At 38.6% G+C, this 144179-nt stretch overlaps 1 protein-coding gene and 1 long non-coding RNA gene across 3 annotated transcripts; one reads left to right on the forward strand and one right to left on the reverse strand.

Annotated features, from left to right (window-relative positions):
• Positions 1 to 27031: 27031 nt before the first annotated feature.
• LOC127558633 (uncharacterized) lies at positions 27032 to 92306 on the reverse strand. 2 transcript variants are annotated; one of them, XR_007952950.1, is made up of 3 exons: positions 92089 to 92306; positions 89711 to 89828; positions 27032 to 27198 (listed from the first exon to the last, which is right to left on the reverse strand). It is a non-coding gene; the product is annotated as an uncharacterized LOC127558633 (long non-coding RNA). The 2 variants fall into 2 exon arrangements; XR_007952949.1 differs by lacking the exon at positions 92089 to 92306 and adding an exon at positions 91611 to 91707.
• On the forward strand, positions 91700 to 94119 carry COPS9 (COP9 signalosome subunit 9). Its single transcript, XM_051991855.1, has 3 exons — positions 91700 to 91852; positions 92589 to 92661; positions 93839 to 94119. The coding sequence occupies exons 1-3, from the start codon at positions 91790 to 91792 to the stop codon at positions 93874 to 93876; spliced, it is 174 nt and encodes a 57-aa protein (XP_051847815.1). The 5' UTR covers positions 91700 to 91789; the 3' UTR covers positions 93877 to 94119.
• Positions 94120 to 144179: the final 50060 nt, after the last annotated feature.

Here is a 144179-nt window from a genome sequence, read left to right on the forward strand (position 1 = left end):
TCCTCTCTCTCTCTCACACACATATGCTTTTTCATTTTTTTAACTTTGTTTTTCTTAAGGTTTTTTTTTAAATTAGGATGGGAAATGTATGTTTTCTTTCACAACATGACTTTTTGGAAATGTTTTGCATAACTTCAATGTGGTTTCTTAATTGGGGATGGGGATAAGAGCGAGAACCAAAAATTCAAAAATTTTAAAAACAAATGTAAACAATTGTTTTAAATGTAACTGGGGAAAATATTTAATAAATAAATCAAATGCCAAAAAAAAAAAAAAAAAACTAAAATAAACAAAAAGATCCAACGGGAGATTTAATTATGCTATTTTAATGGGTCAGGTGGGCAAAGAAGACATTTTCTCATAACTGATTACATGAATATAATAGAATGTTACTGTTCTGTTACAATAACATCCATTCAGACACATGGGAAAACTTGTATGAATTGAGAAGTGAGCTGAGCCAGGAAAACAATATGCACAATGACTACAACAATGGAAATGGAACAAGGAACAGCAATAAAACAATTCCAACTGCCTGCTGCCAAGCACAGCCCCAAAGATGAGCTACGAGAAGGCGCCTCCCCTTTCTTTGGGGAGGTGGGAGACCATGGGTGTGACCTCTATGTGCAATGTCAGACTTTTCAATACATTGGTTAGTTTTTTGAACTGGGTATTTTCTTCTTATTTTTTGTTATAAAGGGCGGTTCTCTGGGTTGTTGTTTATTTGTTCTTCACTCTCAAAGATGACCATGACATCAGGGGAAAGAGGGAATGATGCCATGATATGCAAGTGAATTGGGTTTGAGAGAGGAGGGGTGTAGAAAGTCATCAACCTCACTTTCTCCTCTGGAGCTATCTGCAGTTGTCCTTATGTCCTTCAGGATATATATATATCCTGAATCTATGAAACCAAAGGCCCAGTCTCTATCCCTACTTACTTAAGCATATATCTATGGCTGGCATTTATAAAGTCCTTTAAGGTTTGCAAAGCACTTTTCAGACATAATAGTATTTGATCTTCACAGGAATCCTGTGAGGAAGGTGCTGTTGATATCCCCATTCTACAGATGAGGAAACTGAGGCAGCCAAAGCTTGAGGGACTTGCCCAGAGTCACATAACTAGTAAGTATCTGAGGTAATATGTTTTCCTGGTCCAGGTCCAAAACTCTATCCACCATGCTCCCTACCTACCTTAGTGAATAAGTGTGTGTGTGTGTGTGTGTGTGTGTGTATGTGTGTGTATTGTGTGTGTGTGTATATATATATATATATATATATATATACACACACATATATATGTGAGTGTGTGCATTTGTGTGTGTATACAGATCCACAAACATATATAATATACTTACTATATACCTAGTTCTATACTACAGATGGATTAATATATAGATTCACAGACTGTTGGGAGATAAACGTTTTCCTAGAGATTATTTCCCTAAAATGTGTTTGAGAGGGAGAAGCAGAGAGAAAACTATTGCCCAAGGTCACACTCTTAGTAGAGACATGCTAGCCTACTAGATAGAGGGCTGTTTTCAGGAAGATCTGAGTTCCAATACTGCCTAGGAAACTTCCTACTGTATGAGCCTAGGCAATTTCATTACTTCTGTTTCCTCACCAGTAAAATGGAGATAATCATGGCACCTACCTCACAGCAGAACCATGAAAATCCAATGAGATAATATATGTTAAACAAAGCAATTTGCAAATTTGCAAATTCTTTATCAAAATGAGAACTACAATTGTTGGTAGTAAGTAGAAGAGAAGGTCTGTGGCCTAGAGAAGCTTAGGGTATAGTGGAAGGAGACTAGACTTAGCCACATGGAACAAATTATGAATAACTTGAGAAGAATTACAAGGCAACCTATCAACAAGTTTCAAATCATACTGTACAGCCTGAATTAATAAACCCTGCGATTGTATTTTTGTTCCTAGATCAAACTAGGAATTCCAAATGTTTAACGATTATAATTTCATCGGCGATATAAATGCCACTGCTAATTGGTAAATGTCTTCATTCCCAAGGTAGTTTATCAATCTCTGTGATCCTTGGGCACCACTTTTCAATTTGATTTATGCTCGAGAATGTTCTTTATAAGACAATGATTAATAGTGAGGTCTGGAGCAAAACATTCCCATTAGGATTTCATGAGGTTCCATTACCTAGAGTTGCTTTTCAGAATTCTCAGAACAACTCATAAGCTCATAGATCAGAGATGGAAGGGCCCTCATAACCCTTCCATTCCCCTTCCCATTGGGACCCATTGACTAACTGCAGATACTGGGATACAAGACATAGGTCAAAATGGGTGCTTGGAAAAGAAATTTTCCCTGGAAGAAGAGAAGGTGTCCATCACACGTAGAAGGCATTTAAAGACAGAGACCTTTCGTGGAAATTGAGGAAAGTCTTCTCATGGACTAAGAAATTTTGAAAGGTCCTATCTATAGTATTGAGGAAATCTATTTTCTTGGGAAACATAATGGTGCTCCACAGTTATGGGCCACAGATGTTCTGCTGGCAAAATTAACTTCTTTCAGCACATCATCTGGAGCAAGGCCTGTTTCATGGAAACCAGATGTCCGGGGCCCAGCTGAAGACTTGAAGATGGAAGCATTTGCTTTGGTTTTAAGAAGACCCTGTAACTGCTCACAGCAACACATACATGAAATGAAAACCATTCAAGTGTGTGGGAGTGTCTGGGTCTGAATACAAGGCTCCTAGAGCCATAGGCTTTGTAGAAATATAGACAATTAGAGCTGAAAGGGATCAAATAATAGGTCATTTAGTATAACCATCTCATTTACATAAAAGGAAACTAAAGGCCAGCCATGTTTAATGCATCGCCAATGGTCACTCAGCTAGGGAAGGATGGAGACAGGATGCAAATGCAAGGATGCGAAATCCAGTTTTCCTCCCAATGTTTCTCCGGAGAAGGCTCACTCCTTATCAACAAAACAGAGACAAAACAACTGACATAGATCATTAGGCTCTAATAACTATTTCTATGTGCTATAAAGAAACAAAGTTAATTAATTATAACTCAAGGTTTCTTAAAGTTTTTCCACTCACAACCCCTTTTTGCCTGACAAATTTTGGGGACCCTGAATATATAAAATAGGAGTAAAAATCAAACATTTACTAATACTAAATCATAATTTTGTGATCCCCCCACATTCAGTGATAAGACCCTACACAGGATCATGACCCACAGTTTAAGAAGCTGGGATATAACTAACCAGGCAAGGCAATTTGGCCTTAACACATGGACTTTGGTGCCAAAAACTGTGGTCTCATTCTCTTCCATATTTTTATGGCTTTAACTTTCTTTTCATCTCATTCATTCATTCTTTCTTTCTTTCATTTATGAGAACCAGATAAGATACTTTTCACAGTGATGGCTAGCTAGAGAGCTCCTAACCAAATAAGAGAGGCTCAGAAAAAATTAAATGGGTATTATAGAACTGAAAAGCTTTTGCAGAAATAAAATCAGTGCAGCAAGGGTAAAAGAAGCAGTTGAATGGAGGGGGAAAATCTGCATCATAAACCTCTGGTAATGAAATGTTATCCAAGATGCCCAGGGAATTAATACAGCAGTACAGCATCAAGAACCATTCACCAATGGATTGAATGGAAAAGGATATCAACAATACTCAAAAGAAATGCAAACTATTAGCCACCAATTGAATGTACATGAATTCTTCAAATAATGCAAGAACAGCAAGTCAAAATTAATCTGAGATTTTACCTCATTCCCAGAAAATTAACAAAGATGACAAAATATGAAAACAGTTGATGTTGAAGGGGTTATGGAAAAATAGGCTTACTAATACAGCTGATGGGACTATTAATTCTTCCAACCCATTCTGGAAAGCAATTTGGGATCATGCTAAAACAAAAAAAAATTGATGAAAATGCTCATGTCTTTTTATACAGAAATGCCAAAACTAAGTACGTTCTTCAAGCATGTACATCACAGGAAGAAAACTACATATATATATATATATATATATATATATATATATATATATATATATATATATTATATATATATATATATATATATATATATATATATATTCATTACATTAATCTTTTTTTGTGGTAGCAAAAACAAAATAAATACTCATCAATTGGGAAATAGCTAAACCAATCAAGATGTAAGGCTATTGTTGGGCTGTAAGAAATGGTGATTATGAAGAGTTCTTAGAGGCATAGCATGATATATAGACTGCTGCAGAGAAGAGCAAAAATCAGGAAAATAATATGCTTGACTACAATAACATAAATGGAAACACTTAAAAAAAGTGAAACAATGCTTTGTAATTATAATGACCCTGTGTTGCCTTAGAAAAAGTTGGAGGGGGGAAATGAACCTCCTCCTCTTCTTTGTAGTAGTAGGGAATATAAAGTAGTAGCAGACTATGGGTATGGCATCTTGATTATATTATCAGACCCAGTTGTTATATTAGATGGTTATATTGGAGCAATTCTTTTTCTTTACTTTTTGATTCATTGTTGCAAGGGATGGCTGAATAGAAGGACTGCATTCTAAAAATGAAATAACAGATAAATATCAATAAAAATAAGAGAAAGATGAATAAGGAAAATCAAGGAAGAGAAGGAGAGGTGTAATGTTCGGGCTAGCTTTCTGGAGGTCCTTTGGACGGGCCCTTGGTCCTAGACACCACGAAGATGGTCAGGAATAGAGTCTAGAGCCTTTATTCTGGCCCAGTCAGGAGAGCCACCAGGAGGATGGTCAAAAATGGAATGTCTCATTTCCAGTCCTTCTCAGCCCTTAAATACTCTATTACAATGACATCATTAAAGCACACTGATTTATGTGTGAACTAGAGAACCATTACAGGGAGGGAGAAGGGGAAAGGGAAAAGGAGGGAAAAGGGGTAGGGAAAGAAGGAAGAAGAAGTGGAGGGGAAGGAGGAGGATGAAAGTTTAATAATAGAAGCTTCTAAGGATACAGATGGATTCATAAGGTAATAGAACTTATATAAAGAATATTTAGAATTATTCTTGATTAATTTCTTTAAATTCTTTTTCTCAAATATATGGTCTAATGTTGGTTTGAGGTGGTAGAGGAACCCATTCAATTAAGATATGTTAGATTAGGGGGAGGGGTAGCTAGAGATTTGCATGTATGTTTTAATTATTAACTTCTCTTGTTTCTATAAATGTTGCATTTATGACAATCTTTATTTTATAACGATTGAGGAGATTTTAGTTAATTACCTCCTCAATGAATCAGCAATGTGGTATGGCAGCCACAAAAGATTGCTGTAGTCTTAGGCTGTGTTAACAGAAATATAATGTTGAAAATAAGAAGAGATCAGATCACATCTGGGAATGTTCTGTTCAATTTTAGTTATCACATTTTAAAAGGATATTGACAAATTGGAGTGGGTCCAGAAAAGGGTGAATTAGATGAAAATTAAGAAAGATTGAAGGGATTAATAATCTTTAGTCAGAAGAAGAGGGACATAAACTTACCTGCAGATATGTTAAGATCCATTAAGTAAAAGAAGGATTGACCATATTTATGTTGCACCAAAGGACAAAATTAGGACTAGCGAAAGTTATGGGAAAGTAAATTTCAGATCAGTCTAAGAGAATGTGCCAACAAACAAAGCTGTGCAGTAATGATATGTATGTCTCATTCCATAAGAGAGTATGTTCCCTGGAATGTGAAGGGTACTCTGGGGTGAGGGAGGAGAAATCAGATGGATATTTTCCAAGATGTTTCACTGGAGTTTGAGCTTTTAGTGAAATCATAGTTGGCATCTGGGGTCCCTTCCCCTTTTAGGGTTCTATAATATCACAGTTGATAAATAAGAGAATCGAGACTAAAATTCTAACACTTGGGCTTCCCACCAGGGGAATCTTGGGTGACTCAATTAGCTTCTATGAACCTCTGTTTCCTTATTTTTAAAGTGAGGAGGGTAGGTTAGACTTAAGTCTAACATCAATTTATTTAAAATTTATTAAATCTATATAAATTTATTAAATCCATATAAAAGGAAAGATTGGGGAATTCTGGAAAATGAGTCAGCTATGACTTGGATGTTTTATGAAATTCCTGATTCTTCAAGGTTGTCCTCCCTTGTGTTGAACAGCATTTTCTGTCTCTCTTCAGCCTTCCTTCTTTCTTCCTTAAAATCGCCATTAGAATCCCAAATGTTATTTCTTGAAAATGCAGACTTTTAAAGCTATTGACCTATAGTTCACCACAAACTCCAGTAGAAGTATTTCTGCTACTGTTCCAACCGGTGACGAGGTGATAAAGTGGATAAAAAATCCAATTCAGTCAGGTAGACAAGAGTTCAAATCCTACCTCAAATACTTAGTAGCCATGTAAGTCATATAAATCCTCTCAGGCTGTTTCCTCGTCTATAAAGAGGTAATGATAATGTATCCTCTACTGAATTACTAAGAAGGCCAAATAAGATAAAATATAGACAATCCTAGGAAAATCTTTAAGTATTATAAAAATGTTGACTCTTACTTTGTTTACAGAATTTGATAGATTTCTGCCAGAAATTATGCTGGGACAAATCCTTATCATAGTATCCTTTTATGGTTAATATTCTAAGAACCATTGTCCAAATGGAAAAAAATAACATTTTTTGTAATTAAGTGTCAAGATATAAACTCACCTTCTGTAGGCTCATCAACAGCATCTGTGAGACAATCCCAGTAACAGATAGGATGACAAGAGATGGCATATAAACTACCTTTTTTCCATGCTATTTAAATAGGAAGGGTCAATATTATATTCCCTGCAGTTCTGGACAACAGTTTGGTCTGTGATAATGCTACAGTTTATTGATTGAGTCCTCAAGGATATTTTGAGTACTATTGCTGTCTAGCAATCTGTTGTCTCTCTGTTTGTGAAAGATAACAAGCTTCTAATAGTTCATTGTAGTCCATAGATCATGCCTTGATAGGTATTCAGTAGGTAATAAATTTTTACAGCCTGCAGTGATGTATTATACAATTCCTAGCATTTCCTCACATAATTTACACTGATCTGTAAGTCTGAGATCCTTAATGATAACTCATCTTAATTTCTGGTGATGACTTAGTGATGAATTTCCATCATAAATCCTAAGCATTTTCATAAACAAATCCACATGACTCAACTATTTGTTCAATTTTTCTTTATTGGCATATTATTGGTAGAGCACATGTGCAAGTTGCCCAGGGAGGACCTTTTAATTCTTCTTGGATCGTGGCCATTTCATGGGGTACATCTGAAGGCAAAGCACTACAATGGAAAAACTCGATGGCATGTGGCTGTCGTCAGATTTTTACTATTGCCTAATAAAGTCATATCTGCTTTTTCAAGAAGCATTTCTAGGATTTTTGTCTGCCTGCGTTATACTTTGAAAAGCCTCTTAATCCCACTCCTCTTTTTTGATGAAGTGTTAATCTTCATATAATATTGGTAAGGTGACAAGCCCCACGTTTCATTAATATTTTATAGGTTTTCATTGCCACATTTCTAGTCTGTTGTCCATTTTACAATCCAAAAGCTCATGTTAAGATTGGTGTTTCCTCAGTGCTACTTGCTTTAAACCATGATGCCGTGGATGTATCTAGAATATAGCTCTCCTTCAATATGTTGTCTCCCCCATTAGTATGTAAACTCCTTGAAGGCAAAGACAGCCTTGGTTGCTCATAAGGTATGCCCAGAAATTATTACAGTGCCTGGAACATAGCAATCACTCAATAAGTGGGAAGGGGTTTCCATTAATTCACTCATTTATCTCATACTTCCCAAGCACAGATGTTTCCCCACAGCTTTCCTGGATTTTCATTTCTTCTTTTTCAACACTCTTTCCTTTGTTGCTCTCAACCATCTCTTGACAAAGAGTGAACAATGAGATGTATTTTTTTTAACACAGCCGATGCAGAAATTTGTTAACTCTGAATATTTAGTACAAGAATTTTCTATTTTTCTTTTTCCCCCAAAGGGGAAATGGTAGGAAAGGAAATATTTTTATAAATTAAAAAGTATAAATTTATTAAAAATTTGCCTCACCTGTTATTATGGCTTTAATGATCACTTCTATAGAAATAATAATGATAATAAACACATATAGGTTGAAATGACTCACATTATATAAATATAGACAAATGTTAATAAAATCTATGACCTTCCTCTGGCAAGGAAGATTACAGCCCTTAACATGGCTTGATAGATAAGTTCTAAATTGCTGCTTATGGCACATAGGGATGATAGTTTCTCCACAAATATCAAATCAAGGATTTGATTCCAGTTTATCATGCCTCCAAGCCTGGTTGAATTACATATGTCTATAAATGTGAACTTATAATACCATATTGCTGCCCTGTATACACTTACTACATTTTATTGGCATTTCAACTTAATATATTCAAAATACAACTCATTATCTGCTCACCATCCTCAAACCAAAGTGTCTAATTTATATCAAGGGCAGCACTATTCTTCCAGTCATTCAGGTTCATAATCTTGAAGTTATCTCAGCTTCTTCCCTCTCCTTCATTATCCCATATCCATTGAGTTTCTATCACATTCACTTCCCTGAAAAGTATGATGTATGTGTAAAACCAGTTTCCATTATGGATGATTATTAGAGTGGATTTCTAAAGGACCTTGTAGACATGTCTTTGTATTATGTTTATGACAAGGTTTTCTGTCTACCCAGACAGACATATGTGTCCCCTCCAAGATGGCAACGTGACAAGTTTTTTGCCAATCAGCAATGGTCTTAAACATGAACTGTTAGAATATTCAAGTGTAGTAAATGTACTTCCTCATTTTGACTAGAAGAAGGCTTATGGGTCTTCCAATAGGTTTTAGGTTTGGGCTGAAAATTTTTTTGTTATATCTAAGTTCTGTTTGGTGATCAATTATATAAGCTTATGACGAAAGGAAACTATTAATCAAAACTGGTATCATTGCCAGTTATTTATTACTTTTTTTTTTACCAAATTTGGGGGGCACACTCTAGTCCTTAGGAGCTAGTCACCAAATCTGGTGGACACATATAACTGCCAAATTATAGCACTCAGACAGGCCAAGTAATTTGTCCAGGATAACACTAAGTGTCAGACCTGAGATCCAAAATACGATAGTTAAATTCCAAGAGTAGAGCAATTTCAATTGAACAATGCTATATATTACATTCCATTTCTAACAACCTTAACATGCTAAATTATTTCTGAACTTGTATTTTCTTGTTTTTCTTTGAGCTGAATGCTTAATTTAATTTTAAAAACACTTTTAAATAAAAAAAAACACTACCTTACATATGGAAGCTATTTAATAAAAGTCTGTTGAATTGAATTTTTCATTGTCTGGAATAGAGACAGGGGGAAAAAATGGGTGCTAGTATTTTAAAATAAGAACTCAGGACTAGATTTGAAGTTGAAAAACCCAGGTCCAAATTCCAGCTCCACTGCTAATCTGTCTAACCATTGGCTAATTATCTTAGTTTCCTCATTTGTAAATTTAAATAGCTTGGGTCTATTTTATCTCTAAACTTATGAAATAATGATCCAAAGATCTTAATAAGGAAAGGAAGGTAAAAATCTTGAGGACTAAAGTTACTTATTCTAGACAGGCTCCAAGCAGAGAACGTCCAGGACCATAAACATAAGCCATCTATTATATAAACAACTGTCCACCACTTTGTTACAAACCCTCATAAATAACTATGGCCTTTTTAAAGATCAATTAGGAAAAATATGGTATGAATTACCATGGTAAGAAATTAACTTAACATAATTAGCATAACTTAATTGGATTTAATTAAATATGCTTATTGGAACTAAAAAGCACAGTCAAGTTGAAAAATGGCGTCTTACATAAAACAGAAGGAAGAAACTCTTCCACTAGAAGTGGTGGGCCAGAAAAGATTGGATATAATGAAATGTCATTGCATCATAAAAAATGATAAATAAGACATCTTCAAAGGAACAAGGAAAAATGTGCATGAACTGATATAAAGAAAAACGAGCAGAGCCAGGAAAACAATTTACCATCGATGTAACTGATGTAGATGATGTAAAAATGACAAAATTATGTAAAAAAATAAAATAAAATAAACAAAGAAGCAAAAAATAGAAGTGGTGGTCCACTAGAAAGGGAACAAATTTTCTTTTCTATCACAATAACTAATTTCCAGTTCTCATAATAGTTCACTAGTGTACCTCTCTTTCCACAAACCCTCCAACATCAAATATTGTCATCTTTTGCCATCTTTGTCCAAAGTAAAGTTAAACCTCAGAATTCCTTTGATTTATGTTTCTTATTATTAATGATCTGGAGCATCCTTCCTATGACTGTTATTAGTATAATATTTTTCTTTTGAGAATTATCCTTCAAACACTCATATATTTATTAGATGCCTATATATCTTGGATATCAGATGCATCCAATCTGAGATGGAGATTGGAGAGATCTATGATAGAAAGAAAGAAAAACCCGAAAAGACTTACATGAACCGATGCCAAGTGAAGTGAGCTGAATCAAGAGAACATCGTACAGAACATTAACAGCAAAATTATGTGATGATCAATGGTGATGTATTTGGCTCTTTTCAGCAATGCAGTATTTCAAGACAATTCCAATAGACTTGGGATGGGAAAATGCCATCTATATCCAGAGAAATAACTACGAGTATAGATCAAAACATAATATTTTCACATTTTAAAATTTTTTTATTTTTTTAATGTTTGCTTGCTTTTTTGTTTCTCACAATTTCTTTTCCCCCTTTGGTCTGATTTTTCTTGTATAATAAGATAAATATGGAAATATGTTTAAAAGGACTGTACATGTTTAATCTATACTGAATTGCTTGCTGTCTTGGGAAGAGGGGAAATAAAAGAGTGAGGGAGAAAAAATTTGGAACACGGTCTTACAAAAATGAAATGTCAAAAACTATTTACCTGCATTTGGAAAAATAAAAATTTTAAGAAAAAAGAATGTCCTTTCCATAAATATATATAGAAACTAAGAAACACAGTCACTGCTGTGTTCTTAATCAGTCTTTATACCAGGGCCTTCTGTTTCCTTCCCAGGTCACCTTCAAATTGATGTGAATTTTTCCATATAAGCATGAACTCCTTTTGATATTTTCGTAATTTTTTCTGATGAAAGAAATCTTATTGTGAAAAACATTTGAACTATCTTGTGAAAAAAAATGTTCTTTGAGAGGAGTACCCAAATTATTCATTCTGATTCAGCTTCCTAATGTTACATTTATTTAAATTAATTATCCATACAAATTTCTGGATGGGTGCCACCAATAGATTTTGCAGGATGCTAGTATTCTCTATCGGGATATAAGTCAGAATAAATGTTTTCATTTAAAAAAAAAAAAGACTGGATACTGGAAGAGTGAGTCACTGAATACCAAAATATGAAAATGATCTAGGAAAACAGAGATATTCAATTATTCACACTTTGGAAAGAGGTGGTATTCTGGTGCCCTCTGTAAATGTTTTAAGAATTCTGGGTAGCAGATCAAACCAGTCCTAGGAAACCACTTCCTCCAGTTTAGAAGGGCTTATGCAAAACAGTTTCTCCTAAAACATGAAGGACAAAGAAAAATTCTAAAGTAAATCTGGTAATTTCTCAGGTGAAAGAAAATGGAGAATTGGACTGGAATAGAGAGAGGACAAAGCAGCTCATGGACCAAAGTAACAAGAGGGACAATTACTAAGGAAAGAGCAGAAAACTGAATGGCTGCCAAAAGTCCTTCAGCTTCTCCAGAGAGTCATTCTTTCAACACTTAACAAACATGTAATGAGCTCCTACAATATGCAAAGCATGTTCTGGCTGTTAAAGGAGATTCAAAGATCAATAATACCTGGTTCTTGTCCACTGGAAACTTAAAATTCAGTTCAATTCAATTCAAAAATAAAGGTTTAGCCAGAGTTTACTGACTACAGGGCCTCCACCCAAGCCCTATCCAAATGGAATGGAGAAGACCTTGCAAGCTCACTCTAATTCTATGATCGTTCTTCATGACGTCCCTATGGCACATCCTATTCAACTGGAAAGGCTTCAACTAAGGGCCCAATGATGGACTGAAACCCTAACCTGAGGACCACCAGCCTACGGTTGGAGAGGTATAGTCAGTCACAAGATTGAAAGAAAATGAGTCTTTTATCCAATGCAACTATGAAAGAACAACACACTGTCACAGTGAAATCAAGAAGATTCTTCTCCCTGAGTTCAAATCTGGTCTCAGACACTTACTAGCTGTATGGTCCTGGAAAAAATACTCTTTACTCAGTTCCTCATCTGCAAAATGAGCTGTAGAAGGAAATGGCGAGCCACTGCACTATTTGCCAAGAAAATCCAAACTGGCGTTAGACAAACAATTGATCAACAACAAACTACCAAAGACCACCTAGTAAAATATAGATGGATTGTGAGTTATGACGGTAGAACGCCTACAACAAAGTCATGTCAACCATGGTCTAGTAGATAGTGTGCCACATAACATGAGCATAATGAATCACAGAATCATGTAAAATTGAATGACCTCAAAGGTCATCTTTGTTAACCCTCTTATTTTACAGATGTGGAAACTGAGGCCCAGAGAATTTTAGGGATCTGCTTAAAGTGTCACCCTGTGCATAATGATAGAGGTAATTTTAACCCAAACCTGGGTTCAATCTGCACATCTATCACTCACCTCTTTTTTTTTTAGCTTCCCTGACCCTCAGTTTCTTTACCTGGCAATTGAAGGGGTTGAACTAAATGGTCTCTGAGATTCTTCAGCCCTAGAACTATGATTCTATGAGTCTAATGTACTAAACTCCATTTGCAATAACCTAATTTTACTTTTTCTTTTTTAAATTTTGCTACAAATGCTTATCTTTGAGAATAAAGGTCTCAGAAGTAGGTTTATATCTCCAAAATAAATGATCATTTAAGGTTCAAATTGTAGGCCTCATTTCACTTAAAATGTACACACGTGCTTAGAGGTTATAATCATAAAAACTTTCTCATCAGATAGAATAATGTTTAATAAGTTTATGCCTTGTTTAGCTTCAAGCCATAGATCAAAGATACTGTTCACAGACAAATGAAAGTTTAGATTAATTTTCTTATGTATCTCTTGGTAGTATAATTGGGGGTAAATGACAAATGGCAGACTTACCAATTAAAGTTGACTGGCTTTCAAACAAGTCTGATGTGTTACTGACCTCTCCTATCCTCTTTGTTTAAAAAAAAAATAACAACAACCTTGTTTTCTTAATATAGGAAGCTTCTAGTTGAGGGTTACAGAGGGTAGGTAGTCATTTGGAAGTCTGAATTCATTGTGATCCTACCATTTATTATTTGTAAGATCTTGGGCAAAGGCAATCCCTTTACCTCTCTGGGATTTATGTACTTTATTTGTAAATAAATACATAAATAAATAAATAAATGAACGAACGAACAAACAAACAAATAAATAAATAAGGGGACAGGACTCAGTGAACTCTAAGGTCACTTCTAGCTCTATCTCGCTTAACTCTACTATCGTAGATCTTGGCTATCTCCCTAATTAGCCACATTTGCTGTGTTCCCGGAGATCAGCTGCTCCCCCTCAGATCCTCTACCCTAGTCATCACCCCTCTGCTGACTACAGTATTCTTTCCTTCCTTCTCATGACCCCAAGGGCATACCCCATGAGATTACCTGCCTATAACTATAAATCATGGGTCACAATGGTGTGCTTTTCGTTGAGAATCAGTCAGCGGAAACAATGAAATTAAAACGAAGGTGTTTCCTAAGCTGGTGTAGTCAGAACAGCAGCTCATAAACTATTTTCCTCCCATTACCCCCCAAACCTATAGGGTATTCTTGCATAAATGCACAGAGGGTCCCTGGGAGACAAGCTCAAAGAAAGAGACACACATGCAGGCAACACAGGTGTCCAAAGCTCTCACACAGTCCTTTCCCTCCTAGGGAACGGCCAGGAAGCTTCTCCTAGACACAGCGTCTCTCCTGAGAAGGTTACTCAGATGGCCTTCCCAGGTCTGTTCCTTATAGGACAGCGACTCTAATAAGTGCAATCAAACAATAAATCTCTATTAAGCATCCACTAGCCCCAGCCACTAGACTGTGCACCAAGGACACAAAAGGAGGAAAAGACTTTGCAATCTAATGGTGGAGACTGCAAGCAAGTAAGTACACAATGGGAGAAAATTAACAGAGGGAAAGCACTGGAATTAAGAGAGGTTGGGGAAAGTTTCCTGTAGGTGGTGACACTTTTGTTAGGGTTTGGAGGAAGCTAGGAGGTGAGTAGTCAAGTGTGGTTAAGGGAGATCTTTACAGGAGTGGGGAACAGCCAGGAGCCTAGATGGAGCATCTCCTCTCTGCCAGGAGTCCCACTACCTGAAACTCCTTCTGCCCTCAGCTGTCCCTCTGAATCCAGGTTTGTCTGAAACGTGTATGTCTCGGCTCCCTCAACTAGCTTCAAAACACAACAACTGCCAAATAGAGCATCTCCTCTTGTGCTAACCAACTTCTTTCTAGATACCGCGTCCCAAGAGCTGAAAATCTGGGTTCTCCAACTGCAGGAAGTCTTCTCCTTTTCGCTTTTGACCACTTCAAGATGACTGTACTATATCCTTTATCTGTCACCCTAGGATATGGTCAATTATAATTGAATAATTGAGGCAATATTATTCTTTGGAGACAGAGACAGAGACAGAAACACAGAGAAAGAATGAGACACAGAGACAGAATCACAGAGAGAAACAGAGACAGAGAGAGAACACACACAAAGAAACAGACACAGAGAGAGAGAGACACAGGGATTCATGCTTCAGAACTCATTGAGACATTAGCACTTTATTGATGACATCAGCTGAGCTGGGAGCAGGAATAGGTCCCCACACTGACATTACGACTTGCTCTAAATTATCTATTCTCTGGGACATGAGGCCTTAATGAGTTTCCTGGAGGTAATGAGAAGTTAAGAGACTCATCTCTTGTCACGTAGCTATCAGAAGCGGGACTCTCCACCCACTAACCCAGGGGTTCTTAGCCTTTTTTTGTGCCGTGGTCCCATTTGGCAGATTTCAGAAGCCAATGAGCCTCTTCTCTTAATCGGTTTTCCCAAGTATAAAATAAAATGCTTAAGATTACAAAAGAAGTCAATTATGCCAAAATACAGTTATCAAAATGTTTTTTAAAACAAGTCCAAGAACCCTCGCACCACGCCATGCCATCTCTGGTCCTTCTCATCCTAATTGCCTGAAATTTATTGTATACTTAGTGCCTGCTGTGGCGTTATCACTGAACCACTGCTCTCCAAATGACTGGATGTTTTATTTAAAGGCCTTTTAGGAAAAAGCAGAAGAAGAGGGAGAATCCACCACTTCCTCTGTGCCTTGGAGATAACCCTTGCAAAGAGTTTCCTTGCACACTTATCACATACTAATGTGTGTCACATTTATCTGTGGGCCTTTTCTCTCCCTCTCTTGCCAGACTGGAAGACACTTGAATTCTTTAACTTGTGGATCTTCCCAAGGGACTCGCACAATTCTTTTGTGCATAGGTGATCTATTAAATGATTTGTGACTTTATCAGCATAGGGAACTCCCAGGAGTGAAAGCCCCTTCAGCAACATGAATAGCAACCCATCTGTAACTAGAATAAGTAGATGAACTATAATTAATAGATCTAGAATTTGGAGGAACCTCGGAGGATATTTAGTCCAGTACTGTCATCCTTAATGGAAGGGGAAACTGAGGCCTGGAGATGATAAGTGGCTTACTCTCTGTCACTGGCTGGAGTAGCAGAACCAGAGTTTTGAACCCAGATTCTTTGGCTCCAAAGCAAGGGCTTTGCCACCATGTCATTTGGCCTCTTTCTGGAGAAATTCTAAAGAATAGCTTGAGAAATAGAATTTCAGGAGCAACTCAATGGCACAGTGGATAGAGCACGAGTCCTGAGGTCAAGAGAATCCGAGTTCAAATCCATCCTTAGTCACTTAACACTTCCTAGCTATGTGATCCTGCAAGTCATTTAAACTCAATTGCCTCATATACACAAATCCTCAAAAAAGGAAAAGAAATAGAATTTCAGTGCTCACTCAGGGCCCAGATCATGTCAGAGGCAAAATTTGAACCTAGAGTCCAAGAACTCTCTCTACTATGTCACACCACCCTCAGGACAGCACGTAGTAGGTATCTTTATAAATTTGGTTGAGTAAACAGATGACCAATCAGCATTTATTTCTGCACTAATCCACCACTTTAGGCTTGGAGACATAAAAATGGGAGGTTACCTTAGAGATCAAGTATAGACACATTTTAAAATGAGGAAATTGAGATTTTAAGTGGTGAAATCATCTGCTCAAGTCTGCACTGAGCAAGTGGAGACTCCAATGCAATCTTCAGCTTCCAGAATATTATTCTAAACCATGGGATTTCTCCTGAATCTAATCTGCCATGTGACTATCTTTACTCCCCAATTCAGAGAGATTCTGGTGGCTTGGAGGTCCAATTCCTTAGGTCTCAATCCTTTTTTTATCATTCCATCATTCCTTCTGTCTTCAACCTGGAATCAGAAGTTCAAATCTGAACTCGGATACTTAATAGCTGTGTGATCTCTGGATCATTTATCTGCCATTTGCCTTGGTTTCCTCATTTACAAAATTGGGGGGGGGGGGTAATTAAAATACCTTCTGTCAGGGTTGTTGTGAGACTCAAATGAGATAATTATAAAGCACTTAGCACTGCACCTAGCACATAGTAGGTAAATGTTACCTATTATAATTGTTGTTGTTACTAAGTCCTTATGAGACTGGTTCTTCAATTTTCTCATCTAGAGGAAGGAGCTGGATGTATCTCTAAAGCCTTTTCTAGTAGTAATAATTAATTAGTCCATTAACTATTCACTACAGGAATCAGCAATCATTTATTAAACACCTACTATGTGCCAAGCAGTGTGTTACGCACCGAGTCTACAAAGACAAAATCAATCCCTGTCCTTAAGGAACTCATCATCTAAAGGGGAAAACAGCATGAAAGCAACTGTAGTAATATATATATATGTGTGTGTGTGTGTGTGTGTGTGTGTGTGTGTGTGTGTACGTATATGAGATAAATTGGAGATAATGTCATGGGAAGATGTGGTTGTCAAGGGGGGAAGACATGCATAGCAAAAATTAAGAGAGAAACTTGCTTGTTTTCTTCTTAGTCACCAAGGATGGCTCTCTGGACACTGGAGAAGAAGAATATCTTTAGAAATGAACGCGAGGCCAAAATGAAAGACAGTAATAAAAATTGTAAAGTTAACATTTTAAAGTAAGAAAAATGTGGCAGTTCTTTCGGTGGTGCACAAAAAGCCTTTGGAGATCATTTAGCATGCAAAAACAGATTTGAGTATTGAATTATTCAGTTCCCTTGCTGTTAAGGAAGAACCACATATCCAAAGTTGTAGAAAATGAATTGATTGTTTGACTATCATATTGGATCCCATGGAACCTCCCGTGCTGTACTTAAAGCCACTAGTGATCCTATGACCCATTCCCTTCTCCTTCGGCTTCCATGACCCTGCTCACCCATAACCCTCTCCTATCTGTCTGAGTACATCTTCTAAATCTCTTTTGTTGGATTGCATTCTCTCTCCATTACCCAGCCACGGTGTCTCACAAGGCTCTGCCATGGCACCAATCTGATTTAATTTGTTCCAATGGGATCAATCATGATCAATTATCAATTATGCACATACAAATGATACAACTAGGAGTCCCTCCCCATTTCACCCCCAGTTAGCAAAGACTTTGCAAAGGGCTGAGAATGAGTCACTTGGCCAAGAACATCCAGGTATAACGAGCTGATGAACTCAAGTTAAAAAGCAGATTATTTGAATGGCAGATCTGATTACTTCTTTGGATAAGTTTCCAAGTACTAGATGGCACAGTGGGTAGAACACTAGAGCTTAAGTCAGAAAAATCTCAAACACTTCCAGAAGTATGAATTTCTGTGTCCTTGGGCATGGATAGGGGCAGGGCTATTGTGGCCATCAAAGGACCAATAACATTTAAGTTGCTGCCATATCCAGGCTACATTACATAACAGGCAGAAAGAGGAAGACTTGGACTCACGATCCTGCCTCTGACTCACTCTCACTCTATCCCCAGACAAATAACTTGTCCTCTCGATGTTGTGAACGACCCTCTAAGATGATCCAGTCCAGACAAAATATTGATGTATATTGAGACAGGAAGTTTTCTCATCCAAGTTCCCTTTTCCAATAAAATCACAGATTCTAATTTTCTTCTCTCTATGTGCCAGGCACTGTAATAAGCTCTAGAAATATAAAATATTTTTTTTAAATCCCTAATATTACAATTTTTCCTTCTTTTGAAAGTAAACATGTCCAAATATAAACATAAATATTTAAATATTTGCCAAATAATTACAAGATCATGGATGAGGGGAGGAAGAGAAGAAGAAGATGTAAGATATAGGATATAAGGCTGAAAAAGCAAAGGAAGGCCTGCCTAACATTGCTCTAATTCTGCATAAATTCAAAGCTTAATGTTTAAAGAGATGTATATTAATGACAAGAAATTTCCCCCAACCTGCTACCCATTAATACACACATTCACATTGCACATCCTTGTATGGCTGCCTGCAATTATAATGTTGGCATATACTCGGGAAGTGCCAGTTAATATTTTCAAAACTGCATTTCAGTTCTCCATTTTTACATCTGTCAAAAAACAAAACCCCATATTTTCATATGTAGTCACTCTCTCAGAACTGTAACAAATGTGTTTTTTCCCAAATGGAGTACAGATGGAGAATGTAAGTAAATACAGTTTCAGAGAATCATTACCTTCCCTCTGGAGGATCAGTTACCCAAGCATTTAGTTATCTGTTGAACCCATGAGAGGGTGTGGGGAGGTTGAGGAGTCAGGAGTTCCAAAGAAACCAGGGGATAAACTGTTCTTTGATTACAAACTACAGCTTCAGTCAAAAGAGTCCATTCTTAATCAGTTTTCCTTTTTCCAAAGTCATGAATGTCGACTCGAAGAAATAGTAAAATATTACCTGTGTCCTCAAGTCCATTAATTTTCTCTACAAAACTTCAAAGTCACAAGACATACATCCCACAGCCAGGACCAATGGATGTTAAGTACAACGGCAGGGAAAATTTGCTAATAATGGTGGATCTTTAGTAATAGAATGGATTGTCTCAGGTTCTCCATCCCCACAAGTGTTCAAATGGAAGCTCAATGACTTCGCTCCCCACCCCTACCCGAGACACCTGGTCCTAGAGTCAGAAAAACTAGAGTTGAAATCTGGCCTCAGACGCTTAGTAGCTATATTATCCTGGACAAATCACTTAACATTTGTCTGCCTCAGTCTCCTAAACTCTAAAATGGGATAATAATAGGACTTATTTTCCCAACAGTATTATTGTGAAGATCAGATGTGATATTTGTAAAAGAGTGCTATACAAATGCTTCACACATACACATACACACACACACACACACACACACACACACTCTTAGCCTAGTCAAGTTGTAGAGAGATTTTTATAGATTTCCAGTGGGAGATTAGACAGGAGGTTTAAAATCCCTTCCAACTCTGAAAGGCTCTGAATTTAAGGTTCTTTATCACGGTTTCAAGTGGCAAATCCTCCCAGAATACAGAACTATATTTCAGATGCAAATGACTGTGTGTATACACATGGATAGATATGTATATATATGCAGATGTAGGTATTGTACATGCATGTGTTTGAATGTATAAATGTGATTGAGAAAGTATTAAGTCTTGGGTAATTTAAATCACTAATTAAAATATATCGATTTTAGTTACAAATTTATAGAAGCACAATATGTGAGAGCTGGAAGCACCCTCAGCATCATCTAACCACTGTAGTAAGGCTCACACATAGCCCTTGAGAAAAGGTGCGTGATAATGTCTTGGCCGGAGAGCTAGCCTCCAAGCCAGTCGGATGCATATTAACTGTGTGTCTCTAGTTGTCACCCCTGCCTCCCACCAAGTCTCTAAGGCTATAAATTGCCCGGAAGATGCCAGTTGGAATTATTCAGCAGGAAGAATCCCCCACACTCCTTTAAGTCCTTACTAGAACCTCATCTATGACAAGAACATGTGGCCACCAACCCCTCCTAAAGCTAGCACCTTCCCTCTGTTAATTATTTCCTATTTATCTCACATAGGGTATCCCATACAGCTTGTATGTCTATATTCGTTTGCATACTGTTTCTCCATTAGAGTGTTAGTTCCTCGAGAAAGGGGCCAGCTTTTGTCTCTTTTTGTTTCCCCGGTTCTTAGCCCAGTGTCTGGCACTGCTGACTTACTGATTAAATTACAGGATGTGTAATACATAGCATTTATAATATTTGATAGAGAAGAAAGAGCCAGTACAGGATCTGGTTCAAACCCCAGGTCTGCCCTTACACCTTCAGCAAATAAGTCACTTCCAGCATTCTGGGTCCCAGCTTCATTATCTGTAGAATGGCCGGGGGGGAGGGAAAAGAAGAGGGGGTGTTTCTAGATGTCTCTAAAGACCTTTCCAGTTCTAAGCTCTGTGACCCTATGATCTTGATCTCATGTACTTGTTCTATTGTATTTCAATCACTTTTGACTCTCTGTGACCCTATTTGGGACTTTCTTGTCAGAGATACTAGAGTGATTGGCCATTTCTTTCTCCCACTCATTTGACAGATGAGGAAACTGAGGCAAATGGGTTAAGTGTCTTGTCCAGGGTCACTCAGCTAGGAAGGCTGAGAGCCGATCTGACCTCAGGGAGACGAGCCTTCCTGACTTCAGGCCTGGCATTCTATCCCCTGAAGGGCCACCCAAGAGCCCATCTTTTATATTAGAATGTGTGTAAAGCTCCTTAAAAGTCACCTTCCCAGGGTTTGAGACTGGGCTGTCCAACACGCCCCAATACCTATGGAAAGAACCACAGCAGTGGGGGAAGAGCCCTCCTCCTATTCTCACGTCCACTGCGTCTGCGCCTTCCCTTGGAAATTTTGGTGGGGCTAAGACACTGACAGCCACACTGGCTTGTGCTGGGACCAGAAGAGTCTCATCCGATAAATAATATCTTTAAAAAGCACTTAGTACAGTGCAGTTAGTACAGGGCAGCTAGGGGGCACAGTGGATAGACCCCCACCCTGGAGTCAGTAGGACATGAGTTCAAATGTGATCTCAGACACTTAACACTTCCTGGCTGTATGACCATGAGCAAGTCACTTTACCCCAATTGCCTCAGCAAAAAAAGGGGAAAAAAGGGTGAAAAAGTACAGTGTCTGGCACGTAATGGATGCTGTGTACATACTTATTCCCTTTTTTCTTCCCACTCCTGGGTCCCCTCTTTTTCCCCTTCTTTAGGGCAGTCAAGCCAGTGGCTCCAGAGAAAGCACAGGACCAAAGCTTACAGAAAAGGATGGCATCTTCTATGGGGCAGGAAGGAAGAACAGGAGAGAATGATGGCCTCCCTTGGGCCTGGTCTGCACAGAAGCAAAACAACTTGGTAAAAAGAAACCCAAAAGAGTGAAAAAGCAAAAACAGTCGTCTGGATTCTTGGACACCGGGTTGATTTTTTTCCCTTCTCCCTCGGCTAGCTGACATCTCAGACATCTGATATGACTCAGAGCACTCATTCACCAAGCTTCGCCTCTTTTGCTAAGCGCATGCAAAGGCTGTGTACCTGGCAGGAGGGTTCTAGTCCTCTGCCAGTGAGTTCTATGTTTAGCTCCAATCTGTTCCACATTTTTATCAACAACGCAGATAAAGATGTAGAGAGCGTGCTGATCAAACTGGCGAACGATGCCGGGCCAGAAGGGATTGTCATCAACACAAGAGTAGGTGGTCTTTCTGTTTAAGGGATGACTCGGAAAATCAAGATAGAAAACCGTGAAATGATAATAACCAAGAATGACCCAGAAGGAGAAATGTGAGAAGACGTGCATCCTTCCTTTCTCCAGAAAAGGGAAAATCTCAGAGGTTGGACGCTATATTTAATGCCTGAAACATTAGTCAACATTGCCAAATCGTTCTTTTTATTCTTTATTTGTGGGATGTTACTCTGGGGGAAGGAGATTCACAATTCAGTTCCTTTCAACAACATTTATTAAATGCCTACTGTATGTCAAAGTCTTGCATCAGGAGCTAGAGATAAAAAAATAAAACCAAATCAAATCTCTATCCTCTGCCCCACATGATCCATAAAATCATACAACAGTACAGATAAACAACTATCTAGATGAATAAATACAGTATAATTTGAGGAGTACACTAAGCTGGGTTACTAATTAAGTGTCCCCAGAATAACAAGTGTTGGGATCAGAAAAGATGGCAGTCTAGCAGTAGTGACTCTGCACATGAGAAGGGGATCTCAATACTATGGGTTTCCGCTGGGAGGATTGGGAGATTCCATTATTGCAGAAGTACATTGAAAAAACTGCTTTTCTTGGAGATCAAGTATTTCAAGGACGTGCGTTTTAACAACAAGTGATTCATGTTCGTCCCAAAAAGCTCAATTCTTAAAGTGCTATTACCACAATCAGCCAACTAGTAGATATTTAGTGTTTACTATATGTCAAGGCCATTAGCTTACAGAGAGCCCTTCGCAATTTAATTGAAATCACACACTTCCATCCAGGCACCTGTAGAATTGTTGTCTGAGGAGAGCGGTATCAGGAAAGGAGTACCTTACTAAAGATGTTCTTCAATCACATTAAGGTTCAAAGAGGCTAGGATAACCTCAGTTCATGGACACATTTGTATAGCCCTAAGGATCCTAGGAGAATTTACCTTGAAAAGTTGTCCATTCAAATGCAAAATATTCAGAATCTTCTCCTTTCAGATAATTGTTTTGTATGTCTCTTCAATGTTCTGGTGCAATAGGTCATGGAGAAGTGGGGGCATATTTCAGAGTTAGGATCTAAGAGCTTTTGTTTTAATCTAGAATGAATGAATATGATATCGTATGCATCTCAGCCTAAAAAAATCAGGTTAATTGGAAATGGTAAAATCCATTTCATTCAATTCAACAAACATTTATCAGGCACTGTGACCAACGTGTTCATTCGATCAGTCACATCTGACTTTTGGGATCCTGTGGACCAGTTACCCAGAGCATTTTCTTGAGAAAGATACTGAATTTTTTCTTCCTCAGATTTATGCAGGCAGAGGTTCAGTGACTTGTCCAGACAGTCAGGAAGTGTCTGAAATCTTTCTGAGTCCAGGCCCAGTGCTCTATCCACTGTGCTTCCTACCCACTCCTCCTGTGCTGAATGCTGGGAAAAAAAGACAAAGTAAACATTCCCTGCTCTCAAGAAACTTAATCTATTCAGAAAGACCACAAGTATCTAGGTAAGAGTAACAGAATGGCTCTGAGGCAATTCCCCACATGGAAGAAGCTGTCTAGCCTACTTCTGGGAGAGACTTGATGATGTGATGAGAATTGTGCAAGTCCCTCGGACAGATTTAGAAGCATGCATAGAAATCCCATAACTGGTTCTGCCCTGCTGTGTGGTGGATTGATTGGCTATAATTGTGTAAGCAGAATTTGACAGTTCCTTCAGAAAGGTTAAGTCAAGGGTCCTCAAACTACAGCCCACAGGCCAGATGCAGCAGCTGAGGATGTTTACCCCCCTTACCCAGGGCTGTGAAGTTTCTTTATTTAAAGGCCCACAAAACAAAATTTTTGTTTTTACTATAGTCCGGCCCTCCAACAGTCTGAGGGACGGTGAACTGGCCCCCTATTTAAAAAGTTTGAGGACCCCTGGGTGGTGGGGCAGCTGGATGGTGCAGTGGATAGAGCACCAGGCCTGAATTCAGGAGATCCAGGAAGATCCAAGTTCAAATTCAGTCTCAGACAATTAACACTTCCTACTGATGTATCTCTGGACAAGTCACTTAACCCTAACTCCCACAAAAATAACAACAGAAAGGCATAAGTAGCTTTAGCACCTCTACTAAGGTTGGACCTTTTCTCTTGGATTGAATTCTCTTTGGTTGACTTATTCCTGCTGGACAGTATCTGAAAGGTCAGCACTAGAAGGGAAGAAGCTTTAGACCTAGTCTCCATCTAAATCCTAAAGATGGTCTCTTCAATATAAAGCCTCAATCTTTTATAATTGTCCTTTTATTTTAAATGGAGGGGATTAAGTTGGAAGCTACAAACTTGTAAGTTTTGAAAAGACAAAAATATAGAGCACCCAAAGTTTAGAGCCGACGCTGGGTTTTGCCGCAACCTGGATGTTAATCTCTTTATGACTAAGGATTGATTCTGTGGGGGTAAAGAGAAAGGAAGGGAAGGGAAGAGGGAAGGAATGGACATTTATATGTGCTAAGCATTTTGAGAAATATTATTTCACTTGATCCTCACAACTATTATTTCCTATGGTTGAGGAAACCAAGATAGAGGTTAAATGACTTGATTAGGGTCACAGAGCCCAGAGGGAGCTGAGGAAATGCTTCACCTGGCAGTGAAGAGGACCCACACTTAGTGGGACCATCGCTAAGTAAAAATTGTATTAAATCTAAACCCACTTTCTTAAAGACCGAGATTGTATAAGGGAAAATATGATGCTGAGATGAAGCGGGAAGGAGGGATGTTTGTACTTTAGTTCTTCTCATGTCTTTGAAGTAAATATCTCTTTGTAAGATTTAATTGATGTTTATTTATTCAACAGAACTGCAGTGTTAGTTATTGGTGGCTCATATGGAATATGATATAGAATAGGAGCTTAAGTCTAAGGCACGAAAAAGAGAAACCTTAACCTTTTCAGGGGCACTTCTGAATTCCCAAAAGAGCTCAATGTGGCCAGATTGGCTCCAAGATAATGGAACTAATTCATATTCACTACATAGATATGGACAAAGTAAATAAAAGTATATTTTGAGGGAAAAGATGGGGAAAGAAAGGGGGAAAAGAGGAGGAACAGGGGAAGGTACTAGTATCTCAGAATATTAGGAAAGATTTCATGCGAAAAGTGACCCTTACGCTGAACTCTGAAGGAAAATAGGAATTCTGAGAAGTTAAGGAACCATTCCAGGAGGAGGAGGAGCAGCACTGGGAGGTCTAGAGTTCCCTAGGAGGAACAGGAAGAAAGTCATTTTGGCTTAAGTGAGGACTGAATGAAAAGGCATTAACACAAAAAGGATGGAGTGACATATGATGGAAAGGGGTGTAGCCAAGAAATCAAAAGAGACCCAGGTTTGAAAACCATCCCTATTTTGATCTTCCCTTCGGTATGTGACTATGTTCACATCCCTTAACTTCCTGTAAGCTTTTTCTTCACAGGTAAAAAAAAAAAAAAGTGCTCTAGTTCTGACTTCCCAGGGTCTCTGCGAAGATCAAATGAGATAATGTATGTACGGTACACTATAAACCTCAGCACACTATGTAAATGTCAGGGGGTATTGTTGTAAGTCATTGACTCACTGAAGAGTGTCTCAAAATTGCAACAAAATACAGCCCAGAATTCACAGTTCTCAATGGAAGAGGGAAAGAATTAGAAAATCCAATAACCTCGGACATGAAGATTCTCACCTCATCAACTGTGGCAGAGGATTACAATACTTTTTATTAAGAGTCTGTTAGCCAGTGTATTTGCTCTGTCAATCACTTCGAAATTTTAATTACACCGCCGGGAGAGCAAGAGTGTGAGAACCGTGCTTATTACTGAAAGTCAAAAAACAGTATATGAAAAAAAAAAAATGTAACTTTCTGAAAGAAAGCAGAGGGAGGTATTCTATTACCCTGCTTACACACATACACACACACACACACACACACACACACACACACACACACACACACAAAATCACCATTCTCAATTCAATTTCTATTCCTTGAGAAAGAAAAAACTACTACTACTACTGAGACTACCACCACCACACAGGAGAGTCAGGGTGATTACGTGGACTTGAAGTTCATAAGAGTGGTCATCTAGACTACTTACTTTGGGATTTTGAACAAATCATTTATTCTCTCTAGGCCTTCATTTTCTGATCTTACTGATAAGAAAATTGGACTCAATGACCTCTAACATCCCATCCATGGACAGCATGAATGAGAAAATCTATTTCTCTACCTCCTTAAATCGTTTTTATTTATATTCCATTTTCAGTAGTTCTGTTTAATAATTATATAAATTATTCAGGACCATTTTTGGAAATAGAAAAAGTATACATCCTAAAAATAAAAGTAAATCACTGAAGAAGCAACGAGCAGCAAGGTGGTGCTGCAGTGGATAGAATGCCAGGCCTGAAATCTAGAAAGTCTCATCTCTGTGAGTTCAAATCTGGCATCAGACGCATAGCTGTGTGATCCTGGAGCAGTCATTTAACTCTATTTGCCTCAGTTTCCTCATCTGTAAAATGATTTGGAAAAGGAAATGGCCAAGCATTCCAGAACCTTTGCCAAGAAAACCCAATGGATCATGAAGAGTTGAAACGAATGACCAAACAACTATGAAGAACCACTTATGGGTGAATTAATGAACACATTCCTTTAAAAAATATAATGTTCTCTATAAACTAGAGGAATTATTGTTGCTGATCATGGGATCATAGACCTAGAAGATCTAGACCTAGAAGAGACTTTGGAGGGAATGGAGTCAAACTGCCTCATTTTACAGATGGAATAACAGGATTCCTGAAAAGTTGTGACTTACCCAAGATCACACAGATAATAAGCATAGAAGGGAAGACTCCTTCTCTGAGAAACCAAAGCTGCCAATGGGGACATGTGTTGGAGTGAGACGCAGAGAAGGAGCAAATGAGAGGGATGAAGCGCTTTAGCTTGGCAGGGTTCCATATACCTGTTACATTGACATCCCTGGCCTGAACGGCGTCCTCAGATTCTTTCCTTACCCAAAATTCAGTGATTCTTGCCGCCTGACCCCAGCATTCTTTCTACTAAACCCACACCTTGACTGTAAATACCCCAAGCACTCTGAAAGTTGGTGGATTCCACCTGATGTCTGTTTACCATCAGCACTAATGAAAACTTCAGGGCCAAAAGCTTATAAATTATTTTCATGATGACTCACCCCACGGGGCAGTCAAGTCCTCCAGGTGCCCAAAACTTCCCCTTCAAAGCACTCAGGCATCTCTCAGTCCAGACAGACTTTGTAATTCTCCAGACAAATTGATTGATGAACTGGGATCTCTGCAACCTGAAATGAGAATGTATTCATATCATGAAACTTTATGAGGTTCAGCTGTCTATAGACTTTCCCCAAATCTTTTCATTCTAAAGATTTATTCGAGGAAAAAACAAATTAGGCCTGTTGGTGCTAAGGAATAGGCTGTAATTTGGACCTGATGGATTAATATAGAGGATGCATATTATAGAATTCTTATTGTCGTCTTCTATGAGGTGCTAAGAAAAAGCTTTACAATGTTGGAACTGAAAATAAAATGAAAATATTCTATGATGGATGAGAAATAATAAATCCTCCATTGTCCATTGGGAGGATGTTCTAACCACCTGAAAAACAAGATTTGCAGAGGTTTCCTTTACATTAGGACACGACTGCATCCCATGAGTTTCTGTTCTTCCTTTCTCTACTAGAATCATATAAAGGGATTCCACAAAGAGACAAGATATCTCAGCCTTTTCGATTTTGATTGTTCCTTCTCTTACAATCCTAACACAAAAGTGACTTTTTAAAGTCAGCATATTCCTAGTTCTACATTTACTGTTCTAGACCTTCCCTCTGTCACCATTGTAGAGGGCTGAAACTATTGGGATGCACTGAGGTCAGGACTGCTGAGCGTTTGAGGCTAACTACTGATTGGACAATACTTTATGGGCATATGCTTGGAAAATGGTCCTTTCCACTATCTGTACTGTCTCAATGATTGGTATATGTAGGAGGGACTAGGGAATGGAGTAAAGTTAGCCAAAGACACACTCTTGAGGTAGACGAGGAGAAGGTGGTTGCAGAGAATCTGCTTCCATCCTGTCCAATCCTGCATCTGGGGACCGAGAATAAAGATTGAGGACTTTTGCTTTACCTGATTCTGGCTGATTCTGGAGTATCCTGGGTGCTGTGTGGTCATTACACACCATCAGTAAACAACTCCTTTAAAGTTTATGACAACCCATTTCTGATGACTTCTATTTCTTCTCTAATTCAATCAGCTACGAGACCAATCACAGTTTAAACCTCATCAGCACTCAAAATTGTTCAACTCCAAGATTTTGCCTTCACAGATACCCCTTCTATACCTTTATATAATACTTCATTTTCGGTCTCCTTGCACCATCTTCCCATTCCAGTCCATTCTCCTTACAGCCACCAAAATGGTTTGCCTAAAATGTAGGTCTGATCATACCATACACATGTATGCATTCACACAAGTGTGCACACACATACACCCACCCCAATCAATTCCAATCACTCCCTATGGATGCTAGGATCAAAAATAAATTCGTCTGTTTGGCTTCAAATCCCTCACAACCTTCACCCAGCCTGTCTTTCTAGTAAACTATAAAATGTTCCCCATCTTTCCTACCTTTCAATTCCTAGCTGAAACCTCACCTTCTACAAGAAGCCTTTCCTAAATCCTCTTAATTCTAGTACCTTCTCTCAATTAATTTCCTGCAATTTACTCTGCATAAAACTTGTTTGGACACAGTTGTTCACATATTGTCCCATTAGGTGCAATGATTAGACCGTGTATGCCTTGAAATTAGAGACTGATTTTCTGCCTTTCTCTGTGTCGGCAATGTTTAGACAGCCCTATTGTGTTGTGGTTGCTTTCTGGTTTGGGTCATGTCTGGCTCTCTGTGGCCCCATTTGGGATTTTCTTGGAAAAGATACTGGAAGGGGTGGCCATTTCCTTCTCCAACTCATTTTACACACGAAGAAACTGAGGCAAAGTTAAGTGACTTGTCCAGATTTGAACTCAAAAATGAGTCTTCCTAATTTCAGGACCAGGATTCCATCCATTATACCACCTAGTGACCATCAATCAACTGACTGACTGATTCTATAATCCAACCAAACTGGACTTGCCAGCAACTAAGTCATTGAAAAACACAACCACACTATCAAAAATTGAACTGGAAATTAACATGATATGTATTGAGCTGAACCGTGTGAAGTATAAGGAATGAATTTATGTTAAAAACTTTTTCTGAATTGAAATCACAGACACGTTTTATGTTTTTCACTGTGTGTGTGTGTGTATGTGTATGTGTATATCATATAGTGGCTAGATTAGTTGAGCAAATTAACTGAATACTTATAAAAATATTCTTTTTAGTTTTTTCTAGCTCTACACAGGGATTTTTTTAAGATAATAAAGATTTCTTGTGCAACAAGATAACTGTATAAATGTGTGTACATATATTGTGTTTAACATACACTTTAACATGTTTAACATGTATGGGACTACCTGCCATCTAGGGGAGAGGGTACAGGGAAGGAGGGGAAAACTTGAAACAGAAGTGTTTGCAACGGTCAGTGTTGAAAAATTACCTATACATATGTTTTGTCAATAAAAAGCTATAATAATAATAATAGATAATGAAGATCATTCAATCACATCATTTTCCTTAAACTATTATTAATAATTTTAAAACTCCAAAAGGGGTTTTGTGCTACTAATGAAAAAAATAAAAATGTTAAAATATTATTTATTACATATAGCTCATCCTTTAAAATTTCTAGTTCTGTGCATGTTTTATAAAGGACATAATATATTAATATAGTAAAACATGTGTAACAAATAAATATGCTTATATTAGGGTTGCAAGATCAAAATACTGTTTTACTTGGCGCTCTTACTGGGCCTATAGGACATACCACCCTTCAAGGGATCATTGTATTACACCATAATACAGTGTTGACGTTTATAATGAGAACCCCAAGCCCTCAGGAAAGATTAAATTATATTTAGTGCAGTCTGTTGAAAATGGAAGAGAAGCATATTAGAAAAATATTGAAAATAGTTAAAATGAAAGGTTGAAATCTTCAAAGGAATAAGCATTCAGTGAAATAGAGAACTGAAAGTAAATGATACATGCAAATTAAAACAGTCCTGAGGTCTGACAAAAATGAGAATACTTAATAATGGGGTCGTGGTCAGTGTACTGACCCCTATTGTCATCCACATTGTCAGTGGAATTGGTGTAACCATTCTGGATATTAATATGAAATTATTTCAGAAAGTAAACTTTCCATCCCCTTGACTTGGCAGAGCCAGGAATATTCCCCAAGGAAATTAGAAACAAAAACAAAGTCCACCATATTTACCAAAAATATTCATAGTAGCATCTTTATAGTAGTAAAGCATCAGAACCAAAATAAGTGCCATTGGGGGGGGGTGTGAAATGGCTGGAAAAAAGTCTGTTCTAAATGTATTAGAATGTTATTGAGCAGTAAGAAATTACAAATATTTTTAAAATATTAAGAACTGTATTTTTAAATGATTTTAGTCTTTGGACTAAGAGAAATCCTTCATAATAAATTTGTAACAGTCCTTCTCCTTTCTTTCTTCCCAGAATAGCAAGAACTCCTCTATCAGAGTAATAATCATACAGAGGCAAAGCAACCCTTGAATAATCCACCTAAAACCGGATAAAGATAATGTTCACACTAAACAAAAGATGTGCACCTGATTAATTATGTTCATAAAAGAGTCTTGAATCACCTTTGACCAGTCCGAAAAGAGAATTTATAAAGGGAGTAGTCTAAGAGGGATTGAAAGATTTCAGGAAAATTATTCTCCAATTTATGCTGAAAGCTGTGATTATTGTACTGTGGAACGAAGCGAAACATTAGCTGAACTTTCCTTGAGCTGTTTCATCTCATTGGGAAATTATGGTTATTTTTCAGAAATGTTATAATTGTAACTCTGGAATGGCTTGTTAGAGATTTTCAGAACCTTGGGTGGTGGTGGCTTTACCTGCCCTTGCTGTTCATATTTCTCTGTCTCTCCCTTCGTGTGTGTGTGTGTGTGTGTGTGTGTGTGTGTGTGTGAACAATATCACTAGTATTTTTGGACAGATAATAATAATTGACCACTCTCTCATATTTATAATGATCTAAATTAATAGTGTTCTGACAAGCTTGTGCCTAAAACAAAGTATAAAATTTTCTCTCACAAAACAAGTATGAGAAGATTTATGTGAACTGATGTAAAAGAACAAACTAAGCAGAAGCAAGAGAGCAACAGATAGTAAGTAAAAGGACATAGAACTCTGGTTCACTAAAAAATGAATATCCTGAAAAAGAGATAATGAAAACAGCTCCCTCTTCAAGGCAGAGAAGGGGACAAGATGTCATCATTGTATCATGTTTTCACTTAATTATTCCTGCTTTATTTTATTTATAAATTAAGAGGATTTAGTTTGCTGAAAGCAGAGAGATTTGACTGCTGTAATTTAAAAGATATCGATTAAATAGGATCAATAAAGGGACTGAACCTGTGATTTCAATGACAGATATCTGTGATAACTCCCATCAAGGTGAGTTAGCACTTCTGCAGCTTAAGAGTCCTGGGGAGTTTCAGGGAACCGTGGAACTTGAATTCAGGTCTTCCCCTTTCCAAGGCTATAGCTCTATCCACTGCTGTTTTGCTATCATTAAAAAGCATGGATATTTTCAAGAAATTAAGGTATCAAAACAACCAATATTTGTGAGTTTCTGAATTTTAAACATCTATAAGTTATAAGAGTAAGAACTTCAGCCCAAATTTTATGGCTTCAAATTTTATCCATTTCTGATTCTCCCATAATACCTATGGTCATCCAAAACCCAGCCTATGGCTTAAAAACAGCAGCCATCAAATTTATGAGGTATTTTATTAGGGGAACTCTGCAGATCCACCAACTACTATTAAGAACTCTAACTTGTTGTAAGAAAGATGTCCATACCCCATGATTTCAAATTGCACAGATCCTCTTACAAAAATATACTCTAATTCATAGGAGATTGCTTGCCTTCTCAATTGGTGGGGGAAAGACCAGAAGGAGGGATAGAATTTGGATCTCAAATTATTCATTTAAAACTTTTATACAAAAGAAAAAAAGAAAAAGCATCACCATGTACTCAGAACATGAGGATTCAAAAATAATACAATAAATTTCCATTTCAAGGAAGCCATCATATATGAGTACTACACATTGTATTCAAAGTTGTCCATCTTTTCTTCGTTTCCTTGTAGGTTTTCTTTTGTTCTCTGCTGTGCATTTTTTAAAACTTATTTTTCCCCTTTTCTCCCCTCTCCCACCTTCCTCAAGGCTACAATTAAGCATGGACACATACACACTTTTACACACATATGATTACATAAATATATATCATATAGACATATACATTTATATACATTATGTGAGGCTGTCCTACACTTGTTTGTTCTCTGTAAGATGGATAACATCATCGTTCATAAATCCAAGTCTTTCCATGTTTTTTTGAATGAATGATAAAACTGAGAAAGAGAGAGAGGAGGGGAGGAGGGAGGGAAGGGGCGAGACAGCTAGGTGGCGCAGTGAATAGAGCATCAACCCTGAAATCAGGAGGAACTGAGTTCAAATTTGACCTCAGACACTTAACACTTTCTGGTTGTGTGACCCTGGGCAAATCACTTAACCCCAATTGCCTCATCAAAGAAAGAGAAAGGGAGAGAGGGAGAGAGGGAGAGAGAGAAGAACTTAAACAACTGCTCAAGAAAAAATGAGCTCCAACAGTGATTCCCCACATTCAATCAGGTGTCACGTCTCACTCAACTCCATGATGGGACACATGACCCAAGCTGGCATATTTCAAGGAAAGAAAATGAGCCTGCAATTATAGTGTATCTTGCCCACATTAACATAATGCATCAAGTCCATGTAGACAAGTAAATGCACCAACACAAATTTTCACTGGGTCAGCCTTTCTCCAATTGACAGGAAGTTAATTCTGCTCTTTTAAAATGCACTTTCCCACATGTTTATTTATTTAATCTGCTCTAAGCAGATAAATGGTTCCAGGGTAATGAATGCTTGTTTTGTCTCTTGCTCACTTAGAAGCCCTCCCCGTGTTGGGTTACATCTCTTGCGGTCCATCTTATTCTCTAATATCTCATAGGCATCCCAATCACTTAAACATGGAGATAAATCCTCTTTCTTCTAGACCAGCCCAAGTACATTAGACTCCATTAAAGAGGTATAATGGCAAATCATAAAATCAGAGCTGGAAGGGACCCCTTAGAGACTCTAGGGGGCCCCCTGATTTTACAGAGGCAGAAAATGAGGCCCAGAGAGGGAATTTGGCTTGCCCAAGGTGACATTAACTCATCGAGTAGAAGAACCTAGGGTTCTAGCATCTACTCCAGTGTCCTTGCCCCATATCACAATCCTGCACAAGATAGTAACAATCCCACCCAGATCATTAGCAGAATCAATATAGAATCAATATAGATTAAGTTAACCAGCATTTATTAGGTTCCTACTATGTGTCGGTTACTGTACTTAACGCTTAAGCTGCAAAGAAAGGCAAAAAACAACCTCAAAAAGAGTCCTTGCATTTAAGAAGCTCACACACTAATAAGGGAGAAAACAAGCAAAAGAAATGTACAAACAGATCATTATAGGATAACATGGGTGTGATGTCACTAAGATTAAAGAGGACTGGAAAATACTGCTTGTAAAAGATGGGATTTTAATTGAGCCTTAAAGGAAACCAGGAGAGCTAAGAGATGGAGTCATCTCTTCCATCCCTTCCATTTTGAGGAGGGGGAGTGTTTAAGTCACGGGGGACCCTTGGAAATGGAAGGTTATATGCAAGGAACCTTAAGGACACCATTTCAAGGCAGTATTTCACAAAGTCATTATCTTAAACTTGAAATATTTTGTTTCTTACAAGAGAAACTGAGATTTTCCCAGGATTCTAGGGAGCTGAATGGCATAAAGGATAGAATGCTAGACTTGGAGTCAGAAAACTCAATGATGTCTTAATTCCCCTTAATGCCGGTGTCTCCCATGATTACCTTCAATTTATCCTCCATAGATCTTGTTTGTACAGTTACCTATACCTCCATCATAAGAACCTCAGGTCCTTAAGGGCATGGATTGGTTTTGCTTTTCTTTGTATCCCCAATGCTTAGTACAATTCATTGTCACTTAATAAAGTCAATAAACATTAAACACCTACTACTTGCCAGGTACACTGTGCTAAATGCTAGAAATATAAATGGGAAAAAGAAAGACCTTCCCTGACTTCAAGATTAGCTTACAATCTAATAGTGAAGGCAACACAGAAAAGGAGGCTAAAAGGGGGGATAGAGAGGCACTCTTTGAAGGAATCTGGGGGAGAAATTAGAAAAGCCTCATATTAGGGCAATCGGGGCTGTGCCCCTTAAATGGAGCTTTGGGAGCTTCCCCAATAATGAGCATTTATTGCAACAAGTGCCGAATTCAAGCTTGTTGACTCAGTGAAGAAAAAAGCATATACATTAGTGACAAGCCTAGAAGAAAAGTGGAGGCTAATAAAATTCTTAATTATGGGGGATGGCTGTCTGATGAGGGGAAGGGAGGGATATGGGTGGAAATTTAGACAGAAAAAAAAATCCTGATGAAGACTCAAATGAAATGTCTTTAAAAGACTCTTTATGACATTTTATGCAATGAAGTTTATTTACTTCAATGTAAATATTTACAAAGCAAGTTTGATTGTATTCATGTTTGATATTAAGTTTCTTATAAAGCTTTTTAATAGATTTAATCACTGTAAAACAACAATAATAATATTAGCAATCATGCTTGGGATCCTAGAGAATTCAATCTAGTCCCCATATATGGCAGATATTAAATGATAACTATCTACAGTCAAAAGAAAGACATGATTATAGTCGGCAGTTTCCTTTTGTGGCTTCTTAACTGCCCAGAAGGGATGTATTGAAGGGGATAGTTAGGTGGCATGATAGACAGGATACTGGGCTAAGACTCAGGAAGACATCTTCCCCAGTTCAAATCTTGCTGAGGACATTCACTAGCTGTGTGACCCTAGGCAAGTCACTTGACCCTGTCTGACTCAGTTTCTGTAAAATGAGCAGGAGACGGGCACAGCTCCATTATCTTTTCCAAGAAAACCCCCAATGAGATCACAAAGAATCAGACACTCTGAAAAGCAACGATAACAAAGCTTCATTGGAAGAAAAATGATGGGTAGCTTCCAAGGTTAAAAACTGAAGGGAACTTCACTCAAATGCATAGAGAAACTCCTGGAGTTCAATAGTCACTCATTACTGCAGTCATTTCTATGATAATGCAGTATGATGAAGGTACATTTCCAATGTATAATTGAACCCTACTCAGGCAATTTTTCTCTGTTAAATATCCCCATTCTAGCCCCTAGCACAAGCGACATATTCAATAAGTTATATGTGAATATTGTTTCTACAGGGGGCCCTTTTCCAGGATGTTCCACTGCTGGTGCCCTCCCTCTGGGACTACTTTCCATTTGTCCTTTGCATACCTTATATACATAATTGTCTATAGATCCTGAATTCACAATTAGAACGAGCTCTTAGCCAACTGGGACTCTTGTTTTTACCTTCCTTTATTTCCCCAACATTTAGCACAGTCTAGCACACAGTAGGTACTTAATAAGGCTTGCTGGTGATTATTTATCCTTTTTGCCAAAAAACCTAAAACAAAAATGTTAGCTTGCTAAAATCACTTAAAACAACTAAGAAGCTTTTATTTAGCACTTCCTGTATGCTAGGGATTTTGTTAAGGCTGGAAATATAAAGACAAAAATGAAATCATTCCTCAAATGTATAATCTAGCCAAAGGAGACAGTATGTAAATATACAACTTAAAAGTGCATTAAGACTTTTTGGGATGTCTGTATAGGTAAAATGGGTAAAAAACTAATTCAGAGAGGGCGATATGTCACTAGCAGGAGTGGGGGAAGGGAGTGATTGGAAAGAATTGAACAGCACAGGCGGGACCATTGCATTAACCCATGCCAGTCCCTCAGCATTTAAGAGATGAGAAGGAACTTGACTTGTGAAGACTAAATGAAATTTAAGCCACCAAGGCAACGAATCAGCATTCTGTATGAGTGAATCGAATTTGCCTTCAATTAGGATCTGGAGACCAGGAGTGATCAAATTTGCTTCCGATTAGGATGATATCTGGAGATCAGGAGTGATCAAATTTGCCTCCAATTAGAATCTGGAGACCAGGAGTGATCAATTTTGCTTCCAATTAGGTTCTGGAGACCAGGAGTGATCAAATTTGCTTCCAATTAGGTTCTGGAGACCAGGAGTGATCAAATTTGCCTCCAATTAGGATCTGGAGACCAGGAGTGATCAAATTTGCCTCCAATTAGGATCCGGAGACCGGGAGTGACCACAGAGATCTTCCATTCCTACAAGGCTCAATAGTTAAATATTTTCCCCACAGTGATTTTAAGAGGTAAATATTAGTCTGCCTGAAAAGGAAATAGAATAACGGATTTATTCAAGGTCACACAGAGAATTACAGAAATCCAGGTCTTTTCCTGTTATAATATTTTGCAGAATAAGAGATAATTAGAAAGAAGTAGAAAGAGGGATTCCTAGGCACTGGGCAGCAGAATAAGGACTGCCCTTGTGATTGCTCAGATTAGGAAAATCCTAAGTGAAGACATTCTCTTATCAATGCAGGTGGGCAGGCAGGTTCTCCACAAACTAGAGAGTCTGAGAATTGCCTAGACTACTGAGAAGGTAAGGGGTGTGCCCAGCATTGCCTAGCCAGGATGTCAGTGGGAAGACTTGAACTCAGAGCTTCCTGGATCCAAAGTGGACTCTTGAGTACGTGCACACCCATTATTTATATTAAATAAAATACGTGATGACAGCAGGAGAGATGGAACTTATCTAAAGCTTCAGAGGGCGCTTAGGTGCCTGCTTTTAACAAGCAAAAAAGGAAGAAAAAACTCAGCAAATCCTCCAGTCAGGGAGATAAAGAAAACAATTTAATCCTTAATTAAAGTGACCTGAGGGTAGAATGCATTATTGTCTGACAACTGATCTCTATGGGGTTAGGGCTCCTGGTGAAGCCAGACACTAATACCAGGGGAGCTCCCAGAGTAGCCTCTAATGCAATTCTCCCTTTCCCTTGCCCTTCATTTATCAGGGCTTCCTGAGCCAGGTAAAGATTAAAGGCACATTTTCAGTCTGGTAGCCTTTTTGTCCCCAGGCCTGAGGGCTTTTACTTCGCAGCTGTCCCGACAGCAGCAAGGTGAGGTGGAAGGAGTACTGACTTGGAGCCTAAGGATCTGGGTTCAAAATGTGCTCTGGGACTTGTATGAAGCTGTGCAAGTTCCTTCAATCCTCTGGGAGCGTCAGATTCTCATCCGGAAAAGGATGAAAGGACAGGGAACAGAGCAGGGCAAGTCCTCGGTTTACACCCTGGCTCAGAAACTTAAGTCAATCAACAACCATGTATAAAGCACCTACTACGCTCCCGGAAATTGTACTGGGTCCTGATGGTACAAAAAAGCAAGAGCCATCCTGCCCTCGGGAGGCTTACGTTTTAATGGCGTTAATGGGACTGTGGGGTATGTGCGGAGGAGAAGGAAGCCGAGTGGAAGGCAATCACAGCTAGAGGGGGGAGGGGGACGAGCAAAAAGACTCCTACAATGGAGTCTTCTCGAAGCCACTGGAACCGAGTTCGGAAAGAATCGAGGAGCTCGAGGGGAAGAATAGCTCCCAGCCCAGGGAGAGGCTGGAAACTAGCTTAAGCTCTCTGGTCTCGGGATCTCGGATAAATCACAAACTCCGGACGCTTCAGTCTCACCCACGGCGTCGGGCGGTTGGGTTTGCCGGCCCCTGACTAATGGCCTGCGAGGGAAAGCTCCGACCTGGTTTCCAGCGCTGGGATACAGGGAGAGCCTGCAGCTGGAGCAGGGGAGAACAGGAGGAAAGCCAAGCAATACGCTCCCTGGGCACCAGGGGGCAGGCTCCCCAGCGGCAGTGGGGTTTGGGCTGGGTTTCATCCGCTCTGCACAAAGTGCCTTTTCCCTCGTTATTTCACACCATCCCCCTTTCCGGGTCTTTTTTCTCCCTTTCCTCTTTCACGCTACCCCACGTTAGAATGGGGAATCCTTAAGGGAGGGACGGCATCCCCAGCCGCGGTGGGACCTGCCGGAATCCCCTGCCGGGGAGACTGGCCCTGCAGCTGCCGATCGTGCCGGGGCCTGGGCAGCGGCGTGCCGGGAGAGGGGCGGGGCGCACGAGCGGCCCAAGGAGAAGCGAATCAGCCTGCAGCGAAGTGGAGCGGGAGCACAAAGCCCCGCCCACTGACGGGGAGGAGGATCAGGGCTGTGAAGAGCTCCTGCGCTTGGGGACACTGGGATGGAGAAATGGAAAGGGGGAGGGGGAAAGGGAGAAAAAGGGAGAAAGGGGAAAAGGAAGGGAAGAGGGAAAGAGGAGAGGGAGAAAAGAGGGAGAGAGGAAATGGAGGAGGAAGGCAAGGGGGAGAGAAAAAAGAGGAAAAGGGGAGGGAGAAAAGGAAAAAGGGGAGGGAGAAAAGGAAAAAGGGGAGGGAGAAAAGAGGGAGGGAGGAAATGGAGGAGGAAGGCAAGGGGGAAAGGGGGAGAAAAAAGAGGAAAAGGGGTAAGGAAAAGAGGAAAAGGGGGGGAAGGAAAAAGGGGAGGGAGAAAAGGAAAAAGGGGAGGGAGAAAAGGAAAAAGGGGGAAGGGAGGAAAGGAAAAAGGGGGAAGGAAAGAAGAGAGGAGAGGGGGAGAAGAAGGAAGGAGAGGGAGAGAGGGGGGAAGAACAGAGGGAGAGGGGGGAAGGAGAGGGGGAAGAGAAGGGGAAGAGAGGAGGGAAGGGGGAAGAGGGACGAACTGATATTAAAAAAATACTAAGGAGGAAGGAGTCCAGTATGTTTGAGGCATGTTCTGTGGGCGATTTATTGCAGGACACAACACAAATTGCAGAGGATGACATGGTAAGAATGGGTTGAAATCTACATATTTGCAGGGAACACCCACATTGATGAGTTAGAGGTTTATCAAAAAGTTGAAATATCCAGAGCCAAGCAGGGGATCCGTCTGTTCCCTGCCCTGCTCAGACCCATTAGCTCCCTGTGTCTGGTGCTACATCTCAGAAGAGCATTGTAGGGTGCCCAGGAAAGTGAAGAGAGTCCAAATTATACTATAGGAAAATCAAGTTGAACGAACTGGGCATAGTGAGCTGGAGTAAAGAGCTGTCTTGAGTCTTTGCAGAGCTTTCGTGAAGAAGAGGGACAGGCTCGTTCTGCCAGAAAGCCGGCTATAAATAGGGATCAAGGGGCAGAAATCAAAGGGAAGCATAGTTCAGTTTAATACTAGGGAAATACCCTAAAAACGAGAGCTTCATAATCATGGGATGAGCTGCTTGGGAACAGAGCGAGTTCCTCCCGTGACTGGAGATCTTTAAACAGAGGCCAGATGACCATTTCATCAGGATGCTGCTAATTAAGTTCCTGTGTTTGGTAGGGGCTGGACTAGATGCTGTAACTCCCGAAATCTATGATTCAGTGACTCTATTTGTAAACATGCATCTCTAGCCTCTGGTCTCTTCGGTAATTATCTATGAGTGTGTACATGTATATATGGGAGTATTTGAATGTTTATATGTATGGAGGAGGGAAGAAAGAGGGGGAAGGGAAGGGGACAAGGAAAGAGAAGGGAAGGGGGATGAAAATCTGGTTTCAGCTCTGCCCCACCTGGCAGACACAACACTTCTTTCCAGCCCCTGCCTTCGCAAAGGCAATGAAGCGGATCTAGAGCAGGATCTCTGCAGCCTTCCTAAACTTGCAAATTAAAGGGGGAAGGGGATGCTCATCCAACCCTGAACCCAGTTCAGTTGGTCAGTTTCAAGCCCCACATTTTCAGAGGCAAAGGATCGTCATGGGCCATTACCTTCCATCTGTTCTAGGTAAGGGTTAATTATCATTGAAGAACTCGGTAGAGATGCAGAGCCACCAATACATGTATGATCTATAGACACAAGCGCCTCATCTTTTTCATACTTGTTACCCCCGTTGGAATATGAGCTCCTTGAATCATGGACAATTTTTGTCTTTCTCTGAATCCCCAGAGCTTAGCATAGTCCCTGGCACACAGTAAGAGCTTACTAAATGTAAGCAAGCCAGTTCACTTCCCGAGCTTCCGTTTTCTGGTTTTTACAACAAAAAGGTTTAGACCACTAAACTCACCCCCCAATTCCAAATCCATTGCAAAGAGAGCTGGCTGTGAAATCTGAAATAAAATGGTAATGGGTCATTACCTTCCATCTATTCTATGTAAGGGTTAATTATAATTGAAGATATATAGGTTCAGATCCTGTCTCTGATACTTTTCTGCCTGGTTTCAGATGAAAACATGTGACCTTGGGCAAGCTACAGAGCCCCAGGCCTCAATTTCCTTACCTGTATAAGGGGAGAATTAGATAAAATTAGAGAGATTAGATTTTTTTTAAATGAGAGCTCTCTAATAGAACTTGGTCTCTGAGATTTTTTCAAGGTCTCTATCTGTAATCTCTGTGAGATAAGGATGAAAAAAGGAGGAAAGGCAAAGCGCTATAGGAAATTCTCAAATCTATCATCCCGTACCACTTGCCATATATTTTTTCCTGTTTTTTCCCCACTCCATCTCACCTCTTACAACTCCAGCTTTCAAAAAGGCAAAGGATTGCATTCTAACTTGTGAGATCAAAGGGGAAAAGATGCTGCCCAGAAGTTCAGAATGAGAATAGGTGAAGGTGAAAGATAAAGGTGTGGGGGAAGGAGAGAGACATGACGACAAAGATAAGGGAGAAGAGGACAAGGGAAAACAGGGTGATAGAAAGGGAAATGGAGATAAAGATATGGATTGATAGAAAATCGTGGGATCCCGGGAGAGACGTGGGTGAAGGAGACCCATGGGATTATCAATAAGAGGAGGGAAGGATGCCCCAAACAAGTAGCATCTTGGGGGTGAGGGTAGGCTCTTACCTGGAGTGGGCATTTGATGCCCCACTGCACCAGCCTGAGAGGAGCAGATCTGTTCCAACTAAAACTTTTGGCAGTCAGTCAACCCAGAGCTTAGAGGTCACTGGCTCCCTCAACTATACCAAGGAAATCCAAGGTTTATTCCTCTCCACTTCTTCCCAAAAAGAACCTTTGATGTCAATTCTTCAGTATATTCAAGGTTAGGAAATGAGAACTTAGTGTTGCCTACATAAGAGGAAGAGGCCTTAGGACCCACATCCTCTGCTTTTCCCTCTGCCTGGAATCTATAACGGTCTGCATGAACTAGGGAAGGAAGTGGTTTCAGGATGGAGCAGCTGTTCTGGTTTAATCCTTCATTAAATCCCCTACACCTGGAGGCAGCTAGGTGGGCAGTGGATAGAGCACCTGCCTTGAAGACAGGAGGACCTGGATTCAAATCCGATCTCAGACACTTAACACTTCCTAGTTCTGTGACCCTGGGCAAGTCACTTAACCCCAATTGCCTCAGCAAAACAAATAAATAAATAAAAATTAAAAAAAAAAAAAAAACCTTACACCTGGGCTTTAGAAGAAATTCTGGTAGCAGCCAAGGTGTCATACTACCTGAAGCCACTCCTCCCACCTTGGTTAATGAAGGGAACCCACTGGAGTGTGGGCTGGGTGAGACTGCTCTGCAGAGGCAGGGGGTGATGATGGCATTTCACCCACATGAAGGACTAGGATTAAGAGACTTTTTGACATGAAAAAGCTCTTTTGATACTTTTTCAAGATCCACCTAACAATGGGAGGCTTGATTTTGTTATTTATGTTATTGAGGGCCAATATGGCATTGTGAATAAACAAGTGAGTGCACAGAGACTTGGGTTCAAATTCCTCCTCTCACTGGGAAGAAGTTTGGTTTTTTGTTTGGTTTTTTTTTTAATTGGTAATCCCTTATGCTAAGGAGGCCTTTCTGAAAAAAGAAAAGAAAATAGAAAAAGGAAGAGAAAATTATTTAAGAACATAATCGAAATCATAATCCTTCAACTAACATTGTTTATGCCTTTGGGCTAGACATTGACTGAAGTAATTGACAAGCTCAATGCACTTACTTTCTAACAAAGCAGACAAGTAGAGAATAAATACAAGTTTATTTTATGGGTTAGGATCAGGAAAAGGAGAAGAAATCATTACTTGATTACCAGATTTCTAGCAATGACTTTCTACTTTGGAATGATCTAGGCTAGTCGGCAGATAATGGACATAACAGGTTCATCTTGGAACAGCCTTCTGGAGCTGGCCCTTTGCTCCCATAGCCTTTGAGAACCCACAGTTACCTCCAAATCGTGATGAAACCTAAAAAGGAGTACTTGAGCTGGGCCTCTGCTCCCATAGACTTTGAGAACCCACAGTTAGCCCTAAATCATGATGAGACCTAAAAGGAGTACTTCAGTGAAAAATCTCTTACTGTTGTTATGATAAAATCTATGATAAAGAGAAACTAAGGCAGAAAGCATGATCAATTTATTCCTATGGCTAAGAGATACTAATAAAAGGGATTCAAGACTCCTCAGTAGTCCAGGATGCATCTGAAAGTCAGAGTAGTTCTTCTATAAATTAAAAAGACAGTGGCCTATAGGGGGTATTAATAATAGTTTAGTGATACAAAGTAAACTAAGACTGTGATTGATCTGACACGGAGATTTGAAAGTGGATTTAGTGACTGGGAATTTCCATACCCAATGACAAAACACAGAGTTGGAAAGTTCCATGGTAGGCATAATTTATCATTAGATTCATATGCCCTGGAAAGTCCCATGGTGGGCAAATATCATACTTCCTCCCCCCAGCCCTTTCATGCACCAAAAAATTCAGTTAAATTCTTATTAATTTACCAATAAGGCCTATATAATCAAATATGAATTTAATTCACAAATATTGATTCCATTGATTAAAGGTGATTCTGCACACTCTTAAGATGGGAGACCTGAAGAGGATGGTGATATTTGCTCAAGACCAGAGAGCCATGATTAAACCATGATTAAAATTCAGAACTCCTTCTCCTGATCAGTAGAAGAGTCATTGTAGAGGATCTGTATGTTGCCAAGTGGCCAATTCTGGATTTGCCCAACACCAGTCTTTATCTCCTGAGGTAAGAGTACAATGTACATTCTTTTCCATGAAGAGAATGGCATGTAATATTTAATCCCATCCATTGATATAAGCCTGGGACCAAATCAAAGTAAACTATGAATTTCAGAGGGAATTACCACAGGAAATAAAGAGCAGCCTAGAATCACCAAATCCTCAAGATAAAAGGAGTTTTCTAATCAAGGAGTCTCTTAGTTTTCATTGGAGCACACTGAGAATCACTGATATGAAGTGTTCATGCAGCTTCACATAGGGGATGTAGGAATAGACCTTGACTCCAATTATTATATTATGCTGCAAATAATATGCCTGCTTATGTCACTAATTCATATATAATATCCCATTTCTACAGGAAGCTTTTTCCTGTCCAATCTTCCCTTCCCCACTAGTGGTTTCATTTCAAAATCACCTTCTATCAATTGTGCCCAAAGAGCTATAAAACCATTTATACCCTTTGACCCCACTGCTTGGTCTATGTTTCAAACAGATAAGAAGGAAAAGGCCCTATATGTACACAAATATTTATGGCAGTTCTATTATTGGTGGCAAAGAATAGGAAATTGAGGGGATGACTGAACAAGTTGTGTCATATGATCGTGATGGAATACTATTGTGCTATAAGAAATGATGAGCAGTATATCCCAAAGAGATACTAAAGAAGGGAAAGGGACCTGTATGTGCCAAAATATTTGTGGCAGCCCTGTTTGTAGTGGCTAGAAGCTGGAAAATGAATGGATGCCCATCAATTAGAGAATGGTTGAGTAAATTGTGGTATATGAACGTTATGGAATATTACTGTTCTGTAAGGAATGACCAGCAGGATCAATACAGAGAGGACTGGCGAGACTCAGATGAACTGATGCTAAGTGAAATGAGCAGAACCAGGGGATCATTATATACCTCAACAACGATATTGTATGAGGATGTATTCTGATGGAAGTGGCTTTCTTTGACAAAGAGACCTAACTGAGTTTCAGTTGATCAATGATGGACAGAAGCAGCTACACACAAAGAAAGAACACTGGGAAATGAATGTAAACTGTTTGCATTTTTGTTTTTCTTCCCGGGTTATTTTTACCTTCTGAATCCAATTCTTCCTGTGCAACAAGAGAACTGTTCGGTTCTGCACACATTTATTGTATCTAGGATATACTGCAACATATCTAACATATATAGGACTGCTTGCCATCTAGGGGAGGGGAAAAATCGGAACAGAAATGAGTGCAAGGGATAATGTTATAAAAAATTACCCTGGCATGGGTTCTGTCAATAAAAAGTTATTATAAAATAAAATAAAAAAGAAATGATGAGCAGGATGCTTTCAGAAAAATCTGGGAAGACTTACATGAACTGATGCAAAGTGAAATTAACAGAACCAAGAGTCCAATGTACATAGTAACAGCAAATGTACAATGCTCATTGTACAATGATCAACTGTGAATGACAGTTATTCTCAGCAATACAATGATCCAAGACAGTCCCAAAGGACTTATGATAAAAAGTGCTATTCATCTCCAGAGACAGAATTGGTGGAATCTGAATGCAGACTAAAACATACTCTTTTTTATACTTTATTTTTCTTGGGGGGGAGTGGCAAAATAGGGAGAGACTGTGTTGTTTTTTTTTTTTACAACATGAGTAATCTGGAAATATATTGTGTATGACATATAAGTATAACCTATATCAAATTATTTGCTTAATGAGAGGGGAGAGGAGAGGGAAGGAAAAGAAAGGATTTGAAACTCATTTTTTAAATGTTAAAAATTGTTTTTACATGTAACTGGGGAAAAAATGAAATATTAAATAAATATATTTGTAAAAGATTACCTTCCATATATTCTGTATATAAAGATTACCTTCCATCTATTCTGTATATATCTTGTATTTATTTTTCTCTCCATTAGACTATAAGCAGGGTCTATCTTGTTTGTTTGTATTAAGATCTTTAGTACCCAGTACAAAGCATGACACTTATTATATGCTTTAAAAGTGCTTGACTAACTGATATGTATGAAGGGTGGAACTCTCTTGACTATTTATCTAATTTATCTTCATATTTTCAGATTTTAGGTCCATCACAGGATTTCATGAAAGAAGAAAATCCCAGAAAGTAGATATATAGATATAGGAAGGTAGAAATACCATGGGTATTTGTTTATCTGCATGTATGTTGTTATTATTAAATCATTTCAGTCATGTCTGACTATTTGTGATCCCCTTTTGGCTTTTCCTGGCAAATATAGTTCAATGGTTTATCATTTCCTTCTCTGCCATACTTTACAGATGTGGAAACTGAGGCAAACAGGACTAAGTGATTTGCCCAGAGTCACACAACTAGTAAGTACCTGAGATCAGATTTGAACTCATAAAAATGAGTCTTCCTAATTTCAAGTCCAATGCTCAATTCATTGTGTCACCTTACAACCCTTGCATGTTTGCATGGAAGCAGGGAAAGATGAAACCCATTCTGTTTCTGTCCTTAATGGAGAAATGAACTTGCAAAGTTGATCTCCATATGTATGTGAATCAGATTCTTGCATTTTGGCACAGAGTGTGCCCACATCCTGCCCTAAAAATAATTGTGTGAGCTTTGGGTGATTCATTATTCAGAATTACATAGTGGACAGATGGCAGGCAACTATCCTGCAAAAAATCAAATGATGCCATGTCACAACATCTTACCCTTTCCGCAAAGCTCTTTCATCTCAAAAACTGAGAGCCAGTGAAGCATCATGGAATTTGGCAGCGGTAACAGACATAGAAATGGCAGCAAAAGGCTAAGACGGCTACTCATGGTTGAAGTATTCAGATTGTCTCTATCATAATAACATAATTGAAAGCAAATATTTATTTGAGGCCTTCCCCCAAATGTTCTACCAATACATAAAGCTTTTTTCTGATTTATTTCATGTAAAATTTCCCCCTTAAGGGAAAAAATCCATAGATCAAGAGCTTAATTTTCCAAAATTAAAAGAAAAAAATACATTTTTGCTTGTTAGCCACAAAGTCAGAATTTCCCACATACACCAACTGTAGTCAAGTGGTTTTTGACTAGAATTATTTACAACTGAAAAAAGTGTGTGTATTAATACACACACACACACACACATACACACACACACACACACACACACACACAAAGAATTTCAGTATTCCCCATGATCTCCTCAAAATGGATACTTCCAATAAGCCAGATTGCAATCTTTCCATCCCTTCTAAACCTATATGATTTGTTTCCATTTCCTGCTATGGCCTATTATCCAGGGTCTAACACTTCGATCAGTCCTCCACAGAGTATCTATCCAATATTCTAGAAGATTATAAATATAGATATTTTAAAATGTTTAATTTTTTCCATTATAGTCTAGTCAGGGATTTGATGGTCAATGTTTTAAAACCAGCTCTTCTGAAGGAAAAAAAAAGTACAGAGGTTACAATTTTAAGTTTAATCTCTATTTTTGATATTTTCTCTATCATTTTTTAAAAGTCTAGACATCAGAAAAACAATTAATCATACTCTATAGCACCTGCCTATTTTTGAGGTATAAATGTTCCCCTGAATATTTAGCAGTCTGAAAAGAGATGGCGCAAAGATGGCCAAGTCCTCCCCAAGACCTCTCAAAATACCTTTAAATAATGACTCAAAACAAATTTTAGAGCATCAGGAACAACAAAAATATGGAGTGGAACAATTTTCCAATTGAAGATAGCTTGAAAGATCAGCAGAAAGGGTCTGTTACATGGGTTGTTCTGGAGTACAATGTCAATGCAAACTGGACCAGAACAGCCTAAAGCCACAGAGCTTCTGAATCCACAGCAGTGGAAGATATCTCCAGATCTCTCAGCCCACAAAGGCCAAGGGACAACTCATCAGGAAAGGTCTGGTACACCAGGCTGTGAGGGGAGCTCCATCCCAAGATGGGTTTAGGAGTCATTAAATCAATAATGTCAGCAGCAGCAACACTGAGGTAGGAGAACAGCAGAAATCTCAGATCATGGGTGGAGGTGAGGTGGAGATGAAAGGGAGATTTAGACAGCTGGTCAGAGGGAGATTTTGCAAGGGGCTTCTTTGCTTGCATTGTACCAGGACTCTGCTACTTTTCCCATACTCAGATCTAGGCTGTGGTACTGATTCATAATACAGGTCCCTAAAAGAATCTCTGATAACAGCTACACAAAACCCCTGAAGCTTGGGACATTATACCTCCATCCTGGAAATTGAGTCCTACTTTAACAAAGAGTTAAAAGCTAAGTAATATAGGCTGAAGAAATGAGAAAACAACAGAAAAAGATTCTGACTATAGAAAGTTACTATGGTGAAAAGGAAAATCAAAATACACACTAAGAAAATGATAACAAAATCAAAGTTCCTATATCCAAAGCCCCCAGGAAAAAGTAAGAGTTGGTTCTCAGGCTATGAAAGAGTTCCAAAGGAATTTTGAAAACCAAAGAAGAAAAGTAAAGAAAAAATTGGGAAGAAAAATAAGCAAAATTGAACAAATGGGAAAGGAGTTACAAAACCTCACAGAGAAAAATAATTCTCTAAAAATTAGAATTGAGAAAATGAAAACCAATGACTTTATAATAAATCAAGATACAATAAAAGAATGAAAAAATAGAAAAAATTTGAAATATCTCATTGGAAAAACAACTGATCTGGAAAGATAAAAACTCCCAGATCAAGGAGAAAATGTTGCAAGCATCCAGAAAGAAATAATTCAAATACAGTGGAGCTATAATCAGGATAACACAAGATTTAGCAGCTTCTACATAAAAGGATCAGAGGATATGGAATATGATATTCTGAGTGCAATGGAGCTAGGATTACAACCAGGAATCACCTATCCAGAAAAACTGAGTAGAATCCTTTAGGGGGAAAAGTGAATATTCAATAAAATAAAGGATTTTTCAAGCATTAAAACTAGATTTGAATAGAAAATTTGATTTTAATATATAGGATTTGGGAGAAGCATAAGGAGATAATCAGAAAAAGGAAATCATAAGGAACTTAAAATTTATCTGTTTGCATTCCTACATGAGAAGATGATACTCATAACTCATAAGAATTTCCTCGCTATTATGGCAGTTAGGAGTATACATAGATAAAGGACACAGGTGTGAGTTGAATATGAAGAAATAGTATCTAAAAAATAAAATAGAATCAAGGGATAAGAGAGAAATGCACTAAGAGAAAGGGAAAAGGAGAAGTGACATAGTGTAAATTATCTGCCATAAAAGAGGAAAGATAAAGGTTTTACAATGAATGTGAAGAGGGAAAGGGAAGAAGAAGTGATTAAACCTTACTCTTATCAAAACTGGCTCAAAATAAAAATAACATGCACATTCATTATGGGTATAGAAATCTATGTTACCTTGCAAAAAAGTAGGGGGGAAGGGATAAGAGAAAAGGGGAGGCTGACAGAAGAGAGGGCATATTGGGGGAGGGGCTGGTCACATGCAAAACACTTTTGAGGAGGGACAGGGTAAAAGGAAAGAAAGACTAGAACAAATAGCAATAGTAATTATGAAAATAATTTGAAGCAAGTTTCTTTGATGAAATTCTTATTTCCAACTGTATAGGGAACTGAGTCAAAATTTTTTTAAAAAAGAGCCATTCCCAAATGAAAAATGAGCAAAAGATATAATTGTTAAAAAGAAATAGAAAGAAAAAGAAAAAAGAAAGAAAATTTAGCAATCTGCTCTCTGGAGTCAGTTCAGACTGGCTCCCGCACATCCCTGGCTGATGCTATTCACAATTGCAAATAATTGATTAATATTGGCTCACCTATGAAAATTCATGTGTCATAGACATATAAAGACCCAGATTAGGGACTTACACCAAGGGTCCCCAGGTCCGGGGCATCCAGACCAAGTTTAGTTTTGTGGGAGCCTGGCCTCAGAAGAGAAGGATTTGTTTTTTCCTAAATTTCTCTGGCTTATTGCACCCCCATCTCAGAGTAAAACTCACACTGACAGATGCTGAAAACATGAAACACAAATCCATAACTCCATTATACTCTATCAAGAGGATGATACTTAAAACATGAAAACACAAAACACTTTATGGAAGTTGCTGAATAGACATTTTACCTTCACCTTGTCTCTGTACCATCTAACTAATTCAAAGTCCCTGTCTCTGAGCCAGAGCTTGGGGCTCATCCTAGATGAAGCCATCTCCTCCAAGAAGCATTGCCATAACTTCAGGAAGTTCCCCTGCAGAGCAGCTGCATGGATTGAAAACCCAGGAACTCCCAAGAGATGCTGGACTTGAAAAGTTCATTTCTCTTAATCTGCTTAATCACTTGTACCCCAAAAAGGGAGATAAAGGGAACTACCAGAGGTTTGAGAATCAATCTCAGTCTTACCTACACAAGCACATCCTTTTGATAAGTGGGTAACCAGCATATCTGGGCAAGTTGAGGGGGAGGACAAAGAAATCCCCTTCCCCCAAGGAAAGCTCAGGGGAGAACTATCACAATCCCTGGTCACCAGTTCGGAGCTTTTTCTAGACAGTGAAAGTTCTCTCTACATATAAAGGCCTTCATGCTCAGGGACTAATCCTCTTCCACACCGAGGAAAGAGGAAGGGAAAATCACAAGAGTACAACAGGATTTATGGGTTGCTGTTTCATGTTTTAAGTATTGTCAATGTGGGATTATGAGACTTCTGTGTTTAAGCATTTCTTTTGTAGTAAAAGAAGTAAATACAAAGAAAATGCTTTGTATATTGAACACCTTTCCAAAAAGGATATTGTTAATCCCTTTGGGGAAGATCCTAGACACCAGCCAAAACCTAAACTTTATTTAAGAAATTTTCTCCAGAATCCTTTTCTGATGTGGGACCATAATGAACTAGGACTTTTTTCAAGAGACCAAAGCCTTTGTCCCATCGCTTATGGAACCAAAGGATATGTTCCTATGAGATTACCCCCATTACATAGACATAAAAACCCCCTTCCAAGAAAGGGGCTTTGGATGCTATGCATGAATGATCAAGATGAGAAGGGAGGCATGAAAAGCTACATCAATGAAATGGAGAGTGGGAGTCTGTCAATGTTTTACATAAGAATTTTTAGAAGAGAATCCTAAATTAATTTATTTAAATAAATAAGTAAAAGAATAAAGGCTGTTGCCGAGGGTCCTGGAGAATCTCAGTTGTGTTGCCAACCTGTTGGTCCTGTTTCTTTCTCAGGGTCAGTCTGCTGTAACTGCCCCTTGACTCCAGGAAGGTAAATATTTTGTATTCTGGCAATAAGAAGAAAGATGATTCACCAGAAATGACATGAGTCATGCATACCACTGAATTTCATTTGTTCTGGATTTAAATAGACCAGTTTTTTTATTTTTTATTATCCCCAAGATTTAGGTGAATTTGCCTTTGAGAAATTCCAGGCTTTAAGAGAAAAGGTTTATATTGTGCTTCACAAAAAAAAAAGTGCACAAATAAACTAATTCATGGGTGCACTTTAGAGTCTTCTCCATTAGGTGAGCTGCTGATCGAGAGCACATAAGTTGAATACATAATTGCCATTCAACAAATGCTTGTTAAAGGATGGATAGAATGAACGACCCCCAAACAATTCCCAGAGGGGTCTGTAATTCACTTAACCAATTATTTTGTCTGCATGATGACAGATATTACAAAGGAGGGCAATGAGAAGGAACTACCCTTTTTCTTCTTAGTTATATAGGGGGGAAAGGGATTGCATTAGTGACTCAGTCAATGAGAGTTTAGTTTATTATTTGGAATGAGCTGTGCACTTTGGTTCAATGTGGAAAGACATGTAAACTCGATCATGCTTGATCAGAGGCTCCTAAAAAGTCTCCTGGCCTCCATGGCACCAAAGAAGTTTCTCTCAAGTCAAAAAGAATCAACCACCAAAAAGAGCAAAATTTCCACTCCTCTCTATTTCTCTCTTTGGATTTTATTCCTCAAAATAGCCAGTTCTCCCTTGACCTTCCCATCATAGGAATGGGATTTTTCTCTCCTTCCCTTCTCCAGTAGCAACTGTGATAGCTAAGAGGACATGGCAACAAAAACATATGTTTGGCTAAACAAGCCGGAGTCCTAGATCTCAGATCCCTGGCCACCTCTTTTGGTTTTGTGTTTTGTTCTCTGAATACAAGTGACTAAACAGAAGTCCTGACATGCTTTCCTGGGTAAGATCAAGGGGCCAAAAGAGCTTCAGAGTTGAGGACTGATCTCCTAATGGGAGGTGATTCCTGCAATCTCAAAGTTCATAGAAGAGGAGGAAATGACCATCGACAGGATCCTTCTAAAGATGGAAGTAATCAAAAGCACAAGCGATGTCTGGCTGTCCAAAAGACATTAAGTTGTTACTTAAATAGCACAGACTAAGGTGAAAACGGAATCTATTTGAGCAGTTCCAACATTTTCCTATTAAACAAAAGAACATCCTAGAAGCAGAGGATTTTAGTTATATTTTAACCATGTATTCGTGCATATTTGTAAGTCTTTGTGTATGTGTCTCTCTTGAACATTTCTTTTGTAATGAAATAGCTAACATTTACCACTTTGTATATTGGGCAATTATTTTCTCTGAAAGTGAACCTGTTATCCCTTATAGGAAGACTCTAGACACAGATTCTACTTAAGCTTTATTTAAACAATTTTACATAGGACTTTATAATGAATCATAATGAACGCCAGAATTTGGGGGGGGGATCTATTCTCCACCTTTTTTGGAGTCAGAGTCAGGAGTGATTTCAATCCATATGAATCCAGAACAACAGCTCTGTAGAAGAAGAGCATCTCTTCTCACCCCAACTTCCAGGTTATGAGAGGCAATAGATGTTATTCCTAATATTGTACAATATTATAATATATTTTTGATATTGCAAAGCTGAAGTCAAAGGGTCTTAAAAGAATAGGTCCTGCAGATACTTAAATTATGTCTCATCAAATGTAACCTGGGAAAATATGTAGAGTTGGTATGAGCTAGGAAAGATGTGTTCAGCCATTGGGATCAGGGTGTGCAGTTATCCCTATTCTGCTAATGAGGTTAGAGCTGAAAGTGTTCCTCAGACAAGAAATCAGAATGCATTGAGCAACATAACTAGGAGTATGAGATCAGAAACTGATGATAGGAAGAGAATGATTCTGTCTGGGTTGGGGAAAGGGGAATGGGCTAGAGAGAAATCTCTGTGAAAAATCACCTTCCTGAGAGGTCCAAAAACGAGCTTAGAATAATAAATCATGGAAGAGTTGAATTTTAGTCAAGGATAAAACCAAAATTGGCAACTGACTGGTGGATGAGTCAGACCAAAACAAACAAAACAACAACAAAAACTGATCAGAAAAAACATGGGTCTGGGCTGAACTGAATTTCCAGGGATTCTGGGCTGAGACAGACCAGGGAAGGAAGAAGACAATTGATGGGGAGGAAATTAAATGAATTAGGAGGAAAATCTTTAGGGTACAAATGAATAATCACAGAATCTCAATTTTGGATGGATCTTGGAGGTTCTCTGGTACAACCCATCCCCTGAAGGCCTTCAGTGATGGGAAATTCACTGTTTCTTGAGATAGTCTCTTCCCCTTGGGGATAGTTCAAATCGCTAAGAAGTTTCTTCTTATGTAATAGGCTATTTGGATAGTGTCAGAGACAACAAATCCCGGTATTCCCAGTGAGGACTCAGCCCTGTGAACAGCTTGTTACATTTATATGGCGAAGAAATATGCTTCTTTGCAACATCTACCTTCTGGGGCAAACAAAAATAAGTCTTATTCTTCTTCTACGCGGCAGACTTTTAAATAATTCAAGATGGCAATCATATTCTCTTCTCCCACTAAACTTTGTCTTATCCAGGCAAATAGCATGATTTGTCAGGTACACACATATACACATACACACACCCAATCCAAGTTGTCTGCCAACAGATAAACTAATGGCTCTAGAAATTGCCTTCAAGCCAGAGGACAAAAGAGGAGGAGGAAGGTAAAGAATGGGGAGATGGAAAATTAAGATATTGTAAAACTCAAAAGAACACACAGGGAGGTCTTTCCATTTTCAAGGATATCTAACATGGGCACACACACATACACTCCCCCCTCAACACACATACACACACACATTCACACACACACTTCCCCCTCCAGACACACACACACACACACACATTCACACACACTCTCCCCCCCCCCTACACACACACATACACATTCAGCTCTAAATCTCATGACACTATGAACTGGAAGGATGCAGTAGCCTTTCGATACTTGCTTTGGCCATCTCCTTTGAAGCCGTTCTTTTTCTGTTGCATCACTGACCTCATTCTCACCCCTTTACCCACAAATTGGATGACAGATATTTCTATGGTCAGGAAGACTTTGTCTGGCTACTAAAAAAAAAAAAGAGCGTATTCTAAGTGTCTCCTAAGTCAACTTTACATTTATGCCTTTCCTTAAACTGTATCACAGGATATTTCAATTTAGAAATTAGAGAACTATATGAACCAAGATTTTTCTTTCTGTTCATTGAATAGATATTAACACACACACATACACACTCACACACTCACACACACACACACACACACACACACACATATATATATATATATATATACATATATGTTCTCTTTAATATATAAACATATATAATTCTTTGAGCCATGCATTCATCTGGGCAGTGAAGCCTAAGAATTCCTATGAATAGCCCTCCCTCCCTCCATCCAAAGATCACCAGTCCTGCAGCCGTGATCCAGAGGAATAAAGTGGCCTCCCTCACTTTCATCACCAACTGCAACAGATGTCCAAAGCATGGAGGCATCCTGAGCGAGAGTGAGAAGCTGACATATGCCAGGCTGATCAAATGGATCTACTCACAGGTCTCAGGGAAGACAGTCAAGAACCAAGGGTGCCAGGAATTCCAGTGCCACTCAGGTGACTGGCTGTGCTACCAGCCTAGTACCCAAAGCCATTGTGTAGCAGAGTCACCCATGTAGAGATACAACCTGGCAACTGCCTATTGAAGACCCAGAAAAGAAAGTTCTTGGCACTGTGAAATAGTTCAACATCATAAAGCAATTTCATTTTAGCAATAGAAACCACTTAAAAGAAAATGTGCTCCCACCTACTTTTATGCAGTACCCTAAGGATCATAGGGCCTTTCTCTCTGATTTCTAGCTGAAACCTCCTGGATGTGCTTTCTCTCCCTTTTAAAACATGAGCTCCCTGAGGTCGAGGACTATCTCCTATTTTTATCTGTCTTCCCAGTGCTTAACAAAGTGCTCTGCACATACTAAGTACTTAATAAATGTTTTTTAAAATTCATTTCTTTCACTAAAAAAGTGGGAAACCATTTCATAAAGAAAATGGTTTTCCCCAGTTGGCCAACTGCTGAACAGAACTCTGGGTGACCTACCTGCTAAATTGAATAAGTGGTTTTTATTCCACAACACTCCTCTTTCTTTCTGTCCCTTCTTTTGCTTAATTAGGAATTTCACTGAGCTCACTGACTGAAAAGTCAGTCTCCAACCTGGAAAGGTGTGATCCCATCAATTTCCTTTCTTTTTAAAGACTATGGATAGGAGAAGGGGAAAGAAGTGTTCTCAGGGTGAGTTAGTGACCCTAAGATGCCGATAACCTCTATTGGTCCCAAATCCCAGGTATGCCCACGTCTTTAATCTTTCTAAGGCATAAATAGTCTTTCTTCTAAATCAGCTAAAAGACTAGCATGTGATAAAGGAAGAAATTTCAGCACCGGAAAATTATTATTATTATTATGAATACATGCATACGTATACGAATAATAGCTAATACAATAACAAGTGGGAAAGGAAGCATGATATAGTCGATAGAGGATTGATTAAAAAACCCACTATCAACTCAAAATATTTATAGCAGCAATTTTTGTGATAGCTAAGAATTGGAAACAAAGTAAATGCCCAGCAGTCAAGGAACAGCTAAACAAACTGTGGATATAAGGAATGTTCATGTTCCATAAGAAATGATATGTTGTTTAACCTTTAGTTTGCATGCAGTCTAGGGGAAGAAGGAGAAAGAGGAAGGTAGAAAAATCTGCAACACAAGGTTTTGCAAAGGTAAATGTTGAAAACTATCTTTGCATGTATTTGGAAAAATAATATACTATTAAAAAGAGAAAAAAAAGTAATGATGTGTGTGATGGGTACAGAGAAAGAGCTACATGAACTGATGCAGAGAAAAGTCAGCACAATGAAGAAAATAATCTATGCAATGACTACAACCATGCAAATGGAAAAGAGATGCACCAAAAAATCAAAATAAACATAACAAAATTATAAAGTAAATGGCACTCAAAAAAAAAAAAAAGAAAGAAATGAGAGAGTAGTCCAACCCACCCCTCGATGGAAGTGGGAGGCCCACAGGTGTCATGGCATGGTTTATAAATGTATCAGTCAGTTATGCTAATTTTTTTCTCTAAAAGAATCCCACATTATTTGTCATATATGATGATTGTCATGGAGGGAGAGAAGGCCAAAGATACAAAGGACACTACAATGATATAAGAAAATAACAATAAACAATTATTTTAAAAAATAAAATATACACTACATGCTAGATACTGCTAGGTACTGGGATGCAAAGACAAAAAACATTTTCCATGCAGACATAAATAAAGATTTTGATTTGGGGGGAAGGAGGGAAAGAAGAACATATAGATTTTAAAAACACATTCTGGTATTGTGATCCTGGGCAAGTCCCTAAGCGAGTGCTCCAGGCCATTCATTAAGGCTATATTATACTTCAAAATAAATAAATTATGATTCATTCTATATTTCTATAATGATAGATAGATAGGTAGGTAGATAGACAGACAGACAGATAGATAGATAGATAGATAGATAGATAGATAGATAGATAGATAGATAAAGTGGATCATTATTTGGTGTCCTGAAATAATCCTTCATAATAAGTCAATTGGTGTTACTGGTTTAAATATGTCTTCTATGAATCTGATTAATGTGAATTGCTTTCCAAAGCTAGTTCATCTAAACAGATTAAAATCAAACTTTTGAATCTGAAAAGTTAATGATCAAACTCTATGCCCACCAAGGAACAGACTCAGCCTTTACCATTTATTAATTATAACAGAAAAAAGAAGTAGATCAGGAAGATAGCCTTGTGGAATCTCTCAAAAAAGAGTGGCCAGAATGGAATCATTGTCTCCAGATTCCATGCCTTTGCACTTGCTGTCTCCCAAACCTGGAACACCCTCTCCCCTCATTTCTCTCCTGGTTTCCATAGCTTCCTTTTAACTCTGAATCGAAGTCCCATTTCTGGGAAAGAAGCTTTCCCTAGTTCTTCTTACCCTTAGAGTCTTCCCTCTAAAATCATGTCCAGTGAATCCCATTCACCTATTATTTGTACATAGTTATTTTCATGTTTTCTTCCTCATTACACCATTGTGTATTCTGCATTGTTTTATGCCATCCTCAGCACTTATCCTGGTGTCTGGAACATGGTAGGAGCTTAATAAATGCAGATTGACTCAACATCCCCCGCTCCCTGCCTTGGCAAGTATTCTAGAGGAAGTTAAGTGCCATTGTGGGGAAGAAATTATTTTCAAAGTCTTCTGTGTCCCCTTCCTGCCTGTTTTCTTTTATCCTAAGCAAATCACAATGGATGGATTTGCTGTTGAGACAGAGAAGGCTGCTGGACACTGTCAAAACAAGAACATTTATTAAGCACTTTACTATGTGTCAGGAACTGTGCTAAGTGCTGGGGGGATACCATAACAAGCAAAAAACAAGATCTTTCCTTACAAGCTTGCATTCTAATGGTAGAGGAAAATACTTAAGAGAGCTGAAAAGGGGATGGCAGTGAGAAGATACCTTGGAGAGGGCGCACATTCCCCTTTTTCCTCAAGGACAAGGGGAAAGTACTCAGCTTGATTTTTATACAGTTATCTTGCTTATGGCTGACTCATTTTTCTCTTTATCCTTCAGGCAACATTTTTTCCTTACCTGGTTAATAATTGAAACCAAAGACTGACGTACGCCATTGGGTTCCAGTAAGGATGGATGCCTTTAAGATCATCCCAGGGAATGGGCTTGGAAGCTTAATGGTCTCAGTTTAGGGAATGATTCCTTGATCCATTTTTCCAAACAGGCTTCAGTCTTTTAAGAGAGATCTGAAGCTAGCTAGAGTCTTGGGCTAATGTTCTTAATTCCCTCCAAAGACTGGTCACACCAGAATTCAGATGACTGCGACAATTACAATAGTATTTGATCCATTTCTATGACAAGCCTGAATAATGGACAGCACATGGCTTGCCTCTCATAGACTTTGCAGTAAATTCATCCTGAAGTTGGTGTCAGGATCCAGACTTAGTTTCTTCTTCTCTTTACTGGGCTTTTCATTTCTTAATTTCCTGCTCTTAGATTTTCCTCAAGAAAGTCCTTGTTTGATTTTTTTTTTATAAAAATTAACTTTTGATCATACTTCTCAGAAGATAATTCTTTGGCAATGTCATGGTGACTAAAGAACTAGGGAGGCTTATTATCATTGACAAGCATTTGACCAGGAACAAATGTCCTTCATTTAAGGCGGTTTCAATTTTTAATATATAAAAACCCACTTAGAATAAGGAAATATATTTATTTTTCATATATAATTTCATATCAACAAGAGGTTCATTCACTTGATGGGGTAGATAGTCCTCCAAGGTCTGGCCTTTCCTCCCATTTTCTGGATTGGGGTACCCACACCCAATGCATACACACAAACAAAAATGCACATGACCATTGGGAATGGTCAGCAGGCTACTTACAGGGCGGGCATGTCTGACAAAATCATGGCTCCAAGTGGCGCATTTGAAGAATCCTAACGAGATGAATGATAGGGGAGCAGTGAAAAGGGATGGAGGAAAAGCCTTACAGAGAGGACACTAGGACTCTTCTGAAAAGATGCCATGGCCCCCCCTCATGACCCTGCCAAATGGAGGGGAAGCTCTCTTCAACCCCTACCAGCTCTCAATCTGTTGAATTCTCCCCAGATTCAAGTTGCTCTATGAGGATGCGTCCTCACAACTATAGCTCATGAGCCTTCCCCAGAATGCTTGCCGTCGCGGATCAAAGTGCCAAGATTACTGTAATCATGAGCACATATTTGACTTAGTTTATCAACGATGTTGAACTTTAAAAATATTGGAAAAGTTTGTCTCTGGAGAGAGAGAGGTACTTAGTGGGGGACCATGAGACTAGACTATGGAAATCTTGTCTCTGTAATGAACATTAATCTAATATAAATAGAACTACTAAGTATCAGGTCCATGGGCCACCAGGGGACTCCTTATCCCAGCATACAAGGCTGTCTACATTAAGTTCCACAGAATAAAAATACGATCCTTGATAATCATCCTAAGAAGGGTATTACATTAGCTCTCCAAGGCCCAACTTGGAGACAGGCTTCCTGTCAAGGGCTGGCTCGGGAGAAGAAAGAAGAGAGAAAATAGGGGGAAAGGAGGAAGAAAAGTCTCTATTAGTTGGCTCCTCTCTACTGAGAGTAGGTGGGCCCAGGTCAATGAGCAAATCTGAGAAGGAGGCTCAGAAGGAAAGGGGAGAAAGTGTAGGATGTGGCTTCCCTTGCAGCCAGTGACAGTGACAAGAAGAAAAATCAAGTGGTGGAACTCTGGAACTCCTGAGCCCCACGTTCAGTCCCAGTCACTCTAACCTTAGAAGGGATACAATGGCTGCCCACTTGAAACAAAGCATATCCAAGGTGAAAGCTCCATCACCAGAAATTTGAAAGGAAGTCTGACCCTTTTTAAAAGGAAAGAAATACACTTCCCTCTTCAGGGACCCCCAGTATTGAATCAAAAGGATCAACCCCTATAGCTATAATATGCGACACCCCTACCTCAGGCCTTCTTTGCAACTCTCAGAAGTTTGCATATTGGGTATCTAGGGAGGGGTGACAACCCCCAGGTTCAAAGTACCTGTGAATCTGCTTTCCTAAAAGTCTAGTTCTCTTATGCTCAAAAAGTTATCAAACTGTGCATACCCTGTGATCCAGCAGTGCTTCTACTGGCTTATATCCCGAAGAGATACTAAAGAAGGGAAAGGGACCTGTATGTGCCAAAATGTTTGTAGCAGCCCTGTTTGTAGTAGCCACTGGAAACTGTGGAAACTGAGTGAATGCCCATCAGCTGGAGAACGGCTGAATAAGTAATGTATATGAATGTTATGGAATATTATTGTTCGGTAAGAAATGACCAGCAGGAAGATTTCAGAAAGGCCTGGAGAGACTGACAGGAACCGATGCTGAGTGAAATGAGCAGGACCAGGAGATCATTATACACTTCAACAACAATACTATATGATGATCAACTCTGATGGACATGGCCATCTTCAACAATGAGAGGATTCAAATCAGTTCCAATTGTTCAGTAATGAAGAGAATCAGCTACACCCAGAGAAAGAAATGTGGGAAATGAATGTGGAGCACAAATAGCATTTTTACTCCCTCTGTCTTTGCTTGCATTTTTGTTTTCCTTCTCGGGTTATTTTTACCTTTTTAGTTCCGATTTTTCTTGTGCAGCAAGAAACTGTATAGATATATATACATATATTGCATTTAACATATGCTTTAACATATTTAACATATATTGGTCTACCTGCCATCTGGGGGAGGGATGGGAGGAAGGAGGGGAAAAGTTGGAACAGAAGGTTTTGCAAGGGTCAACGCTGAAAAATTGCCCATGCATATATCTTGTAAATAAAAAGCTATAACAAAAAATTCTCTGCATCACAAAGTCTCACAAATATGCTTAGCATTAACAGTCGGCCAAGAGACACAATTAGTTCAAAGCAACAGTATATACTAAGAGAAATATAAGAATAGTAGTTGCTCTCTCTCTCTTTTTCTCTCTCTGTCTCTCTGTCTCTCTCATTCTTGCTTTCGCTCTCACTCTTTTTCTCTCTTCCTCTGTCTCTGAATCTTCTCTCTGTGTGTCTGTTTGTTTCTGTCTCCCCCCATCCTTTTCTGATGGAAACTGGGCAAAACACTTCAAAGTAAGACAACACAGAAGGAAGGTGGGGAGAGAAGAAATGTCCATCGCAATGTCCCCTGCAGATTTTCCTGTCTCTGGGACTGGTAAACTTAGCTTTTTAAGATCACAAAGGATGTGGCCAATTTTTGACTGGTAAATGGCAAACTGCTCTTCCAGCTCCATTGGATCAACTTCTTGGATGTAAAAGACCAACAGGAACTAGACAGATCTTTTTACTGTGTGAATTAATGTGTCATTGTGTAAACATATCAACAATCTATCATTTTCTGTGATTATATCAGCTCAGCTGGGGTAGCAAGTAGGAATTAATTTGTTCCCCCTACAAATAGATAGACCACATTGCCCCTCAATCTGTGACTCACTGGGGATATTCCTGTGCTGTCAATATCTGGTGGCCGGGGAGGAAAGGAGGCTTTTTTTTTAAATCACCCTTATCCTCTAGGTACCCTCTTTGGTCTCCTGTGGGGAAAGAGAGTCAGAAGCTATAAAAAGTTAAATCCCAGGAAACTAGCTCAGCTCAGGCTGCTGCCTGATTGTGGGTCTTTGGTCATCCTAGCATGGGAGGAGCTGGGGGCTTTTATTGTGAGGTCAAGAAGCTGGCACAGAGCAGGAGGCACCTTTCTGGCTGGCCCAGGCATCCTCCATTAGATTCCACCCCATCCTGGGGAAAGGCACATTCAGTATTCTGCACTGTGCATGCCCCATCATAGCTGGGGTGGGAGTGGGGAACTGTGCTAGCATAGCCCTCTTTCTCCCCATAGAAGACCAAGTCTTAGGCAGCTTATGTAACTGGCAATTATGCCCTTAAACTTTACCTGGGGCCAGGATTGGGTTGAGGAAAATGAAGCTCACTGATGGCCGAAATGGGAAGTTCTGAATCCAACAGTGGCAAAGGTCCCGACAATGAGGAATGCGGTCCACTGAGATGGTCCCAAAGTGCAGTTGGGATGGAAAATCTTTCTCCAGCCCTATCTGCAAGTGAGATGAGAGGGTCTTTTGGGAATACCTCCCCAATAAGATGGATGTGTAGAAATGGCAGACTGGCCAATACCAGCCAGCCTTTTCTCTCAATTTGTAAAATTGATTTGTTAAATAAATAAATATAGATAAATAAGATAAAATAAGATAAATAAAACAAAATAAGTAAGATAAATAAATGAATAGATAAATCACTCAATCAATCAATCATAGCCTATTCTCATATCTCTGCAACTAATTAGGAAAATGGGTTTATAACCAATGAATCCACTACCCCAAGCTTGAATGTTGGAAACTCATCCTGATTGTGGGATTTGCTTCCTGACAGAGATCATCTTTCTCTGTGGTTGGATATAACTCATTCCTATTGGGAAGGCGGGACTGCGCACTCAGTTACATTGGGTCTAGTTGTCTCACAATCACAACAGCCATCATGTTGACAAGTACTCTCTTAGAAAACCTCTATAATATTCTGAGAACAGTCTTTCTTGCAACAGGCCGCCTTTGTTTTAGATGCCTTTTTCTACCGAGTGTTCTCCTTTTCTAGAATCTTCTAGCTTAAAACCTTCCATGTTGGACACTTCCATGCCCCATTCAACTCATTGGGTTGGGATTTAGGCAGATCTTCCTGCCTAATGATCCCGGAGGTATGAAACCAATCAAATGGACCTGAATAAGAGACTATAAAATTTCTGGGCATGAACCATGTCCATGTGTTGCCTGTTACATGAACAGACTCCAAATTCCCTGCACTAAATTAGTACAAGAGCCAGAGGTGTCGTGGATGTCATGTCAGAAAGTGCCTCTGCTAAAATGATCCTCCCTTAGTAACAATGTTCTCGATCCCCTTCTTCCTCTTGTCCTGGCATGAAGATGTTCCCATCCAGGACAGAGTTGCCCCTTTGCAGGCTGAAGAATGGATCCTATAATATCCTATAATCTTATATAAGATTATACAGTCAACCTTTTCTCAGTTCTAACTTGATGCAGATATAGAGAAAGTTTTTTCTTATGTAAGGTGAACCATTATGCAGACCTCAGAGTAAAACAATTTTACATAATGCAAATTTGCCCCTTCCCACCCACTTAGGTAGCAATAACTTCTATTCACTTCACTTAGCCAGCAAGAACTTCACTTAACCCTAACTCCAATTTCACTTAGAACAAAGGCATGCACAAACAATACCTTTATGCAAGTCATAAATTATACTAAAATGCGGACATATTAAATACTGTACCATGGCAATAAATAGCATTATGATGTGAAAGGTAAAGTTAATTATAAAGACTGCACAGTGTTAGACAATAACATTAGCATACGTGTGCAGTACGTTGCCCCTTCTCTCACTGCACTTTATTACCAGTGTTTGTTTTTATATGAAGCTATTGAAAACTGTTTGACTCTTTTTCCCTCTGATTTGAAGATAGAAAGCGATAAAATCCTCAACGAGTCTTTGAGCTTTTAAAAATCTTGAATTTCTCAGATCCATCCATACCAGAAAGAAATTTGCTCAAATGATAAAATGCTTCTGCCAATTGTGGGTTTGTTTGGTTTTTTTGGTTCAACCACTGGTTCTGAATCTTCCCTTTCTTTTTCTGTAATCTTTGCAATTAGCAGCTCAACCAGATCCTTTTTCAATAATTTTTCATGAGGCTCTGAATCATTCTCATCTGCTTCTAGTTCCAATTCTTGTACTAATTTTACAATCTTGTTCCTCTTCAAACATTTCACCTTTGTCAAATCCATGGAAATTGAGAAGAAACTTTTTTTCCCCCAAATTCTGTTCATACATGTTTTTCTTATATCTTCCCTTGCCTTTCAGAATTCTTTACATAGTCAAATTTGTACAATGCAAATTTACATAAAGTGAGAACTGTCTGCATGTTTGGCCCATCTCCCTCCTCATGCCTCTCAATTAAAGGTCTATCTCTGGCAATTATTGGTTATATCACTAAGCAAGTCATTTGATGCACAAGATCACTTTGAGCCTGAGGTAAAACCAGCTTGTGACAAAGTTCCATTATATATTTTTTTATTTTTAAACTGATGTCTTTTTTTATATTACCTTTGTTTCTTCTCCCTCTTTTCCCCTACCCATCAATCCTTTTCTCATAACAAAGGTTTTAAAAGAAAAAAATCAATAAAATCAACCAATACACAAACTATGTCTAATAATAAATGCAACGTTCTATAGTCCCCTACCTCTACAATAGAGGAAATGAAGCTCATTTTCTCAAATCTTCTCCAGGACCAAGTTTCTTATCAATTTAATGACATAATATTCATTTTCTGGAGGCTTTTTCTTTTCATCTACATTGTTATAGTCATTGTGTTATGGTTCTTATTTCATCCTGTATCAGTCCACATAACTCTAGATATGTTTCTCTGGGTTCTTCCTAGTTGTTTTTATAGCTCAGTAATATTCCTTTATAATCATGTACTACAATTTCTTCAACCAATCCCCAGTGATAGACATATTTTGGTTCCAGTCCCTTGACAAAAAAGGTTTTTTGTTTTTGTCTTTGACGATCTTTTTTTGTTTTTGTTTTTGTTTTTACTGTTCCACGCTGATATGTCTAAGTTTTAGTTATGAAAATGATGATGAAGGGGCAAAGGGAGACCAATCTTAGTTTTCTGGGGGCATTGAGACATTGTTAAGTGACTTATTTTGTGTTACACAGCCAGTATATGTGTGAGAAATAGTACTTGAACCATGTTTTCCTGATTCTAAGATCATCTATACTATAAATTGTAGCATATATTAAGTGTGTATTCTAGATATTTGTGCCTTATTTGCACCACCTCTATAAGCCACTCCATAAGCCTCTGCCATGAGGGCAGAGAAATTATCTCCCCCAGGGCTTAGCAAGGAGGTTTTAAACAACCAGAATTTGCTACATTATATGTCTGTGAATTGAATTTACTTAAATGAAATGGAAAGTACGTTCTTCTCTCCACATCTGAGCTCTAAGCTACCTGTGGGATATCTGCCTCACCCGGATACTTCCCCACCTTTAGCATCATGGCTTTGTCTAGGGGAAGTACTCAGTAAATTGTTAGCTAATTGTCTTAAAAAAAAAAAAAAAAAGCTTGGGTTGGTTTCATATCCTTTTAATCCCCTTTTTGAGGTCAAGGATCTTTGTAATTCGTCCTACTCTCCCTACCCTCATATGAAGTTCTGAGGGTCAGTCCTTCCCGTGAACTTGGACAATTCTCCCTCTGCAGTAAGACCCTGGGAAATGGCAGTTGTTCACTCCTCTATCCTTTTCTTCAGCAGCACAAAAAGAAATAGGAGTCACCTTGGAGCAAAGGTGGAAATCATTAGCATCACTGACTGGGAACAGCTGCTGAGTTTCAAAGGTAACCTCAGGTAATGATGCTGCCACATTGCACTCCATACCGCCAGCAGCTAATCCCTTGGAATCTGAGGGGACCTCCATGCACATGTAAATCAGGCTGGAGTGCTGGCATCCAGAGCCCATTTGTCACCACTGTACTGATTAACAATTCCAGAGATGAAATCTTGACTGCCTAGTATGGCTATGGTTACATCCCGAAGTTAGTGTAAGGATTTTCAAGAGTTGAGAAAGTCCATTTTTAAGGACCTTTGAAATTCTAAATTTAGAATTTCAAAGGTCCTTAAAAATGGCTGCTCCTCCCTGTTGTTTTTAATGCCAGAGTCGTGATTTCACTGGATTTCCTCTCAGTGAGGAAACTTTCCTTACCAGTACAGATTAGTATTTGTCCTGTCTTTGATAGCCCTACATGGATACCTGGCATGGGAGGACCAAAAGGACTGGTCCAGAGTTACAAAACCAGGATGCATGAGAGATAGACCTTGAATCTGTGTTTACCCGACCTACCCACTACACCATACCACCTTTTGCCACCATTAACCCTAACTTTATAAACTAGAAAACTGAGGTCCAGAGGTAAAGTAATTTGCAAAACTTATAGGTAAAAAAGCTAAGACATAAAATTCATTCCTTCTTATAGACTAGAAAAGGGGGAGATAATTTTTACCAACCAGTTAAATAAGGCTGCCTAGTTTTCAGCTCTCTTTAATGTATTGTCATCCCCATTAAAAGGTAAGCTCCTTAAAAATAATGACAAATGTTGAAGGGGATGTGGGAAAACTAGGAAACCTATACATTGTTGGTGGAGTTGTGAACTGATCCAACCATTCTGGAGAGCAATTTGGAACTATGCCCAAAGGGCTATAAAACTGTGCATATCCTTTGATGGAGCAATATCATTACTGTCTGTATACCAAAAAAAAAAAAATCATAAAGAAGAGAAAAGGACCCACACGTGCAAAAAGGTGTGTAGCAGCCCTTTGTGTGGTAATAAAGAATTGGAAAAAAGAGTGGATATCCATCAATTGAGGAATGGCTGAACAAGGTATGGGACATAAAGGTAATGGAATATTATTCTGTAAGAAATGATCAATAGGATGATTTCAGAGAGTCCTGGAGAGACTCATATGAACTGATACTCAATGAAATGAATAGAACGAAGAGAACATTGTTACAGCAACAAGATTATGTGATCAACTCTTATGGATGTGGCTCTTTTCAACAAGAGGTGATTCAGGCCAATTCCAATGGACTTGTGATGGAGAGAGCCATCTACATCCAGAGAGAACTATAGAGACTGCATGTGGATCACAATATAGTATTTTCATCTTTTTATTATTGCTGTTGTTGTTATTTGCTTGCTTCTCTTTTTCTTGTTTTTTTTTCCTTTTAATCTGATTTTTCTTGTCACATGATAAATGTGGAAATATATTTAGAACATATATTGGATTGTTTACTATCTAAGGGAGGAGGGAAGGGAGGGAGAAAATTTTGGAACACCAGGTTTTGCAAGGGTGAATGTTGAAAACTATCTTTGCTTTTATTTTAAATACAAGTAAATACAATAAAATAAAAACTAATTTTTTTTTAAGGTAAGCTCCTTTGGGGCAAGAATTGTCTTTCTTTTTATTTCTATTCGCATTCCCTACTTAGCACAGTGCCTGGCTCTTAGTGAGAACTCAATAAATACTTGTTGCCCTGTTTTCTTACTAGCTACATGTTCTATACTAGAAACTGCTAAGGAGGCTGCAATATCCTAAATCTGTTCTTTGTTCTTTTTGCCTAGGGATCTTTGTCAATAGCTAATAGAATGCCTAAAAGGATGAACCTAATTAAATTAAAACACAATTTTTCTTAAGAGAGGAAAATTAACTTAATGGGAACTATCAAGTACATTAGCATGGATGATTAGGGGAAATTTCTGGCTTGGTATAAAGATAAAGTCAAATCAAGACAGCAAGCATTTAATAAGTGTCTACAAAGTGCCAGGGGATTATGCTAAACTCAAGGAATATAAATATACCAGAACTGGTTTTAGACAGTAAAATTAGAACCTTTAATAATGACCTAAAAAAATAAGATCAGAGAGCCGAACAGAGACAGAGAGAGCAAGAAATTGCTGGCAACTATTGTATTGGCCAGAAAAGCCCTCTTTGACTCATTGCCCCCCCTTCAAAGAAAGAAAAGTCATGATGAGCCTGTTCTGTTCTGTAGAAGGGAACTGAGACAAGAAGCCATAGCTCTGACACGACTGCCTCAAGGTAGAAAGGAGAAGAAAAGAGATATTTGGAGTCCCTTGGTGTGGGAGGGTGTTCAGATCAACAAGAAAAAATGGCAACAAGAACAAAATAAAGTGACAAATGTCTTAAAGTCCCAACAATTTCCATTCTACTCAAGTGGCACATTCCTATTCAGGACCCTTCCCATCAGGAACTAGGTCTAGCCACAGAGGAAGTATTCAGTAAACTGTTACCTAACTGATAAAGAATAAAAAAACAAAAAAAACAAAAACAAAAAAAAAACAAACCTTGGATTGGTTTCTTATCATTTTAAATCCCTTTCTGGGTACCAGGATCTCTGTGTGTTCATGAAGTTTGGAAGCAACATCCAACCTTTAAACTTTCAAACTCCCCCATTCTAAAGAGTGGTAGAAGTGGTTTCCCTTTGCTCCAGAAAGATGGTGGGAGTGGATTCCCTTTATTAGAGACCATTCAGTTTTTAATTTCCCTGCCTTTCTCAAGAATACAAAGCTTCTTCAAATCAATCATTATTGAATCATTAGGGTCCACCTGTTCTAGATGAAACTTGGGCAAGATTTTCTTCCCCTTCCCACTTATTATAAACAGCTAGAATAGAAATTTCCAAACTTTTCCAAACTCAGGACCCCTTTACCCTCTTAAAAATGATTGAGGACTCCAATAAACTTTTGCTTAGATGGGTAATATCTATCAGTATTTACTTTAAAAGAGATATTTAAAAATAGATTCATTTATTTCAAAATAATTATAAACCCTTTATATTTTAGCATAAATAACATGTTATGAAAAATTAGTCTATCTTTAAAATGAGAAAAGTGGGATTGTTTTATGTATTTTTACAAATCTCTCTAATATCTGGCATGATAAAAACCTCTCAGCTCTGTTTCTGCATTCAATCTATTAGGATATATTGTTTTGGTTGAAGTATGAGAAGAAAATCTGACTTCACAGATATGTAGCTGGAAAAGCCAATAGTTCAGTTTTAGTAAAATGAAGAGAAGTAATGTTTCTTGTTATTTTGATATTAAGTAATGCTGAAATTATATCAAGTGATATCAAGGAAAAGGGGATACCCATTCTTTATACCAATATTTGCTGGGAAAACATCAAGTATTCCCTCATGGTATATGATGCTGGTTCATAGTTTCAAATATGTACTTTTTGTCATTTCAAGAAAGCCTTTTCTATGCTTTGCAGAAATTTTAGCATAAATGAGTGAAATATTACATCTTCTTAAAGTTAAGTTGGTGCCAGATTGTAAATGGCCTTAAATGATAGGTTAAGTTTTTTTTTTTTCTTTCTGAAAGCCAAAAGAAATCCATTGAAGGTTTTTCATTAAGGGACTTTCAAAGCCAGATCTGTGCCTTACAAGGTTTATTTTTTCAGTTGTGTTGAGCATAGATTAGAAAGGGAGAAGAGAGTAGAGACCACTTAGGTAACTATAAAAATAACAGGGAGATATAAAGATTGTTTAAAAAAAACGGGAAAGGACCCACATGTGCAAAAATGTTTGTGGCAGCTCTTTTTTGTGGTGACAAGTAACTGGACATTGAGCAGATATCTATCAGTGGGGAATGGCTGAACAAGTTATAGTATGTGAATGTTATGGAATATTATTGTTCTATAAGAAATGATCAGCAGGATGATTTCAGAAAGGCCTGAGGATACTTACAAGAACTGATGCTAAGTAAAGTGATTAGAACCAGGAGGTTATTGTCCACAGCAACAAGATTATGTGATGATCAACTCTGATGGACTTGGTTATTCTCAAGAATGAGATCATTCTGGCCATTTCCAATGGTCTTGTGATGAAGAGAGTCATCTGCACCCAGAAAGAGGACTGTGGAGACTCAGTGTGGATTACAACATAGTATTTTCACCTTTTTGTTATTGTTTCCTTGCTTTTTTTCTTTCTTTTTTTTTTCCTTTTTGGTCTGATTTTTTTTTGTGCAGTATAATTGTGGAAATGTGTATTGAAAAGCTGCACATGTTCAACATGTTGGATTACTTGCTGTCTAGGGGAGGGAGTGGGGGGAACAGAGGGAGAAAATTTTGAAACAAGATTTTGCAAGGGTGAATGTTGAAAATTATCTTTGCATATATTTTGAAAATAAAAAGCTATTATTAGAATTTTTTAAAAGTCAGATCAACAGCAACTCTGATAATGCTGATTGAATCCACTTGAATTTTTCATGATCAAACTGATCATGAAACAGCAAACAGTACAAGCTTTCTCCAATTCAGCCCATGGCAATTTTTCTGTCTCTCAATTCTTACAAAATTTCCTGTCTTTCCCATTTATCTTCAGCACCTAGCAGGTAGAGTCTGGTTTTGCCTTTCTGTTTTCTGTGTATAATTCTTGTCTTGGACCACTAGATTGTGGTCTTCCTTAATACAGCTGGCTCTAAATATTCCTCTGCTTCTATTTCCATCAGATTGTAGGGCTCCGATGCAGGGGGAAGGGGGCTCAGTTCCTGCTCCCCTGGTCTAACTGATGCGAGGAGATGGTCTCTCTCTGTTGGTCTGATGCTTTGTGAACATTGTCACAAGACTGAAGTAGAGCATAATGGGTCCTGACAAGTGATCTTGATTTTACAGATCAAAAAACTTTGACAAGAAACTGGCCTAAGGACAGACACAGAAGAAAACATCAGAGGAGGATTCTGACTCCTAATCCAGCATTCTCACCATTGTTTCCTTCTGACTCCAAAAGCAGTTATTAAAAACCAAAAGGCTCTCCCTTTTCCAGATCCCTGTAGTGTCTAAGCAAGGCTCCTTCTGAAGGTTGTTGTTATTCAGTCCTTTCAGTCCTGTCCGACTGTCCATGACCCCATTTGGGGCTTTCTTGGCTCAGATACAGGAGTGATTTACCATTTCCTTCTCCAGCTCATTTTACAGATGAGGAAAACAAGATGAAGTTGACTTGCCCAGGATTACATAGTTAATAAGTATCTGAAGCCAGATTTGAACTTCTGAGAGTACAGACTGGAAAATGAAGATTTCTGTCAGATCCTCCAGGGTCTCACAAAGGAGAAAAATAAAAGGCTGTGTTATGGTGCTATTCAAGAGAGTGTGATTTGAAAGAGACAATTTTCTCACACACACACACACACACACACACACACACACACACACACACCAGTGAACTATTTCAAGGAGGGCCCTAGCCGTGGTAAACATTTATTCTCAGATTATAAACACACATATATACATGAATATATATATATATGTATATAATACACATAAACCCATATACAAACATACACATAAATGTACACACATACATGTATACATGAGTGTCTCTTTCCCTCTTACAGAGTGAGAAGCTGCAACCCAAGAAATAGAAATTTTACTTTCCTTCTGCTTAATTCACACTTGGGTTGTAGGCACTTCTCTGGGTCTCTGGAGCCATTGCTAGCTCTCTCCTGCCAAGTCTTTCCCAAGATTGATGGCAGCTGTCGCAGTCCGAGGCTGTCTCGGGATGCCACCTGCTGTCGCTGTCAGGAACACCAGATGCTCTGGAATGTGAATCCCAAGATTTAGGAGCTGAAGAGCTCATGGGGAAAGACTCCCTCGTTTTACAGGTGAAGGAACTGAGGCCCAATGAGGCACAGTGAATTCCCCAAGGCCAAATCTGGGTCTTCTCAGGACTCCTTTGCCATGGCCCAGCAAGTGTCGTCCTGACACCAGCCAAACACACGGTTTCACGAATGCATCGTTCTGACAGAGTACCTACAGATCCAGCTCCACTGGTCACTTCTGTGGAGGTAGGGTGATGAAGTGGAACAAATGGATGAATTTGGGGTCCCATGACTTGGCTGAGATCTCAGCCTGCTCCTGGCTCACCTGGGCGACCTTGGGCGTACATTTGCATGTTTTTTAAATTTTCCTTCCTGGATCCCGGTTTCCTCATTAGTAAAGACCTGGGTTAAGTTTCCACCTCTAAGTCGAGGTTCTTGTTGAATTCTGAGGCTACTGCAGACCAGGACAAGACCCAGTTCATAGTAACCATTCAGCACATCATTCTAAATAGATCACCTAGTCCTCTACCTGGAGCTCTATGGGATGTTCATGGGAAGACAAACCATGTTCTAGAATCCAAAAACATGTAATTTGAGGGAAATCCTCAAGGATTTCCATTTAAGCATTGAGGAAACCATTTAAGCAATTGGTATGGTATGGTGGAAAAAGCAATGGACAAGCATTTATTAAATACCTACTGTATGCTAGCACTATACAAGTACATGGGAAAGAATAAAAACAGCTCTTGCCCTCAAAACATGTATATTCTACTGGGGCAGAAGACAATGTATACCTAGATAAGCTTATATGAAACACATATAAAGCACATACAAAGTGACCTTAAATTGGAAGAAACTGGAAACCAGAAGGACCAATAAATGCCTCTTAAAGCACCAAATTCGAAGTCAGAAAACTTGGTTTTGGGGCTCAGGCCTGACACAAAGTAACTGTATAAATCTGCCAGGTCTCTCACTCTCTCTCTGAACTAGAGTATTATCCTCTATGAAATGGGAAGAAATCCTTATACTACCTACCTCACAGTTTTTGTTCAAGACTTGAATAATTTAATGAATCTGTCCATCAGCTGGAGAATAACTAAACAAATTATGATGGTATGAAGAATAAAATTAAAATTAATTAAAACATTAGATTAAATTAAAATTAAAAATTAAAAAATAACATGAAAGGAATGATTTCAGAGAGACCTGGAAAGACTTGTACAAACTGATTCAGAACTGCAGAAGCAGGAGCAACTTATACTATAACAAGATCATTGTAAAACTCCTACCCATTTCCTGACAGAGAAGTGATGGACTCATGCATAAATCCCAAGAATTACAAACAGTAGGATGATGGCAATTGAGATGATGCTGTGAGAAGACATGGTAACCTAACTCTTCCTTTATGGATATGGGAGCTTGGTTCCATCACATTTTTGTATATAAGCCCATATGGGAATTTGTTTTAACTTGATTATGAATATTTATGACAGAGATTTTTTTTCAACTTGGATGTGGTGGGGAGAGGAGATGGGAAGGAGAGAAAATAAATGCTTAATTTTTTTTAAAAAATAATAATTTTAAGAAAAAAATAATGAATCTGGTTATATTGATATAGGTATTCTTTCCACATGTTCAATTGTAGCCCATTCAAACCTTCTCAATTTTTAGCTTCTTCTTGTGCCTGTTCCCTCCTAATCCTTAACAAATCCTTAACAAATAATCTCTCCACCATTCTGGAAGCCTCCTTGTAGGTCTTTAACTATTTTGTAACCATTAGCACAATGCTCAGAATGTCCATCTGTTTCCCTTCCTCTCATTATAGAGCTGAGCCACTGCCATTTCTGGTCTCCCATAACCTCAGTGATGTTTTGTATACCGTGTCTTCCAGGCAAGTTTTCATGGGTAACAGTTTACTGCCCACTGCCCCCACTGGACACCTCTTCATTGTCCTTTTGGTTCATCCCAGTTTTGATTTGTTAGGAATCAGAACATTCCACCAAACGTGATGGGAGAATACTGGTGTTAAAAATGTGTTGGGGCTTTCATGTTTGTCAAAACCACTACCCACTACCCAAATGCCATCTGGCTGCTCTCCCCCTGCTAGTCAATTCTGGACCCATCTGCAGTGTCTGTCCCCCATATGTATCACGATGGCCTAAGTAATGAGCTTTCCATGAAGCAACAGATCATCTGGGCTCTGTGAGTTTTTCACCCACCCAGGAGCTGGTATGGTAAGAGGAGGAACAGCTCTGGCTTCAATCAGGGATGGGGTTACTTTGTGTGACTGTAGAAAAGCCACAACCTTCCTGGGTCTCAGTTTGCTCATCTGTGAAAGGAATTGGATCGGGCGGCCTCCAAAGCCTTCTGTATTTTTAGATTATGAATCTAGATGCCGTTGCTGAGGATCTCACTGATGAGATAATTGTAATATCCGGAACTTGATTCACTCAGTATAATATTATCATCATGAAGGAACAAAAGGAGCATTCCACCTTCTTATAGGAATCATCTTTTTCATTCAAAGTTGGAACAAAAAATCGTCCATGACAGCGGTCAATAATCATGTGGGTTTTTGATTTTTTCTTTTTAAAAAATTATTATTAAATTAGCAAATATCTGCAAATGTGACATTTTCACAGCCTTCCTTCACAAGCCACTGCCCTCATTAAGGCTCTCATACTTCTCACTTGGACCACGGCAGTACCGTCACAATGAATTTCCCTTCATCCGGTCTCCTCCATCTCCCCCCCCCCCCCCCCCATTGCCTTCCTTTACAGATAGCCCCTTCTATGCCCCTCCCAGTCCCGAAGGCGTTCCTCGAGGACTCCAAGCTGTGATGGGACCTGCCCGTGGTCACCTGGGTAACGTGGGTCAGAGGCAGACGGGACTTCCAGGCCATTCCCCATAGAGCCGCCAAACCAGTATTCCTGAACGTGGGTGTGGGCTCGTCGCCCCCCAGCTCCAAGATCTGCACGGGCTCCTTATTGTTTCTAGAACGAATGGCTCAGTACTCGATGCCTTCCTCGATCTGGCATCTCCTTTTCCGGCGGGCCTCCTGCTTGGCCCGCTATCACTCGATCCCTGACCGCAATATTCCGTGTCCTCCCTGGGAGCCTCCGCAGAGCACGTGCCCGGAAGGGGACCTAACCTCTCGGACCGCCCCAACTTGAAGGTCCGCTCCCCCACCACCTCCCTTGGCCCCCTTCTCTCTCCCCCCATCTCCTCACTACCGATTACTTCCTTTGTCCCGAGCCTCTCTTCCTGTCCGCTGGCCACTGCTCTCACTGACTTTCTCTTTCCCCATCCGCCCTACCTCCCTCTCTGACCCACAGCCCCGCCATTTTTGGTGCCTTCAGCAGCCTAAGAGCCAGTGGGCTTCAAGGCCAGTCCTCTGCTGACCTCTGCTGGCCGCTGGAGAACTTGCAGATTGCAGTGACCCATCCCGAGCCAGCTGGCCACAGCTGTTCTCCAGCCTCGCGTGCCCCGGGTCCCGGAAATTTGCGATCACGAGTGGCTCTTCCTCTCTTGGTTAGCTTCCCTACTAGCCGCAGTGTGGTGATGGGGCGTCACTGAATAGAGCTCGTCCATCATCTCCGACTCGGCTCCGCAACGAAGATTCACAGAATCTCAGATAAAAAGTCATTGTCTTAGAGCTCATTTAGTCCAACTTAAGACTGCATGAAAATTCCCAGTACATTTCATCTTTTTTTTTTTTTACAAAGGAATATTTACTTCAAAAGGTACAAAAAACACAAACTCGTTCCTTACAAGTGAGAGTCACAATGTTCCTCCCCACTCCAGCACCACTCTCCCTCTTCCTCTCACCCCAACCACCACCTCTGCTTCTCCAGAGGGGAAGAGGATTAGGTTCATAACTGGGATGGATTTTTTTTTGAATTGTTAAAAATAGTTTATTTCTTTATTTTAACATTCTTTTTTAATTTTATTTTTTGAATTATAGCTTTTTATTTACAAGATATATGCATGGGTAATTTTTCAGCATTGACAACTGCAAAACCTTTTGTTCCGATTTTCCCCCTCCTTTCCCCCATCCCTCCCCCAGATGGCAGGTAGACCAATACATGTTAAATATGTTAAAGTATAAGTACATTTCATCTTTATGGGGAGAAACACTTCCTGACAATAAAAGTCAAAGCAGATCACTGCCTTAGAGGGAGGTGAATTCCCCATCCTCAAGGTTTTTGTCAGCTATGGTGTAGAAAGGATTCTTATTCAGGCTGGAGTTACACCAGCTGGCTTCTGAGGCTCCTTCCACCGTGACAAATGTTCATCCTACCTCTGATTACAAAAAAAAAGGGAATTCACTGCTTCCCACAAGATCTTGTTCCCTCTTCGGACAGAGCTAATTTTCAGGAGATTGTCTTCATATCAAACTGAAATATTCTCTTCAGTTCCTGTCCAAGTTTCACCAAACACTACTTTCTATCCTTCTTCCACATGACAGCCATTCAGATTCTGAAAATAAGTATGATATCTTCCTCAACTTCTCTTTCCTCCAGATTTAACAGTCTGGAACTTCCCAGATTTACCAGAACTTATCAGTTCCCCCTTTATCCTTTTATGATATTCCAAAAGACCTCCTCTAAATGTTACCCACACTCTCATGGCCTTCCTTAAAAAGCTAGTCCCCAGAACTGAAAACAAGATGCTCCAGATGCATTCATACTGTGACATCAACTCACATTGATCTTATGGTCCACAAAACTCCCAGATCCCTCCCTATTTCTCCTCAGTCTTGTACTTACACATTTTTATAATCCACAGCTTTACATATATTCCTATTAGTCTTAATCTTAGTGGTTTCAACTAGCATACTAGCAAACGTCTGTTTGAAGTCCTCATCCCACCTATTACCTACACCTATTACCACATGTTACTACTATCTATTACTTACTATGACTCCCAGCTCTGTTTCATCTGCAAATTTGATAAGCAAATTGGAGAGGGGGGTTAACTGGCTCCAATCCTTGGAGGATGCACATGAAGGCTACATGAGCCTGCTTCTAAAGACACTTGATGAGACGTAATACGGGGATCCTGGCCCCAAGTCTGAGCATTCACAGATATTTATAAAAGTTTTCTAATCACATATTGCTTCTGGGGGGAAAAAAAGACTTTTTAATTAGCTACTGAAATGGAACTAGGTGTTCATACAAAAACCACAAACAAAATCATTCTCTTTCCCTGGCAACTTCTGAGCACATACAAAAAAAAAAAGGCTAAGAACCTCCAGGTGGGGGAGAAAGGAGGGAGCAATAAACATGGGCCATTTTTGTTTATCCTGTCTCTGATGTATTTCTTTTTCCCTGAAGACCTGGTGAGCTTTGGAAGTATACCAAAGCTTTGGAAGTAAACCAAAAGTTCATAATAGTCTTCTGGAGCCATGCTAACTAAGTCTAGTAGAGAGTGCTAGAAAGAAAAATTAATATTACCTTAAATTTCTTCTACATCAATTTATAATTGATTCATTTTTATACTGCATTGATTTTAAAAAATCGTTAGTATCTGCCTTAAACTTAATTCTCTGTCCCACTCTAAATTGTCTTAGAGATATGGTTGAAAGGGAGTAGTGCTACAACTTTTCACTAGCCATTTAGGACATTTGCTTGCTAAATGGTTTAATCTGGTACCCGTTTTATTGCCTTTACACAAAGAATCAGTTTATTAGGCCCCTCCCCAAACTTACCAGTCCTAGTCTCTCCTTTTTAAAATTAGGCTTATAATTAGGGGACAGCTAATTTGGGTGATCTGCATTGGGGTAGTTCTGATTTTCTAGCCAAGATGACTGGAGGCATTCAAGGCTCACAAAGCCATCAGCATTTCTTAATTGTCAGAAAGAACCATGATCAACCACACCTAAAGGCCAACTCACTTCCCAAGGGATAGCTCTCCTGTCCTTGCCTCTCCCTCTCAAAATTAGGGATGGTTTGGTCTCCCCCCAAGGGATGGCTAACCTGGGTGATCCTGAGTGGGGAGGTTCTGATTTTCTAGCCAAGATCAATAGCAGCATTTGAGGCCCATAAAGCCATCACCACTTCTTAACTGTCAGAGAAGAGCATGATCAGCCACACCTAACAGCCAACCCATCCTGTCCCAAAAAAGAGCAGACCAGATGTTTCCAGATATTTTGCTGAAATTGCATATTCTCCTGAATTACCAATTAAAAAATATATATCCTATCAATCCTATCAATAAAAAATTACATTACTCTGGCATGACCTCATTTTAAAGGATCCATGTTGTGGTTAATTTTCCTTTATACATTAATAAACATCATCCCTTTAATAATAGATTGAAATTTTTTTTTCAAGAATCATGATCAAGCTCTCCAGACTATAGTTACCCAACTTCTCCCTCCCTCTCCTCTTCTCTTCTCTCCTCTTTTCTCATCTCATCTTTTTTTTTCTCTTCCTCCACTTCTTTCACTTTATCTGTGGCATTTGGCATTTTTTCAGCTCTGTAATTCCATCTCATTATCTTAAATACACTTGAAGTATACTTTATCCAAACTTCCTTACATGGACTCTTTGAGGATAAAGAGGTATTATCTTTCTTATTCTCGTGACAGAGAGATAGATAGAAATTTTCACTTCTTCATATATTCCCATCATCCCTATATTTTAGCACCCAATTTCTCCTCATTAATTAAAATTGGATAGAATTTAGCAAAGCATTTAACAAATGCACAGTAAACACCTTTTGTGTGGAATTCACTATTCTGGGCACTAAGGATACAAACAATAAAATAAAACATTTCCTGCTCTCAAAGCAAGAAGGAGGTTCAAAATATACATTTATAAGTAAAGTCAAAAGAAATACAAAAGGAGTAATTTGCATTGGTACTATAAAAGCAAAACAAAAAGATCAATAAAAATTTATTTTAAAAAAAGAATCAATTTTTTAAAGTTATGGTATAATGCTTGAACATTAAGAATGCATCCCCACATAAAGAAATTATTTTGTATTCATTCTTCATTAGTTGCCCTTACTTCTATTTTCCATTCATGTCTTTTTCTTTTAAGCTAAGTTAATGAATTCTTTGTACAGCAACATCATTCTCCCTTTTCAATGAATACTTATAAGATAGGAATTATCACTTCTTCATTAGTTCTTCATATATTCCCATCATCCCTATTTTAGCACCCAATTTATCCTCATTAATTAAAATTGGATAGAACTTAGCAAAGCTATTCCTCTCTTTGCTTTCTCATCCTTTTGAAAATGACAACTTTCAAAGAATAGTCTAGAAATTTATCAGAAGGAGCCATTTCTTCTTTCTGGCTCTCTCCTCTACAAAATGGCCTGTTAAACTTCTTTTGAATTTTTAGATTTGTTCAGACAAACAACAACGTCGGAACTGAAATTCCCCAGTAGTTGCCCAAATAAACTCAAAGGCTCTTTGAGACCATGGAAATTGAGTAAGTCTCTGTGATTCTAGAATTACATATAAATGTGATTAGTCAACACAGGATCACATCAAACATGATAAGAACCTGATTTTAGAATACCTAAGGGAAGTGGCTTAGAACCAAAGAAGTAGAACTACTAGAAGGAGCCCCTTCAAAAACTGCCATGAGAATGAGGTCTATTCCAGAATTTCCAAGGGAAGATATTCCCAGAGATCAGACAGTTGTGTATATGTGATATCAGGAGCTCAAGATGAAATTAACTGATTAAATGAACATTGAGACTGGATTACAAAGAGACTTGATGTTATTTAATATTGATAATCATTTTTGCATACAGTATTTTTGTTTGCCTGCGAGAGGAATGCCCAGATTCCTTCTATATTGTTCAAGAATCAGGGTCATTCCTACAGCAATTTTTGGTCAAATATAAACCTATCTCCTTTTTAAAAATTGATCTCACTTTACCAAAATAATAGTGTTAGATGTTTGACACTCCTCAAGTAGAAGGAAAATTTGAGCTTCCTAAAGTGAATTAGTTATTTCTTAGCTACTCTAATTAATTGTATGAGAGAAGGATTTCCTGACACTGAGTTTTCCTAGTTACCTTGTGATATTCAAATTCCCCCCCAAAAAAATCTAGTATACATTGTGACCCCTCTTTAAATGTAGTTTAATCTATAATCTGACTTAATTTATCTATAGAGTCTGTTTAACAAGATTTGTCTCTTTAAGTAATATATGAGATTATGACTGCTTTGCTAAGCTTATTTAACTTTTATACCACTGAAGAAAACATGGAATTATGATGTTCTGGGATACTCAGGGCCATAGTATGTTTTTCCTACTTCAAATTTAAGTCCCCTAACTTATAGCCCCTGAGACTTACTCAAATTGATTCCTGTGACTATGAAACACTGGGGAAAATTTGTTACCAGTCTAAACCCTATCCTTCCTTAAATGAATTGTATTAAGTTTTGGACAAGATAGATAATGAGGAAGAGCCTTCCATTGATTTCAAGTTATTTTAATGCACTGTCTTTGGAATGATAACCCAGCTTTTCTGCTTCTGTAAATTATGCTTTCACTAGTATGAGAAAGCCCAAAGAAGGATGGCCGCGGGTGGAGGGGGTGGAGGGGAGAAATGGGGAAGGGGACGCGAGAAATATATTATATAAATGTTTGGAACCATTTAGAATAAATGTTTGGAAACACCATTTAAATTCAATTTTATGTGATTTACATCTAGAATGTCATCTGAATCCAGTAACTCTCTAGGATTGTTAGAAAGATTCATAAGGTATTTGGGATTCCCCCAAGGCCTTCTTGGCACATACCTTCTTGGGGTTCCAAACCATTCTTGCTTTACGTTACCACATCCAGAACTTAAATTTGGGAGCTCATGTTTTGTGCTTCCTTCATGTCACTGTGTCTGATTTATGTTCAGTGCCTTTGTCAAATAATTTGTGTGTGACTGTGGATAATTTTAGGACAGAGCTAGGGAGGCTCAGTGATAGACACCAAGTCTGGTGTCAGGAAGACTCAACTTTCTGAGTTAAAATCTGGTCTTAGACATCTACTAGCTACATGACCCTGGGTAAGCTACTTAACCTTGTGGGTCTCGGGTTGCTTATCTGTAAGATGAGTTGGAGAAGGAAATGGCAAGTCACTCCAATATTTCTGCCAAGAAAACCTCAAATGAGGTCATGGAGAGTCAGCCATGACTAAAATAACTCAACAACAACATAACAAAAAGTAAAAAATGGTACAAAAATAATCCATAATGTAAATCTTCCAGAAGAGCAAGGGAACCATTCCTTCTTTCTGACTCTCTTGTCTAAGAAATGATCTAAATTAATTTATTTAAAAAATAATATTAATTTATCAGCTGCTCTGGTTTTGGCAGAGAAAAGAATCTCAGCAAATATCTGGCTGTTGTAACACCAGTAGCCCTCCACAAATAAAATATTAGGCTTCTCTGTTAGGTTTGTGATCTGTTCCCTAAACTTAATTGTTTTCTCCTTCCACCTAAGCATATAGAGATATACAAAAGCATAAAAACACAGCTTCCAGTTTTCCTCCAGTATTCCTCCCTAATTTCTCCCCTCTGCTTTCTGGATTTTCTCATCTGAGATTATTAGCTAACTAAACAATACTCTATTGTTCTTTGTCTCTAATCAGCTCCTTTTGAATAAGATATAGCCATCTAGAGTCATAATTCAGGAAGGAGTTCCATCTCATCAAGTCTGAGATGTCATGCAGTCATATTTGCTTCCTTACATTAGGATACCTCATTTACTTTGTTTTGTTTTGTTTTTGTTTTGTTTGTTTTGTTTTGTTCTTTTACTTTGCTCATTTGTATATAACCAGCTCTAGCTTGTGATATTACTTCTGGGATTTTTTGCAGAAATTAGTCCCTGTAAATGACTGGTATCCTCAACAAATATTTTTTCTCTCTCTTGAACTGACTCCTCTTTGTGGTTTCTGGCTTGGTAGCTTTATCCTTTCCCTCCTTTTTACATTTTAAAGACTTTTCAATCAAATTCACAAGAATTCAGAAAACTATATTTTTCCTGGACCTCATTAGGTGCACTCTATCCCTAGGCAAGCATCAATCATTTCTATATTTTATACTCTAATTCAGAAATCAAAATTGAGTCCCAGAAATATAGTCAGCTATTCATTTTCCAAATGTGCCTTTCTCTTCTGAAATCCTTACCTTCCATCGGCATAAATAATTAAATCCCACCTTCACCTATGAAACCTTCAATTCTTATCCAAGATTTCACCATCCTGATCTGTGGTGTCATTTATCCTCTTGTGGATCATTAAAAGGGGGTCCTAGTGGTCTCCGAGAATGGCATGTCCCAGGAGAATCTCCATCTTATCCCTGGTAATTATCCCAGAGAGATGGTAGATCTCTCTGTTCCTGTCAGGTTGATGAATGGTTCAGGGATACTCAGCGGGGAGTCAGCAATATAGCAATTTGTCTCTTCTTCCTCTGATCATTACTAGATTCCCTCTCTTTTCTTGGCACTTATGGATGTGTATCAACATATCGGGGAGAAGTACAAGAAGAATCTTATACCCGTGACAGAGCTATAAGTCTTCAGTGCTCATTCTTCCCTGTGTTATGACCTCAGCTTTCTCAAAACTCCCATGAACCCTGTCTCTTTGGGCTCTTATCAGACTGACATTTTTCTAGTTTCTTGCCTTCACAATAAAATAATGTGTTATAAAAGATCTTCTCCTCCTCCCTCTGGCACAGACGGACACTGGGAAGCATCAACCAACAGGCTAAGAGGTATATGAAGCGTTCACTGACACAGGCTTCTGGTCCAGGAGAAGATGCCTTGCATCTGAGGATTGTTCAGAGAGAAGGAATTAGAAAACATTCAGTTGTTTGACGTCCAGTCACATCTGAAGGTTGTTCAGAGAGAAGGATTTAGAAAACATTCAGTTGTTTGGCTTCCAGTCACATCTGATGGTTGTTCAGAGAGAACAGTTTAGAAAATGTTGGCTTTCAAAACCAATCTACCATTCCAGCTTTGTTACCCTCTGCTCTCTACTGTAGAACATTCTGGACAAATAGAGCTCCTTACTGATTTCATGCAAAGCAGTTCATTTGCCGTCTCCTTTCCTTTGCATTGGCTGCCCCCATACCTGGAACCCTTTCATTCCCCACTTCTGTTTCTTACAATCCCTCATTTCCTTCAAAAAATAGCTCAAACACAAGCTCACCCTCTCTCAGTCACTAGTTCCTCTCCACTAAATATATATATATATATATATATATTTTTTTTCTATTTATATTGTACATGTTCTTTGCCTGATAGAATAAAATCCCTTTAAGGGCAGAGTCTGTTTCATTTTTGTCTTAGTATCACCAGTGCCTACTACTTGCCTGGCACATAGTAGGTACTAATAAATACCTTTTGACGGATTATTTCCATTATGCTGTGGATGGTTATTACAAATCTAACCACTAGTAAGAACCTTTTGCATGAGATCAGGCCAGTAGCATCATTGTGGTTATGCTAAATGCAGAGTAGCAGCTCTCCAGCTCCTTTCTGGGATGTTGGTTTTTCACATGTGGATGGGAACTGCCCTAAACTTTCTGCTGAAACAAGGTAGGGGCTATTTTTAGTTTAATAAGATTTTTTGGAGGAGAGCAATCTAGTCTTACAAATCATTTCTTTTTGAGTTTACTTTTAACAAAAAGAACAAATGAGTCTAAGGTCTACATTTGATGTTGGATAATTTGATACAACTTTAAAAATATAACACCAGCCACTTTGTGTGTGTTTTTCCAGCTCTGCTAAACAAATGTCTATCCCCACCTTTGAAAATGGAAATCTTTCCTCTCTCTTTTAAAAGTATGCAACACAAAATGATATTCTTTTCCAGCTGAAATAGGTATTTGTGGCCATCAAGATTTACATATGCATTTAAGATAATAATAGATAACATTAAAAATTTAAACTAAAACTATGAGAAAAATCTTCTCTTTGACATCTGGGGCTTGTATAGTCTCTTCCAGGTAAAGGAGAGGGGGAAATAGGAATTTAAAGAATTGAATATTGGCAGCAGGAGAATCAATGTCTTCAGGAGAGGAAGGAGGGAGAAGCTGGTCAACATCTCATTGTTCTTGTTCATGCTTTGGTCAATGACCTAATGCTTCCCTAGTCTTACTATAGGAAATGAAAAATAATTTAAAACTTTCCTGCAGGCTCTACTTATGGGGACAGTTTTGTTCCAATAGCTCTCCAGATTTTTCTTTCCTTTCTAGGCCCATCTATGCACTGAGCCATCATGTTCCAACTTCCACTCTTATGAAGGAGACTCAAGTTCCAGAACAAATCAACATCACATCTTCCCTGTTCACAGTGAGAACTGGCTGCTGCAGTTTGATCAACATAAATGCTCCTGGCTCTCAAAATCAGTGATTTCTGCAATAATCTGTTGAAATGGCATTTTGTGATCTCACTTTTCTTTCTATATGCCCAGTAAAGCTCAATCGCAAGGATAAGAACTCAGCACTTGAGGAATACTGGGCAAACTGTCTGGCAAACAGATGGCTCTGCCCCATTCCCCACCCAAGCTCAAGATTCCCAGAGGCAACAACCACATTTGACACAGAGAGACACATACAGGGTAAAGGTAAAAGGCTGGAACAAAATTTATTATGCTCAGCTGAAGTCAAAAAAAAAAAAAAGCAAGGGCAGCAATTTTTATCTCAAATAAAGCAAAAGTAAAAATAGATTTTATTAAATAAGAGATAAGGAAGGAAAGTACATCATGACAAAGGGTACTGTATACAATGAAATAGTAACAATATTAAATGTGTATGCATCAAGTGACAGAGCAGCCAAATTCCTAAAGAAGATTTTAAGTGATACAGAAATAGAAATAGACAGCAAAACTATACTAGTGGAAGACTTCAGCTTTCCCCTCTCAGAACCAGGCAAATCTAACCATAAAATAAGAAAGAAAGCAGGGAGGTTAATAGAATCCTAGAAAACTTAGTTTGAAAGATCTCTGGAAAAAATTGAATGGGGATAGAAAGACCTTTTTTCTCAGCAGTACATGACTCCTACATAAAAACTGACCATGTATTAGGGCACAAAAATCTTATAATCAAATGCAGATAGGAGAAATAGTAAATGCTCCTTTTTCAGGCCACAGTGCAATAAAAAATTATATTCAGCAAAGGGACAGGGAAAGATAAACTAAAAACCAATTGGAAATGAAATAATCTACTTTTTTAAATGAGTGAGTCAAACAACAAATCACAAAAACAATCCATAATTTCATCCAAGAGAATGACAATAATGAGACAACATACTAAAATCCATGGAATGTAGCCAAAGCAGTTCTTAGGAGAAATTTTATATCTCTAAATTAGCTACATGAATAAAATGGGCATGCAACTAAAAATGCTAGAAAAAGAACAACAACAATCCAAAAAAAAATTGAATACCAAATTGGAAATTCTGAAACTCAAAAGAGAGATTAAGAAAATTAAAACTAAGAAATCTATTGAATTAAAAAATAAAACTGAGTTGGTTTTATGAAAAAATCAGCAAAATAGATAAACCTTTGATTAATTTATTAGAAAAAAGAAAGAAAAATAACAAATCACCAGCATCAAAAATGAAAAGGATAAATTTACCACCAATGACAAAGAAATTGAAGCAATAATTAGAAACTATTTTGCCCTACTGTGTGGCAGGCAAGTCTGGCAATATAACTGGACTGGATGAATATTTTTTAAAAATATAAATTGCCCAAATGAACAGAAAAGGAAATAAATTACTTAAAAATCCCATTTTAGAAAAAAGAAATTGAAAAAGCCATTAATGAACTCCCTAAAAAATAAATCATCAGGGTCAGATGGATTCACAAATGAATTCTACCAAACATTTAAAGAACAATTAATTCCAATATTATGTAAACTATCTGGACAACTAAAGAAGGAGTACTAGCAAATTCCTTCTATGACATAAATATAGTCCTGATACCTAGATTAAACCAGGAAGAGCCAAAATAGAGAAAGAAAATTACAGACCAATTTCCCTAATGAATATTGATGCAAAAATTTTAAATAAAATATTAGCAAAAAGATTACAGTAATTTATCAGCAGTAGAATACACTATGAGCAAGTGGAATTTATACCAGGAATGAAGGATTAGTTCAGTGTCAGAAAAACTATTACCATAATTGATCATATCAATAACAAAGCAAACAGAAATCATATGATAATCTCAATAGTTGCAGAAAATGCTTTAACAAAATACAGCACCTAGTCCTATTAAAAACACTAAAGAGCACAGGAATAAAGGAGCTTTCCTTAAAATAATAAGCAATATCTATCTAAAACTTACAAAAAGCATTATTTGTAATGGAGAGAAGCTAGACATATTCCCAACAAGATCAGATGAAACAAGGATGCACCCATTATCACCACTAAGATTCAACATTGAACTAGAAATGTTGGCTTTAGCAATAAGAAAAGAAGAAAGAAATTAAATGAATTAGAATAGGCAATGAGGAAATAAAACTATCACTCTTTTGTATGTGATATGATGATATAGTTAGAGCAGCCTAGAAAATTCATCCAAAAACCTATTGGAAATAATTAACAGCTTTAGCAAAGTTGCAGGATATAAAATAAACCCATACAAATCACACACTGAAAAAGCCCATCAGCAAGAGATAGAAAGGGAAATTCCACTTAAAATTACTTTAGATAAAATAATCGGGGAGGCAGGGAGGTCTACCTGCCAAGAACTATATGAACACATTTACAAAACACTTCTCATACAAATAAAGTCAGATCTAAACAATTGGAAAAATAACAATTGCTCATGGATAGGCCAAGCTAATATAATAAAAATGATAAATCTGCCTAAGTTAGTCTACTTGTCCAGCGTCATACCAATTAAACTGTCAAAACATTATTTTATAGAACTACAAAAAATAATAACAAAATTAATCTGGAAGAACAAAAAGTCAAGAATATCAAGGGAATTAATTGAAAAAAAAATACAAAGGATGGTTGCTTAGCAATACCAAACCTAAAACTATATTATAAAGCAGCATTTGGTCAAAACCATTTGGTACTGACTAAGAAATAGACTGGTAGATCAGAGGAATATATTAGATACACACGACACAATAAGCAAGGCCTATAGCAATCTAGTATTTAATAAACCCCCCAAACTCCAGCTTCTGGGGAAAAAAATCAGTATTTTTTTTTAATTGCTGGAAAAACTGGAAAATAAAATGTCAGAAACTCGACATATGTCTCACGTGCTATATCAAAATAAGGTCAAAATGGGTACATGATTTGGTCATAAAGAATGATACCATATATGTGAATGTTATAGAATATTATCGCTCTGTAAGAAATGACCAGCAAGATGAATACAGAGATGCTTGGAGAGACTTATATGAACTGATGCTAAGTGAAATGTGCAGAACCAGGAGATCATTATATACTTCAATAACAATAATGTATGAGGATGTATTCTGATGGAAGTAGATTTCTTCAACAAAGAGAAGATCTAATTCAGTTCCAGTTGATCAATGATGGATAGTAGCAGCTACACCCAAAGAAAGAACACTGGGAAATGAGTGCAAACAGTTTGCAGTTTTGTTTTTCATCCCAGGTTATTTTTACCTTCTGAATCCAATTCTCCCTGTGCAACAAGAGAACTGTGAGGTTCTGCACACATATATTGTATCTAGGATATACTATAACATATTTAACATCTATAAGACTGCTTGCCATCTAGGGGAGGGCGTGGAGGGGGGAAGGGAAAAGTTGGAACAGAAGTGAGTTCAAGGGATAAAGTTGTAAAAAATTACCCATGCATATGTACCATCAATAAAAATTACAATTAAAAAAAAAAGAATGATACCATAAACAAATTAGGAGAAAAAAGGATAATTTGCTTGTCAGATCTTTAAGGGAAGAATTTATGACCAAAGAAGAATTAGAGAACATTATGAAAGGCAAAATGGACAATTTTGATTACATTGAATTAAAAAGGTTTTGCAAAAACAAAATCCATAGAAACAAAATTAAAAGCAAAGTCCAAAGCTGGGGAAAAAATCTTTTCAGTGAGTGCTTCTGATAAAAGTCTCATTTCTAAAATATATAAAGAATGGTGTCAAATTTATAAGACTACATGTCAGTACCCAATTGATAAATAGTCAAAGGATATGAACAATTTTCAGATGATGAAATTAAAGTCACCTATAATTATATTTTTAAAATGCTTTAAGTCACTCTTGATTAGAGAAGTGCAAATTAAAACAGCTCTGAAATACCACTTCATACCTCTCAGATTAGCTAAGATGTCAGGAAAAGATAATGATAAATGTTGGAGGGGATGTGGGAAAACTGGGATACTAATGCATTGTTGGTAGAGTTATAAAATGATCCATCTATTCTAAAGAGCAATTTGGAACTATGCTCAAAGGGCTCTAAAACTGTGCATACCCTTTGACCCAATAGTGCCATTACTGGGCATGTATCCCAAGGAAATCATAAAGGAGGAAAAAGGACCCAAATGTTTGTATCAGCTCTTTTTGTAGTAGAGCAAAGTATTGGAAAATGAGAAGATGGCCATCCTTTAGGGCTAAATAAGTTGTAGTATACGAAGGCAATGGAATATTATGATTCTATAAAAAATGACGAACAAGTTGATTTTAGAAAGACCTGGAAAAATTTACATTAACTGATGATAAGTGAAACAAGCAAAACAAGCAGAACCAGGAATATATGGTACACAGTAACAGCAAGAATGTGCAATGATCAACTATGAAAGGCTTTGTTTTTCGCATTGGGTCAGTGATCCAAAGCAACCCCAATAGACTTTGGATAGAAAATGCCATCTACATCCAGAAAAAGAACTAAGTAAACTAAATGTAAATCAACACATGCTACATTCACTTCATTTTTCTGGGTTTTTTTTTTTCTCTCTCCTATGATTTTTCCCTTTTGCTCTGATTTTTCTCTCCCAACATGATTCATAAAGAAATATGTATTAAAAATAAATTTTTAAAAAATCCCACAGGCAAATACCCCCTTTGAATTATATAAGTCAGAGCAGCTAAGATAGCTGTGGATAGAGCCCTAGGTCTCCGGGAATTTTGGCATCAGACACTTACCAGCTGTGTGACCGTGGGCAAGTCACTTCCCCACCTTCTTCATCTGTAAAGTGATCCAGAGAAAGAAATGGCAAACTGGGCCAGGATCCTTGCCAAGGAAACCCCAAGGGAATGGACTGAACAACCACAAATTATATAAGTAGTAACAACAATATCCACATTTGCTACTTCTTCACTTATGAGTTCCGCTCAGCACAGGCATTTCTTCACTCATTTCACAAATGAGGAGCTGAGCCTGGGAGCATCCAGAGTCAGGCGGACAAATAGCTGCAAGTGGGATGGACCACAAACCACCTTCTTCTTCCTTTCTACCCCAATGCTATTCAGAAGAAGAGCATCTCAAGTTCGTGTTGCTGCTTCTCCACACAAAGGTCTAAGCACACGTGCACCAGGACTAGTAAACTAAGGGTCTCAAGCCCCCCTTCTGCACTCGCTGCAGCTTTTACCTTCCTCTCCAAACTTTGCGACCTATTCTGATACATGTCACCAACTGGGAGCTTTCTCTCCATAAAGATCAATGAGTTGGCAATGAATTACTTTGCTTTAAAAACCAAATCACACGTCACTCTTTATCTGGAAAGCACCAGACTAAAGGAAGGGCCATTCAAGAAGAACTCAAGATTCGCTAACTCACAAATAGTGACGGCTGATCCCCTTCACAGTGGAGCCCCAGGCACCTAACAAAGTTCTCTGTTTCCCTACAAACAATGTAGCCCTGTAATGCGCCCAGAATTGTGTTTCTGAGTAGGAGGAAGGGGTCAAAAGCATATTTCTATACAGCACCTACTATGTGCCAGGCACTTAAAACAAATCTTGATCCTCATGACCACCCTGCAGGAGAGATGCTGTTATTGCCTCCATTTTGGAGTTGAAGAAAATGAGATTAAGAGATCTTAATTGTCCAGGTTTCTCATATTATTATATATTCTATAGCCTTCAGTTGGGCTTCTGTCACCCAGTATTTATTAAGCACCTAATGTATACTAAGAGTTGTACTCTAAGCTTTTTCAAAGGTCTTCATAAATTCATTTGGTAATTAAAAGCCGATGATCACTTACCAGGCTTCCTTTTCCAAGGATGCACATGGGGGTGGAAGAGACAAAGACATTCCCAAAAAGAATTGTGCTTTTCACAGCAGTGTGGGAATTGTGTCTGGTGGGATTTAGTGCTGCCTCCTTGGAACAGGCAGGAACAGGCAGCTGTGCACACCGATTTGGAGAAACTGTGAGTGTGCAATGTCTCCTCTTGCACCAGGGGGAGCTGAGAGACTGGCTTATTGCCCTTTATGTCGAAGCTTAGTTTTCACACTGATTTTTTGGCAGACAAACTAGCACTTACCCCACAGCTACTATTTCCTTCCCTGGCATGAAAAATATTTTAAAAGATATTAATTTTGACAATTATCTTGGACCCAGCCCCCACTTATTGGAACAATTATGTTTCTATAGGTGAGTCATTCTAATAGCTCTCTTGATTTATCTTTGTTCTGTGCCAGCTTCCAGCCCTTATCTGTGCCATCTGAGCCATCTTATTACAACTTCCCCTCTTTCTGATGAGTCTCAGATCCCAAGGTTCTGGCTTCCTCGGAGTCTTCTCTGAGATGTTTTGCAGGGGAGGAGAGGGGGAAGAGGGGGAAGAGCGGGAAGAGGAAGGGGGAGGAGTTCTCTAATATACCAGATTGAGTCTCAAACTCCTAGATTACAAATTGAAAATCATTTCAATCAGCCAGTTTGAAGAAGCTTTTAGAAAGATGGTTTTTACTTAGTAAAAATAAAAACATTTGGCACAAATATTGCCCCAAAAGTCTGTGATATACTTTCCCCCAGTACATAAAGTGAGGAGAGTTGGTTTTGTATGTAGATTATTTTATATGTGTTATATAATATACATACATACCTATATGTGTGTATATGTGTGTGGCTGGTTGTCTGCGGCATTTTATACATGTCTGTTTCATGTGTATGTATTCACAGGTGCATTTGAACATGCATGTGCCGTCCATCAATTGTCTTGATTTCTGTCTGGCCACTGAACCCATTTGGCTTTGGCAGAAAGAGAGGGTCATGGCTTTGCACAGCCCACCCTCACTTAACTGCAGTTCACCTGCATGTCATGGAATCACTTCCTGCAGTCATGGACAAAGGGACAAACAACATGCTTGTTTATAAATTGAGTTTCGTGAGTGTTGCATGTGTATTGCATGCATATGTTTGTGATGTGTAAATGTGCGCATATGTTTTGTGTATGTGTTGTTCTATTATGAGCGTATGCTTGTATTTTGTCCCAAGTAAATATGGTGAACCACAGCTTGGATCTTTGGTAAATGAAAAATTCAACCAGGTGACATTTCTTTACCTTATTCTTTTGCCTTCCTAAGGAGAGCAGCCTCTTTACACCATCCACAGAAGCCCATCCAGGTCAGACTTTCCAATCAGATGAGAGGGAACTTCTGAGATAAATAGTTCCAATAACCCTTAGGAAAGCACAAAAATACAATGGCTTAGATTTTTTAGAGTCAAACTTGGTCACTTAAGAAATAAAGCTTAACCTCACTAAAAGAAATGTATGCATGGAAAGGAATAAGAGAGACTGTACAGGACTTTTTCAGTTAAGAAGATATTCAGGCAGAGAGAGACAGACAGAGACAGAGACAGAACATAGAGATAGGGAGACACAGAGAGAGAGAAGGAGAGACAGAGAGATAGAGACAGAGAGAAGAGATAGGGGAGAGAGAAACAGAGAAGAGAGAGAGAGAAACAGAGAGAGAGAGAGAAAGAGAGAGAGAGAGAATGAATGAGAGAGAGACAGAGACAGAGACACACACAGAGAAACAGAGAAAGAGAGAGAGACAGAGAGACAGAGACACAGAGAGAGAAACAGAGAGACAGAGAAATAGAGAGAGAGAGAGAGAGAGAGAGAGAGAGAGAGAGAGAGAGAGAGAGAGAGAGAGAGAGAGAGAGAGAGAGAGAGAGAGAGAGAGAGATTATTTCTCTCATGTTAATAACCAATTATTGTATTAAGACTAGGGTTCTTTCCCTTTTCAATGTTCTCATTCAGAAATCAGCTCCTGTAGGTTATTCAGCCAAACTTTGAAGTACAGGCTGATAATGAGATGGAAAACTTAAATCTACCCAAAAGGTAAAGAAATTCTATTTTACTTGAATTGGTGAGTTCTGGCCCACTATGCTGTAGTCAAACAAGTTTAGGTAGAAGAGAATGCCTCCTTTTGTCTAGGTTATCCTAGACCACATGGGATGGGTATGGACACTTCTCTTTGACAAAGAGCGATCAGAGCCGTGTTCCCTAGACCCTCATTAGAATAAGCCCCCTTCTCATTATAATATTCATTCTCTCATTACTTTTTAACCAATCAAAGTTGATGTCCACCTTTGGGAGCAGCCATTTCTCCGAGGGCATAGAAGCATTGAGTGGATTCCGTGAGGTCTCTGGTTGAAGAGAGAAGGCCAAGTGACCCTTTTATTAACACCCACTAGCCAGAATAAATTCAATGTTAATTGCCCAGAAACAATGTTCCTCAAAGTTGTCATATGTTGCTATATGTGTGTGTATGTGTAAGTACATGTGTATGTATAAGTACATATGCAAACACACATATTCAAATCGCCTTTGCTAATGAAGAGTGGGGGCGGTGCTGCCAAGGCCCAGAGCGAAGGAAAACCCACGCGGCTTGGCTGAGGTTGGTTTTGCTGAGATTGAGCTGGGGTTCTACAGCGGGTGTGGGGGGGGGGGGGACGGAAGTGACCCCGCTGGAAAATGCACCCCCCCCCCCGCCCACAATTCCAGGGGAGAAGCTGAGGGCTGTGCCTTCCCCTTCCCCCCAAGGCCCTAGCAAGGTAGTTTGGCACAGGGGGAAAGCCACCGGTGCCTCTGAAGTCAGAAACCCTTGGCTGTGCTTGGGGCAGTGACCCTGTCGGATATTTACCCTGCACTTAGGGACTAAAGCTGGGAAGGGCACGCTGGCTGCAGATGCCAAGGTGTTTTCGTTTTTAAAAATAATTTTTAGTTTAAAATAATAATATTAATAATTTATATATAAATAAAAGTAATTTCAACTAATAAAAATTTTTATGTAAAAATCATCTTAGCCCGGAAAGAGAAGACAAAAACCACAGTTCTCCTCGAGATATTGGCTCCGTCGTGAAGCCGGGAGAGACGCCCCCTGATGGCGGGATTGGTCCCCTTTCCGAACTTGCTAGTTGCCATAGGAACGAACTCTGGGCGGTAACAGATGTACCATAGAGAGGGTGATCCTCCAGCGCCTAAACGTGCCGCGCAAGCGCGCGAGCGCACACAGGAAATGCTTTGACTCCAGCCGGAAGTGGGTACACAGCCGGCCACACACGGGGCGGGACGTGTCGGGGCCAGAGGAGCGTGACGTGCTGGGCCGAAACGGAAGGACAGACAGACGGGAGCATGAAGCCAGCTGTGGACGAGATGTTCCCCGAGGGCGCTGGGCCCTACGTGGACCTGGACGAGGTAATGACAAGAGCGGGAACCAGGCCCGAGGCCTAGCCTGGGACTGCGCGGTGGTGTCACGTGAGCTAGGGAGTCCGGAGGGGGCGGTTGGCTGGCAAGGGCGGGGTCATAGCGAAGGGGCGGGGTTAGATCGTTGATTGGCCGCCTGTTGCGATGAGGCATGGCTTGCTCCATGACATCACCCAACCCTACTCTGGTGACTAGAGGGTCTGGATCTCGAGTCTCACTTTGCTCACCTGTGAAATGGGAGGCAGCAAGCGAGAAAGCGTTTCGTGAACCCGAAAAGGGCATTGGCAGTTGTGGGCCGCAGCTTCTTTAAGGAGCATTGCCCCCCCTGCAGTGAAGCATGTCCCAGGGAGGGCCCAGGGAGGCTGGACACCGGCACCAGGCGGCTTTTACCTCTTTAGAAGGTGGCGGTGAATCCACATTCGCAAGGAGCCGTGTCCAGATAGAAGTGCGAAAACATTCTGAGGTCCAGTTATTTCTAGACCGGCCGTGCCCTTCACGAGTGCGATAGCCGGGCGTTACTTGGCGAAGAGTGTCGTGCATCCCTTTCCTATTTAGCTGTAAATGGGGGTGGGGGGATATTGTGACACCGCGGTCATCCCTGGGCATGCTGGGGTGGGGTGGGGGTGGGGGTGATTCAGGAGGGACGGCGAGGAACGGCGCATGTGCTGTCGCCTTAATGTGTGTTTTTCATGACAACAACTGATGTGATGTTTCGCTCCTTTGCTAGGCTGGAGGCAGCACGGGCCTTTTGATGGACTTGGCAGCCAATGAAAAGGCCGTCCATGCAGATTTCTTTAATGGTAAGGACACTGGAATATGGGGTTACAGCTTTATTCTTACTACCTCCCTAAGAATATGGGGCAGGGAGTCCTTAGCAGCTTTTACGGCATTGGACCTTTGGGCTGGTGAATAGTTAGCGCAAATACATCTGTGGAGAGCAAAATAAAATTAATCACATCAAAACAGTGGAGATGAAAAACTGTCTCGTTTACCAAATTCAGAAACACACCCTTTTTTGAGGGGTGTTTGGCCTCTAGTCTAGCTTACTCTCTGGTCACGGAGTGCTAGCGCCATCTCTCTTTTCTGTTGTCCATGAAACACTTGGGGGAGCGATCAAAAAAAGCCCAAGGCGCTAACAATGAAAAGAGAAAGTCCCAAGTGCCCCCGAGGGGAAGAGTTTACTGCCACCTTTGGGTTCCTTTTGTACAGTCTCACCCAGACAGAGACACCCAGATATAATATTTGCTTGCAATGCCTATAAGTCATTATAATTTCTTAGTGAAAATCCTATATGGAATTCCACGGTTGGTATTAATCCAATGGCTGGCACCAACCTGGCTAGTATGTTTCACTGCCCTACAGGCGGAGTAAATTCTATTGTGGGCAATAGGCCAAGACTTTGAAAGAGCCTAGTATAATCAGGCTGGTAAAATAGAATTTTCATACTTTCTTAAATGAAGAATTGCAGAGGTCACCAAATGGTTGAGCCAACGACTAAATGAAAAACAATACTTAAATCTTAACTCTGTAGAAACAAAAATTGAGCCAGAGAAAAGTAGGTATTTTGCATGTAGCAATCTATTGACTTTTTAGGACTCCATTAAAAATAAAATAGAGGAATGTTTTGAAATATGGATTTGCAAGGAAAGTATCACAAGGAAATCAGGCACTAGAGTTTTTTAAAAGAAAAGCATAGATATATTTTTTAATATGGGATTTTGTTTTAACTGATATTTAACTCCTTTCAATTCCATTAGCAATTAAGTTTGATAAATATAGTAAATGGCGTAGAAATAACCTGTTGATCATAATTTTGGCATGCCCATTATTTTCATTTATGCACATGGTATTTAAACCAAGAATGTGTATTATAGGTTTTATTACTTCAATTTGAAAGTTAAATTTCATCAAAAAAATAGAAATAGCCTTTTATTATGAATATGGATGGATTATATTAACGGTTCGTTTTTTACCTAGATTTCGAAGATCTTTTTGATGATGATGATATCCAGTGAAATGATTTCCAGCTATGGAAACCCAAGATGTTAATTCTTTGTTTTGTAGCAGTAGCAAAAATACACTTTTTATTTAATCAAAAGATGGTATATGATCTCTAAAGAGCTTCTGGAAGTCACAAAGTTGGGACATGGTTATCAAGACAGGAATTATGAAAAAATGTTAACCATTGGGAAGCTACTGGTAGATATCTTTTCATATCAGCTGATTGTCCTTGTTTGAATAAATATGGAATTTTTTTATTTGCATGTAGTTCTGTTTTTCCACATTTGAATGATGTCACAGTTTGATGCATAATTTTGAAAAATGAATTGCTTTATGTTTTGGAAATTTGTCTGTCAGATGTATAATAAGAGTTTTCTTATTTTGCCTCAGCAAGAATTTACTGATCATTTTGAGATATCTTCACAGATAAGAATTATTTATCAAGTGACTGCCATGTTTAGGGAACCCTGTACTTCAGGCATAATGTGATATGGATAAACACTATTTTGATTCCGCCTTTTTTTAAAGCTCTGATTTGATTATGCCTCAAATCTAGCTTTTCTCTTTTGTAGCCAAATACAAGGTATATCTCTTAACAGCAGAATTAAAAGTAGGTGCTGACATAACTTGTACAGTATATGACTGTTTAATCCATGTGTTAGTTGAGTACATGCTGTTGACAGAATAAACCTACATATAGTTGGGTCATTCTCAAGCTGGCGTTTTTCCTGGGAATAAAAAATTGGACTGACTTCGTACTCCAAGAAAGGATCCTCACACAGCTCCCATATACACACACAACCCCTCAGGATAAAAGGATATTGATTCTAGGACAGTTTCTACTTAACAACAGAAAACACAGATGAAGGGCATATCTGAATCTAACAACTAACACAACTCTTCCCCTTTTTATAAGGATTTTTTCCCCTTATTTTTCCCTTATTGAGTCCCATCTTCCCTAGAGAGCTGTGCAGTCCATGTGACTCACCATCCCAGCAAAAGGATGACTCCACATTAATCCTTGTGTATGATTCTCTCCCATTCTCCCAACTTAACTGTGTTGCTTCTTTGGACTTCCCTGTCTCTGTGAGGTGGGATGCTTTTCTCAGCATCAGTTTCTGTAGGAAGAGTTCTCCAGCTGCAGCTTTGCTTCATACGAGTCTGGAGACACTGGTTTCAAACACTCGCAGGCTATGTGGTCATTGGCAAGTCGCCATCTTAGAACCTTAGTTTGTTCATCTAGAAAATGGAAAAAAATAATTTTTATTCAATGTACATCATAAGATTGTTATGAAGAATATTGAGACCATATCAATGTATAATAGTATAATACCAAGCTTTAATAAATTATTTTCCCCCAGAAATTAGTATAAAACACAGAAATTATTAGTACATATAAAAGAAACAGATTTTTAAGCAAAAAATTTCCAATCAGTCTGTCTCAGAAAGGGATGAAGTGTCTTATTCATTTCACACCATAATAATGGAGAAAGTTGAATGTTTCTTAAAGGAGGGAATATTCATTTGGGATTTTTTCCCCCTTCCTCACTTGATATTTTAGGCACTATTTCATGCACAATTTTGAATACAGGGCACCATCAGGCCAACTGAAAAATATAAGGCTATATAAGTATAGAATACGTTCCTTTTAATTCCCAAGGGTAGCAGCTTTTCTCAGCTATTTCAGAATGGGTGGTTTTAGGAACGATTTGTATAAGAAGACAAAGTTATAGTTCCAGGAAGTACCTCTCACTTCCTGGAGGAAGTTGCCGGCTCTGGCTAGGTGATAACTGTTTGAAGGTCTTCCCAGGGACAGGGAGTATCTGGGCAGTTTTCTCCATCTACCTTTGGTGACCCCCGCTATGGCCATCACCACTGTTCAGTCTTATGGCCTCTCAACTGCAGCCACAGCTTCTCGATTGGCCCAAGTCTCTTCCCTGACCGCTCCACAGCTGCCTCAATGATGCATCCTAACAGCTCTACTGGTCTGCCCTGCCCTGTTCCTTTGCTCAGTCACCTTCCTGTTGTCTTTAGAGTCTAGGACCAAAGACAAGCTTCTCGCTGACACCAAAGCCCTGAGCAGCCTGACTCCAGCTTAGCTTTCCTGCCTCGTTGCACATGACTTCCCTTCTATCGCTCATTCACAGCACAATCAAGTGTCGGCTGTTGGCCATGCACTGTGCTGGACCATGGGGAAGGAAAGAAGAAGGGAGTAAACTTGTAGCACCTGCTACATGATGGGCACTTTAAAAATATCTCATTTGATCCTTATAACCCTGCAAGATGCCTGCTTGTTTCTATCCCCATTTTAACAGATGAAGAAACAGAACAATACAGATGTTAGCGACTTGATCAAGATCACACAGTACGCATCTGAGATTGAATTTGAACTCGAGCCTTCCTGACTAGGCCCCATGCGATCCACTTTTTTAGCACTAGTAGTTCAGGGGATCTTGAGAATTAGATCCAGAAGAGGATGCATTTTTTGAAGTTAGAAAGGAAGCAGAGCTAAGGAGGGAGTACATTTCAGTCATGGGGGATGGCCAGTGCATAGGCACAAAGCCAAGGGATTGGGTGATCATGAGGAACATAGAAAGGCCATTTGGGCCAGATGACAGTGGGAGGTAGAGTAGTATCTACTGCATCTGAACAGATGAATGGCACCGGGATATATGGGGCTTTAAAAGCTGTTTTATTCTAGAGGCAATAGGAAGCCATTGGTTTGGTTGAGTAACAGAACAATGGTCTGCTTCATGGAAATGACTGACAGTCGTGCACAGAATTCACTGGATATAGTGGGTAGGGGAAGAAGGAGACCTGAAGCAAGGAAGCCAGTAAGCTAGTTAATGGGTGGGGAGCATCTGAACCAAGTCTGTAGCTGTGGGAGTAAAGGTTAAACAAGATTTGACAACTAATTGGTTGTGGGGGAGTGAGGGAAAGTCAAGAAACCAGAATACTGCTGAGATTACAAGCCTGAGGCACTGGAAGACTGTCGGTGCCTTCAACAGAAATAGAGAAGTTTGGAGGAGGAGAGGGCTTCCAGGCCAAGATAATGAGTACAGTTAGAAACCTGTTAAGGTTGAGATGTTTCCAGGACATTTGTTTTGAAATAAGCAGTAGGTAATTGGTGAGGTGTAAGACTAAAGCTCAAGGGAGAGATCTATATCTCTATAAGCCATCGGCAGAGATGATAGTTACACTCAAGGGAACTGGATTTATCAAGAGCAAGAGGACAGCGCGGGACAGTCTCCGAGAACTCCCAAAGTTCGGGGGGCACAGTGGATAATGAGCAAGCAAAAGAGACTGAGAAGTATTCAGACAGGAGGTGAACCGAGAGCGTAAGCATTGTCACAAAGCCTGTGAAGGGAGCGGAGCCAAGAGGAGCACTGGGAAAGTTTGAGACTGAGCCAAGTGGAAGTTTGACAGTTCAGGGATGACGGGGAACTTGAAAGAGTGCGATTTCAATGGAGGGCCGAGGAATGAAGCCTAATTGTTAAGAGCCGAAGAGTGAGGGAGAAGTGAAGGAAGCAGCAATTATAGACAGCTGTCTTGGAGTTTGGCTGAGAAAAGGAGAAGAAATAGACACTGATAGTCAGGGAAGGGTGCCCTCAAGGGAAGAGTGCTATTTTTTCCCCCCAATTAACAGGTATTTAATTTTCATTCCCTCACCATTGAGTAGCAAAGCCAAACAAGTTCCATATTGGTCATGTCAAAATGTGTGTCTCATTCTGAATATTTAGTCTATAGCAGCTAGGTCATACAGTAGATAGAGGATCAGCCCTCAAGGCAGAAAGAGCTGGGTTCAAATGTAGCTTCCGACACTTGCCAGCTGTATAACCCTGGACAAGTCACTTAACCTCTTGTTTTTCCTCGGATATAAAGTAAGGAAAATGGCAGTAGGGCTGTTGTGAGGATCAAATGAGACGCTATTTGTAAAGCCTTTCATTATCAGTACTCTAAACTCATGGCTGAACATTGTATTAACCAGAATTCATCAGTCTTTTCAGAGTTGCTTGTGTTTACATTGTTATTTACAGTATAAATTATTCTCCAGGTACTCACTTCAACCTGCATCTCTCCCAGGTTTTTCCTAAAACCATTCCTTTCCCTTGTTCCTAAGGGCACAATAATATTCTATCACATTTATATACTATAACTTGTTCAACCATTCCCTAACTGATGGGCATTACTTTAGATTCTGTTTCTTTGCCACCACAAAAGAAGTTATGTTTCTGTGCACATAAGATCTCTTCCTCTTTCTCTGATTTCTTCTGGACATGGGTCCAGTAATGGTATTTAAGTCTAGATCAATGAATATCACAGTTTGGTAATTTTTTTTTTTTTTAAGATAGGGAAGAGATATATAAGATCTATAACCAAAAAAGATCTAAAGAAAAGGACCATGTACAAAAATATTTCTTAAAAACTCATTTTGGGATGACAAAGAATTGGAAACTCAGGAGATTTGTGTTGTAAGAAATGATAAAAGGGATGGTTTTAGAAAAGTCTGGGAAGCCTGTGTGAACTGACACAAAGTGAAGAGAACAGAACCAGGAGAACAATTTATACAGAAATCACAGTATCGTAAAGGTGATCAACTCTGAAAGACTGAATAGATCAACTCAGTGATCCACCACAGTTCCAAAGAACCCATGGTGAAAATCCTCTTCCAGAAAGAAAACAGCTTGTAGACGGAAGCATTTTTTTCTGTCTTTTTTCCAGAACATGGCTAATGCAGACATTTATTTTTCATAACTTCATATTTGTAATGACTTTTTTTTCTCACCTTCCCAGTAGACATGAGGAAGAGAAAGGAGAGAGTATGGAATTTTAAATTTAATTTAATTTTACAAATAAAGCTGGAGGAGACTCAGACATATATGAAAATAATAGGGAAGGAACTAGTTGATAGGAAAAAGTTGAAGTTTCACAACAGAGGGAGGATGACTGAGGACACAGTCTCCTGGAGGAGATGGGAGGGAATCGGATCAAGAACATACATGTGGAGGGGTTGTTAGTGCAGAGAAAGGCTACTTTGTTCAAGATAAGGGGGAGGAAGGAGGAAGGAGGAGATGTTCAAGCATGTTGAAGAGAATGGAAGAAGTTCTACCTTGTCTACATATATATATATATATATATAAATTCAAATGTGTGAATTTATCATGTTGTGCAAGAAAATCAACCAAAAACAAAAAAAAGACAGGAGAAAGAAATATCAAACAGACAAAGGTGAAAATACTGTGTTTCGATCCACACTCAGCCTCCTCTGAATCCTTTCCCAATTCTCCCTTCTTGTCACAACACTGATTCCATTTCCCCACCCCAAGGCAAAGCCCACACGAGGTGCTCACAGGTGTAGGAGCCTGTCTGGGTTCTGTTTACTCCGTGTTCTCACGGAAGGGACTCTGTTTGGGTTCTGTTTCCTCATCCGTAAAATTTGATTAACCTTGTTCTAAGGAAAAGGTTGTGACTTAAAGCGCCTTCAGGAGTCTTCCTGTTTTCTCCTGTTAGTGTCAGGAGGAGCTGTGCCCCTGAGCTCTGCCAAGAAGACGACCCCAGCTGGAGCCTCAGGAGATGGCCCATGGAGTCAGGACCCTGGGGTGGAGATCCACCTCTGGCAACCGGCTGGCCCTGGGGAAATAGGGGTCCGGACCAGGATAGGGGTTTTCCCACCAGCCTCCTTCCCTGCCAGAGGCTTCAGCCCAAACATCTAAGGCGCAGCCACAGTTACTGTAATTATTTATTGTTACAGTGAGTCGTGATTACCAGTTATTGTTACCCTTGTTGATACACATTTCTTTTATCTCGGTAGGCAGAGTGCTCCTGGGGAGCAGAGACCTGTTTTATTAGGCAAAGACAGAACTCAGTAATAAAGGACTGTGGAGTGTCTTGTCTTTTTTTTTTTTTTTTCAGCATTTCTTTTTTTTTCCCCTATAATTCCATTTCCAGTTTTCTGCTTTTCTAATGAATAGAAGTTCTCTTGCTAGTCTCTGTTTGCACATAGACATTTGAAGAATATTCCAAATGGGTGTCGGGGGGAAGAAGTGTGGTATAGAGATCTGGTCCAGCCTCAGGAAGGCCGGGATTTAAATCCTGCCTTTGACTCATACTAAGATCTTGGATAAGCCACTTGACCTTAGTGATCAAAGAAACCATTACTATAAAGTGCAGAGGAGGTTCCAATCTACATTGGTAAAAAGGAGTTTACTCACCTAGGAGTTCCTTCTGCTTCCTATCCCTATCATAGCTAATTGTCTGTCTCTCTCTCTTCTCTCTGTGTCTCTCTTTGTCTTTTGACTCTAACACTATTTATCTGTGTGTCTGTGTCTGTCTCTTGCTTATATTTCTGTCTCTTTTTTACTCTCTCTGACTCCTCTCTCTCTCTCTCTCTCTCTCTCTCTCTCTCTCTCTCTCTCTCTCTCTCTCTCTCTCTGTGTGTGTGTGTGTTTCTCCTTTTTTGTTTCTCTTCCTCCTATCTATACACACCCACCCACCCATAAGAACATATACTATCTTATACACATATATGACCCTATTATATATATATATGTTATCTCCACCATATACATGAAAGATCCAAGAAAGCAGAAACTATTCTGACCTTTTTTATAGTAAGCTTCCATTGAGTATTTGTTGGTATATCTATATAGATCTGTATACCCACATGTTGCACAAACAGAAAAATATGCTCTATATGTTCATATAAATATGTGTGAAACGATACACAATTTTAAGGCAAAATGTTGCCCCTATTCCTACATATGAGGCAATACTTGACACACACAGAGGTGACATTTTGCCCATAGAATTGTGTACTTTGATAAGTATTTCATTTTAACAGGGAAGGGATTTTCTCCAGACCATAATCCCTTTATTCTTTCTCATCCTATGTGATTCTTGTCCAAGTTTTCTAATCTTTCATATCAAATCCATCCAGTGCACTGAAAGCCTTTTCCCCTTCCTGTGGCTTGGGCTAGCATTATAGCACTTAGATGTTGTCTTCATACTACATAATATGTCTTCTTTTTGATCATGTGTCCTTAGCAATAATATTATGCCCTTTCTCTGGCATTATTCAATAATTTAAAAACTTCCCTAACACCTACTATATGTTAGACACTGGGGATACACAGATAAAAATGAAATAGCTCAAATCTCAAGATGTTTATATTCTATCAGTAGCAACAACATACAAAACCAAAGATATAATATTTAGAAAGTTTGCAAGGAAGGTGGCCAGCCCTAGTTGGTAACATACATTCTCCCACTGTATCTCCCCAGTGTCCAATGAGATTTTATGTGTGAGTGCTTTGCAAACCAAAAAGTATTAGAGAAATGTGATTGTTTGGTGTTGTTTGGTGATTAATTATTCTAAATGGGTGGTGTAACAAGATTAGTGAATATAGTGCTTCAGAAAGAAAATTTCATTCAATATTTGTGACTAATATTAAGTACTTTCTCTGCTGAACTCCTATGGAGGACAAATTAGCATATGAGAAGTTAATTTTCTCTAATAATTAGGGCAAGGACAATTCTCTTTTATTTATTCAACTGAATTTCCGAGTGCTTGTCAAATCTTCCATTTCATTTTGTTCTGGTTTATGGTTTGCTTGGAAATCAAGTCTAGGTACCCTTGAGAAACATTACTGCCTATTGTAATATTTAAATGCCCATCATTAAGTTGTCCAACTGTATTAAAAAAAATAGGAAAATTCTTCTTTAGAAATGCCATGTGATTATTTACCTAGAACAAATAGTTACTGAGCTAAATGGTAAGAGTGTTAGGTCTCTGAGCATATATTATGCTCATTGGGTAGTATGTCTGCAGTTACTAGTCTATAAGAATTGCCAGGAGAAAAGGGAGCTTGATGTGTTGAAGGAACCCAAGTGTTCTCCCAAGAGTAACAAACAGATCTATTTTCTAATACAGTTTCTGGCAAGCCTGGCATTTTTGCTCGCTCTCTATTTTGGGTTTGTAGCTGTTACCAAAATAAAAGTGACAGAATCAATCTTTTTTTTTTTTTTAATGTCTTCATAGGCATTGGGATAATAAGGATAGGAAAATATTAATCTAGATCTAATTGTCTTCTGCCTCTGTAGAAATAATTAGCAACATACTTCATTGGAAAGATTGCTTAACCTGAACATTGAGCTTGGAGTCCTGTGGCCTGTGCCGGTATCCCTGCTCTGCAGCTTCCAATTTGTGTTACATGATGTAAGTCACTCAAAGCACCTATAAAAATGAAAGGATTTGGGGAAGGCGACCACTCAGCTCTCCCTTTCATCAATGAACCTGTTCAGATAAATCAGAATCCTCATGAAGTTGAAGTCAGATCTAAGGACACTTGAAAATAGGCTCCTAGATCCAGGATTTGAAGCCGTGAAAGATGAGAAGATTAAAGCAGGGATAGGGGAAATGCTTGTTATAGTCACAAGTGGAAGATCCAGGATTAGAATACAGGTCTTCTGACTCCAAAGCTACCACACTGCCTTATATGAGCTTCCAAGCTGCCATTGCAATATAGGTATCCTTTGATAGACAATGTGGCATCTGCCCTTAAAACAAGGAATAACTGCATTCAAGTCCCACAGCTGACACATACTGTAGGATCCTGGATCCTCTGTGCTCTAAAGCAACTCACTATTAAGTCGCTGAGAAGCTACTGGTCTACATAGCTAGAGCTACTTTTCTATATCAAAGAAATCACAGAACTGGTCCAGCCAAACAATACCCAAGAAGTCACCTAAGTCTAAAACCCCAAAGAAGAAAAAGACCCCAATGTACCAAAAAGTATAAGAGCTTTTCAGTTGTTTGTTTTTACTTTATTCCAATATAACTGACTCACTCCTCCATGCTCTATGTAGATTTTTTAAAAATGTAATGTGTATCATCTTCCCATATAGACCCAAAACTCAATTAGACAGCAAAATAGAAATAATGAATATCAAATGAGAAACTCAAAGTTGAAAGCAAAAGAAAAATATTGAATTAATAAGTAAAACTAGGAACTATTTGTTTTTAGAAAAGCCATTAATTAATGCGATTTTTTTTAAAAAGAAAAAGAAAAAATTACAAGTTTCAAAAATTTAAAAGTAATATATATAACAATGAACAGGAAATAAAAGATGTTCTCAGGAATTATTTTGCCCAATCATGTGCCAATAAAACTGGCAATCTAAATGTATTGGATGGATATTTATTTTTTTAAAATTCCCAGAATAATAGTGTAAGAATAGGAGGATTTAAGTAAACCTTCCTTAGAAAAAATAATTTAGGGGAGGCTGACTCATAATGGCAGAGTGTATCAAAAAAAAGTGTGGTGAGCTCTCCTCCATAAACTTCTATGAATCAGTCTAAAATACTCATCAGACTGAATCTTCAGATTCAGGCTCTCAGTGACCCCATAACCAGATATAAACAGGAAAGAGAAGCTAATAAACAAAATGCTAACGGGAAAGGGGTAACAAAAAGAGGGTTCAAGGATGAGAAGAGAACCAGTGGGAGTAGGTCCCCTTTTAAAAAGATCAAGGTAACTGAAGGAACGTGATGCTGTGTCTACAGCAGAAGTAGGGGAATCAAAGCTCAAAAAAATTTTAGACACAGATGGAGGATTATATAAACCTAACTCATAGCTTTAAATGTGAATATATTAAACAATTCAATAAAATGAAAGAGAGACAGATTGGATAAGAAAACAAAATCTGTTGCTTACAAGAGACATTTTTTTAAAAAGACATACACAAAATAAAAATGAAGGGATAGAAAAAAATTATTTTTTTTTGCTATGCATCAAATGAATCCAAAAAAGCTGGAGTTGCAATCATGCTATCCGATAAAATAAAAAATCAAAAACTAAAAAGGATAAACAAGGAAACTATTGTGCTATAAAAGAAACCATAGGCAACAAATCCACATTAGCAATAGCTCCCACCTGTGTTAGCATCCAAATTCATAAATCCAATGAAATCAACATTTCCTAAGTGCTTAATGTGCACCAGGTATTATTCCAAGTGCTGGAGGTACAATTAATAAAAAGACAGTTCCTTTCCTTAAAAAGTTTACACTCTAAAAGGAGAGAAAGTCTACATAAGGAGGCAAGAGATGGGGGAAGGGGAGGAGAAATGGGGAGACAGTAATAGGTATCTTGTTCCATGGAGCTGAAACCAGGCAGAGCAGCAGAAGCAAAGTGGATCAAGCTGGGAGTCCAGTGTTTGTTCTATATAAAGGAAAGCAGTTAGAGGATATCCTACCCTCCAGCCTTCCAATCAGAGGGAGAAAAGGACATGGGAGGCAATCAAGGTTTGAGTTATCTGGGTGATGTTGAATTTAGAAATGATAAGGTCATCCTGAGAGATAAGGAAATTGTGGAATTGAATAAACTAGACTGACTCCATCTTGCAGCTCAATTCTGGATCTAGCTCAGTTACCTTTCTATTTAATTATAGGTCTAGTTCAATTTCTGTCTTGGGAGAAAATTTTATTCAATTATAAGAAAACTATATTGCATATGAACTTAGTCCTGTGTGGCTGAACCTAGACTACCTCTCCTGATATTTAAAGGCCCTTAACTAAAGAATTTAGGTTATACTAACTAGAAAACCAGAGTTTTCTCACAATTACACATCTGAAAACCGGCTCTATACTGGTCAATCAGTTGTTTCCATATTCTTTTGATTGAGTAGAAACATTTTGGGGAAAAGTACACTTCTGTTTCTTATTTCAGGAAATTGCACATATTTGCTCTCCCCATCCCAACTTGAAAAGTTCCTGATCTTGCTTCCAATTAGAAATCAAATTTCCTAATTTTATATACTCATTTGTATTCTGGCAACCCTTTTAATTAATTGGTTTTATTTGATTAATCATTTTAATGCATAAAGACCTGACCCCAATTTGTTATGCAAATGGCATGCATTGCTTAATAAATCGATATGCTCAGAACTTCAAACCTTTGTCTCCTCAGTTATTTCAGATTTCACTCAACCCAGAAAGGCATTTTATTCTTTGGAGTTGAAACCAGGTAAAATAGCAGATGCAAAGTTGAATGAATTGAGAGTTTAGTTTCTGCCTTCTATAAAGGAAGGGACTTGGAAGAATTTGGATTCTGCCTTCCCCTCCCTCTTCCCCCTCCCCTGGGCTTCCAGTCAGAGGGGAGGAAGCATCACCTGAGCATCAAGAAACATGGACCATATCTCAGTAGTGACTAGAGACTTCAATATCCCTCTATCAGTTTTAGATAAGTCTAATAGAAAGGCAAACAAAAGAGAAAACATGAAACTGAACAAGTTTCTGGAGAAACTAGAATTAAAAGATTTAGGGCACCCTGTAAATGGGACGACAAAGGAATATCTTTTTTTTCTTTATTCCACTTGGAAATTTACCAAAAAACTGTGTACCCTAGTACACAAAAAATATTGTGAAGAAATGTAAAAAGACAGAAACTATGACAGATCATAGTGCAGTAAAAATAGAACTTAGTTCAGTAATCGCAATCCAAATAAAGATTTAAATTACAATGATTAGACAATATACCAAAACTTCTGGGATGCAGTTAAAGCATCCTGGAGTAGGAGAGGGAGAATCATTAGCTTATGATCCTATCATAAATAATAGTATGTTAATAAAATAGAAAAAGAAGAGATTACTGAATGTAATTTTTTTCAAAATTAAAATAATCAACAAATCTAAATAAGGACAAGAGAAAATATATTAAAACTTGGAGGAGAAATAGGTATATTGCAAACAAAAAATGATTTTTCAAAAGCCCTAAAAACATTTTTTGGAAAGATTAATAAAATTACAAAGAATTAGCTATTTCGAGTTTTAAAAAAGAGTATGATATCAATAAAAATGAGGAAGAAGAAATCCCAGCAAACCAGAAGAAAGAAAAAGAATATTATGAACAGTTATATACTAATAAAACTAAGAACACCAAAGAAAAGGAGAAATATCTTCAAAAGTATAAAATGCCCAAATGATCAGAAGACCAGATTTTAGATAATTTGATAGCAGAAAATAAAATGGAGATTGCTGTAATGGAACTTACCAAAAAGGAAAAAAAAAAAAAAAAAGAACTTGAAAAAGTTTTGATAGGTTCCCAGGAGAATTCTGCCAAACTTTTAAAGAGCCAAATTGGACAATAAAGCACCCTATCAAAATTTTGTATGAAACAAAGCACTAATTCCTAAATCAGGGAAAGACAAAACAAAGAAAGAAAACTATAGGCCAATGTCATTAATGAAAATTGAGTCAAAATTTTTAAACAGAATCCTAAAAGACTAGAGTGATCAAAAACTACTCATTATGATCAAGTGGGATTTAAACCCAAGATGCAAAGATGGTTCAACATTCAAAATATTGTTATGATTGTTATGTTAAGAACAATCAACATAATTGTATTAAAAACTAAAACACTCAAAATCACATGGTTATCTCAATAAAAGCAGAAAAGAGCTTCGACAAAATACAGGGTTTTTTCTGCTAAAAAAAAAAAAAAATCTACAAAATAGTAACATAAAGAGACCTTTATAAAAACAAAAAGAAGCATCTTATGCAGTGGGAATGCTCTTCCAATCTTTTCCAATAAAGAAGAGTGGAAAGTAAGTATTCTCACTCTCCTCACTGTTACTTGATGTAGTTATTGATCCTCCAAGATCAAATGAGATATTTGTAAAGTGCTTATCATATTGTCCAGCACATATTCAGCTGCTTCCCCACCCCTTTCTTTATTATCAATCAATCAACATATATATTAGCAACTATACCACACTGCAAATTGAAAGGCATAAAAAGATGAATTAGATATGTCCCTTATTCTGAAGGAATTTATAATCTGTATGGGGGTAAAGAAGAGATGAACTAAATGTAGTGAGTAGAAGGGGAAATTATTTAACAATGGCTTGATATTGTGCTATGTACTAGTACACAAATACAAACATAAAATGATACCTATTCTCAAGGAATTAACATTCATCATGAAACATTATGCCAATTTAGTAGTAAGTACTGAAGAAGTTAACTGTCTATAGAGTTCATAAGAGTAAAAGAAGTTTTTAGGATAGACTTAGTTGTTATGGAAAGACTTCGTTGAAGAGAAGAAATTTGAAATGGGACTGAATGTACAAAAAAATTAGCCAAAAAATTCTGCTGTTCTCATAATGTGGTCATTGTAAGCCTGTCTCTATATAATGATACATATTTATTAGACTTCTCTTTTATCCTAGAAGACGGAACTTTCTTCTTTTAAAGAGTTGAAAATACATAGAAGTAAATCAAGGCATGTTATCAGGGAAAAAATTCTTCCTAACAATAGAGGCTATGTAATGAAGTAGATAGAGCAGTGCCAGTGAGTTCAGAATGATCATAGGCTAGCCAGGTCTATGTATTGCCCCAACCCTCTCCCCCAAACTTCTGGAAAAAAAAAAACACTCCCAAAGCAAAGAGACTCAAGAAAATAAGAAATTGACCTGGAGAGTCTGTAGCTTAAGTGATAAGAATATTAAAAATTGTCTAAGATTACAGGGGACATGGCTAACATTTGGGAGATCTTAGGGCTTTCAAGGTGGGGTATGTGACAATTGTTGGGAGGAGGGGTAAATTACATGAATCCAGTTCATAGATTCAATCCCATGTTGATAAGGGACAATTTAATCTGAATGAATATAAAATGTTACAGCCCAAATAAAATAATAGGTCTTTGGTTATTCATAACTCTGACTTGCTGTAAAATATGTGCTAGAGTATCAGTGAAAATACGCATTCATCTGCAATAAAAAATGTATATAGCACATGCAAAAATTTCTTGAGGCATATTATCTAATTTATGTAAAGAACAATTCACAGAAAGAACTGTTTCTCTAATTATTCTGTGTTGAGGACTTTATTCTTTTAAATTGAACTGAATGCTTTATTTTCCTTCTATAGAGTTTTTATTTCAGGGTATAACAAACAATTTTCTGCATTGAAAAGAGGTGATAATTTAACAGTATGTGTCTCTCTTTCCCAGTCTACATGGAAGGTGTACAAGAAAAGTATTGATTAATTCTAAATTGTTTTGCAGAATGGTTGCATTAATATACAACTCCACTATGCCTTCAACATTGATTGCTCTTATCTTTTGTCATCTTTGCAAATTAACTGGTTGAGTGATGAAAATTCCAGTTTGATTTTGCCTATATTTCCCTATTATTTTTGAAGCAATCTCGCCAATGGTTATTATTCATTTTTTTAATTTTTTGAGAAGTATTTGTTTATGTCTTCTGACCATTTACTCATTGTGGGATGGCTTTGGGCCTTAAATATTTTTGTTTTTGATATCAAATCCTTATCAGAGATAGTTATCACAGGATTTTTCCCATTAGATGATTTTCCTTCTTATCCTGGTCACATTGACTTTGTTCATGCAAAGTTTTTAAGTCTTATATACTTGAAATTCTCTTTTAAAATTTTTTTTGTGATTGCCTTGGTCCCTTGTTTGTCAAGAATTTCCTCTCTAAATATAGACCTGAAAAGCATTTCATATGAACATTCCCTTCTCCCCCCAGCTTTTTCACCTTGGAAGATTCCTCCAAATGGATTCCCTTTCCTTATGTGTTTCTCTTGGAATCTCCATTTTGAGGAAGTACCAAGACCAACCATGCTCACTTCTTCACCACATTCCTGTCTTTTCTCTAACGCTCTCTCTTCACACACCCTCCTGATTTTCTGCCTTATTTTATGTATTGCTGCTCTGCCTTTGGGAAGTAATCTCTTAGAACTGGAGCTGTCATTCCTTTTGTTTTTATTTTAATTCCCTGAACTTAAGCCAGTATATGGTCCACAGGAAATATTTAATAAATGCATGATTTGTTGTTGATATTTCCATTATTTTTCTTGTAGTCACATTTAATATTCGTATTCTTTATCTATTTTTGAAATCAAATTGCAAGCTCTTTGAGGCCTCTTTTTGTATCTCCAGTGCTTAGGACAGTACCTAGAATATAGTAGGAACTTTTATTGATTAATTGATAATTAGCAGTATATGGTATAAGATCAGAGGTCGTTCATTCATTCAATCTTTTTAAAGCTGTGTTGAGTAGCTTGCTGTGGAAAGAGACTTTTAATCCAGGAGAAATTTCTAAAACCTCTTCCATCTCCTTCTAGGACATAACCAATAACTTCAGCTGAAAGATCACCATAGCATCCCCCCTACAGAAGAGAACACAATATTACCCAGAGTATCCAAGAACTGAAGGCAGAAGCCTGGTGCTGTTTGGGCACAATAAAAAGTATCAACCTATCAAGCAGAAACTCCAAGTCCTGAAAAGAGCCCAGCAACCAAACAATCTACCTGAACTAGCCTCTTATTTATGCAAACAACCAGGTAGAATTCGAAATGATAAGAAAATCCCCAAAACTTTCCATGATGAATTCAGGATAGCGTGAGTGACCCAATCCAGATACAGAAGAGGGATGCAAGTACAATATGCCAGTGTTATGCCTAAGGAGCTACATCTCCTTAGTAAATAAATTTAGTATTAATTACTAAATTTACTAGTACTTACTAAAGTATTAAATTTATAGTGCTATAAATTTATTTATTTTACTAAATAAATAGTATATTTATAGCATATTTAAATAAATAGTATATTTATTTACTAAATAAATATATTTAGTACTATTTACTAAAATAAATAAATTACTAAATAAATGTGACTGGTAACATTAGTGAGAAAATATCAGTCACACCACTTATTGGACTGAATCACCTAGTTAAGATTATTAGAAGTCATCACTTGACTGCAATAAACTCCAGTTCAATGATTGAAATTTTTCATTCTTTCCTCCATTTCACAAAGTTCACCACAATGGAAATGGGTAGAGGACATAGTACCCTGAATTTGGATTTTTTATTCCAGTTTGCCATATTTTCATTGGATATTCAGGAGCTATGCTTTTAATGTTTCTTGCTCTTTGTATCACCAATTCACTGATGACTTTTGTAGACTTCTTAAACTCACCAATAAGCTTTTTTCTCTTCATTTTAGCTACTTTCCAGCTTAATCCATGTCAAGAAAAGAAATGTTTCTCTGAAATGAATAGATGAATAGTTGAATAAGCTGTGGTATACGACGGTAATGGTTTAGTATTAAACTGATTTTTGAAAGGACTGGAAAGATTTATATGAACTGATGCTGAGTGAAACAAGAAGAACCAGGAATGCATTGTACACAGTAACAGCAAGACTGTATAATGATCAACTATGAAAGACTTGGTTCTTCTCCATGGATTAGTGATCCAAAGTAACTCCAATAAACTTTGAATAGAAAATGTCATCTGGATCCAGAAAAAGAACAGTGGAGACTGAATGTAAATCAGCACATGCTATGTTCACCTTTTTGTTGTTTTTTTTTTTTTTTCTTTTGTGGTTTTTCCCTTTTGTTCTGATTTTTCTCTCCCAACAAGATTCATAAAGAAATGTGATTTTTAAAGTTAATATACAATTATAACCAGGAAAAAACAATTAATACCAAATTAAAAAACAAACAAACAAACAAAAAAAAAAAACACATCAAAAAATTTTTCCCTGCCTTCTTTGGAGCTGTGAGCTTAAGTGGCGTAACTTACATGTTCTGCTCTCTCTTGTCTGGCATTGGGTTGAACTATAACTCTTAATAGAAAATTTCACAGTAACCAAGGGTAAGGTCAAGTTATAAAGCCATCAGCAACAATTATTTCTTTAGAAAAAGAGCCAGATTGGCCCTAGATTTATCTCTCAGTAGACCAGGGAAGCAGGTTAGCTTCACTGATTAGAAACTGCACAGAAAGAAAATTATGATCTAGTCTCATTGTTGAAATTACATTCTATAATGTTGATTTATAGCTTGAGGGAAACTAAACTACTTATAGTTTTCTTGATTATGATGAAAAATAAAATGAACTAAAGGTCTTATAAAAGTCTATGGAGTACATTTCGGGTAATAGAGGAAAATGTTTTGGGCTTTTTTTTTTTTTAATAACTTTTTAATTTGTTATTGAGTCATTTCAGTTGTTTTCAACTCTTCGTGACCTCCTTTGAAGTTTTCTTGGCAAAGACACTGGAATACTTTCCCATATCTTTCTCTAGCTCATTTGATGGATGAAGAAACTGAGGTAAAAAGGGTAAAGTGACTTTCCCAGGATCACATAGGTCTCTGGCAAGATTTGGACTCAGGAAAATGGAGTCTTCCTAATGTCCAGAATACTATCTACTATAGTAACTAGGTGCCTATTTTTCAACATTTATAACTTTAAAAATTATAATGCTGTGTTCTATGTGTCCCAGCCTTTTAACAATTTGACCTGCTGCCAATATATTATTATTCTGTGTATGCTTTCTCAAGGAAAGAACTAACTGGTTTTTGCTTGTGACTCAATTAACTGAATTGGCCTCGATGAACATAAAACAATGGACCCTGAGCAGGAAAATAATCTGGGACAAGGTCCGTGAATAGTGGGGTTTCTCCCCTCATTTTTCTGTACTATGTTCTTGTTCATGCAATAGATTTCTTTCTCTTTGCTGGAAGTCTGTTAGGTATAGCCAGAGAGGACATTTTGCATTTATTGTTTTATAGGACAAGGATGCCAGTAATCCCAAATCCATCAATGCTCATGTTCTTTTGTGTAATGCACTGGAAATTAAACATATTTTACTGAAAGAATAAGTCATGGGTGTCCATGATCATGCCAGTAAATAACTCCTCTGCCTCCAAAATGCTTTTGTATTAATAATCCCCAGAACCAACAACAGTGCTTAATACATAGTAATTAATCAATGTTTTTTCTCATTCTTTAATTCATTATCCACCCTGCCTTTCCTCTTTTTCACCTGTTACCTTCTAGGCCCTGAGCACAGTAATAACCTCAGTCATCTTTACTTCCTTTCTACCACTTGGGGATGAGGAGGGGGGGAATTAAGACAAATAAGCAATAATAACTGCTTTTGTGACTTAGATTTTCATAGCAATTTAAAGTTTACCAAACATTTTACGGTTTCACGAAATAGTTAGTATGTATATTATGACCCCCATTTCCAAGCAAAGTGATGGAGATTTTGAGGGGTGAAGGGATTTTCTGAAGGAAATGGAAGGGTCATTGAGAGTTTTCTCACTCCAAACTATTAGATGTATTACTGGTTGAGTGCTAGAATATCCTTCAGGAAATCCTTAGACCAAATGGAGACTGACTGACTGGAAAGGATAGCTTTATTCACCTGAACCTATCTCATTGATTTGAGATTTCTTTTCAGTGATGCAGAGCACAAAACAATTATGCTTGCCCATCCTGCACATTTCCTATTACATTGATCAGAAATGTAAAATCTTCCAAAGTTATCTTTCTCTAAAATGTATAATACAGTGTAAACATTTTTCTTCTAGTTTTGCTCACTTTACTCTATGTCAATTCAGTATTTCCCACACCCCTGTAAGCAGGGCACAATACTATTCCATTATATTCATGTACCATAATTTATTTATCCATTTGCCAATAGGAGGGGGGAACCTCTTACCTCTGTTGATTGTTTCCTAATGTCAAACCATTCTTGCTATAAATTTAATTTGATCATAATAAAGAATTTCTTGTCTTATAGTCTGACAAGATTTTATTTAATTTTTTATTTCAATCAATATTCATTAATGAGGTTAGTCTATAGTTTTCCTTCTTTGTCTCTTCCTTGGGTATTAGTACTATATTTATCTCATAAAAGTAGTCTGATAGAGTGCTTTTTTTTTCAATTTTGGAGAATATTTTTGTTGTGTTGGTATTAACTATTCCTTAAAAGTTTGAAAGACTTTTCCTATGAATTCCTCAGGACCAGACCAGTTTTTCTCCCTTTTCTAGATAACTAGTTCTGATTCCTTCTATGAGAGTGAAATATAGATCTCTATTTGGTCTTCTGTTCATTTGAATGGAAAATACTTATAATCTTTAGTGGTCCCAGTTAGGAGAGACTCTAATAGTCTTTAGTACCAGTTGCTTCAGAGATTTCTTTTGTTTGTCTTTTCTTAAATTTGTTTAAAACATACAGAGAGGTAAAAGAGAGGCATTAAAATCTCTTATATTGCTATATATGTCTTTTTGTAATTAACCTAATTTTCCTTTATGAATTTAGATATTAGGAACTTGGAACATTTAAATTTATTATTGATATTGGTTTTTTGTCTTTGGTTCCTCTCAATATAATGAAGTTTTCTTTTTAATTTCTATTCATGTTGTGAGTGTTTCATTTTGATTTGTCTGCTAACATGATTGCGATTCTTGCTGTTTTGATTACTGATTTTCAAATTTTCTAGTCTCAAAATCTCTTTATGCTCTCGAAATTACTGAGGACTTCCTAAAGAGTTTTTGTTGTTGTGGGCTATATCTATTGACATTTAAAATATTAATAATTAACATCTTGACATTATAACAGAAATAGTTTTGACGATGTGAACCCCCTTGGAAAGAATCTCGGAATCCTCCAGGGGTTCCTAGACATACTTTGAGAAATGTTATTTTAGATTCATCTGATGTTCAGCAAATTTTGTTCCATTCCCCTCCCCTCTATTTTGTATATTTTTGCTTTTCATCTGTGTTTCTTCTAAGCAACATTTCATTGGGTTGGCATTTACATTAGTTTTCATTATCCCTTTTAACTCTGTAGTGCCAGGTAACCAGTGCCCAGTCATACCAACAACTCTGTAGCTCCTGAGAAGCAACCCGAAACTTTGGAAACATTAAAAGCTGTTGCTGACTCTGCCCTAGATTTCTGTCAACACAGAAAAAGACCTTTGTCTCCTTTTATTCTTTTCTTCCTTTTAAAAAGTTTGCAATCAATCATGAACTGATGTTAAGTGAAGTGAGTAGAACCAAGAGAACACTATGTACAGCAACAAGATCAACTGTGATGGACGTGGCTCTTTTCAATAATGAGATAATTCAGACCAATTCCAATAGACTTGTGATGGAGAGCACTGAGTATGGATTACAGCATAGGTTTTTCACCTTTTGTGTTGTTGTTTGCTTGCTTTTTTTTCCCCCTCATTTTTCTCCTTTTTGGTCTGATTTTTCTTGTGCAGCATGGTAAATGTGGAAATATGTATAGAAGAATTGTGCATGTTTAATATATATTGGATCACCCAGTTCTTTCTGATTCCAGTCCTAGTGTTACAAATGAGAGCTGTATGCTTTCAGCCAGTAGTTAACTCCTATGCAGAAACCCAATACAGAGATTCAGATTGCCAAATTACATACAAAAAAACAAATACACAGGTGACACGAAAATACCCATCACAGACTGGGATTGTTTATGAGACATGTTCTACACACTCTCCACTAGTGGGCACTGTACTTCTTTGACCCTTTCTGATCCATTTTCCTTATAACTCTGTATCTTTACCCCTCCACTCTCATTGTGCTCAAAGAGCTTCAGGGAACCACTCTTGTCATTAGTGTAAAGTACAACCCGTATCTTTTCTTCAAAGTCGCAGTCTGGTTTCCACCTGATTTCAGCTTACTGACTTTTATGCAAGCTGAATTCTGCACAAAGTGACTTATCCACCCTCTGTGTGTATATGTGTCTGTGTCCGTGTGTGTGTGTGTGTGTATGTATGCGCATGCGCACGCCAGGAATTCAAGTCAAACTGACAGCCCTCTGGTCTGAAGATTCCACATATGTCCATGTATGTGAACATCTGGAGGACCTCTGCTGGATCGCTCACCGCCATTTTGTTAGCAGTGTTCCTGCTAACAGGTGTGGTAGGGAATAAAGCATTAAACTTGGAGACAAGTGGATCTGAGTTCAAATTCTGAGGTGGAGACTTACCAATCGTGTAACCTTAGGCAAATCATGTAGTCTCTTCATCCACAAAATGAGGGTAATAATAAAATCTGTCTCATCCAGTTGTTCTGACATTTCACATAACATGCTTTACAAGCCTCAGAGTATTATATTACGATGGTTAAGTGACTTGTCCAGGATCACATGGCTAATAAATATCAAGTGACTGAAATTGAATTTAAATTCAGATTCTCTTGACTCCAGTTCTATTCTAGGTAGTGACCTAGCTGCCCCCATAACTATCAGTTATACAAAAAAACAAATACACAGGTGACACAGACCAGGATTGTTTATGAGACATGTTCTACACACTCTCCACTAGTGGGCACTGTACTTCTTTGACCCTTTCTGATCCGTTTTCCTTATAACTCTGTGTCTTTACTTCCAGTTCTGACAGTACATGAATTTGTGATTGATTAGGATCTTTCCTAATTGGCTTCCTAAGTCTGAAATAAACTATACATTTAGCAAAAATATATTCACTTCCACACAAACCTACTAAGTGACTTGTCCAGGATCACACAGCTAATAAACACTAAGCTAAGGCTTAGGGAAGTGCAAGGGCCTGGGCCTCCGCTTGTTGGGGGAGAGAAGCTGCATCAGAGAAATGATGGTAACAAGGAATCTTATCCCAGCCCCTTAACTGTATTTTTAAAAGTTCCTGCTATTCCCCCAAACAGCAGATTCTTTGAATATGGATTCCTGGGTTGTGGCTTGCTTGCAAACAGCAAAGGGATGTGGGTTAATAAGTGCACATTCTGTGTGGTTTAATATGTTGGGTTTCCTTTCTTTCTTCTACAGCCATATTTAAAGAGCTACTTGCAGTTATGCCTTGTTGTGGAACTGATCCCATTAAAATCCCTCAGAGAAGGGAAAGGGTAGAATTTGCTGATGGGTGGGAGCTGAGTCAAGAGTCTAATTGGGTAACTCTATACATAACAACCCAAATGAAATTAACATTTGGAGCCCATAAGAAAATGGAACAAGAGAATAGAAGGAGCCTGTTTTCTCTAAAATCTACAGATTTTAACACTTCATTGCTCACTCCCCTGGCATAAATGTTTGATTGGCAGTGGTTGATCTTTATTGTTGAACAGGATCAGGAGGGGGATAGCTTCCCCTCATGATTATGTATGTTACTAGCCATGCCTAAAGTCTGTCTCTTTATGACTTTTCATTAGTATACTAAGTTATATCTCCCAGAGCAAACTTCCTTTTCCTTTTTAATTTTAAAGAATGTTTTTTCTTAATTATGTGTAAAAACAAATTTTAACTTTCATTGTTTTTATCATTTTTGAGTTCTAAATTATCTCCCCTACATTCTCCTTTGAGAAGACCAGCACTTTGATATAAATTATACATGTGCAGTCATGCAAAACCTATTTCCATATTAGCTATGTTGCAAAATAGAACACAGATTAAAAAGAAAAAAACAAAAAAATTAAAAATGCATGCTTCGATCTGCATTCAGACTCCATAAATTCTTTCTCTGGAGATGGATAACATTTTTCATAAGTTTTGGGGGATTGGTCTTGGATCATTGTATTGCAGAGAATAGCTAAGTCATTTGTAGTTGGTCATCGTGCAACATTGCTGTTGCTATATACATTATTACTATATACAATACAATTCTGATTCGGTACAGCAAACTTTCTGGCTAACAATGTTGTTTCACTTATAAACAACTTATAGAAATACCATCCTCATTGTTAAAAGTACTAATTAACAATTTGTTACTAATATAATTAAATACCAATTATTACTGATTGGAGCGTTTTTGTGGGAAGGAAGGATGGTATCCACTTAAATATTCAGTGTTGGCATTTTTTTCCCTCCAAGTGGATGTTTTTCTTCCTTCCCAGAAGTAAGGATGGAGTGAAGAGGATGGTTTTCATGCAAAAAGTCATTGTACTTTAGAATAAAAGGCGGGCACAAGACTTAGAGTCTGGAGACCTGATTTCATCCCAATTCTACCTTTTATTAGCTATGTGTGCCTCATTTTCTAAAGGAATGATAATCTTCCTTCACTTACATCAGAAGGGTTCCCTTCTGTGGGATTCCCATGCAATAATGACTGTAAAGCATTCTTTAGTAGCTTTTGTTATTACATTTGTTTTATTCAATTGTTAGGAATTAAGGTTTTTTTAAATCAACAACTATTTTAGTAGGTTTGTATGGAAGTGAATAAATTTTTGCTAAATGTATAGTTTATTTCAGACTTAGGAAGTCAATTAGGAAAGATCCTAATCAATCACAAATTCATGAACTGTCAGAACTGGAAGTGACATTAGATACCATCCTGCCCAATCTTACTCTAACCCTCATTTTATAGAAGCCCAGAAGTGTAAACCATCCAAGGTCACATAATGGGTTGATTCCAATCCAAATCCTGATAGTCCAGTCAAATATGGGACAGTTATTTGTTTCTATGAGAAAGGGAATAGGTGAAAATACCAATGTAAATGACCCTTTAAGGGGTCAAGATAATCTCAGATTCTGTACCACCTCTGGTTATAAATCTGTCTCTATTTGTGCCCTTGGATAGCTCCCATTTCCTCTCACTCCTTGCAGATCTGACAATCCCTTCCCCAAAAGGCAGGATCATGAGCTTGAATGTCTAGGGCATCAGGCCCCTCTTGTTGCTTCTCCCATCAGAAAAGTCTCTATAGAATCCAGAAGACCCTTATGGATAATTTAATTGCCAAAAGGTCAATGAATCCATTTACTCACAACTGCCTCTTCAGAAAGAACTTAAAAGGTTCTAAAAGAAGGAATTATGGAGGTCATCTTGACAGAATTACAGAATTTGAGACTTGGAAGGGACCACAAGATCATTTAGTCCAACTCATACATAAAAAGAATACTCTCTCTAAGGTACCTAACAAATGGCCAATCCCTTTGAAGACATCGAAGGAGGGGAAACCAAGCACTTCTCAAGGCAACCTAATCCATGAATTTTAACTCTAATTGGTAAGAAAAGGTAGTTTGGGTTTTTCCCCCTTATATCAAGACCTCATTTGTCTCTTTGCCATTTACACCTCATGTCAACCCACTCATGTTAAACATCATGCCATGACTAAATGGAGTAGATACCTTTGGAAAGTGAGATTATGGGAAGGATAGAACATATGAAGTGCTTAATAATCTTTATAGCATCAAAGCTCCACTCACACTTTGGATCCCTAGTGGAGTTCATAATTCCCTTTGGCAAACTTTGAACTCCTCAGGTTCTCTTTGTATTGGGTTCTCATCTCATTCTTTTGCCAGCTCTCACCCCTTTTGAGAAAATAAGTCTTATTTATTTTTAGGGAGGGATGTTTCTAAGGTTTCTATTTTTGCTTCTGGAAAGAAGATTTTTATTCATCAAAAAAAAAAAATAGGTATAACTGCATCCCTGGGGTACCATTGTATAATTAGATTTCATCCTTACAAATTAAATCCTTTTTTTACCCTTTAGTTAATCCTACCAGTAGGTATTTAATTCTAATATCCCTGACAACAATTGCAGTGAAAATTAAGACATTAGAGTAAGGGTGGGGAGGGTGCCCATGTGATTTGATAGAAAGTTTATGAACCCCAGCCCTTCTGTATCTGTCAGCCAGTCTGGGTAGAGAACTTATTGCTATGACATGCAATGAGAACCAAAGTCTGTTTTGGGCTTTGGGCCATGTTCAAAAAATTTCAGCAAGAAAAACAAAGAAAATAGCTTCTGAGGAAGACAGCTCTTGGAAGTGGGCCAGAGTCTCATTACAAGAAATTGGTGTCTAGGGCAATGGTTCTACCAAAAACTGACTGGGAAAAGGTTCAATTCAATTCAACTATTTTTACTGAATCTGCTGCCATGTTGGAAGGGAAATGGAAGAAAATATGGGTTCCAGTCTAGTTTGGGAAATAAGATGAACACATAGAAAACTGGTCCTACAATGGCTGAGTGCCAGGGTCCCACAAACTCTGGGACAAGAATGCCTGATAAAATAAGGAAAGAGGCCAAAGATGTTGTCAAGAATTCAGATACTATCATTTTTATGAAAGAATCATCACGTCACAGGCATTTGGTGCATGCAATATCCAAGGCTTCAGGCATCTGGCTACATCACCCAAATTAAGACATTTCACCAGGAACACATCTATCACAGGGGAACATAAACAGACACAGATGGAAATACATTGAGGTAACTAGATACCTCAAAACCTCATTTGTGATCCTTCCAATCAATGAATACAAGCCTATAGCCCCAGCATAAAAGTCTTTTTAGAAAAACTTTTCACAAGGCTTGGATTTTCATGGTTTTGTATGCAAGGAAGAAGTTGTATCAGCCACTGTCTTCCTATTCCAGCAGCTTAGCTCCCTTGCCTCCCAGATTGTGGTAACAAAATCAAGACAGAGGGTTCTGCAGTTAGAAACGTTGGCTTCAAATATTGCCTGTGACACTTACTACCTATTTTATCTTGGGCAAATCCTTTAATCATTTGGGACTTCTTGATCTCTAAAATGAGGGGGTTGGAATAAATGGCCCCTGATATTTCCTCTAGCTCATTAGTTTTATGATTAAGAGCCAAGATTCTTTGACCCTTAAAATTGCTCCTCTGTTCAGTGAGCTAACAGCAAGAATTTTTCTAATATGCTTGAAGTATAATTTTAAAACACCCACCATCCATCAATAAAACAAAAAAGTTGATTGATCATCTCTTAAGTGCTGAGTACTACACTGGGTGTTATGGATGATACAATGATGTATAAAATAAAATTACTCTTGAGGAGCTCAATAGCTAAGTCAGGAAGCCAGGAAATATAAGCTGTCTGATAATATAGGCCAGTCAGTGGCAAATGAAGGATACAGAAGTTATTGTTGTTTGTCCTTTATTTCAAAGAGGACAAATGACATTGTGGGCTGATGTCTTGACTGATATGTGAATTGGATTTAAGTGAGGCAGAATTGAACAATGTCATCAGCCTCACTCTTCCAGAGTTATCAAAATTAAGTGGCAGAACAAAAGTCAGGATGACTGGTGATGGTCCAGTGGATAAGTTTGGGGTCTTCAACATCTGACCAAGCTGTAAATCCTCCAAGTACCTGCTTCAGCCACCTCCGTGGCTGTTGGAACAAATTGTTCATATTCAGCAAGGTGAAGATTCCAGAAATAAAGCGGGTATAGCTAGCCTAGTGCTGTAGGAAGTCAGAGAAGAGGATGAATAATATAGGTTGGAACTATGGTCAGGAACCAATTTAGCAATGAAATGGGATTTCAGCAGGGTCTTAAAGTATAGACAGTATTTATATAAGTGCAGCATAACACCTTTCCCACCAAGAAAACAGAATAATTATAGTCCCTGGGTGTCCCCTTACAAGTAGCCTTCAGAAAGCTACTCTAGATTGGAGGGATTTTGTGCATCAGAACCCACATAAAACCAGAGTTCACAACGTCCCACCAAGCCTTGTTCTTTTTCTAGATCACCACAAGGCAGTAGTAATGAAAATGAAAAAAATATTTAATCAAATAGCATGGTGAAATAGAATTTTAAAAATATTAATCCTATACACACAGGGATACGTAACCCAGGAATTATCATACCACTAGTAGGAAACACCTATGAACCAGGAAGATCAGTGGCCAAAAGCGATATAAGCTCCTGATGCTGCAGAATGCCAATCAGGACAGCCCGCTGCTCCCTGGCTCAGCACCTCTGCCGGGAGACTCGCTGCATACAAGGTCCCTTTTGACCTCCCCACTCTATTAGGAGTCTACACGGAACAGCTCTCTGCTGCCCTCTGCTGGCTCACAGATGTGATGCCGGTCCTTTGTTGGGGCTCGGCTTCTGGTTCCTGCTGCCACCTCCTGGTTATCAAATGCAACGCAGCCACACCATCTTATGTGAAACCATCAGTTACCGCAAATGGAGAAATGTTGAATGCTGTGGATAAATTCATTTATTTTGGCAGTGTACTCCTCAGGGATGTCCACATTACTAATGAGGTTGGCTGAGCCAGAGTAGCTCAGTGCTTGGGAAACTGCCAAGAAAAGTGTGGGAGAGAAGAGTTATTAGACTGACTACCAAAGGTCTAGAGTCATTGTGCTGAACTCTTTGTTGTGTACCTGGGAAAAGTGGACAGTCTAACAAGGCCAAGCCAGGAAACTAAACTGCTTCCATTTGAATTGTCTTAGGAAAATTCTGAAGATCACCTTGCAAGAGAAGGTAGACACTGAGATCCTTTCTTGAGCCAAAATGCCAAGCATTCCGAATTTACTGCAAAAGAGTGCAGCTCCACTGGACTGGTCCCTTTGTTCAAATGCCAAGTATATATTTGCCCAAAAAAAGTATTTTATGGACAACTCACACAAGGCAAACACTCGCATGATGGTCATGAGAGATCTCTCATAAGAATCTTAGAATTGATATTACAGTATGGCATAGCGTGGTGTGCCCTAATCAGAGAAGGTGGAATGCTCTATGAGCAAAACAAAATTGAAATGGCTCAGAAGAAACGTGAGATGTGCAAAGTTAGAGAGTCCAGCTCAAATATTCATATGAACTATGTGTGTCCAACATGAGCTCATATTGGTCTGATCAGCCACAGTCGGACATACTGCAACTTGAGACTAATGTACGATGTCGGTTTGATCCTCTTGAAGAAAGAAGGATGCAATTCAATGTCTTTCCTTAAAGAAGAGGATTTTTCCTATATCTTCTCTCTTTTGATGGTAGATCATAGCCAAATTCACCTAGCTAGCTAGAAAGAGAATTCCTTTGATAATTGTTTTAAGTTTTCCTTTTTCCTGCTACTATCCATATTTTCTCAAATTCCTGAGTTGTGATTTGAAATTCCTTTTCCCAACTATCATCCTTGAGTTCCCTTTAGTTTATCATTGGGAATGCCCTTTAGCAAAACTCCAAAACAGCTGGAGTAGGGAAGATTCCTTTGAAACCCCCATAATGCCTCTGGTTACATGGTAACCAATTCAAGAGAAAAGCTAGAAAGAGCAAAAGAAGTTCATGGAGTTGATGCCTTCTGTTTTCCTGCCAGGAAATAATATTACCATAGTCTCTACAGAAATTGGAGCATAGAGTTGCAAACAATTATGGATATTTGGTGGACATTTAATAGATTTGTTTGCCAGAAGAGTAGGATGGAAGTATGATGTATGTGTAGATCTACCACTTTACTAAATAGAATGGTAGGGAGTTGCTTCAGAGAGAATTGTGACATACATGGACATTATGGAAGTGGTTTCCGTTTTCTTACTATATCATTGGGAAAATCTTTTCCCATTGGCTTTGTATCTTCAAAAGGACTTGAATCAGCACTATAAATGATTTTACTGCATGGAGGTGACTCCTTCTCTAACAATTTTCAATGAGAAAACTATGTGTAAAGGGAAGTAACATGCAGCCTCTCCTTACTCTCATAGTCATTTGACCAACTGGACAGGATTCCTTGACTTTTTCATCCATTTCATTTCACTTCATTTTGTTTTATTTTCTATTTTAGATATAAAAATAGAGTTTCTGATTTGGTGGGGACATGAACCCCAAATCCCAGAACCCAGGCTCAGTATTGTGGACAGTTCAATAACACTGAGATTTTTGGGAGCAAAGGTCTGGGACTCCTGCCCAACAGAACCTAGTGAATTTGGTGGGACCATTGCCTATATATACACTGAACTAAGTTGTGAGCTAACTCTCTACTCTAAGAGATTAATATGATATAGGGAATATTATGTTCTGAGGTATTGGGGAAAATGTTTGTATATTTGTTCTTGCCATATAGCAGATCTTGAATTTAGAGATAAGTTTCAGAGTGTTCATGAGGAATTCCATTGGGATAAAATTAGGCCCTTTGCATTTGCAGAGATCTCTGGAGAGATTCTCTGCCAGGAAAACTGGCAAAAAAGGCAGAGTTATATAGTCATTTTTCACTCCATGTGTTCCCTCACATGATTTGATGGTTCCTTAAAAGATTTTGTTATTGTTTTTCAATTGTTTCATTTGTGCCCAATTCTCTGTGACCCCATTTGGGATTTTCTTGGCAAATATACTGGAGTTATTTAATATTTCCTTGTCAACTCATTTGACAGATGAAGGAAGCTGAGGCACGACGGGTAAAGTAACTTATCCAGCATCTACAGCTAGGAAGTATCTGAGGCTAGATTTGAAATCACAAAGATGAATCTTTTTTAAAATTTAGATACTGATATTTGTTCTGCAACCAATTGCTGTATAAGTATTTATATTGAGTCTAATATAAGAATTTTCTCTCTAGAGTGCTATCACTTGGTTGAGAAATGATTTTTTTTTCTTTTTTACATTTAAACAGACGTGGGCTGCTTGCCTTATTGTGGAATCAATATAACTTGTAATTTGCCCTATCCAAAAGCAGCTCCGTGATACAATGATGTTCAAATCCAGGCTCAGATACTTACTAGCTCTGTGATCCTGGGCAAGTAAATTTCTGCCTCTGTTTCCTCAAAAGTAAAATGGATATTATAATAGCACCTGCACCCTGGGATGTTGTGAGGATCAAATGAAATAGTATTTATAAAGCCATTAGTGCAGTTGTTCTATGATTTTTCAGTTGTTTTCTGCTCTTCATGACCCCATTTGAGGTTGTCTGGGCAAAGATACTGGAGTGGTTTGCCATTTCTTTCTCCAGCTCATTTGACAGATGAGAAAACTGAGATAAACAGGAGAAAGTGACTTACCCAGAGTCACTTGACTAGTAAGTCTCTGAAGACGGGATTTGAACTTAGGAAGATGAGTCTTCCTGACTCCAGGCCTGGCATTCTATCTGCTATGACACCTAACTGCCCATATCACAGTGCCTAGTAATAAATAAATAATAACTTCTTAAATAATTTATAAATAAATTTCTATTTTCTTAATAATTCTTAGTTTCCTATACTAGTGGGGATCTCAACCTTATTCTATCAGAAATAGATAAATCAAACCATAAAATAAATAAGAAGGAAGTTACGGAGATAAATAGAATTTTAGAAAAGTTAGGTAATATAGACCTTTGGAGAACATTGAATGGGAACAGAAAGGAATATTCTCAGTGGCACATGGAACCTACACAAAAATTGACCATAAATTAGGGTGTAAAAACCTCAAAATAATTCTTGTTTTCTTCCTTCAAATAAAAGGGAACTCACCACTTCACAAGGTAGCCTATTCTATTCTTCTATGATTCTAATTGCTAGGGAGGCTTGTTTTTAAATTATTTTTTCCCTAACTTAAAGCCTCTATAGTCAGTATCTAGACTTACTTTCCTAAACCACATGTAATATAGAAAAGATGTGTCTAAATGTCGGAAACTATCTTCACATGTAATTGAGGGAAAACAATATTAAGTGCAAAAAAAAAAAAAAAAGATACATCTAGCATAAAACAGTTGGTCTATATGAAGTATCAATGTATAACCATCTTATTTGGATTCTGGAAATCCCCATTCCATACCTCCAAAAAGAGATTGAGAATTTCCTTTCTAGAGATAGGAATAGGGTTCTATCTGTACTCCCAAAAGTCACCTGGAGGGAGAGCTGCAGAATCAAATCCAGTCATGGCTGAGTGATCAATCACTCCTTGGCTGAATATTTCCAAAAAGTTTTAGGCTATCTACTGTACCTCGAATATTTGTAGTATAATAATGTCTTTCTTAAGACATTTTCAGAATAAAGCCACATGTCTTGTTTGTTTTAAAGAGAGGATCACACTTATCTTATGCTTCCCTAAATGCTGGTTTCACACATGATGATCATGGATAGATAGTTTACCTTTTTCTCAAAGTAAGTCATAGACAGAAATTAGAAGAAATATGTAGCGTCAGTGCAGTAATAATTGCACAAGAGTAAATGAGCTCTGAAGGAACAAGATAAGATCTCAGTTTAACAAAAGGGAGAGTGATTTCACTTGGGGAAGTCTCTTAGCAGCCTCAAGGCTTGAAGCAATGGTTATCAAAGGATCTGCTTAGGTGGTTTCCCCATATGTCTTCAGCTCCAAGACAATCTCTTTTCTGCCATTCAAAAGTTTCCCTCTATGCCTGAGATCACTTGTCCACATCTCTATCAACAGTCTCTCCAAACTCTAAAAAGTCTCTTCTTCTCCATGTCTGAAGGCCCAAAGGTCTCTTATTCAATCAAGATTTATTTCTCTTTCCATGTATACCATATACAGAAATATAGGAAACATAGGTAATGTGCCTTAGGAAATCACCACATGCAGGAGTGGAAGTGGAAGGAGGGAGCTGTCTTTTAGCAGCTCTGACCCAATCTCCAGACTGCTTAATGGGACTAAATAGCACAAGTTGAATCCTTCTTCTACAAGACTGTTCTTCATATATCTGACCGCAGCTCTTCTGTTCCCCACAGGTCTTTCTCTTCTCCACACTAAACATCTCCAGTTCATCTACTCTTCATGTATCATGGACTCAAGACCTTGCCTTCATTGCTTTCTTCAGGACACCCCCCAACTTATCAATGTCCTCCTTACACAAAGGCAGCCAGAGCTTGGCACAGTAATCTAACCAGGGTCTGGCCAGGGTACAGGAAAGAAATGGGGATTTGATCTTTGCTCAACTTTTCAGAAAGTGCTAGAAGTTAAAGATATGGATTGGAGAATTGTTTGTTGTTGTTCTCTTGTTCAGTTGTTTTCAATTATTTCTGACTCACTGGGAGTCCCTTTTGGGGCTTTCTTGGCAAAGATCCTGGAGCAGTTTGCCACTTCCTTCTCCAACTCATTTTACAGATGAGGAAACTGAGGCAAACATGGTGAAGTTCACCCCTTAATTGCCCAGGATCACACACCCCTTAATGTCTGAGTCTAGATTTGAACTATCTAGTTCAGTCTTCCATATTACAGTCTTCCATATTACAGTCCAGTGCTCTCTGCACTGTGGCACCACCTAGCCACCTTTACTTCCCATTACTAGGATATATATTTTGTGCATACTATGAAAGTATATTTTAAAATCTCAGTTTTATTAAAACCAAAAAAAGTTAAGAAATAATACTTTCTCAAAGCCCTTTCCAGACTACATAAAAGACATTTTTTAAGGAATAGGGTGAGGGTGCTAACCAAAACTTTAAATAATGTCTTTCACCTTATTTAAATATTTACCTTCCACACAATAGAAATGATCCGGCTGTGCCATTAATTCATCAGATTATAGAAATGTCTGCTTGTCCACTCCTGTCCTTTAAGACATTGATAACAGATAGGAGGTCTCTTTGTTAATTTTAAGAAAGCATTCAGGGAGATAAATCAACCAAGATACCGAGCAGTGATTATCACTAACCCCAACCTGTATTTTAACATTTTATAATGTGTTACTTATTCAAGGAACTAAACTAAAACTATTACATCAAATCCTTTTGATGCTAGCTAGACAGGTCACAGAAAAGGGAAAAGGAAAAAAAAAAAACTATACCAGGCTAGACATCTAAATTAGAAATTTTTGGATACAGATCCATGTTAAATTGAATTGTTTCTGTACGATGTACCAAACATGCAGAGTACAGTATTAATACTTTTTTTCTTTGACAGTATGTAGTTGTTTGCATATTGTCTCTCCAATTAAATCAGGAGCTCCTTAGAGCAGGAACCATGTTTTCCTTTGGATCCCCCAACACTTAACATAAAAACTGGTACAAACATATGAGCCTGTTAACTTGACTACTAGAATGTAAGTGTCTTGAGGGCAAGAACTCTCTTTTTCTGTTTGTATCTTTAATGCTTATCACAAGGCCTTACATATATTAAGGGATTAATCAGTGCCTATTGATTAATTGATTGTAATCCAGCTATAACATGAATGAAATTTGAAGATACAAAAGGAGTGTTTTTGCAGCTCCCATCACAAAGCTTGTAAAGTGGTTGGAGGGGAGAGAAATGGGTGATGAGAGTGCTTGCTGCTTGATAAAACATCTTGTTGTTTTTTTTAATCTTGTAATTTATTTTAAGTAAACTTCTTTTGCCCTTTTATGATGTAATGTGATGTATTCTGGTTAATCTGGGAGAAATTGAGTGACAATGAAAGGTACATATCCTGTTTTGAAATAGAAAATTGCTCTTTGAGTCCCATGGATCATCAAGATGCCAGACAGAGTTTGGTTCCTGAGGGAACCACATGAGTTATTACTAGAAATATCATTATCATTATTATTGTTATTATCAAGTAGATTTGCCTAAAAGACTTTTGGTGAGATTGGACTTGACTAAGCAGTCTCTTTGGGATAAAATGTAGGCAAGGAAAGACAGCCATACAAAGGAGTGCACAATTCAGGATTTTTAAGAAATATGACTCTTTATAAACCCATTTTTAAAAAGTATTCCTCAGAGAGTTTTGAAACACAGCTATGAAAAGTTTTTGGGGAAAATGATTTGGACGAAGGGAGATAGATAATTTTAGGTCTTTTAAAGAAGGCAATCAAAAGGAGGGTATTAGTTCTTTAAATGAGATAAAAGACTCCAGGGATGATCTTATATTCATACTTCTGGAAGAGAGGGAGGGTGGTAGAATTAGCTAATCTAGCCCAGGGCACACAAAGGCCTTGTCCAGACTTTGCCAGGCAGAAATTTTCCCCCTCTGGGTTGCTACTTCAGTCTCCCTCTATCCTTGGCAAATTGCCCTCTTTAGGCCACCCAGCAATTTAATGAGGAAAGCATTAAAACAACCTCCAAATGTTGAACCAACCCTGCATTCCTGTTATAAATCCCACCTGGTCATAGTATATTATCTTTGTGATATATGACTGTAATTGCCTTGCTAATATTTTGTTCAAAATTTTTGCATTGATATTCATTAGGGAAATTGGTCTATAATTTTCTTTCTCTGTATAACTCTCCCTAGTTTATGTATCAGTACTATATTTGTATCATAAAAGAACTTCTTTGCCTATTTTTCCAAATGGTTTGTATGCTATTGTAATTAATTGTTTTTTAAATGTTTGGTGGAATTCATTCATGCACTCATCTGGCTCGAGGATTTTTTCTTAGGGAGTTCATTAATGGCTTGTTCTTTTTTTTTTCCTAAAATGGAGTTATTTAAGTATTCTGTATTCTGACCTGTTAATTCAGGTAACTGATATTTTTGTAAATATTCATCAATTTCCCTCAGGTTGTTTGATTTATTTATATCCCTATAAATATTTTTATATCCCATACAAAATTGGGCAAAATATTTCTTAATTATTGCTTTATTTCTTCTTCTTTGGTAGTGAGTTCTCCCTTTTCATATTTGTTACTGGATATTTGATTTTTTTTTAAATCAAATTAAATAATGGCTTAACTATCTTCTTGGTTTTCTCACTTAGCCAGCTCCTGGTTTTATTTATTAGCTAATTATCTTTTTTTTTTTTTTTTTTTTTTGCTTTCAACTTTATTAATCTCATCTTAGGTTTTCAGGATTTCCAACTTGATGCTCAATTGGGGATTTTTAATTTGCTCTTTTTCTAGTTTTGTTTTTTGTTTTTACTGGCATGCCCAATTCATTGATCTGTTCTTTCTCTATTTTGTTTATATAAGAATTTGGGGAAATAAATTTTCTCTTATATACTGTTTTGGCTGCATCCTACAAATTTGGGGGTATTATCCTATTGCTGTCATTGTCTTCAATAATGATTATTTCTTGAGCAGAACCAGGAGACCATTATATACTTCAACAATGATACTGTATGAGGATGTATTTTGATGGAAGTGGATTTCTTCGACAAAGAGATTTAACTCAGTTTCAATCAATCAAGGATGGACAGAAGAAGCTACACCCAAAAAAAGAACACTAGGAAATGAGTGTAAACTGTTTGCATTTTGGTTTGTCTTCCCGGGTTATTTTTACCTTCTGAATCCAATTCTCCCTGTGCAATAAGAGAAATGTTCAGTTCTGCACACTTATATTGTATTTAGGATATACTGTGACCTATTTAACATGTATAGGACTGCTTGCCATCTGGGGGAGAGGAAGAGGGAGAGAGGGGAAAAGTCGGAACAGAAGTGAGTGCAAGGGATGATGTTGTAAAAAATTACCCTGGCATGGGTTCTGTCAACAAAAAGTTATAATTATGAAAAAAAAGTATACAAGAAAATAAATAGTTTTTTAAAAAAATGATTATTACTTTGATTTGTTCTTTGATCCACTTATTCTTTAGGATTAGATTATTTATACTCCAATTAATCTATCTTTCCACTGCCATTTATTGAATGTACTTTTATTGCATTATGATTCAAAAAGGATACATTTAATAGTTTTATCTTTTTTACATTTGATTGTGAAGTTTTTATGACCTAATGCATGACTAAATTTTGCACAAGTGCTGAGTAAAGGTATATTCTTTTCTGTTTCCATTCAGTTTTCTCCAAAGGTCTGTCATATATAACTTTGTCTAATATTCTACTTACCTCCTTAGTTTTTTCCTTCTTTATTTTTTAGTTGGATTTGGATTTATCAAGTTCTGAGAGGGAATATTTGAGGTCCATTTCTAATATAGTTTTGCTGTCTATTTCTATAAATCATTTAATTTCTCCTTTAAGAATTTGGATACGATACCACTTGGTGCATATATGTTTAATATTAATATTGCTTCATTGTCTAAGGTACCTTTAACCAAGAAATAATTTCTTTTTCTCTTTTAATAGGTCTATTTTTGCTTTTACTTTGTATGAGATCAGGATTGTTATTCCTGCCTTTTTTTTTTTTTTTACTTCAGTTGAAGCAAAATAGATTCTGCTCCAATCCCTTACCTTTATTCTGTGTGTCTCTCTCTGCTTCAAGTGTATTTCTTATAAACAACGTATTTTAGGATTTTGTTTTTTGATCCACTTTGTTATTTGATTCTATGTTATGGGAGAGTTCATCCCATTCATATTCACAGTTATGATTACTAAATGTGTATATTCCTCAATTCTGTTTTTCTTCCTGTTTGTCCTTTGTCCTTTTATCCTTTCCCTTCTCAATGGTGTTTTGCTTTTAATTATTATCTCCTCTAGTCTGTTATTTCTTCTGTTAGCCCTTCCCAACTTCCACCATTACCTAATCTCCTTCCTCCTGCTTTCCTGAAACATATGATTGACTTCTATCTTCAATTGATTGTGTATATTATTCCTTCTTTGAAGTTGTTGGAGACTGCCTATCTACATAGGCCCCCATAAGGTTGGTGTCTACCTGTTTGCCTGAAGCTGTGCTAAACAGGTGGAGATCTGGATGTTGCCAGTTGCCCAGAATTATGTTGAAGCACATGGAGGTTCTCAGAGCTAGAGTTGCTCTGTTTCCCCTGGCTGTGCTGAGGCATGCCTCTTGCTGGCATTTGCCTGCTCAGAACCTCTTGCTGGTTTGCCAAAATGGGGCTTACTGTTGGCTTGCTCAGATGCTTTCTGTCCTGTATTATGATTCCCTTTTTATTCAAGTGAAACAGAGCTTTCTTACCAATCATCCAAGTATCTTGGGCTAAAAGATGGTTTCCTTCTATCTTTTTGCTGATTGTGCTGTTCCAGGATTTGTTTTAGGGAGCTATTTTATGGTTGTTTGGAGGTGAATTATCAGAGAGTTGTGGCAATCTTGGCAATCTGCAATCTTGGCTCTTGGAAGTCTCCTTAATATAATTTTATTATTTATAAAACCAATCATATGGTTATCTCAATAGATGCTGAAAAGGCATTTAACAAAATACAGCACCCATTCCTATTAAAAATATTAGAGGGCATAGGAATAAAGGAAGTATTCCTTAAAATGTTCAACAATATCTATTTAAAACCATTAACAAGCATTATCTGTAATGGGGATAAGCTAGAAGCCTTCCAGGGTGAAGCAAGGATGCCCATTATCACCACTATTATTCAAGATAGTACTAGAAATGTTAACTATAACAATGAGAAGAAAAAAATTGAAGGAATATGAATAGGCAATAAGGAAATAAAGCTATTACTCTCTGCAGATATGAGAACCCCCCAGAGAATCAACTTTAAAAATTACTTGAAATAATTAACAACTTTAGAAAGTTTGCAGGATATAAAATGAACCTACATAAATCATCAGCGTTTCTTTATAAAGAATGGTCATATATGACCAACAAAGTTCAACAATAAGAGGAAAAAAGAGAAATTCCATTTAAAATAACTGTAAACAATATGAAATACTTGGAAGTCTATCCACCAAGACAGAAACTATATTAATACAATTATAAAACACTTTTCACCCAAATAAAGTCAGATTTAAACAATTGGAAGAAATATCAATTACTCATGGGTAGGTCAAGTCAATATAATAAAAATGAAAATTCTACCTAAGTTAATTTACTTATTCAGTGCCATGCCGATCAAACTACCAAAAATTATTTTATAGACCTAGAAAAAATAGCAACAAAACTTAGCAAACAAAAAGTCAAGAATATCAAGGAAATTAATGAAAAAATACAAAGGAAGGTAGTCTAGCAATACCAGATCTCAAAGTATATTACAAAACAGTAATCATCAAAACTCTTTGATGCTGATTTAGAACTAAGATAGTGGATCAGTGGAATAGATTACCATAAATATGGAATAAATTATCATAATAACCAAGTGTTTGATAAACCCAAAGACCCTAGTCTTTGGGATAAGAACACACTATTTGACAAAAATTACTGGGAAAATTGGAAAATAATAGGACATAAACTAAGTATAGATCAACATCTCACACCATATATCAAGATAAGCTCAAAATGGGTACATTATTTAGATATAAAGGGTGACACTGTAAGCAAATTTGAAGATCAGGGAATAGTCTAGCCATAAATTCTATGGAGAAAGGAAGAATTTATGACCAAACAAGAGATAGAGAGTGTTATAGAATGTAAAATAGATATATTTGGTTATATTAAGTTAAAAGGCTTTTGTACAAACAAAACCAATGCAACCAAATCAAAAAGGAAGCAGAAAGCTTGGTAACATTCTTTACCAGACAAATGTCTCTGAAAAGTCTTCATTTCTCAAATATATAGAAAACCGAGTCAAATTCGCAAGACTACAAGTCCTTCCCCAATTGATAAATTGTCAAAGAACATGAACAGACAGTGTTCAGATGAAGAAAACAAAGCTATCTATAGGTATATGAAAAACACTCTAAATGACTTTTCATTAGAGAAATGCAGATTTAAAAAAACACTGAGGTACCAGCTCACATCCATTAGATGGGCTAATATGAGAGAAAAAAAGTGATATATATTAGAAAGGAAAAATGGGGGAAGTGGCACACTAATGCACAGTTGTTGATGCTGTGAACTCATCCAACTTTCTGAACAGTAATTGGGAACTATGCCCAGAGGGCAACCAAACTGTGTATACCCTTTGATCCAGAATTAATACTAGTAGTTATACAACCAAAAGAGATCATAAAAAAGGAAAAGGAACCACATGTGCAAAAATATTTATAGCAACCCTTCTCATGGTGACAAAATATTGGGAATTGAGGGGATGCCCATTAATTGGGGAATGGGTGAACAAGCTGTAGTATTTGAATGTAATGGAATATTATTGTGCAATTTAAGCAGATTTCAAAAATATATGGAAAGACTTGTATAAACTGATGCAAAGTGAAACAAACAAAACCATGAAAACATTGTACACAGTATGGGCAACATTTTATGATGATCAACTATGAATGACTCAGCCCTTCTCAATAACACTCAGCAAGAACAAAGGACTCTTAAAACAAAATGTTCTCCACATCCAGATAAAGATCTGATGGATTCAGAATGTAGATTAAAGCATACTTTTTCTGCTTTATTCTTTTTCAAAGTTTTTTTTTTCCTTTTGATCAGTTTTTTCTTTCATAATTGTGTCTGTGTTAAATGACAGCACATGTGCAAATTACCCATCACTTTAAGAAGACAGAAAAGAAGGGAAAAAAATTGAAACTCAAAATCTTATAAAAATGAAGACTAAAAGTTATTTTTACATGCACATGGGAAAATAAATAAAATACTATTAGGAAAAAAAATTAATTGCCACCTTTGGCTCTCTACATGCATCCCTGAGCCAGTCCATTGCATATGCATTTCTTTGGACCCATCCAACAGAGGAACCCGCTCTCTACTCTCTGAGCATTTCTGCCAGGGAACATTTATTTCTGATGATATCCAATTGACTCAGGGTACTTGCCATTCAAATTAACTTCAGGATTAGAAACTGGAGGCAGGAAAGATTAAAATTGGAAGTCTCATTTCAATCTATTATATCCGAGGAGATGATACCAAAGACCAATTCTGCCTGTTCTCCAAAGTTAACAACTTTAGTTATTAATGTTTGGGGTGTTCATAGTCCTAGAGCATCCAAACTTTTTTTTTAATCTTCATTCTTCTGGTTGTCAGGGATAGCCTTCTTCAAACGTTTTCCAGAGCCCCAAAGCAGGGGTCCTCAAACTTTTTAAACAGGGCGCCAGTTCCCTGTCCCTCAGATTGTTGGAGGGCCGGACTATAGTAAAAACAAAAACTTTGTTTTGTGGGCCTTTAAATAAAGAACTTCTTCCTAGCCCTGGGTGAGGGGGATAAACGTCCTCAGCTGCCGCATCTGGCCCACGGGCCGTAGTTTAAGGACCCCTGCCCCAAAGTCTACAATGGCCACCTTTCGGAAGGCCTGGCCCGGTAGGTACCCTCTCTCTCCATGGGGAAGAGGACTGGGGAAAGGAACGGACCTGTTATCTCACTGGAACCATGCCTGTCAAAGCAGACTGACACCCCAGTCTGGAATATTCTTAGAGAAGCAGCTACAATACCAAGACTTACCCAAGATCACACGAGAGCCTGTGTAAGATATGGGACTTTAACCTATGGCTTTCTGGCTCCCTCCACTGTCCCACAGCCTGCTGCTTCTCGGGTGGAAACGAGCTATTTTGTAAGAGGTCTACATCCGGTTACTACATGCTCAGTGAACTCACACTGATAGAAAATCCCAGGGCCAAATTTTAATTATTAACGAGAGCTGGGCAGGCGGCCACCACAAACTCCGATAGTTTTCTTTTTTCAATCCTCCTGTTTCTCCAAGACTGTATAGCTTTTTAAAAGCAATTATTGTTTCTCCTCCTTCCTGGCTACCATTGATACCCGTTCTCCATTAGAGACTCCGCCCGAGTTTTCACTGAGGTGTTCCACAAACGGAATGGGTTTTCTCTGTGTTCTTGGCTGGTGGTAAGGAATGATCCATTAGGCGAAGCTGTGGATCCTTTGGGAGATTCGGGGCTGTCCCCGCAGTGAATCCCTTCCGTTCTCTCCCTAATGGGGGCTGGACTTCCTCGCGTGTCCCCCAGGTGTTAGTTATTGGGATGGTCGGGTAACGGGCGAGGTTCAGCCATTTCTCGGTCACGGCCGATGGACCTCGTCTTGGCAAGACTGGCTTGGTTTGCCACTCCCTTCTCCACCTCCTTTTACAAAGAGGGAAACTGAGGCAGAGGTAAGTGACCTAGCGAGCGGGTCTGAAATCGGATTTAAACTCGGGCCGAGGAGTCTGGCTGATTCCAGGACCCACGCTCTGAGCACTGTGGCGCCACCTAGCAGCACAGTCAGGTAACTGCACTCTTGGCGAGGGGAAAGCAACGGCAAGTCCCAGCCCAGCGCCCCCCCCAACACACGCAGCCCCTCGCAAGCCTGGTGCCCGCCCCGGCTCCGGGAGGGATTTCACGCGGGGCCCACGCGGTCCGGCCCCGGGGGCGCAGGCGGTGTGTCAGGGGAGGAAACTGAGGCACGCAGGGACTTGGGGCCGGTCGGTGTCTGAGGCAGGCGGTGGCTCCGGGTCGCCCGTGTCGGTATTTCTGGATCTCCCCGACAGGGGGCGCTTCCTTGTGCACATACACTTAACGTTTGCTGTTACACCTCCTCCCGCGCGGGGTCAGCACGAACACCCCCGGACCGCCCGCCCCTCATCTCCTGCCCCTCCCCCTCCCTCCAGCTCAGCTCGCAATCTACCCCGTTACCATCTTGTTCTGGCCTTCCTACCTTGGGTCTGTTATTGTTGTTTGCGATCGTTCTCCAGACAACAAGCACTTATTTAGTGCTTGCTGTGTGTGGGACCGAGGGCGGGAGAGGAGGGAGGTGGAAGGGCTCGGACACCCAGGACCCGCCCCCGCCTCCGGCTCCAAATCCGGGACTGTGCTTTCTGTTGTCCTTCTCCACCAGCCCCGCTGGTCAGACGCGGACCAAGCCCCTCTCTCCCGTCACATCCGCACGGTCCAAGCGGGGCCTTTTCTGCCACATGAAATAAGTACAAAGATGTCATGTGTCACACATACATGTGCCACATGTGTGTGTGTCTGCGTGTTTCATCCTGAACACAAACTCTATCCACTCTGACAGGAGACATCCTCCCCTCGATAGAGCTTACAGTCTGTCTATTTTGTTTTTATTTTTTACTTATTTATTCATTCGTTTGTTTGTTTGGTTTTTGCTGAGGCAGTTGGGGTTAGGTGACTTGCCCAGGGTCACACAGACAGGAAGTGTTAAGGGTCTGAGACCGGATTTGAACTCAGAGCCTCCTGATTTCAGGGCCATCTCTCCATCCACTGCGCCCCCTAGCTGCCCCCTAGCGCTTACATTCTAAGGAAAGAGAAAACACGTCCCCATTTTACTTCATTAACAAAATCAGCAGCATCTCAGCCTCCATCTTCCCTAGGAAACCCCTCTTCTCCCTGAGTCCGGGTTGTACGTGTGAGCGTCAAGCGCCTTTGCAAGCGCCCATCCCCTTGTTTTATGGGTCACCCGAAATTATTTATTGTGTCTTACATTCTAATGTTAATTATTAACTCAAAATGAATAAAGCCGGCAATGAACAAGTCAGCCCTTCTGTTGTCTCCCGGATGGATTCGTGGCGCAGCCCGGGCTGCTTCTGGGCCCAGAGGGGGCCTTCACCCATGGGAGCAGCGCAGACCCTGCCTTTCAGAAGCTTACAGAAAAGAGGTTATATATGTGCTCATTAACTAGCAAGGGGATGTGATATCGAATTGATCCACCAGGTGGAAGTATCCTCAAACCAAGCGGTTTTATCACAACCATGTGCTGGAGCCTTTCCCCTGCTGCCCATGTACAGCCTCCTAAAGACGGCGGTACCTCTGGTGCCCACCAGGGGACCCCCCGCCTCCAAACTCTCTTGTTACTGCTTTCCCTGCCCAGGGCACTGCCCGACACCGCGAAAGATGGACCCCAGCCCCCAAGTCAGGAACGGTCTAGGGCATAGGATAAAACGTGACGTGGGATTATTCCAATAAAGACCTCCTGCTCTGACTCTGGGAAATCTTCTTTTTCCCGTTAGTAATGATTCCCAAGTAATATATACTTTATATATTTTAAAGTCAAGAAACTCCAGAAACATCAGAGGAGCTGTCAAGCATTCCACTGTCGTGGAACATGGCGCCCAATCGTGTCCAAGTCCCATCATGCTTCGCTTCTTCAGTTTTCGGCCTATCTGGAAAATGGTGCTGTACCGACCTCCCGGGAGTCATGGAAGGGATTAAAGGAGGGCTTTCGTGTCTGGAAGCCATCTGAGAGTCAGCAGTTTAAGAGTCATCAAGTGAGTGATGAGTTTGGAAGTCTCCTGGTCATCTGACATTTATCATCGTTATTTTGGGGAGCTGTTCTGGCTCATCCCAGTCCAGAGCCGGGCTCTTTACATGCTGGTTCCTGATTTAGTATTCTGGATCCTAATCTAGCTCTCTTTGAACCTCACTCCTTGTCTCTCAAAGGAGGAAGTACCAAAGGGTCTCAACAGTCACTCAATGGAAGGCAGTTAGAAGGCTGGCTGTGTGACTGAGAAAATCATATAATCTCTGTGTTCCAAGAAACTCCCTAAAACCATAAAGTTAATATGTTTTTAGTAGAAGGAGTTTCTTTATCAGGCCTTCCCTGCACCAGTGATACCACAGGACAACACAATTTTTTAAAGAAAACAAAGGTCAATAGATCTTTTCAATTTTTCATCCTTTTTTCCCTTTCCAAGGAAAATATGTCAGAGTTTAGAGAATCGCTCGGAAGATTCCGCCACTCGGTCTCAGGCCCAGAACAGGGTTGGCTCTGGTTGCTAATTCAGTCCTATTTGGTGACTCCTGTACTGATCCACCTCCACTCCATCACTATCACCAGTTTCATGGATTATGAGAAGAGAATTAAACATATATTTTCATGTGCTTTTCAATTAATGGAATTCCAGGGAGATTTATTTTCAATCCTATTAATAAATCCTAATACTGCCTATAAATTTCCGTTGATATTTAATTAACTTGCAATAGCTGCATTGTAAAAATGTAAATTAAATATCTTTTCAGGCATATAATGTTAAATCAAGTGAAACACCTTATCCTACCAACAAAGCCAACGAATAGAGTGGAGTGAAGCGCAATTCTGCCACTAACAAGCTGTGCAATCTTAAACAATTCACTTTCCCTTTCTGGGCTTTTATGTCCTTCTTGGTAAATTTATCCAGATCAAGGATTTTTAGCCTGGGATAATGAACTCCAAATTTCAGGGGATCCTTGTACTAGAATGAGAAAGTATTACATCTTTATTTTTGCCAGCCTTGACCTGAAATTTAGTGTTTCCATCTAGCCCTCATTTTCTCTCATTCTGAAAAATCGAAGGGATAAATATTCCCACATCCCAACTGAGGGGAGCTTTACCATTAGTCCTTCCCTTGTTTTGGTATTTGATAGAACTTCTAAGCCAAATCCCTTTCCTGAGCTGAAATTAGAATCTTCATTAGAATCTTTGAGGAATTTCTTTTTGAGTAGATGTGTGTGTGTGTGTGTCTGTCTGTCTGTCTCTCTCTCTCTTGTCTGTCTGTCTGTCTGTCTCTCTCTCTCTCTCTCTCTCTCTCTCTCTCTCTCTCTCTCCCTCCCTCCCTCCCTCCTTCCCTCTCTCTCTCTCTTTCTCTCTATGTGTCTCTGTGTTTCTGTCTCTCTGTCTTTATCTCCTCTCCCTCTCTCTTTCCCCGCTGTCACAGTAGAAGAGTTCATTCACTCCATGTGTTGCCCTTCACATTTTCACCGGTAAAGACTCTCCAATTCTGTAAATCCTTACCTTGTATAAATGGACTTATTTCCTCTTCACCCTAGGGGGCATTTGTGACTATGGCCTTTGGTGGGAAGAGAGGCAAGCTTTGTTTATATGGCTTGGGGCCCTCCTTTGTCAAAGGCTAGAAATCTGGAGGGGCCAAAATTTATCTTAGGACTTCAAACCTTTATTTTAGAATCTAGAAACTATTCCCTAGCCTAACAAAATCTAGGGAGGAAGCACAGAGATCATTCTAGTCTGGTAAGCCTTCTCTGAGGAGAGCAGAGTGGCCAGCCTTGTGTCCCCGAGCTCTTGCTGCTCTCATGGCAGAAAGGAAAGTCTTCCTCAGACATGGAGGAGACTCGGGAGCTAGTTATCTGTTCTTTTTGAGTCATATTTGCACACACACACTCACACACACACATGGCAAAACTGGTCCTTGTCCTCCAGATCTCGTGATATCATAAGCTAGAAGGGAGGCAACATGGGAAGAATTCTAAACAAACAGGACCTATGCAGATTTAATTCAAAATGAGGAAAGTCACTAATATTAAGGAAAACTGGCAAAGATTTCTTGTGGGAAACCAGGAGTTGGGGATGAAGAAGAGGAGAATTCTAGGGATGAAGAACTAGTGAAAATTCACCCAGTCCAGAATTGAAGGGGGGAGGACTGGAGATAGAGAGTAGCAAGGAGGTTCTCTCCTGGACGCCTGGGACACAGGAAAGCCGGGATTCAAACCCAGGGCCTCTGAATCCAGATCCCGGAGTCCTCCGCTACCACAGTTTCCAGCACACCAGACTGCAGCCTCAGTTACCTTCTCCAACATCTAAAGACTGACATAAGATTTGGTTAATGATTTTATTTGACTGGTTGGAACACAACCTAGCTACCTCAGCGAGGTGCTGTGAGGACAGGAATGGCTTTGGCCTCGGGGCGCAGCTCGCAAGAATTTGAAAATTGTGAACTGAATCAAACATCAAGTGAACCAGAATCCCTCCCAAGATCCTCCAGGAGAAAGGAAGTGCTTGGCGGGGCCTGGGGAGGCATCTCGAAAGCCTGTGAAATCGGGGAGGGCTCCCATCGCTCCCCAGTTACCCATCAGTCTACCCCGGTGAGAAAGGGGCTACCCCCATTTAAGTAAGAAAACTTACTAAAAAAACTAAAAACTGAAACTAACTAAAGGAGAATCACTAGAACACACACGTGGGAGCGGGGATGTTGGGCGCACACCATGAAATACACTGCCTAACCTGCTGCTGCCACCACCCGTGCTTCCACTCTGTGAGTCGGCTCGGGGGAAGGGACCGGGGGAAGCCAGTGTGGTCACAGTTGTAGATTTCGTTCCTGGGAACATGGGGAGGGCTGGGCGTTGGCTTTTTAAAAAATAATCTAAAACTATGTCTCTTCGTCTAAACCTGGAGTACCAATATTCCAATTCCCTCCTTTTACAGATGAGAAAACCGAGGTCCAGGGAGGATAAGTGACGTTAGGGAATAAGTGCAGATGCAGGATTTACTCTAAGGTCCTCTGACCCCAAAGTCAATGGGGGATTCTTAACTGGTTGTTCATGAATACTGTGTTTTACATCTCAGTGTAACATACCACACACACACATACACATTTTGTTGGGTTTTTAAGGCAATTAAAAAAAAAAGAATAAAACAATTTTTCAGGGATTCCATCTGCCAACATTACAAATGTAATGGGCAAAAACTTTTCAGATTCTAATTGCAGAACTTAAAGAGGTTCTACGCTCTTTCGAGTGATTGGGGAGCAAGGAAGAAGCATCGCTATCTGGACTGGAGGATAGAGGGGATGACTAAGAAGAGGGAGATTGAGTTCAAGAGCACAGAAGGAGCATTGCAACTCTTGAATGTGCATAAAGAGGGGAGTTCCTTCTTTGCTGAGAACTTTATGTCTCAACTGTCATCACTGACAAAGTACAATCCTAGGACTTTACATTCCCTATCTTTTCTTTAAAAAAAAAAAAAAAAAAAAAAAAACCTTAGGATGACTCTCCGAAGGTCTTTCCTTTGAATTCCCCTCTATTACTTCTATCCCAAAGGCATGAAAAGCATGGGGGGTGGGGAGGGGTATATGTGTGGCTCATTTAGAAATAAAGATAAATGAAATCATCAAAAATGGAAAAGAAGATTATGGCATGAAGGGGGGAAAAGAAGATGCAAGGAATTTAAAGACAATGAGAAGCCTGCCTACGATATCCTCGAGGACAGGGAATCGAGGTCTCCTGAGGAATCTAGTTCCACTCATTTATTTCACATATAAGGAAACTGAGGCACAAGTCATCACTTATTTATTCAATATCTACTCTATGCTAAGCAGTTTGCTAAGAGATTTCTACCATACAAAGGCTGTAATGAAACAGATCTTGATCTGAAGGAGTTTACATTCTACCAAGAGAGGCAACTTAGGCAATATTTATCCATCTATCTGTCTGTCTGTCTATTATTGCTCAGTCATATTCGGATGTGTTTGACTCTCCATGAGCCCATTTGGAGTTCTCGTGTCAAACTCACTGAAGTGTTTTGCTCCTACAGCTCATTTTACAAATGGGGAAGTTGAGGCAAACAGTGTGACGTGACTTTCCCAGGGTCACACAGCTAGTACATGTCTGAGGCCAGATTTGGACTCAGGAAGATGTCTTTGCATCACCAAGCTGATTCAATAGATAGATAATAGACAAACGGACAGACAAATGGGTGGACAGATAGATAGATAGATAGATAAATGGACACACAGATGAATGGATGGATAGATAGATATGTGAATATATGCATACACACATATCCTATAACAACAACAAATTTAATAATAGACACATTTATACATGTGGAGTGAAGATGGGAGAGCATTCTGGGGCAAAAGTCAACATGGGCAAAGGAGTCAAAAGAAGCCATTTTCTTGGCCATCCCTGATGGAAGCTCCACCCCTGATGTGGTTGTTTGGCAGCTGGCCTTCAGAAGAAACAGAATTCAGGTCCTGTCTCTGATCCATCCTGACTGTGTGACCCTGGCCAAGTCCCTTAACTTCTCCAAGTTTAGCTCTCAAAGATCACAAGCCAGATTTGGGGCCTAGTCCCCATATTCCCCTTAACCCTGAGCACCACGCTCTGTGATTACAAGTGTAAGTTCCATACAATTAGTGGGGAAATCATAAATGCATCCACTATTTCAAATACAGATGCAAAGAAGCACTTGAGAGGATGGAGGGGTTTTGTCCACACTGGCCGGCTGGACATCAAATAACAGGCTGAATTAGGGGTTTATTCAGTCAATGGTGGGAACCATGGGAAGTTTTTTCATGCTTCTAAAGAAAAAAGCTGAGGAGGCAAATGGACCTTGGTCTCAAAAAGCCAGGAAGTCCTGAGCCCAAATCCTCCCTCGGTCATTTTCTAGTTCTGTGACCCTGATTCAAGAACTTCATTTCTCTGAGCCTCAGTTTCTCAATCTGTCCAATGGAATGCTCTCCCTCCTGACCTCCTTAACCTCCTTCATGTCCCAACTATAAATCCTACCTTCTATCAGAGACCTTTCTCGATCCCCCTTGTACTGGTGCTCTCCCTCAGCCCCTTTTGATCTCCTTTAGAGCTGGTGCCTTCCCTCTGCTGAATGTCTCTCACAGACGCTGTATGTATCTTCCCTCGGCTGCATGTTGGCTCCTCCCCCACTAGAGTGTAAGCTCCTTGAGGACAGACACTCTATTTTATCTTTCTTTTATCCCCAGCGCACAGTGCCTGGCACACAGTAGGTGCTTAACAAATTCTAGACTGAGGGTCACAGTGATGACCAAATATACAAAAGCCTTTGCATGCCTTGAAGGGCCCGAAAATGGTGGTTAATGTCCTGGAATTAGCCGAGAGAACTTCCTAAGCCCTTGGCAGCTGCTTCTCCCTTATCAGGGTTAGAACGTGACAAGGGACCTGCTCATCCCCACCTTGTATCTAGCCGCACATAGCACTCACTCCAATCCCCCCCACCTGTAAGTGCCCACTTGTGAAGGATGCCCACAGGTAGGCTGGCAGCGGCCATAGCTGGAGCCCTGGCCCTCCCTCCAGGCTCCTGCTGCCCCCACCCCGATTGTACAGGCCTGTAAATCATGGGCTTTGTGGAGAGCCAGAGAGGATAGAGGAAGCTCCTTCTGAATGCCTCTGTCTGACCCATTGTGTAAGCCATTAATTTTGGGGTTGGGCGCAATTAACTCCCTGGAAGACTCTGGGGGCCAAGTTGGCCCTTCGGGGGTTTCAGAGTGATTATTTAAGAGAAAAAAATAAAGATGGCATCGAGTCCTTGTTAGCCCCAGACATGTCTTCTAAATAAACAACTTCTGTAATACTGGCTGAGGTCAATCACTCAGAGAAAGGAGGAGGCAGGGAATTAATTAGGCACTTGACCGGCCCAACAATAGCTGTTCTGCTGAGGTTAGAATGATAGAATCATAAATGTCAGCCTTGAAGGGAAATTAGAAACCATCCCGACCAATCCTCTCCCTTTACAGTTGAGGAAATTGAAGCACAAGAAATTACTTGTTCAAAGTCACCCGACTGGTTTGTAGCAGAATCGGGCCTGGAAATCTTAGATCTTCCCTGTGGTACAGCATACTTATCACCGCATCAATGGGGTCCCCACTGTCCCCCGCCTTACAACAAAGGGCTCGGCTGTCAAAATAAGGGTCGAGAGATGAGAATCTTCCAGCTCTGTGACTGTATGTTCTTACTCCACAAAAGACTCCTGTGAAAATAGCCGGTCCCGGTACCCCCATCCTAAGCTCCCCTACAGCATGGGAGGGAAGATCAGATGGACGACCAGAATCAAATATCAGCATTTTGCTGAGTAAACCAAATGAATTGTTTCAAAAGTTTCAATAAAATCTTTAGTTTTTCATCTTGTTTCCCGATATATCCTTCCTCTCTCTGTATCCAAGAGAGCGCCATCCAGTACAACAAAGAAATTTTAAAACAGTTCATCATAACCTACCAACACCTTGACGTCTGACATTATCTCTACTGCTCTATACCACCGTCTCTGAAAAGAATGGAGGGAGATACCTCCTCACAGCTCTTCTTTGGAAGTGTAATTATAACCATCTATTTTCATTTATGTGGTTTTTCATAACAGCAAAATGGGTATAATATTTGAACCCTAGCTATTTTAGAGGACTCTTGTGTGAATTAAATAAAAGTATATCATCAGTTTCATATCCCTGTGGATATAAGTATGTGTTGTATAAATATACATGTAATGTATATATACAGATAAAAAATATATACATTTTAGAGGATTCTTGTGTGAATTAAAGTATATTATAAATTTTATATCCTATGGATATAAGTATGTGTGTGTGTGTATATTATAATGTAGATATAGAGAGAGACAGAGAGACAAAAAGACAGAGATAAAGAGAGACAGAGAGAAACAGAGATAGGAGACAGAGGGTAAGGGAGAGAGAGAGAGAGAGAGAGAAAGAAAGAAAGAGACACAGAGATAGACAGAAAGAAAGGAGGGACAGAGAGAGGGGAGAGAGGGTAAAGGAGAGACAGAGACACAGAGACAGACAAACAAACAGGCAACTTTTTTTATTCTGATCCTATGGAGAAAGAGAAAATAGTCCTAAAAATGCCACTATAACACATTGGCCATCAAAATTTAAAGTATTTTGACCTAAACAAATAAGGTCTCCTAAGCAGTTTCAGAAGTTAGTTATGGTGAGAAGTCTATGGAGACCTCTTAGGACCAGAGAAATGATATTCTGGGTACTGATCAGACTAGCACTCCAGTATTGTATTCAGTTCTGGGTACCACATTGTAGTAATGGTTCTGGTGACTGGACTTCATCTAGAGGAGGGAGGCCAGGATAGTGAAAGACTAGAGAACATGCTTCAAAAAATCTGTTGAAGGAACTGAGGTATTTAGACCGAAGAAGAAAAGAATGGGGCAGGAGGGAGAAGGATGTGATCACTTTTTAAAAATATTTGTAAGTTTAGCATTTGGAGAACATAAAGTTCTACTTAGCCTTGTTGTGAATGAAATTCAACAGAGACTAAGGCTCATTTTCTCTAATACAGATAATATTTTACCACTAGGAGCACTACCTGCTGATGGAACGGCTTACCTGCGTTTAGATAAGGACCACTAAATCACGATGCAGTTCTTTGTTTTAATAAGAAAAGATAGATGGGGAAAGAATATAATCAGTTACAAACATGGCGGCATCATGGAGTGGAGGACAACATGATTGGTTATATAGCTGAAGTGTGAGGAAACAATAGGATCGATTGGAAGTTGGGAATGTGGGGAGAGCAACAACTTCCTCCTTCCCTCTGTGACTAAGGTGTTTGGGCCAAAGAGAATGGGCCAGACTTCTCTGGACAGCAAACCAAACATCCCTGAAGGTTAGCCCAGTGGTGCAAAGACACCAGGCCGGACTCCCTAGCATTCACCCTCATTCCCCCAAACCAGAAAATCTT

The sequence above is a fragment of the Antechinus flavipes genome, chromosome 4 (assembly GCF_016432865.1).
Source record: "Antechinus flavipes isolate AdamAnt ecotype Samford, QLD, Australia chromosome 4, AdamAnt_v2, whole genome shotgun sequence".
Taxonomy (NCBI): Eukaryota; Metazoa; Chordata; class Mammalia; order Dasyuromorphia; family Dasyuridae; genus Antechinus; species Antechinus flavipes.

What these genes read in the sequence shown, in the direction of transcription:
- COPS9 (XM_051991855.1), top strand. Translation starts at nt 91,790, where the DNA reads ATGAAGCCAGCTGTGGACGAGATGTTCCCCGAGGGCGCTGGGCCCTAC. An exon ending in CCTACGTGGACCTGGACGAG is followed by an intron (nt 91,853 to 92,588) that starts GTAATGACAAGA and finishes CTCCTTTGCTAG; the next exon opens with GCTGGAGGCAGCACGGGCCT. An exon ending in CCATGCAGATTTCTTTAATG is followed by an intron (nt 92,662 to 93,838) that starts GTAAGGACACTG and finishes TTTTTTACCTAG; the next exon opens with ATTTCGAAGATCTTTTTGAT.